Raw genomic sequence first — 144,179 nt, forward strand, 5'->3', positions numbered from 1 at the left:
TACTTTGTATAATAGTATTGGCATCGCTGTCACTGCATTGCTGTATTTTGTGGAAAGTTCATAGTAAACCATGTGTTTCACAGGTCTAAAGTGTATTTTATTTCATTTCAGTAAATTCTTGCTTTTTGGTGGTTTTCATAAATAAAAAACTCAGTAAGTGATCAGTGAAAGAGCTTGTAAAATTATGTATTATGAAATGCAAAATTTGATACCCATGTAGAAAGAGATCAAATGAAGCACCTGCATTATCATCTCACTAGGAGATATTAAGGACCACAATTAACTTATTTTTCTACATCTTGCCTTTGGCATGCATACGCAGCCCCTTGAACACACAGCCTTGAAAGCTTAAGATGTATTCCATCCCCTTTTCTTTCATCAACTGCAACTCAGGGGCACAAAGCCACCAAATCAGACAAAAACCTCTGAACCTCCCTAGCCTGCAGGAGTAGCCTGCATAGCAGGGAAAGGCAATAGACAGGGAAAGGTAATAGTCAGGCCCTGTACCATTTCTGTGCTTGGTCCCAGATAAGGCTAGAAAGGTGAGGAGGAAATGTGATACAGCAAAGACAGAGGATATGACTCCACCATCAGGAGAGAGAAGGGAAAAGTACAAAGGCTCAAAAGGAAAAAAAGAATTTTCATTTTGTTCTCATTAATCATTTAGACAACTATACAGATCCACAAAACATATGCAAGCAAACCTACAGAGTGCTGATTGCAGCATTTGTTCTTTACATATAACCAACTATTGCTTTGCAAATTGGTTCCTCCGATATATTTCCCCATAAATAATCTGTTTAAAGCAAACATCAGATACACTCTATGGGTTGTTCTCCACTATCTTTTAGTATATTGCTGTTGCACAAAAAGATTTTGATTGACAAAATAACATGCTGGTATAAAACAAGCAGGAATGCCATCTTATAAATCACAACAGAAAGAAAAGAGATTATCAAACAACTAAATAATGCAACCCACAGCAAAACATACCAGTAAATCATACAAACCAGGGTAAATTAGATAACACTGTCCATATACAATTACACCGGTTGGCTCCCACGACAGCCTTTAAATGTGACATGTTATTTGACATGTATGCAATTAGGGCTTAAAATCAATTTTTTTCTATTCCATTTAAAATAAAAAATGTACTGTTTCCAAATCAAATGCTACCTTTTTAGTCAAGATGGACAAGAAGTAGTATCAGGTTAGCAGCATCATCTCAGCAGCATAATGCAAACCAGTAAAGGATGGTTTTCCTGGATACTGTGAAAGACCAGATCCTAGGTCATTACTGCACACTACTTACGCTCATTTATTATTCCAACTTTTTTTTCACAGGATCTATTGTAAAACCAGGATCCACTGAAAAGCAAAAACACTAATGCACAATTATATTGATGACATGGTAAGGATCAAAGAGGGTTTAGCTCTTTCAGGTAGATATGCACTGTAACAGAGCTGTAGCATCTCTAGCATATGGTCCCATGGGAAAGTGACTGAAGGGACACCCTGGTACACCACTGAGCACAGAGCTGGGAGGAGGGACATTGCTGATGTGATGTTTCAAGGCTATGAAAGTCACATACCTATTCTGCCTCTGTTCTTTCATCAGGAAACTCAGAGCAGCAGTGCCTCCTTACCCAATTCAGAGAAGCATTAGAAGGGTTGCTTGGTTTCAGTTAATGTTTGAGCACTGAGGTCACTAGTAACATGTTCAGTGTTACAGCATCACTGGGTGGTAATTGCTAGCCCGAGTCCCAGCCTCCTTGTGCTTTTTGGCTGCCCACTGACACGTGGGCACATCAAATGGCTCCAAGGCTCTAGGCTGACAGATGGGGTGACATGAAGTGGCCAAAAGGCCACAGAGGCACATGGGTGCAAGCAAATGATCTAGATCTCTGGCTTTTCTTACTTCCACCTGTTTGCTCTCTCCAGTCCTCTTCGCTGCTCCCAGGTTCACAGCCAGCTGCATGGCCCTCCCAAAAGCATTCCCTTCCCACCTCATGAGCTGCTCCTCCTCCTTGTGACTCCACTTCTGCCACAACTGCCCAGACGTTCTCTGCCTAGGGAAAGGAAGGCAGACAAACACGCTGACAGAAGAAGGGAGGTGACAGTAGCTTGGGCAGATGAGAAATGACAAACCCAGGGACCTGCAAAGGTTCCTGAGCTGCAAAGGGCTGCAAACCCAGTTTCAGCTCTTAATCTCTGTGGAGTTTATGTTCCTTGTTGTGGGGGCACGAGGGCTGCGCACAGGGTATATCCATGCTGTGCTGTGAGGTGCCACAGACTGATGCTCCAGCTGGTCCTAAGCAACTTCAGCTTGATGTTACCTTGTGACGCCTTCCCAGAGATGGACTTGCCACACAACTCTGGAGAAGACAGGTAGCTTCCATCTCAAATTCTTGATTTGTTTTCTGTTTTACACACTTTTTCCTCACTTTTCCTCCCTAGCAGACATTAAAAGCTAGTATCTTCCTGCTAGCTTCTCACTTTGGATAAACAAAGCAGGTTGTCCTGACGGATGGACAGTGCTGACAGTTCGAGAACGCCATCTGAATCATTATTGCATGCTCAACATCTTTGTCTCTCCTCCATGTGTTTGGCAAAGAAACAAAACCTTTCTGGTCCCCAAAAGAGTAAGATGACAAAATTAATCACAAAAATTTTCTTTAAAAAATGTACAGATATTTCCCTTATACTTAAAAAGCTATACTGCATGAAGATCAACTGTGCAGTAACTTTGACATTTCTTGTGAATTTTCCTGTAGAGAAAAAATTGCTCAGAAATGCATGCTAATCATAGCTTTTCAATAATCAGATGACTACTTAAAAACTATGAAAATTTCGATCTCCTTTATGCATAAAACCCTCTAAACTGATATTAAAATAGGATTACGTAGCCTGATGCTTTCATCCCTTCTTTCCCCTCACAGTCTATCTGTTGTGCAGACACTTTAAAACAAGTAATAAGGGAGTACTTTAGAATTTCTGCACAAATTCTTTTCCAGGTCGTCATGAAAATTTTGGCTCATTTGAGGAATCAAACATAATGTATGACATTGCACCTGAAGACAGAACACCCCAAGAAGTGAGACAGGTGTACAAGGTAGAATCCCAGGGAAAGGATAAACATCACAAGTAAATAAAAATAGTTGTTGTTGCCATTCCTGCTCCTTTCCTTTCTGTTTCTGTCTTGTCTCTGAATTGTAGGCTGTTGCATCAGGGATTGATTGCGTTTTATGCTAAGGTATATACTTCTTGCTTAACAAACACAAACGGAATAAGTGTGAATTATACATGACAACTTTTCACTCTTTTATTCCTATGGAGAACATGAATCGTCAAGAAATAATAATTACTAAAACAAACTCTTCTGCAGTGACAGCTGTAATCATGACTGTACTTTACGACAGGGTCTTACAACAAGGTTCCCTCTTGAATACTTCTGTGCACTATCCCGTTGGCATCAATGCTGTGCTGTTGAATCAGGCCTCGCGATAAGATGAATTCTGGTGAGGAGTGCTAAATCAATTCTTCACTACCTATCCTTTAATTCTATGTGTGATTAAAAGAAGGCTGCCTTCTAGTGAAAACTCATTCTGTAGTTTTTATCAGTTCCACCCAACACATTGATATGGAAAGGGCAAATATTCTGGAAAGTTCTCATTTCATGTTCTTGACTCATGATGGATGTAAACACGTGCTGTTCTAAATTACTTTCCTGGAAAATCAGACAGGATTGAGACCATGACACCCTTTGTGGCTGATTTTCCTGAATACAGAGGAAGCAATTTGATCTCACTGGATTTCTCTTCTTTTCTTTTTGAGCCTTGCCCACTCCAAGAACATGGAAGACCAAACCGGGCCTTAGTAAAGGGAGGAAACACCAGCGTGCCCGTACTAGCCAGCGGGCGTGATGGGGAAGAGCATTTTCTGAGATTGCCTGCTGCAGGGAAGGAGGCTTGGTGCAGGGAACGGGAAGAGGGCCCAGATGCCCGCTCTGAGGCTTCTCCTGGGTTGCTAACTTCAGTTCCAGCTTTGCGAAGGGCAGCACAGACGGGGTCCGGAGGGCGCCATCTCCCACGCCGCAGGAACGTTTCCGCGCATCCTTTAACTCAAGGGGCAGCACTTGGCAAATTTTATTTCCTTTCTCCGCTTCGCTCCCTCCCCACTCGCAGGCGACCAGACAAGCCGCCGAGTGGGAAGGACCCGGGGCAGCGCGGAGCCGCCGCGGCCGGAGGCAGCGCCGGGGCCGGAGCGGAGCATCCCCGCCGCCGCCGCCGGCTGGGCGGAGGGGCGGCAGGGCTCTCCCCCGGCTCCGGAGCCCTCCTGCGCCTCAGGGGGCTGGGGGCGGTTCCCGGCGGGCGGAGGCAGCTCGGCCGCCCGCCCTCCCGGGGCGGGAGCCCACCTCGCCTCAGCGCAGCGCGGGAAGAGGCGGGAGGCGGCGGGCCGCGGCCTGACCGCGGGGCAAGGGCCCCCTCTACTGCCGTCCTCCAGGAGGTGAGTTTCCGGAGAAAATACGCGTTCCGGTCGGCGCCGGCGCTCTTTTGCTCATTGTTTTAGCGTGAATGCCGAAGCCCAGCGTCTCTCCCGCTGGAGGGATGCCGAAAGGAAGGCCTGGTGTTTCTTCTTTCCAGGGAGGCTGTGGGAGGAAAGACGCGATTAGGTCACTTCACAAGCGCTTTTCTCCACCTGTGCCCGTTGCTGCCGGGCCGTGCCACAATCTCACGTTATGTCCCATGAGATGACTGGTCATTTTTCTCCCCCTTGCTGCTGCTACCAACGCCTGGATGGGAAAACACGGTAGGGTCCTCATCCCGTGTAGGCAGTCCCTTATCTTAGCCAGTGCTGTGAAAAAGCGGGCAGGTTTACAGCCTTTATTTATGATGCTAGCGGTGAGCCAATACACCATACAATCGATACACAATCCATTTTCATATCTGGAGGCAGACAGAAGGGCAAAACTCAGCAGTCATCTTCCCAGCCCTACAGTGACAAATGACTGTGTGGCAGTTCTGCTTATAAAACACTCCTGGTGGACCACATAAAAGATCAGGTCGTCTACTTCACGTGTGAGAAGGGGCACTGATCTTACTACAGGAAGGCAATTCTGCACCAGTCTGCCTCCCCTGTTGTGGCTGCAGCTGTATTTACTTACGCAGTAACAGCTTCTTGCTGAACCTCCTTGCTTTGCTATTGTCCTTTGACAAGCTTATCTGCTTCCAGACTCTGTCTGGGCATCTCGTTGCTCATTGCTACAGTCAAGAAAACGATGTAAGAGCTCAGATAAGCTCTTACCAAGTATTTGAAATGCATCCACTTCTCACTTTTACTCTTTGATTTTACCAGTCTGATGGGCAGCTGTAGGAAAGGTTGGGTTCAGAGACCAACAGGAAGCCAAAGTCCATAATACCAAATAGCAAAAGAGCAAAAGCAGAGAGAATCCAAACTCCGATAAAGTAAAAATCATCACCTTACAGCTTACCCTCCCCTTCCTGCCTCCTAGGGTCTACTCGAGATGTACTCTGTCTTTTTCCAAGTGTTTAATTTAAGCTTGATGCATTTGTAAAACTACAGTAAGTGTAACTGGAGGGATAGCCTCATCTGAATAAAGGTAAGCCAAACAGGCTTGTGAAGGCTTGCGGTCAGTGCACGAGCAGTAGCGCAGCTGAGGAGCTGTTGTGAGAGAAGTTGTTACTCTTCTCGTGTCTTTTTTAGGTAGGAGTGAAAGAGAAAAGATATTTTAGATGGGATCAGCTGTAGTAAATGCTTGGGTTATCATGTGCTAGTGTAAAAACCAGCCTTCAGAATACCATGCTTCTCCAAGCTGATTCCTCTATAACAAGTGGACATGCACTGATTGTTCTGGCTAGCAGAAGAAATTAAACCAGGACACCACCTTTTCCTCTGCCTGGCTAAAACAGCTGCAGTGCCGCCTGAGAGGGGAATGGGTTTTCTGTGTCATAGGCAATAAAAACAATCTGCTCCTACTGAGATCCTTTGTGGCTGTCATTTTGTAATAGGTTTGGTTCTATGTTTTAAAGTGTTCTGATAAAGGTGATAAATTTGGGTAGCATTTGTCCCAGAAAAAGACTGAAAGCAGAAAAGTAAGTGCATCTCCAGCAGAGGCCAGTGGATATTTCAAAATAAAACAACTTCTCAAAATACGTGCCAAATTCTGTTTCAGAGACCTGTACAGTCTTGTTTCTAGAAGCACTCCCAGCACTCACTTGCTCCAGGCACAGGTATTCATTCATATGTGGTACCACCCCTTAGTGCCTTGTCATTCATCATTTCATGGTCCTCTCTGCCAATTTGTTTCTTTCCCCGCAGTTCTGCTTCTCACTTTCTTTTCTGACACCAAGTTTTGTATTTGTCAGTGCATAAATAGAACCGGGATTGTAAAAATATTCTGCTTGGCAGCTGGGCTTGGCAGTTCCGATCAATTAGGACCATTAGTCATGACGGGATGGAGAAGGCAGCCCAGGCCCAGGGCGTATAAATGTTCTCAGGGCCCAAAAATTCTCTTGGCAGCCCAAGCCCCAGGCAATTCAGTCTCCTTAAATTACTCTGTTTTCCAGTGTGCCTGTGCTGGTCTAGTGTGGTTTGCCTCATACTTCTGGGGTGAATGGGACCTTGAGAATTCTTTCTGCAATGCTGACAAGGCATCTACTTACCTTAGGTCCTCAGGGTGAGCAGCAGGGATAGGGGAGGTGCTTGACAGGTCTCTGGTGAACAGTCCCTGTGGATGTGGATGGGCAGCCTGTGGCATATGATGGGAGGGGAGCTGCAGAAGTGCCCAGCTTCCTGCACGCACACTGTGTTACGGTCAGTCTTCACAAAAGTAATGAAGGTGGCACTTCTAGTTCAACTTCCTCTGCAACCCTGCTCAGCTTCTACAGTGAACTATGGTCCAGCCCAGTCAAGCCATGGAGACAAGCCCCATAAGAAATACATTAAAACAAAGAAACATTGGTGGCAGTCCAGCCAACAGCTCACCCTTTCCCTCTGACTAATCACTGAACAATTCCTAGCACTGATTTTAGGAGCATGTAGTGTGCCAGTGCAATGCGTGGTAAATTAATATTAGCTGTTCCTCAGAGTTGTGCTGACATCTACCACACAAGTGAATTACAATCGAAATAACTTACCTACATGTTTACTTACCTGCCTTCTACAGATTCAGCCACAAGAAAAAAGGTGATTCCAGCAGCCATCTGTCTGCCCACAGCTGGGGCAGCACGTACATGCATTGTAACACAGTGTTATGTTAGTTCATCTCAGCTGTTGCACAGAGCACAAGGAGAGACCAGGACCAAAAATAACTACATTACCACCGTAGCTATGGATTCCTTGGTTTCACTTGGCAGCAGATGCTCCTTGTGAAACATAAGTTCAATTTCTCCCACGTGGGCTGCCTGACCTGTTACCAGCTCTAGCACCCAGCTTTCAGAAATAGTTCTGGGTACAGCAGACTGTGGTAGTGATTAAGGCAAGGACAGAAGAGCTCAAATTAATCAGCTGGCTCAACACAGGGTATGGTTTTGAATTTAACATGGACTATAGTCAATGAGAAAAAGAAAGCATTCTTTGTCCCAGCTTTGCCTATACTGCAGTCAGTGGGTACCCGCGTGCAGCACAGACTGTATACTGTACACACAGAGCTGCGTGCGTTATATACATGTTGTAATAGCTGATCCTTTCTATCAGATCTTAAAATGTTAGTTTTGGAAAACCATTCTGCTGGAAATGGTGCTCTGGTTCCAGCAGCAGTCTGCTGTATTGATGGTTCAGAAGCTGTTGTTGTGGGCAGATTAGTCTCATGCTATGAGGACAGCCAGACATGACTGTGCGCTCATCTTCTCTGCTCCATTTCTCAGTCTGGTCATTTCAGGCTGTCCTTCTCCAGTTTTCAATACAGTTCCTAGAGTTTCCATGTCCTAACAAGCCCAAGACCAAAATTATAAGCACAGGATCCAGGCAACTGATTCAGGTCATCTCTCAGATTAACCTAAATGGGGATCCATCCTCTTGGTTGCTAACTGCAGGCTACCTTATAAGCATCTTCTGTTAAAATTCGTAACACACTTATTCACTGGAGTGAGGTATTTTCCCAGTTTTGCTTCTTGCCCAAAAAAAGCATGCTTTAGATTAACATTTTTTTCCTCTGGCACTGTAAGACCTATTTGACCTACTCTTACTTCTTTCCTCCTGTCAAGGAATTCTACTTTGTGTCCCTGTACTATGAGTATTCATGTTCTTTATTAGCCCCTGCTTAAGCTTCGCTAAACCCTGGATTGCTTACTTGCCCAACAAATATATGGGTCTCATTTACCTTTTACAGTAACCAAAACTGAAATTATTGATTACCTGTTTCCTTCAGGACACGTTGTTAAACTGCTTCACTTCCAAACCAGTGAAACTGCACACAGCAGACCCCCCCCCCCCAAATGTAAAAAGGTCAATGGTGCATTTGATGACATGAGTGCTTATGAAGCCACATAATTCATCATTTGTTACTACAGAATTTGTTCCTAGGGGGATTAACATTTGCCAGTAAATATACCATATGCTGGATTCTGTATGGAGATTTTTAAAGCTACCTTACTAAGTCATTAAGGATCTCCCATGACAACTATGACTAAAACGGGCCAAACCCACCAGGGTTCCCTAGACCAGTGAAACATGTGGGTTAAAGGATGAAGTCATGTCTCATTCGTGTACCAATTCTTCAGTGAGACGTTTACAATTAAATAGTCTGCTTGTGACTTGTCTTTTGGGAAGAACTATTACTCCTCTGTGAGGACATGGACTTAACCCTTCCTTCCCTCCAGAAGGAGAGGAAAGGAGAAGGAACACAGGTGAAGGTAAAGAAGAATTTGAGCAGCAATTAGTGGCCAATGCAGTTTAGATTCCAACAAGAACCATGGAAATCAAAGAAAGGCTATTAGCAGTTTCCTATTACTATCGAATTGTAACTTATTTTTTAAATCAAAAGACCAAATAAAAGGACTAAAACTAATTTTTGGAAGCTGGCCTCTCATAGGAAGGGCTCGTGTGTTCCACTTTCATGCTGTCATGGTCTTTCCTTAACAAAGTTGCCTGAAACTGCAGAGAGAGAAAATGGGCTTTCCAGCAACTGCAGCAGGAAGCTCTGTGAGACAGACACAGTCATGAGCTCACTCACAGTCCGTAGCAGCCTATACCAACAAGCTGAGAAAATCCTTTTGCAGATGGTGAGAAAGCATCAAATTGCTTCTTTGGATCTCAGCTATCTTCCTGTCTCCCAGGCCAAAATAGTTAATATCTCTGTTGCCTCCCGTCAGCCTCTCCCGTGTTATGCTCTGCCAGTAAATGAAACAACGGCTCTTTAAAACACACAACCTGTCTTTGTGCATGTATAGACTCAAGCACTCACCCAAAACTATGTTTGCTTTTGGTATAAAAAACATTATATATACACACCCAACACTGCATGTGCTCAACTAAAACCTAAATCCCATCACGGGGGCCAATTTCTTTGAAGAACTAAGAATGACTGGGGGCAGGTCCACAGCACGTGAGAAACCGATGATCTCTGGAGATGAAAGACATTACTTAATTGTAAACACTGGGAAAAATTCCCAGTATAGCTGAAAATTAATGATAAAATTCCCAAGGAACTTCATTAGAAGGAATATTTGGCTTATATGACATAGTACAGATGGCTAAATTTTATCATGATGGATACAGTGTAAATGACTAAATAAAAGAAGAAACAATGAAATAAAAACAATAGTGGTGTATATTTTCTAAAGTGATCTTAAAATGGATGCTCAAAATAGATATAATGTTAGGTTTTTGCCTTCTTGAAAAACTTTTTGTCCTGTTTAAGTTTCTGTTTACACTAATAGAGAGATTTCCTGAAGCAAACCATGCTACACTAGCACAGAAACTTCCAGTTCAGGTAATACTCAGATGAATGTGTATACTACCTGTAAAAATATATATGGCTTCTTTTCTTTACCCACTATGTAGAATTCATGTGAGAACTAACAGAAACTTGGCAAATCTGAGAGGAAATAGAGTAAGAGAAGAACAGTATATGTCTGCTTATCTATTTAAGCTTATTCTTAAATGTGAAAAACTTTCAATAAAGCCAAACCCAAGCAATTAACAACCAGGTAATCCTGTTGGCCTGACCAATCCAGATATGGCATTATTTCACTGTTACAAAATAAAGAGTTCATAAAACTGGCATATGGGACACTTTTTCCAAACTAAATTTAAAACAGCTGCAATAACCAAAATGAACCAAGGCCAGAGCCATACACAAAGACACTATTCTGACCAGAACAAAGTGAGCTATCTGATTAACAGATTTTTTTTTCCTTTTCATGCAGTGGAAGCTACTGTGTCTTTCTTTTTTCTCTCCTGTACTCTCAATAACTCTTCATGTCACTGTGTTTGAATAGATGAAACTTGTAGTGTACCTGGCAATTTAAAATGAGGGCTGTGTAAGCGATGCATTCCTCCTGCAATCATGGGTAGTACACAGAAGAAATGATAGATTTTCTGTGTGTGTTTTAGAATACAGAGTACTTGAGAGTCCACATTATCTCGACTGTTACAGAATGGTTCTGCTCTGAGACACGTCAGGGAAATGACACTGAATGGGCTTTCAGCGAAAAACAGTGTTTGACAGCCTGACTACTTGCAAATCATTAAGTTGCCAATTTTTTTCTTTCCTATCAATAAGGTAAGATAGAAAGCAGAACAAAGACATTTAGCCAGATAGGCAGTTAGCAAATCCAACTTCTTGAGAGCAGAGGATGTTGATTAGCTGTAGTAGCTGTGAGAAGCCATCTCATCCAGGTAATTATGATGCCTCTGAGATCTGCAGGTCTATTGCCTGGAGCAGTACCATGATTTTCAGCTGCCAGGTTTTTTTTCCAGCAGTCATTGCTAGAGCCACTGTAGACTTCAAAATCATTATTTTGGCTGATTAATCAAGGAAGGCTTGAGTTCATCATCCACAGGCTGATCTCACTGCTCTGCAGGTGTCAGGCCCTGGCGCCCAGGCAGAGATGATCTCTGCTGTCTTTTCAGCCATGTTGTAACACAGGCTAATTACAAGCACTGTGGTTATAAAAGAGAATGCACTTTTCACCCCAGTATTCTGGCCACCAAAATTACATTATTATTAATAAGTTTTGAAACAATTAAATATCAATGTAGACATGCCCTTTTAAATAACAACAGGTTTCCTCTGGTTTGAAGATGAGGTCTCAAACACCCTTTTAGTTCTCTCTCAACAAGGTTGCACCCCAACAAAGCACACATGCACATGCTTCTGTGTTGATTTGGTCAAACCATTCGTGTTTGCGTAAGTATTGCATTAACTCAGAATACAACAAAATTATTACTAGCGAGTCTGCCTTTATTCAGGAATATTTTGTCTTCAGCTGATACAAAGTTACTCTTCTCTCTCTCATCATATGCATGCCCACCCTAAGGAAAACAGAGCAAAGCAGTGAAGTCTCATTATTATGCATATCTATCACTGTTTTGGAAACTAGCATAATCTTGTGCTACCTTTACCCTGAGCATTGCTTGCCACTTTCAGAGCTATCCTGAAATGTTACACGCTCTGTCTCCCTCTGGTGATCAACAAGGCCACACGGCAGCGAGCATCTCCATGCTGCTGTGGTTTGTCCGTCACTGTAGTTTCTCTGTCACTCGTGTTCTACTTAAAAAGTGGTTTTTCACTTAAAACCCAAATGATTGTATGCAAACGATGTCTGCATTCTTCCCTGCAAACCTTATTTTTTAATAGCTTGGTCCCTCCAATAATAATTTTGTCAACAGTTTGCTGAAATATGTTCCTGTAATACTTTAAAAGCCAGAAGGTGGAGGCCACGTTAAAGACCTATGCTCTAAAACCTGGAGCACGCTATACTTGAAATGGCACAAAAAAAGCATCCAGAATACAGAAATTAATACTCTAAGGATAGTTGTGAATTGGATGATCATACTACTGACTTATGATTTTGCAGTTACTGGGTTTCGAATATAATTTCAATGCACGCAGTTTGAACTTAACTTCTAAAAAGTTTGTGTGTAAAATCTTTCCAAACTTATGTTGACTCAAGTTCTAAATATATCATTAGGAAAATCTTGGCTCCTAAAAAGGCTTTTATGTGAAATATTTCTTAAACAGCTCCCTAGTGCCTTGCACAGCATGCTTTCACTGCTTTAAAGTTACTATTATTCTGAACAAGCAGTGTTTGACTGACATATGTTCTGCTACATAAATGCATACTAGGAGCACAAAATGCCAGAGAAAACCTGCTAGTTCAACAGGTAGCTGCCAATCTATATCTTATACCTATGTGACACCTTCAATTCTTCTGATATATATACATATATACACATTTACATCTACATATAAAAGAGCATCTATCTATCTATCTATCTATCTATCCATCCATCCGTCCATCTAGAGGACAAGGGTAGAACTGAAAAATCGTTCTCTGTTAGAAATGGATTTCTCCTGTTTCTGGACCCCTGTGCTCTCTTTGCTTTCAGAGTAAGTTCATTCTGTTCCAGTACCTGACTTGATAGTCCAAGAGATGGTGACTTCCAACAACTTCAAAGGTGCAGTTACAGGAGAAGCATGAAGTGGCCCCTTGACTGCCAAGCACTTCTTTAAGAGACAGCAATGGAGATCTCCAAGTGGCTTAGCCTCTTTGGTTTTAATCAACACTGAACTCTCTTCCCCTTAGTCTCTGCTGGATATGCCCTGCTCCTTGTTTTAAGGCTGTTCAGAGCAGATAACCTGTTAAACCCACCCAGATTCTGGACTAAAAATTTTATGTTGAAATACAAATCTCTCCCCTCTTTCTATTGAAAAAGGCTAGAAAGGGATGAATAACTGCTCCCTAAAGATGCCTACTATTTTTCATGAGGCAAATTTCTTTACCCAAGGAAACCAGGAATTGAAGAAGAGTAAGTGTTACTTCTTTTCCAGTAGTGGACTTTTATAAATAAAACCTCAAAATAAATTGGAACATACATAAGCATTTGATCCCCAGATGCATGTTTTGTCTAATTAACACAGCCTAATGAAATACGTGCATATTTTATGTTTGTTGTAAAAGTATAATAAAAAGCAAAAAGGAGAATGCCTGGTTTTTTTATTGCTACAGCATAGAAAGGATTTTCTCCCCATTTCTTTTACTGTGGCCTCTGTTGCAGCATTTGCTTAGCTTGTTCATATGAAGACAGCAAAAGCTTTCAGTGTGGATACCTACACTGAAATTTCTTTGTGAGTATTCTTTGTACACAGTGTCTTTTAATGGTTTGAAGTACTCTTTAAAGCACTTACCTTTAGGACCGTCAGGTTTGTGAAGACACAGCACAATTCTACTGAAAAAAGGCAAAAATTTTGCTGACACTGGATATCACTGGATGGCAATTTTCCATCATAGAATTAGAGATGCCCATGAATGCAGTTGACTGTTTTCTAACTACTTCATACTATAAAGGGAAAATAGCTTCAGAAAAGCAGTTTAGGAGAGGATGGCTAGGAACACATCAGGCAGGCACTTTCAAGCCAGTGAGGCATCCAAGTGGCTTTTATGTGAGAACAGTCAGCACTTTGCACACAACACTGCTTGTACTTTGTTTAAAAGCAATGCGTTTAAAATTATTTCTTGCAAATGCATTCCCAGGGGATCCAGAAATTATAGGCTATAGATTTTGAGGATATTTCTTTCTCCTGTTAAGATTTTATGAAGTCAAAGTACAATTGTGAACTGTAACATCATCTGTAAGGGGTGCTCTAATACCCCTTTCTAATACCCCAGAAAGGGTATTCTCATTATCAAGTGTCTCAGAAAGTAATTCATACAGATGCAGCTGCCTCAGCCACCGTTTTGGGGTGTAAATCTTCACTCCAAGATGAAGTTTATTGTCTCCTCTAGGAGAACTGTCAGACATCATGCTCCAGGAAACAAAAGAACTTGGCTGATTTATGTACCTGGTCCTGCCCAGGTAAATAAAGGACCTGGAGCGACACAGATGTAACCAGCATCCTATTGGTGTATTGCCAAGTGAGACCTTTTTGACCAACATCAGTGAATCAGCCCCGGACACCAGCAGTGAGCAGTGCAGCAAGTGGGCTCTGCAGAACAAGGCACCCAAGAGAGTCAGCAGTATCTGTAACAGATTTACCCAATGGCATCTTACAAATATTTCCCTCTGAAAAAACGGGAACAGCCTGTTTTACATATGTGCTCTCTCAGTGCAGCTCTTATTTTCTGCACAGGCCTTTCTCCCATTACTGGTACAGCAGGCAGTTGTGTAGGGCACCAGCACTGCTGCCATTTTGCAGGTGTCAGGACAGTGGAAACGATAGCGGCTTTTGCAAAGTGAGAGGTAGAAGTACTTTCGGCAGCAGCTATTGCTGAAGATGCAACTCTCCTGTCCTCTTTTCCTCCCAGAACCTGGCAGCAGCAGCAGCAAGTCTGGCTTTCAAGAGCCCTTCGCCAGTCCACCCTTTTCATGCTAAGAACTCAACCCTTTATCACTGGAATGGCAAAAGTAACTTTTTCCTGTGCTGCTGGCAGAAGGCAGATTTATCTGTTTGATATCTCTAGGTTGCTTTTTAATGCATATCTCCTGCAAGGGAAAGACAGAATGTCTGAGCAACAGGGAAGGGAACTGAGGGCTAAGTACAGGACCAGGATCACTCCCAGGATTGTCACTCTCTCATCCCTTGCTTGCTCTACTAGCTTGCTCGGGTAGTGGCAGCTTCTCTTCACTAAAATGGGCACCTTTAGTTGCTGCTGGAGGCTCTTCTTTTTCACTAAATCTGGACTGCTCATTTACCCTCAGTGAGTGCTCTCTCCTCTTTTCTCCTGTGCCACTGCTGCATGTACAGTGAAATCTGAGGATCCTGTAAAAGAACCTTTTCTCATAGGTCAGAAACCTGGTCCGTAGTGAAAACTGGCCTTGCACTGAGCAAATGGATTTTATGATTTCTTAATGGACCAGAAACATACTTTAGAAGCTGCCACAATTCAGGTAGCCATTTTCAAGTAAGACTAAAGTTATGTCACCTATTTGATTCTTTAGCAAACCTGTATGTGGATATTATTTGATCAGTATTCTCAGATAATAAATGCCATATCACAGACTTCTGGCAGAACTGTTGGTTGTCTTGACAGTGCTATAAAAGCCACGAGCTGTAAAGACCTCAACAGTTTTCTCTCTTAAGCTGATTCTGCCACAATTGAATCACAGACCCATTAAAAGAAAGCAGTCTGAAAGGGATCTCAGGAGGTCATCCAAGTTCAACTGCCTGCCCCATGGCATTTCTGATGGTTGTTGCTGGCATGTCATTTCTGACAGTTGTTTCTCCCACCTGTTCTTAAAATCCTCCAATTACGACTCTCTCACATCTTCCCCCAGGCTATTGATTCCAGTGCTATCATTACTTGTGGAAAGTTCTGCTAGCACATAACCTCCATCCCCTTTGGTACAGTTCTATATTCACTGCTTCTTGTTCTACCCATAGTAGACAATGTGCAGTGCAACAAAGAGGGGCATTTACTCCCATCCTCCTTTTTAGTTGTGTACTGGAAGACGGTTGTCTTGTCTTTGTCACTTGCCTTTTTTTTTTTTTTTCAGTAAGTAACTCCTTTCCAGTGTTTCCTTATGGCTTTGCACTTACGCATTTTTGTGTTTCATTGTTTACTATATTTCTAGGTTTCCTGTCCATGTCCACAGCTGAGAAGAAAAATGTAAAGATTGTCTTCTTCTACTGCACGTCCATACAGATATCTGTCTGCATGCATACGCAGACACATATGTACATGGCCGAGCCAGAGCTTTTCGCATTGCAAAACCCCTCAGTTGGTCCCTATTCTGCAGTTTTTCAAGGTTCCACAGATATCTGTACACCATCTACATGTAAGTAGATGTTCATGTCTGTACAGGAAGGAGGGTAAACTCCTTTCAGGCCTCTTCCCTTCTCTTCCAGACCCACATGATTTTGTCTTCTTGGAGCAGTATTGCTGCATGAAAAAAGAGATACGTAAAAGCTAGCTCTGTGTTCTAACAGCCTCAGGATTTCTTATCAGTTTCCCAAATATACCCAGAATAATTATTTTCCTTCCTCTGTACACTGCTTGCCAGTAAGCACACTGGCAAAACACCTAGCAGTTAGAGTGGGAAAGGAAGTGGCTGTGCAGACGTCAAAGAGTAATGTTTTCTTCAGGAAACAGATGGCTTGAGCTAGTATTTATAGCTGTCCATATACGTTAGACAAAAGCAGTTCATGTTACAAAATCTGGAGTATCTGGAAAACTGGTGATGCATTATTAAATGTGTGCAAGGAGGATGGATGGTGGATGCTGTGTATGTAGCACCCCTTCTTTATTTGGAAGAGTTGTGCGGCATGTTAAGAACCTATATGATTTCTCCTGGCTTCAGTCTCTGATACTTGGGTCAAAGTTACATATTGACTGGTCAATATAACGAAGAAAACATGGGTACAAATAGTGGGCAGTATGTCTGGTGTATGCAAGAAGGTGATATGGCAGTGATATTGTGCAGAGGCAGAGCATGAACTGCAGGTTATCCAGTGCTTGGGCTTTTTCACTTGGGCAACTTATACTCAACACAGTTCTGTGTTTGACAGACATTTTGGTTACAGGGCATGTGCTATACTTCTCATGCACAACTGTGTACTTGCTTGCAACCTCAAAATGCATTTATAAACAGAGAAACAACGTTATACAAAAGCTAATTATGTAGCAGGCTATACTTGGGTACAGTTAATGTACAGTTAGAAAGACATTTCTGAACTTACAATAGGAAATGCAATATAATTTGAGAAATTATTCCTATTATGTCATTGAGCAACCATTTCTTGATGGACAATTAAGCCTTGCAGTTTGATGCTACATATGCAGGGACTACATTTTTCATAGACCTTTCTGTCAAATTTTCATCAAGTAGGTTTTTATAAGGACAAGAAATATTTCAAGGGTACTAGGAGCTGAATCTTAGTCTACGTGCAGACAAAAGTTGTCTCACCATGAGATCCATTCACTAATCCATTAATTCATACCTAGCATATGATGTGCTGACATTTTTACTTTACTTTTGACTGTATTGCATGGCCATATTCTGACATTGCTGTAATGGTAGGTGATGAAACATGCAACAAATCAGCTCTCAGAGAACATGTTTTTGAGACATGTTGTTATAAATAAGTGGATGTTGGAGTATTTTTTTTACTGTTATGCTGTCAGTCGTATTTTGTTATGCCATTGATCTTATGTCAGTTACGAAAAGGTTTCTGAATGACAGTTACAGTGAAATGAATATTAAATCTAAACTGTTTGTCTAACCTGTCTCCTTCATACACCAACTATGATGACTATAGTTACTTTATTCATTAGTAACCTAGTAAAGCAATGCATTTGCCCTCTAAAATGGAGACTGAAAGGCAAATAAATAACATATGACTAAAATGCTGCTCTACTAATGCAGGACAAAGCATAGCCCACCATCCTGCTGATGAAATAAAGTGCAATACTTGCAGTTTTGATACTGCATGTATCCATATGCTGCCCATCTCAAATACCTGAAACAACAAAAGAATCAGCCAACCATGAAAAAAACAAGGTTCCTAGCAAATGATTTTCATTCTTCAAAAGAGGAGAGCGAGACATTACATGAAATTGGGAATTCACTACTGCTTTCCAACACCCTATTTATCACCTTTGGTACAGAACTACAGGACGAATACAGAGAGGTTTTATTCTGATATCTTTGGGGGTGACAGAACATGAAAAGCCATTCTTTGTTATCTGTGGTGCCCACAGATACAGTTTTACTAGGATACACGTTGGTTCACTAGCAAATGACTTCACTATCTTCTTTTGATCAGAAATTTCCCAGTGGACAGGGGAGGATGTTTTCTGCCAAGGGTTGTAATCAAAAGGGGTTTGTGCTCCTGTTAAAAGCTTTGGCTAACTGATATTTTCTGAAGATGTTTGCTGGAAAATCCCTGATCAGCTCTTCTGCCCCTGGGAAATGCTTATGCTTTGCTGACAGAAGCCTGACTTAGACTCATGCCAGGAGGGATCTGTCTGGAGGATTATAAACCAAACAGAAGGAGTTATGGCACCTGGATTCTATAGCTACTAAGAATACAAATATGCAGAGCACACGCTTCAGCCAGCTGAAGATCACAGAATCAGCATTTCTCTAATAGGCATGACATCAGAGTGTACCACGTGTAGGCTTTGGGGCCCTAGGTAGGAAAGAAACTACAAATTAGGAGCAATAAAGCAGCAGTTTATACAACATGAGTTCACCTTCTCCAGAGATAAAACCCTCCAGACACTATTTTTCATGCTTACATCAAGTTGGCCTCTCTTTTGCACTAGCTAGCCCTGAAACTGCTTTCTGCCCCAATGTGCTCAGGAACTGTGGATAGCCATATGAACAGCACATGTAGCTCTCACTCGAAACACCCAGCCCTCCCCAGCTGTATTCAATTACCCAATTATCTGGGATGAGAGTCTTCGACACAGCATCTTCGACCTAGCGGATATCTTTAACCACAGACCCTGAACATCTTCTAGCATCCCAGTCCTATCTCATTTAGTAATGTTTATTGCCCTACGATACTTGCATAATTTGACTCATCATGTGCTGTATGAGAATATACTCTGTAGAAATTGCTACCCTGCAGAGAGCAGGTGACTTCAAAATCCTCAGTCTCCAGAATAGGCAATTTCTTTCTTCCAGGATTTGACAATACTTACACATTGGTCTGTTTCAAATCCTTTTGTGTAAGTTCAGTTTTATCCCCTGCTTCAGCTAGATACTACAGATAGCTATGGCAGACTTAGACATCTCCAGGCAGTCAAGATCACTCAACAGGATTGCTGCTTCTGCCATTCACGTGACCATAGTCAACACTCCTCACACTCTCAAAAATGCAAACTGCCAATTTGTTTTAAGCCCATCTACCAGACACAGAATCTCTCCTTATGCTCTCTTTCAGCACTCTGGCAATTGCAGCACATGTGTCTCTTCTCACTTTGCATTCAGATTTTTCAAACACACACAGACGACAGGAGGCCCAGTTAGAGGTATTGCTGTTCCTGGCTGACAGATATTTTTGGAGGTTTGGTTGTTTCTTTAAACAACACAGTTCAGGTCAGCTAGAGTGCTAGGTTTATTACTTTAGCTCAAAAATCAAAGTGTTGCCAAGTGAGAGATAAGAACTGTGGAAAGAAACTCAGAATTTCATTTCTGTAAGTGCACGCTTTTATTATTTCTATTTGTGGGTTTTTTTGCTGATCTCTCAATTGGCTCCATTTTATCCAGTAGTACTCTGTGCTTATCCAAAGCCTATAAGCAGGGTGCCTGGGGCATTCAGTCATCTTGGTCCATGGCAGCTGTATGGCCAAACATGATATCACTCTGAAGAGTGACCCAAAGAGAGACATTTATCTCACTTAATTAAAGGCATCCAAATGCTAAGTAACTCTTCCAAGAGCTCTACTACCTCAAATCCCCCTGTAGTAAGTAGGAAGGGACTGGTACTCCTGTAAATGAGATATCTATAACAGGTAGGATGAATCACACTCAGGAAGTCCCTCTCTCTTCTCACTGACCAGAAAGGAAGCCCAATGGTGAAGATGAACACAGCAAAAAACAGGCAAGAGAAACTGCATAGAAAGCAACTCCATTGTACTTAATCAAAATCCTCTTGAGTGTCCACATTATTTACTTACTAGTTCTGCAATTGCAGCAGTTTAATTTGCATAATCTCATAATTTTTTATGTCCCTGCCCACTGCAGGGGGTTGGAACTAGATGGTCTTTAAAGGTCCCTTCCAACCCAAACCACTCTATGATTCTATGATTGTCTTTGTGATAAAAAAATTTCTTTGGCAAACTTCCTATGATTTCCCTATGTTCTGTTAGAACAGTCAGTAAAATAGATCCTCATGTATTTGGATCTTTCTCATCAAACTGTAGCAGTGTTCAAATGGCAATAGACCAATATAATCAAAATAAAGCAAATATACACACACATACTTGATATAAATAAATGTGTCAAGTAAAGATTGCCTAGTAGTCTGCTTTTGGATGCTATGCTGTATGACACATTTGCAGAATGTACTCATAGTTTACCAGAAACTAAGTGAATTCGGTAAGAGATTGCATTTTCTCTGAAAGGTTCAAAGAACATTCAATAAAAGGATCATGACAGCTTTGAGAGAATATGGACTAGGTCTTAACAGATTACTTGGTAATTTGAACAGAGCTGAACACATTGCTAGTGTTTGGCAAGTAACAATAAATGGTAATTTAAAATTGCATTTATGCTTTCCTTTTATTTCAACACATTTTAAAGCTGAAAAGGACCACTAAATATTAAAGCAATTCTTGACTCAACTGATTGACTGAACTGAAATCCTGGTACTGGACATTGTCTCATTATCAAATGAATACCAAAAAGACCAGTAAGACACTTAAAGGTCAAAAGATGAAACAGTGGAGTATGAGATGTATCTACACTCAGTGTGTCCTATTAACACAGTCTTTATTTCCTTTTTACAAAAAATAGAAATAACAACAGACAAAACATACTCAAAAAAATCAATGCTTTTGCCTTGGTCTCACTGAGGAGCTGAGCCGGCAGAGTCCTGGCTGAAACTTTGACAGTATATGCCATTGACAAAGGGAAATAAAGATATATGACAGTATATCCATGCAAGACACAAAGTACAAAATGTGTTCTGTGGCCCAACAAACATTTTGGAGGTTGCCTGTGTCATAACAATTTTCAAATTGTTACTTTTGCTCACCCATGCCTTTACACAGCACAGCTTACAAACAAGTTACATATACACATATATCATGAAAAAGTTTTGTATATGGTCTAACTGCTACAAATTAAGGCATCCTAACAGCTGCTGTTGTGCTGGTGAGGAGTATGTCTCATATTAGTGTTTCAAAAGGATATATTTCAGGTATTTCAAACAAAGTGAGACATCATGAGATGTGGTTTAGAGGAAGAATTCCTGCAGCTCTGTTTCTTCAGTACTCTTTTGACTGTTGGATTTCTGGCTTTTCCTATCGATGTCATCATGCCTGGAGAGAAAAAGAAGAAAATTACTCATAGTAACACTAACAATATAGAAGGATTTGCCTTCTGTTTGTTTACCCTGTTCTATTCCATTTGCAAGTATTGAACTCTGAATTAATCTTTCTCTCTGGGCTTATTTCTCTAGACATATAGTACACAAAATACTTAATACTGTGGATTCTTACTGACTTTCTTGTAGCTCCTATTCTGAAATCAAAACTGGAACCAATGGGAAGATGAGGAGCTTTTTAAGTCACAGCATTAATTAGTACACTGCCATAATGTTCTGGTAATAATGGACAGAATGTCCAAAAATTCCTCATCCTTTAAGGAGAAGTACTACAGAGATAAAAAGATTCACTACAACACACATTAGACATATCTTGTTTGTTTCTGACTCTACCTGTAAGGGAATCATCTAGTCCACATTAATAACCATCAGAGAGAAATAAACACTTTCAGAAGGTGATTCATTGGACTTACTTTACGTGTCTGCTTAAGTAAAAGATGGTGGCAATGGCCATAGGAAAAACGGCAAGCAGTAATTCTCTTTCTGACACAGGGCCTGTATGTCTTTTAACATTGGAATTTAGGTAAAATCTCAATTCAAATAATTAAGATTTTATTAGATACACAGATAAGGATAATTTCTCTATAGTGTGTCTTCATTTCCACACTAGGTAAACTTAAATTTAAAAAAAAATAAATTAAAAATCTATCTATTCTGTATGAGACTCAAATGATAGCTTGCCAATTAAAGTAGAAAAATTAAACACTAAATATTTGTAACACTCAGTTTCTTCACTTCCTTTCTTATGTCCTTGTTCTGAATCCCCAGTATGTTCCCCCTCTCTTCAAATAACCCTCCAGCTGAAGGATTTTTTATTAAGCATCCAGCCCACGGCAACTTTCAAACAGGTTAAAAGGCTCATTTTTAGTTATTACTTCTGAACAGTAAAACTCCTACAATACAATCATGACCAGCTGGTTTGTTGCTGCAAAGGACAGATACTAGCAGGAGGTTAAAAACCCCCAGCAAAGGGCAAGAGCATGTGTATAAAAAGTTTGCCTTAAACTCACATATTTGCAAGCCTGATTCTTGTAAACCAGAATAGCTTTATTCCAGTCTACAAGCACCACAAAAAACGAAATATCCCCAAGAGACTGATATTTAGGATGCTTAGATAACCTTGTGGTGACTTCAGGATTTAACAGAAGCTGACCTTCTCAGGGACCACAGTTGTGGGTTCTAATAAGACAGCATGAAGGATCATTATTTTAAAATCCCCTTCATTCATCTAAATTACTGTTGCCACATACCCAAAGCAAGACCAGAAGACATAGAATTGAGCCCGGGGAGGTAAAATTTGTAGGACTGAGTCTGACGAGGTAAAAGAGGAGCACTTAACTTTTTGCCATAACAACTTTTTGGGACTTAACATGCATTGCTGTTATCAACAGTACGTTTAGTGTTAACCATGGAGCTTTATTATAGGATGCTTTCTAAGGCTAAGATAATTTGCATCAGTTAACTACTGCATTAGCTTAGACTTGCAGTGTTGAAAGACCCTGTGGGTGAGTCCCCCGTGTAGAGGCTCACTAGGCACTCCAAAGACCCCACTTTGCAGCTCTACAGTTGCACTGTGACCTCAAAGACAATCATTTTTAGCTAACGCAGATGTCTCGATGACAATGCTGAACAGACATGCCTTTTACAACTGTGCCTACTGACCTGAAGGAAATGTATTACCAATATTACTAATTACTAACCAAATTTCTAGTATCTTCTCGTGCCTGTGTCACCACAGAAATACTAAACATCTCCTCATGCAACAGGCACTGATGCATGATCATAACAGTTCACAACAGAACAACTGTAAATTGTCTGGGACAAGGCCTAAATTACTTTCATATTGATTTTATACTGTACTAGTTTGAATCATAACTATTTTATTAGACATACAGATAAGCATCCTTTTTCTAGAGTATATATTTGAAGTTGTAATTTATCCAGCACTAGGTCTGGCAGTGGGATATCTGTTAGGTAGATCCAGTTACTATTTTAGAAGCATGCCCAGTTTACTATGTGACAGAAACCTGACAGAATTCTGCTGATTGCCCTTGACATATGAAGCGATTTTTGCTGTTGATAGCTGCAGCTAATACAGGGGTTTGTATTGATATGGTGAGTTAGTGCTTACTTTAATGTACTGCAGATCTCAGATGATTTAAAGTGTGGGAAAGAACCATTCACTGGCATACATGTAAGATGGAAAAAACTACAAGCATTTGGTTGGAGTCGTAATACGCAAAAAACCTAGCCAATCTTTTCAAAAGGGGAAAAAATATCCCAACCCATCCAGCACATCCGAAATTTACTCTAAGGCCTTAAGAAAAATAGGGTATATCAAATTTTAAAAGGACACTAGAAAATTTAATACAATCCTCTACTATTAAGCTGTGACCAATTTGAAAAACTAAACTACAAAGCCTTGATGTACTTGGGTATTTTGAATGAAAAAATAAAACAAACGAAATAAACAGAAGCTGAAGTAAAAGAAGCTGGAAACTGGTGGACAGGAATGTCATCTGACTGAAGGTAGATTGTGTATAATGACTTCAGATTTCAGAAGATGCTAATAAAATTGCCTATATAAGGACCTAGAGTTAAAATGGGTTTGGGACTGTATCCAGAAATATAAACCCCAAATATAACAATCCACAAAGGCTTAAAACACCAAAGACTGCTCTGTTTTCCAGAAAGGTTCTTTTTCACAATAGCTCTGAAATGGTAATTACATAGTGTCCCCAGGCCATCCAGGGAAAATTCAGACAGTGTCCAGGGGCTTGTAGTGCATGTGATGGTGATGTTCTTCTGTTATTTAAATTTCACAGGCTACAGGGCAGCATGCAGTGGACTAACGACAGGCACCCATTTTGCCATTCAAAAATCACAACACATGCTAAAAGGCATCACGAAGGCTGGCTTAGAAGCTCTGAGAGCCTTCAGGTCTGCATTCTGATTTCTGAAAAGCACAATACATCTTCCGTTCTTACGTGATTTTTGGAAATCTCGTGCCACAGACTCTGGCACACAATTTGTCCACTTCTGTCCTAATCTGTGGGTACAATAACAGCCTCCTCAAGCTGTGCCCCTAGTGCACTCTGCTCCTTGTTTCCTACTCTCTGGTTTTCCATACGTCCACCACCACGGGGACAGCTTCAGGACATAGTGCCTGGATCAGCAGTGCCTGGAGGGATAGCCAGGAGTTCAGGTGCAACCTTCACCTTCCCAGCAGGTGACTGCAGCTCTGCAGTGGCAGCCAGAACTTCCCTGTCTCTCGCTGCTTCTGGGGAATGCCATGCTGCCAGAGATTTCTCACACAAGAGCATCTACACAAGGCAATACCAAATTACAACAACTGGCTACATCCAGGAGACGGCTCTAACTGAAGGATGAGATTAATGGTTTTGTATTACTCCATGGTCTGGACAGGCAGCTGGGTGTTTTGACTGGAGGCTGCCCACTGATGCTCCCTCAAACTGCTCCTGTGCAGTCAGTTTTCTGCACTGGAATTTCCCTCTTTGTTTTCAGGAGAGAATGAAACCTCTTGGAAACCTTAGAGTTCTGTTTCTGGTTTCACATACACTGTGCCGATGACTTCAGAACAAGACTCCCATTTCCATTACGGAAATTGAGTTTTTAAGTATGGGAAGGTCCTGGCATTAGAAAACAAGTGAACAAAAAAAATTATTAGACATTTAGAAAAGAGTAACTTGAAAGTAATTTAGGCTCCTGAACTGCAGAATGACTAATTTATAATTTTCCTGGAACTATCTTCAAATGTATAATTTTGGTGTGAATAGCAATCATTTCTAGGCCTAATGAAAGGATTTACACCTCAGTTTATCAGAAAAAAATTGTCATCACAAGAATTTGTGAGTATTAAGAGTTGAATAAAAATGACAGGTAATTTTCACAAAGCATTTGTTTATAAAATAAACACACATTTTGTCAAATGTTGTTTTTTCCAACATGTCTTTATGGACCTTGAGGCACTGGTCTCTATCTGCCTGAATAGCCCTGATGGAACACATCTAAATTAAGGAGTTTGAACACAGTCAAAGTTATCAGACTTTTAAAAACCAGATTTACCTTCAAAGTCTGAGGGAGAGTATGAAAAATGTGTGAAAATAGGAGAGCACTAGACTTAAACTACAGCATTCTACCTCATGTTCTCTGTACTCTCCATTTAGAGATGAACTGTGGTCTTTTTGCTCTCCTCATGAGAGGAAATTTAATTTCCATTCTCATCTGGTACTTGACTTTCATTCAACAGAGGCTGAGTACTCAGCCAAAGTGTGCTATACTCCCTGGTGGATTTACGAGTATGAATACTTTCTATACTTGCTTGGAACTGAAATCCTGTAGCCAGTTCAATGGTGACATCAGCAGAAATCCATCATAAATTTTCTTTTCTAGGAATTTAGATGTTCATCTGTTCATCTATTTCCCTTCTTGTTCATCAATCAATTCCAGTATTTCAGTTAGAATAATGTTAGCAAATGCATGCAATTTGGGAAAACAAAGCAACAGAGATGCTAAACATCACCATGCATAAGCACATACCAAGCATAGTTACATGGAAGTTCTTCATTCAACGTGCTAGAGGAAAGACTGGTGTAGCTGAAGTAAGGACCCTAAGGAAGTACAACATCATATCAGTTAAAAACATGCACTGAGCTTACCACATGCATAACATGGAAGTCTACCAAAACATGCAGTCAAATAGCCGCAATAACATTTTAACAGATTTCGTTTTGAGTTAGCAAATGAGGCTGAATCTGTTACCTCATTGAGATGTGTGCTGTGGTCCTTTGGATTGGTATGAAAATGTATTCTTGCCACAATTTTGATGTTGGCAACAACGACATGCAAACACAACCCTTCCACAGACAACACAGGTTTTACAGTGCAAACATCAATATTGTTAGAATTACCTCATCCAACTCTTCAAATTTCTTAGGGAACTATGAAAACTGCTCATGATCTTGCAATCTATCAGAACATCTTTGAAGATAGACTGTCTTTTCCTTTGTCACTATAAAATCTGAATCACTCTTTTGAAAAGAATTGCCACTGTGTTATGAAAATACTTCTATGTTAAATTGGCTGTTCGACTAGGTGGTGCATGTCTTTAAAGGCTCAAATCAGTAGTTCATACTGTGTTTCTGAGTAAACTTTAATAAATGCAGTCCCACTTCAATATAGCCTATTAGGTCTCCTTTGAATTTTTCATTTCATTTCACATTCTGCTATAGCGCTACTGTTCTAGCAGTACCCACTAATATGGACTGCTCACTGTTTCCCAGTTCTCTCTTTCCACTGTTTCTTTTCCATACTCATTTTGCCTCCTCTATGCCTAAGATTTTCCTGTGTTTTTCTCCCATTACCTTGTCATACTTTTTACAGTATATAATTCACTATTCCTCCTCCTTCTCTTGGCCTGCTTTATGTCGTTTTTTTCATCTTGAAATTATTCTTTTGCCTCATGTTTTTCCATCCACCCCTTCCCTCCCACCCTGTCTTTCACAGAGGACTAAATCATCCACCATTCCCTCTCACTCAACTCTTTATTGTATCTCCAGATGCTCGCACTTCTCTCCGCTCCACAAACACTGCGCTCACAGTATTTCCTACCTCTGTCTCTTTCATTCAGTATCTCTTCCTTTCTCTTGGAAGATACATTTGTTCAAAGTATTTTCTCCTTTCTTTCACACAAGAGAGCCAGCCTCCTAACTGGAGACACCCCTTTCTGTTGGGATCCCAGAAAATGCACTCTGTTCACCGCAGAGAGGGGATGATCTGGATCCAGTACACTTCGCTACAGACCAGCCATATGCCCTGCCACGAGAAGACTCTCTGCTATGAAGAGAGGTTTATATTCTACTATTCTGAGCTTTATATTCTACCACTTATTTTTATCCTGTTGGCTTCATCAGTCTTGGCTATAGGACTGGACAGGGCTAGTCCTTCAGTTATTTACTCCTCAGAAATCCCATGGATTCAAGTGTGACATTCTCATTGTATGACTTGTCACTCATAGCAACATCAAACATCATTTCCAGGTGAATCACGCCTCTGTGGAAAGCTTTCAACACAGAACATGTGAACCATGTGCACTAAGAGTACGGACTCTGTACACAAGCAATACCTGCCACTCCTTGGAAAAGCCTTCCAAAATTAAAACAGTGGATGGGCTATCTACAGGTCAAATACAGTAAAGTATTTGTGTGCATCCTTTTGCTATAGAAAGGCAGGAAGAAGAAGCTGTCAAACTTATTCATTACTTAAAAAGACAAGAGAAAAAAAAGGCCCTTCCTCCTTTCAGTGCACTCACTGGCTTGTTTCTTCCTTTTGTGAGAGCTGCTGGATTTCCCTTGCTGTCTGCTGTCTTCCTTCCTAATGAGGTAAAAGGCAGCGTCGATGAGGTTTTGATCAGGTTTGCTGTTTGACAGTTGTTGTTGTTATTTTGGTTGCCACTCAGTGTCTCCATTATGGACCGAAAGGTTCCAAAAGGCCTTTTCAGCTGGTCCCCCGCTGGCTCCCCAGAGCCGGGTGGAGCCCGCACGAGTCCTTTGCCTCGCTCTTTATCCTTTTCCTCATTTAGTTCTGACTCTGCTAGCTCCACCTGCACCACAGGCTCCTCAAAAGTTACTCGGAGTTTCAAATTTTGGGAGGTTCTGCGCTTTGAAGATGGAGACTTGAGAGCACTCTTAGGGCTGGTGGCAACCTTTTGAGCAGTGGCATTGTCCGTGCTGGATGGAGAGTTGTCTCCACAAAACTGGCTCTGAGGTACAGTACCAGACTGATATGGGGCTTCATTATCCTGATCACTGCTCTCTGAAGTAGGGGAAGGACTGTGGCCATCCACTGACTTAGAGACCCTGATACCAAAAGGGAAGCGGCGTCCTGCTGCGGAAGTGTGTTTCTTAATCATCAGGTGCAAACTCTCTGTGCTCTCAACACTCTCCACTATGGGCTGAGGCCTTGGTTTGTCAGTTCTTTTCACAGGGGTGTTCTTGTGGTCCTCAGAGTTAGCTGAGTCTGTGTCAGACTCACTGAGCGACCTTTGCATCAGTTGCCTCAGTCTGGCCAACTTCAGCTCCCTTTTCTCTGGCAAAATCTTCTTCACGTTCTTGGAGGATGCATGAGCATCCTGAAATTCCAAAGTCAGCTTTTCCTGCATACAGACATTTTCAGAGATTTCCTTCCCCAACAACTGGCGCAAGATTTTATCTGAGTCCTCATCTTTTATCTTGGCTCGAGTGTGACTAGAGGTTCCCAAGCTGCCAAGAATCTGAATCCCATCTTGGGTGTTCAATTTACTTTTTGGTGGAGACAATTCATCTGCTTCAGATGGTTTCCACTGGGGTTTGCCAGAAGCAGGAGATGATGGCGAGCTTAAAGAAAAAAAGAGGAGGAAATACCACAGCCAAATTAATGCACATATAAAATGTGAAACTGCCATTTCCAGTGTACGTGTCTGTCTCAGCTTATTGTTACTTCTCCTCTTCATCGCTACTCACGTGGAATTCATTACTATGATGCCACAGCGAAGATTACACAGAGAAGGATGTAACCCTGCTTCTACTCCTAATTGGGATTTGCATCTCTTCACTTTCTCTTACAGAGAAAACTCCTTAAAATCAAAACTTAGAATGGTTATTTCAATGTCAAAGATGACTTTCTGAGGAAAGCTTTAGAGAAACTACTGTTTCTTATTTGTGGGAGTTGACATGTTTTAAAAGGCGAAAAAAACCCACAAGGCCAAATGCCTACTATCCAAGTCACATCATAATACAGAAGTAGCTTATTCTAAATACTGCAAAAGTACCAGCTCTCTGCATAGCAATGATTTCATAAATCTAAACTTCATCTGGTATTAATAATCGCTATGTAAGACTTCATAAAAAGTTAGGGCCATTTGCACTCAAAACCTTTTCAGATATGACATGCTGAAAAGCATGAGAAAGGTGACATGAATTTATTTCAATACTATTAGAATAATAAATTAAATTTAGAACTCCAAATGTTATATAGCAAGGAAACAGCAATCTCAAGTAAGTCTGATTTGCAAAGAACGTAAATTACAGAGACTGTTTCTTTCCCCGTGACGTATGCCAGAGCTCATAATACTCCATGTTCTTATTTTAAACCACTTTTCCTCTAAGCAAGGGTAAGGTGACAAAATTACGGTTAGTGTGAGGCAGTGAATTCATAAATTTCATTTCTTTTTTCACAAGCAAATTCTACTCTGATGACTCCATAGTTCTCACAGTGTACAAAATTCACATGCCTATACTAGCTATCTCATCTTCAATTCATGTTGCACTTTTTCTCCTGTGGCAAACCGAAACAGACACTGAAGAATATGCATGTATCTACAACAGACGTTCCTACTGAAAAGGATAAGTTCTCTTAGAACTGCTGCTGGCTCCTTGGATGATGATAATATCCACAAATGAGTTCTAGCTGGACGGAAAAGTAGTAGCCAACAATGAAATAAAATTTTAAATAATGTATCCTTTTCAGACTTGCTCACTTAATGAAAAGATGTTGAAACCTACTCTTTTACAGGGATAATGAATGATGAGAGATCTGCTCTCACCTGATCTTATCTGATACTGAAAGTAAAACAGTCTTGGTGCTCACCAGTACTCAGATGAGAGACCACTTGGAAAGACCAGTCAGCAAAAATCACAGAAACCAAATGAGCTGGAAGCCAGCGTTTGGTCCCATTGTCCCTATTGAGCTGGCAGACAGGGAAGACAAAGACCATCATTCTAAAAAAAAGGACAAAATAACTCTTTCTGGTGTGGTTTTGTACTTCAGCAGGAGTTTAGAGTTTACAGCCCTTTCCTAGTTGAAGTTCCTTTACACAAATGCATCTCCAATCCTAATGTCTTTGTTATCTACTTCTGTAACTATTTGCACTTGTCTGAAACACTGACACAAGAAATTCAGGGACATGGAGTACTTGTCCAGAAAAGCGCTTGAGATTCTGTGAGAATGGAAAAAAAGCAGTCACTGATCCTACGAGTTCCTACTTGATGACCCAAAGCTCTGACCATCAATGCCTGCAGAAGCTTTTATGCTGGCTTTATACTTTAACACATATGTAGCTCCCTAACAACTCTGAAACAAGGAGAAGCGCTGTATATGTCTTCCAGAGAGGAAGTGAATTAGAAGCTAATGATAAAACGAGTCCTATTTGCATGTGAGTTACTTAATTCCTTTCAAAGTCTTCTTCATATTGCTATCAGAGAGAAGTTGTGTGCTTGCTTGACTTCCATGCATCACACTGGAAGTCTGTGGCAGAAGTGAGAGAGATATGTTAGCAGACTCCACATCCAGTCCTGTGCCTTTATTTTCCTCCTCTTTACTGTTACTCGTTTTGTGTCTATTTCTTGGACTTCTGACAGGATATGTAAACAATACATAAAATTTCTGGAGTTTTGACTTTTCATACAAGCTACTGCAGGCATAGGATTTAAGGAGTGTAAGGAGTCTTATTAATCTGAAAGCAGGTTTTGTTGGTAACTGGCTTTATGAATTACTCCTGGCAGTAATGTACGGTGGACCACCACAAGGTCAAACTTTATAAGTTTCCTAGGGGTTTCTAGGATCCTCTGCTATTCATCTCATACAAAATATACTCTATTCCACTGTAAATCTGATTTCCACTCTGTTGGGAAACAGGGACTATTCATTTCATACTCAAAATTTCCAATATTTATACAACATTACACACTGTCATATTCTAGAAGCTCAGCTTCAAGCCCACGAGGTAAAAAAACACATTTACTTTACAGAACACATCTACCATTTAGACAGGTCACAGCTTCTCCTGATAACCGATGTACCATGAAACTGTGCAAATCCAGGCTGCAGCACAGTTCCAGTCACCTTACCTTGGGGACATGGGCAGTGACTTGCCCTCTGACCGCTGGGCTTCTAAAAGCTGCTGGAGTTGGTTCTGTAATGTCACACGTTCCACTGTCTGCCTGCAAGAAAATGTAAGTCTGTTTACTTTGAATTGTAAAACTGTCAGCATTAGTAAGCTATGGGATAACTGATACTACCCGTTCAACTCTATTCAAAAAAGAAGTCCTCTTCACCTATACTTTACATAGTAAATAGAAAGAGAAATTATAAATAATAGCATAAACAGAGAGTTTGTACTTGTCTCTGAATCCCTGTGGACATTTTGTGATCACTGTACAAGACCAACTGAGAGATGCTTACTTGTCAGAGATTATTTATTATACTTCATATAAGGACAACTGTGGGATCATAAGCAGCAGTTCATTGGAAGTGAGAGACTCACAGAAAATAATAGTCCAGAAGCAAAGATATGGCAGAGCAAACTTAGAGCCACTTGGTTCTTAGTTGTTTGTGTAAAGGAAGAGGAAAGGTACAGAGTAAGAAGTCACTTCCTACATTTGGTGGATGGCTTTTACTCAGCTAAATGATAGCTCAGACAACTGCTCTCTCCTTTTCCACCTGCAAGTGAACCCAGAGAGGAGCCTTTGCCCACTGGGAAAGGCTGGTCTAATCTTCTTCAGCTGCAGGATGGAGCTAAGTATGACCTCTGTGTATTCAGGGGAGTAGGAAAAAACACATCTGCTTGCTGCCCAACCTTACCAAAGGTCCTAGCTGTGCTCTGCACCCACGTTATGCTCAGTAGTGCTGTACCTTCTGCAGTCTATCACTTTCAGCATGGTGTTGCGATCTACACTGCTTTGTAAATAACTTTAGAGACCAATGTTTAAAAAATTGTAATAGTAGATATAATTAATTAGTAATATAAAAGTGACTTCCATGCTAGAAACTCAATTTACCATAGAACTGTAACCACCATCTCTGTCATCCTGCCACATACTTATTTCCATAGGAAGGACTCAGTTGAACAAGATAACCTGCAAACCTTCAAGTAGTTCTACAAAAATGAAGGAATAGATCAATTTGCCACAAAAAGTTATTCTCCCTCTCCCATCCAATTTAGACCTGCCATTCTAACATCAAAACACCCCTTTAGCTTGTTGACCACCACAGATAACATTCGGTCTTGTTTAGTGACCTGTAAGTTCCCGTGCCTCTAAACACTGCACAGACAGAATTATTGGGAAACTACGACAAAACAAGAGATTTACAGCTTTTTGTTACTATACATATGCTATCCTTCACCTGGAATACAGTTGGGACATTTGGTTTTATTCCCTGGTCCTGATGAAATGACCATGTGAAAATGACTTTTTATCTGCTTCTCCCAGGCTCTGCTTCTGTTGCTGTAGAAGTAATATGTTTTTAGTACTTTTATTCTTATTGGATCTGCAGAATTAATACAGTTCTCCGCCAGTGAGCTGGACTCTTTCCTCGTTCACATGCCATCAGCAGAAGAGTTAGCTGAGTTCCAAATGCAGTCTTTATAACTGGCAAAGTCAAAGCCAGAAATAATCCAGATGACTTTTTAGACTAGGGGTCGTACTTGCAGGGTTGGCAGAAGACAAACATTTTACTTTTAACATATCAAAGTGGATCTGAAAAGTGCTACAGAAATAAAGGTGGGATCTTGACATACTGCCTTGACATCACATTTTACAATACAACCATGCTTTATGTAGATCATTTCTTCCTTTAATTTTCCGTCTTCCTTCCTCTTGCCTACACACTTCCTTAGACTATTTTAAAATTACTCCTACCATCTGTCAACATTGGCTTATATTACAACTCCCCAGATATTCTCTTTTAAAAGCCAGGGAAATTTTCATTTGAGATTAGATTGTGATGCAATTTATCTGTTTTACTTGCCTTTTATGCTTCCTTCAAGTTCTATTTCTAAATATCTAAATAATGTAGCTAACACTTTCTTATGCCTTTAGCCTTAATGGAAATCTCTGACACCTCTTCTGCTGAGTTAATGTTCTCATTCCACTTAAACATTTTATGGTGCTAAAAGAATTAATGTTTTCTCCATTTTCACAGTTTAACTAGTTAGTAAATAGCTCACAGAAACCCACACATCTTGCCAGCACTATTCCTAAAGATCTATACATACACATATATATCTAAGATAACATTGAAAACAGGGATCACAACTTCTTGGAATAGCAATATTGCTAACTATAAAAACCAGACTGATTTAGGAGACAAGATCAGTGTAGCTTCAGGGGTAAGAGGGTCTACTTACTTATAATATTTAATGCCCAAATTCTCAGGGTCTTAGCTTAGACAATGTTCTCAGTAAGTAATATGTAAGGACCCTTCTGTGTCTACTTAAACAATTGTGGACCCCAGCTACCTCCTAATGAAATCAGGGAGCTCAGTAACTGAACAGGGAACAGGCTGAGGCACTGGGCTCTACTGAAGTATCTTTCATAGTATGTTGCCTTACTTCTCCATTTTGTTTCAAATAAAACAAGAATGGCCACTCTACAAAGCAGAAAATAAAACAGCTTAACTAAGTAAAAAAGAGACACACATTATCAAGTTTATACTGGGTTTCTTACTATACATCTGTATAACACTTACTACTACAAAAAACCCCCAAACAAATCAGCAACTTGCACACACCTTACCATACCACTACAATAATTTTTCATTCAGCTATTTTTACAGCTATTCCTATGAAGTTTCAGGAAAATCGTGGATTTTGTTTACAGAACACAGAAAAGTGATGGCAACAGAGGACATTCAACCACTTTCTCATCTTCATCTTTTTACTCATGGTTTGCTTTGATCTTTGCCTTCCCAGAGATTTTGGCTTGATAGAGTATCAAAAAGATCAACAAGTGTCTCATGCATTAATTGCTTTGCACATACTTAAAAGTAGGACAGTGCAACCCTTTGGAAATGCAGGTAGAATGGTCTGTCATCAAGTAGCATTGTAAAAGAAGTCTAGGGCAGCATTAATTTTATGTCATTAGTTCTGACTTGGTCTCTTCAGGCCAGGAAAGCCCAAACAATACAAGTCATTACTGCTAATGTAATCAGTGCTAGAAACCATGTATTTGTGCAGGTAGGAATTTTCTACACTGGCAACTAAGGTTCTTTTAGACAGATGAAATCAGTGAGGGAATAACTAAGATTGTAAGACCTATGGAGATCTCAGGAAGTAAAATGAAAGCCAATATTTTGTATAGACTCTGTGAGAAACTTTTGTGACTGTCCTAAGCATTTTTTTTAGTTCAGAAAGTCCTACTGGAATTGACCAAACTTCCATAATTAGCAAGAGATGCAAACCAAAGCTTTCATTTTGAAGCCAGTACTAGCAGTTTTTGTGGGCCACTTTCCTTTTTATCTATGGAAAGAATTGCTTGGTTCCTTCACTCTTTTGTGGAAAAGTCTCAGTTAATCCTCTTGGGAAGATTTGATAGAACATTTGTAGTCACCATTTATCTCCTTCTTTCAAACATAAAGGCTTTTCTTTCTGAATGGAGACTTAGACCCAACTCAAAAGGTTTTGCTATACTCCTCCGTATTTGTCATCTGAGCTGCTTTGGATTAAAGACCTGCAACATGTGAAAACTCTGGCAAAGTGATTTCATTGTTTTGCTTTTGTGCTTTCTTTTCAGGAATGGCTCCAAAGAGTGTGATGGATTGGGATAACTTCTCTCTAGAACTGCTCTATGTTGCCTTGATGACTGGAAGAGCTCATAAAAAGAGAATGAAAGATGGTGCTTCCTCTTTGGTTTCGGACCTTTGAAGATAGGTCTTGCTAGGTGCTGATCTAAGACAGTTTCAGCGCTGCTGTTCTTCTTGCACAATATCAACCATTCCAGTCTTCCTGTGGTTGGGGACATACAGTGTTACCAGAGAGAGGCTCTTATCCCTGGCTAATAAGACACCCAGAATAAAAGAAGATTGCATGATCAGCTCATGTTTACAGCAGCTGAGGGAAGGCCAGGAAGCATGTAAGGGCTTTCTGTGTTGATATTGACCACTCAAGTAATCCATCATGATACAATCATAACTACTCTGTCTCTAGAACAATGTCCATTAACACCAGCAGAAGTAGGTGGAGAAAATACTGGAAAGCCAGCTCAGCTGCCCAAGTTGGAGCTATTCCTATGTAGCAGCAGTTTGAAGTGACTTAGCCTGTAAACTGGACTTCCATCTGTTGCCATCTGATGCTTGCAGGATCTTCAGAGGTGCTGTAGCCAATGAATTCTCCTGCTATGCTAGAGGTAAGGCCCCTTGAGAAGCTGCCCCAGGCATGTAGTTCGTACCATCCTTGGATTTTTATGCAGGATGGAGCTGCTAAACAGGGCAAGAGTCTTCTTCCATCAACCCCTCTGGCTCCTGAGCATGGGCCTCTGAACATGGTCCATTGCTTCTATCAGAGCCACTCATGGCCTGAGGCTTGCAGCCCAAATAGCCATGCAGAAGCTGTTCTTTCAAGCAGAAAATAGAATATTTCACTGCCTCAGTAAACTGCAACAGGGTTGCACAAGAGACTTGCATCTCTTTGTAGAAGAGGAAGAAAAGGCTGCTGCTGCACTTACTGGAGCTAAATTTGAAGCCTGAAAAAACAGGCTGCTGAAGGGAAGCAGATTTAACTCCAGCTGAGACAAGCAAAGGAACCCATCAGGAGCCAGATAAGAATCATTTAAATGACTTCCTATGCATGCAGTCTATGAGATGACAGGCGGGAGACTTGGAAAAGTGTTAATGCTTTTGTCAGGAAAGTCAGAACTAGAGTATTTCTATGGGGGTAAACAGCCTGCTGACTGACATAACAAGTCTTTTTTTTCCATATGAGAGGTAACACTTATATCAAGTACTGGGTGAGCACTGAAGAGAAATGAGACATGGAGAATCTGTGGTTGCCATTTCTACTTACTGGTGTGTGCGGTGTTTTTCTGCTGAGTTATGGGGAAAATAAATTTAACTTATATATTGAGATGAGTCAGGTGCTAATGCAGGCTACTCAGAAAATACCCTATGTTCTGGTTTTTTCCTTTATATGAGCTGATTTATATATTTTAGTATTTCTCAGCAAATGAACCAACTACAAAACACCTGGTACTTTGAAATGTCCAGTGAACAGTGTCAGACTGTAAAATTATGAAAACTGTGAAAATCATAATAATCCTTAGTTCACTGTTTGTATTTATGAGAGTATAAATGTTAAAGAGGAGTGAAGACATCACAAAGAGAAAATGCCTTTATAATGTAAAACTTACAGGTACAAACATAAAAATAAGCATACTTCAAATGCGGGAAGATATTCTGTAATGACAGAGAGGACTGCTACTACACACCCCTTTTGCTGTAAAAACAGTACAAAATAGATACCTGATTATACCAAAAGGATGAATTAACAATACAGAAAATTTTTACTCTTATTTTTAAGACACCCAGTTTGAAACTAGAAATTGTGTCACTGTAATGGGTTGGCCCCACCTGGCAACCAACCACCCACACAGCCAGTCTCTCACTCCTCCAGCCCTCAGTGGGATGGGGGCAGAAAATAGGAAAAACAGAGGCAAAAAAGCTTGTTGGTCAAGATAAAGACAGGGAGATCACTCACCAATTATTGTCATGGGCAAAAGAGACTCAACTTGGGGAATTTAACTTAATTCATTGCCAATTAGCATATTTCTTTATTGATTCAGGTGTTGGGAAACAAAAAAGGACAGACAGTTAAAATACCTATGCTCCCCTTTTCCAGGCTTAGCTTCACTCCCAGGTTCATTTGCACTCCAAGTCCCTCTTCTCCCCCATTCTCAGGCTTCACTCCAGACAACTCTCCTCCTCTCTTGTCATTGCTGCAGGTTACACTCAGTCTTACCAGTGAGGCAACGAGCAGCACAGGTCAGGGTTCATGTGTAGCAGTTTCTCTCTGCTGCTCCTTCCTTCTCATTTTTTCCTGTGCTCTAGTGTGGGTCCTTTGCAGGCTGCAGTCCGTTTGAGGAAGCACTGGCTTATCCATGTGGATAAGTGGGCTTATCTGTGGCTGCAGTCCTTTTAGGGGGTATACCTGTTCCAGCATGGATACTCCATGGGCGACCATCCCTTTGCAGCTGTGCTTGCTCCACCATGGTACACCTCCTGCTCCTCTGACCTTGCTGTTCCCTTTGTTTGTCAGTCCTCTGTTCCCTCCTCCTCTCTGGCATTTTCTGCCCTTTCTCAAATATGTTTTCATAGAGGTGCCACCAACTTGGTTGATGGGCTTAGCTGTGTCCTGCAGTGGGTCTGTTGTGGAGCCGGCTGGAATTAGTTGAGTCTGGCAAAGGGCAGCCACTCACGTGTTCTCATAGAGGCCGCCCCTGCAGCTCCCCTGCTAACAGAGTCTTGTAATTTATACCCAGTACCATTACCCACATGCTACTTGCATAAAATGATATGGTCTCCTCTAAACATGGGATTGCCAGAAGCCATTTTCATGGCTTGTGGTAGCTGACAAGCTCTTGATCATCTATCTAAGTTGGAACAATGTTAGGTCAGTGCTGATGGTTTCTAAGAGTCTTACCTTATGAGCCTATTGACATGCTAAGTCACAGAAACTGCACCTACCATAAAAGCAAGCAATTGCATAAATTCATGTTTCAAAACCATAGAATCATAGAACGATTTAGGTTGGAAAAGACCTTTAAGATCATCAAGTCCAACCATTAACCTAACACTGCCAACTCCACCACTAAACCATGTCCCTAAGCACCACATGTACAGGTCTTTTAAATACTTCCAGGGATGGTGACTCGACCACTTCCCTAGGCAGCCTGTTCCAATGCTTGGGAACCCTTTTGGTGAATAAATTTTTCCTAATATCCAATCTAAACCTCCCCTGGAGCAACTTGAGGCCATTTCCTCTCGTCTTATCACTTGTCACTTGGGAGAAGAGACCGACCCCCACCTCTCTACAACCTCCTTTCAGGTAGTTGTACAGAGCGATAAGGTCTCCCCTCAGCCTCCTTTTCTCCAGGCTAAACAACCCCAGTTCCCTCAGCCGCTCCTCATCAGACTTGTGCTCTAGACCCTTCACCAGCTTCGTTGCCCTTCTTTGGACACGCTCCAGCACCTCAATGTCTTTCTTGTAGTGAGGGGCCCAAAACTGAACACCGTATTTGACGTGCAGTCTCACTAGAGCCTTCCCTAGTCCTGCTGGCCACATTATTTCTGATACAAGCCAGGATGCTCTTGGCCTTCTTGGCCACCTGAGCACACTGCCAGCTCATATTCAGCTGGCTGTCAAGCAACACCCCCAGGTCCTTTTCTGCCAGGCAGTTTTCCAGCCACTCTTCCCCAAGCCTGTAGCGTTGCATGGGGTTATTGCGACCCAAGTGCAGGCTATTTACAGAACGTTTATTAAAATCCATACTAAAATATTAAAACCAGCTCCTATGAAGAAAAAAAAGAATATAAGATATTTCCTGAGTAGCCATTGTGGGCTTTGGTGACCTTCCAAGTCCAAAAAACCCCCTCCAACTAATATTTCCATTATTCCTCCCAACATCAACACCCAGCACTGTAACTGGGAAAAGCCACTCACTGTATATAAAAGCATGCTATGCGAACAGAAATTATGATCAGCAATGGTGTGATCCCAAGGTATGCAAAGGAAAAAGGGACCAGATCGCTTCCTACATACCCTTGTCCACTCCCACTCCGTTCATCCATGTTCATAGCAAACTGCCACAAATAGAACAGCTGAAAAACTGAGTGGCTAAAGGTGAAGGGGCAAATGCTTGAGAGCAGGAAAGAGTGGAGAAATAAGGTAGAAATATTACTTGAAAATGTCATATATAAGAGAAAATTTAATATATAAGAAGCAGAAAACAGACACTGCTAATAAATTGAAGACAAAGTAGAGCATTGTTTTAAGAATGATCCTTCTGCTAACAATTTTAACAATCTGGAAACACTTACTCCTTCAGCTGCTTAGTTAGCTTGACAACCTGAGAGGCCAATGACATACATGTCTCCACAACCACTAAGTAGCGGGAACACATGGTGTGCCCGTGTCGCTCAGCGCTTTGTGAGGGTTTCTCTCCCACGTGGTTTTGCATGGTGACATTTGCTCCATATTCAACCAATGTCTGTAAAAACACAAAAGGAAACATTGACACCTGTAAGTGTAAGTCTCTGCTGTGACTTCTGGTCAACCACAAGAACGGCAGGATGCAAAGCACTCCTGAATAAAATGCTTGAAAATGTTGGTCTAAGCCAATCATTTTTAAAAATCAGCCACTGACAAGTCCGTATGCAGCTTGAACTCAAAACACACACCACTAAAATCTATCACTTGGGTGCAAGGATAAAACAGAAGAGTAAGCTGTGGTTCAGAAGAACTATAGAAGACTATATTCTTCCTTCCTCTTCCCTTGCAGTTCTACTCAATTAATTTGTTTTCTGTTCATTTGTACAGCATAGCATGACTTGTAGCATTCATACAGTGAGTGGGACCACCAAATGAAAACAGAGGATTTAACATTTAGGCACCTATTGAGCCACAGTAATAAACTTTTGCAGATGTACCTGTCTTTGCATTGCTGAACATTGTGCTAACTTTGCACATGGTAGACCTAGAAAAGAAGACGCAGAAGTGCAATTCAAAGGACATCTGTGCTAGATAACATCAGGGTCCAGGGCAGCATGAACACATTGCTACCCAGTTTATAGAGGGTGGTGATGAGCTGTAATGGCTTACTAGGGCTGGTATCTGCTGTTCTTGGGATCTCGACACTGCAAAACATTGCAACACACCCTTAGAATCTCATTTTAGGAATGTCTTTGCTACAGTATTTGCTGACTCCTTTTGTGGTTTAGTTCTCAATTTCCTAGCACAGCAGAATCCCTGAGTTTAAAACAGTCAATGCAGCAGTCTCAATGTCCTGATTCCTTAGCCAAGTGATGTTTGGATATGAAAGGTATGGCACATACTTTCAAACAACTCCTTTAGGTCAGAGAGGCAAAAATTTCTTTTTGCAGAAAGAAATCTGTACAATGAATTTTTCAATCTGTTCGGGGTTTTTTTTTTAAATTTTGGTTGTGGTTTTTTTTTTTTAATGCTGAAAGAAGTCTCATTGCTTTGCACTTGCTTGGTTACCCCCCATTTTCTTTTAAAGAGACGCTCAAATATGTGTCAGCTTTTACTCTTTAAGAAAAATAATGGCTTATACTCTGATGTATACCCCTGTGTTACTCACAGCACTAGCGGAGAGCCCTAGCTTGTTGCTGGAGAACTGTCCAGGTTGTGAGCATGACATTTGAGTTACCTCTGGGACTTGAATCCAGAGCATTGTAATGGCAAAAGAAGTTCTGTCAGGCTGACCTCAAGACATCCAATAACTGAAGCAAGAATTGAGACCAAACCTTCACTCTTTCTGTTCTGTTTGTGATAATCAGTGTTATGTACTATTGATTTTACTGGAGAGCCTAGAATAGGACCTAAATGTTCTCAGCAATGTTCAGACACACATTGCTCATAGCACTTTGGAAAAAATTCTGAACAAAACCATAATGCATCCAAAACCTACAGGATCATTAACATTACACATACACACGCACAAGAGGAATTGCATGGCTGAGCTCTTGGTTGACTTATCCAAGCAGAGCTGGTAAGCCACCAAGGATTGGAGTGGCTTTGTTGACTCAGAACAGCAGGCACAGAGACCTCCACATCTGCTGACAGAAGAGAGGAATGGTGGTCTGTCTGGTCTGCTAAATCTATGCAGAAAGGAAACTTATGAACAATCTTGCACTGCATCTCATGTCAATGAATTTGGTATTATTTGCCAATAAAGAAAATCAAGAACGGAGAGTTATGATCCTGCAGAAAGCAATCTTATAGTTTGGAACACGATAGGAGTGTCACCTGATCATAACCACAGTGAATGAGAGGGCTGGGGAATCACTGACAGCTTCTGACCCTCCATCTTTTGTACTGCTACTTATAATCTCTCTGCCTCCTTTATCACTTCTTTCTTTTTACCAGATTGTTCACTGTACATTGTTTTAAATTAGACTATAAGCTCACCGGGCAGAGGGCTTATTTTGTTTCACAGCACAACAAAACATCAATTGCACTTAAGACTGTGAGGTGTTAATAAGGTGACATTACTAACATTGTATATTTTTGTTGTCATTAGATATTTTCATGATTTATTTCTCATGGCTTCACTTCAACACAAAACACTTGTTGATTTGTGTATTTATCTACAATAAAATCATATTGAAAATTCTAAGCCATTTTTTAAGTTTCATTCTTCATGGGGAAAGCAGGGCTATTCTCTTTTTGGTTTAGTTTTATCCATCAAAAAAGCCTGCAGATGTCACTGCTCTGTTCAAAATCATCTACTCTCATTTCTCCTTCAAATGCATTGTACATCTTGATGAGGCACTGTTCAGTTAGCAACCCTAAGCACACACCCTACCACAACGGTGCTCCCCATGAGTAAATCATAAACATTTCTTCTATCAACTTTTTTCCAACTGATCGTAGCCATTTTCTGCAATAACATAATAAAAACACTAGATTTAGCATGGATGTCATGATTTGTTTATTTTATTCTCCTAAGAGTTTGTACAGGGTCCATTCCTGACATCTTTAAAAGAAAGACATGTCCCATCAATGAGAAAATGCAGAGATGGTCATGTCCTCCAAATCTATTTGACTGTGTTCTTTTCAAGTCTATTCTTTTAGCTTAACTGTCACCTGTTTTTCTTTTTTTATTGCGTGAGACTCTCAAGCTGGCTTTTATGGAGTTATGTCTTCTCTGTGTCCATATATATAAATAGACTGCTATAATAAGCAGCTATGCATCTGTAGATTCAACGTAACAGTGTGCACAAATATATTTAGCTCTCTGAAGAGGTTAGTTAATGAGAATTGACTAGCTGTATTTCTTTTAGGGTTGAACTAATACAAATCTTCTATATTTGCAGTGGCCTCAGAGGTGCTGTGGATCAGTTCATGTGTGGTAACAGGATTAGCATGTTCAGTGATATATATCTGAGTCCTTAGACTCTGAGAAGTACTACTCCTTCTTAGACATGTTTTCCTCCCCTACTTGACTTGATCACTTTGATTTCTATTTCTTGCCTTTCTGCCACGTGGTTATTTATTCTTTTATCTATTCTTCTCCAATGACTAATTTGTTTCTCAAATACCTTTCTGCAATCTCCTGGAATAATCTTATTATTATTTCTTCTCCAAACAGTTTTCACTCAAAGTGATGACAACACCAAATACTGAAATGTACCCCTGTGACTAATGGTTCTAGTATCTTTAATGGACAGAGGGTACATCTGCAATTCAACGCAAAGTTGAGACGCTTCACCTAGCCATCTAGTTCAACCCTACAGCTTTTTTGGTATGTCTGCATTGAACACTGGTACTGTACAGAGGTTTCCAAACTGTTTTATTCAGATCTGGCTCCTAAAAGTACTATAGCTGTGTAAGCCTTCTCAGCAGGACAAATTACCCTTTTCAGCAGCTCTATACAACAGAACTATATTGCTTTCAGTGGCCAAGCTGATTCATTAAGCATTAGTTAGAAATCACCATTACGCTGCATTGTTTAGCATAGATACGTTCAAAGATTACAAGTCTGGAAAGGATGGTTTACTCAAGGCAGATATCCTTCAACATAGAAGAAACTTATCTGTAAGACTTCCCCTAAGCCAGAGAGCTACAACTATTCATTGGAAAAGAAACAGAAGGAAAATATCGGAACAGTAAGAAGAGTACACATATCTATGGCTGCCCTTTTGTAACATAAAAACATACACACTATCTGTTTATGTATAAACAATATAATCATGCTTTCTTCTTGCAATACAACAGTTACTTTAGGCTAACAATAGCATAATTGAGAACAGAATCCAAAAAACAGCTTTTTGCTATTTCAGTCTGAGCCCTGCTAGTTTAAAGTTTTTCCTTCTAGTATATTTTAATGTATCAATAATTATTCCGACTTGTAAGATCTATAATCATTTTAATGGTTATTGTCATTCAAGTTTGATGTAAAGAGGTTTCTGATATAGCTATCACTCTACCTGTATGCATCCTAGATAGCCATGTTGAGCAGCTATGTGAACAGCAGTATTTCCATCCTGGTCAACTTCATCCAGTGAAATCCCTTGTTCTTGCATAAACTGCAGAAGCCACAGAAGGATTTTCTCCTAGGGGGAGGGGGAAAGAGATGTCACAAAAGATAATAAATAATGAAAAGCTAAATGTACTAGAGGAATACTGGTACTGTCATCTGTTACTAATACTGTCCAATAATTTCTTGTTTCCAGTCTCTCTTAACTTTGTAGGACTTAGTGTATCATGGGTCTGCCTCTGGTTTTTTTTTTCAAGGAAATAAACCAAAATACTTTATTTGTTTTATAAAAAGACATAATAGGAAAAATATGAGTTCTGTAATACATTCTGAGAAATTGTACATTAAAAAGCTTGCATGCCTGTATCTTGGAGAGGAGACCTAAGGCAGAACAGCCTGTGTGTCAATCTGAAAATCAGCTTGTGAAATTTGGTGAAACTTCAGAAGCCTCTTTGGAAAATTAAAACTGGAGTATGTGTAGATCACAGAGCTGAGCAGTTAGATTCTTCAAATCTATCATCATGCCCCAGCTCTGGGCTGTTGCACAAGAGGAGAAGTAACACAACTAAAACCAGGAAATCTGTCTATCCTGAGCTCTCAGTGTATTGACTAATGGCCCATTTGTGTGTGCCTGCATATTGGGAAGGATGGGGAGACCTGGACTGCAAAACTTGCAAGTGAAGTCTGGAAGCCAAAACTGAGGTGCCAACTTAATTCTTTTTAACATCACTTTTTTTGTGTGTATGCAGGTGTAACACACATTTATATGGGTATTCTTTTCTAAGAATGGAGAGTTTATATAGGTGCGCTAAGCTTATTTTATTTCTTATTTTCCCCAGCAGGTTTATTTGGAAAAATCTTCTTCTTTCTAGGAACCTTCCATGCCTCTTCAGATTAGACGTCATTGTACCCTGCTGAATGTGATACATATTGAAATCTAGAATAAATCTGTAGATTACATAAAAAAGTGAGGTCCATTAAACGATAGCTGAATACAGCTGTACTCCCACTTTTTGCACCTGAAGACCTGAAAAGAATAAAATTACTTTCTAGCTTAAATTTTTTTTATTTAAACATGTATTTTTTCTTATCTTCCATTGATACGTATCATGTGTTATACTGGCTAGGAGCTCTAGTTCAAAAGTTCTTTGTAGATTCTAGTGTTGGTGAGGCAAACACCAATGCACAAACTTAACCTGCAGCACTTCAGCAGCTTCAGTGATACATAAGTACATAATCACCCACAGTTGGATACGTGGGTCTGTAAGAGTGAAGTGTACCTAAATAAAACAGTACTGAAAGCATGTCTAGGACTCTGAGCAGTAACTGGGTAGGAAAGAGAAAGAATAAAAATGAGGAAAGGAAATTCTAGCTAGGAACCTTGGGTATAAACCTCTTTTTTTTGTATAAAAGTACCACAGAAATTTTAATGTCAAGGAAAAGGAGATGGATCCTCTGTCTCTTTTAGGTCTCCTCCAAATGATTCTGCCCATTCAAGCACCTGGATCTCTGCTTACTACTTCAGAGGGCTAGTCTGTCTGGAACTTATCTTGTTCATATTTCCACTTTAACAGCAGTTTTGTTTTTATTACAGGGTGAAGGGATAGGTATTTTTACTTCTCCTTGGCTGGATGCCCAATCCAGCTGACAGCCAGCATGGAGAGATGACTTCAGATCACATATCCCTTTTAAAATACTTTTGAGCAATTTCTTGAGATGCCTGTGGTGTTGGCCAGAAGTGAAGAAGGATTACACTACTCCTATGAATTGCCCTTATGTTTTAATAATTAGAAGAAAAATATTTTAGCACAACTCCTCTGCAGAATTGGAAGATGACTATAGCTTTGAAATTATATATTTCTTTGGAACATAATAGGGACCAAAATGTTAAGCATGTTCTGTAATTTTATGATCACAATCAGCGTGGAGCAAATGATGCTTTCTAGTAATTTATTGTATCAACACAGAAATCAAGTGCCTGGATGGCTAAATGCAATCATCTGTACTTAGGACTGTCTGTGCATCAACTGATCACAGGCACAAAGTCAGAGGCCTACTCAAACAGTTTGTGTTTCTCTAAAATGACAATATTTTTTAGCAAAAGTATCCTTGACCAAAAAAAAAAAAAAGAAAACAACTATTTTCTTCACTTACATGTAGGAAAAATGAAAACATGATAAATCAAAATATATCACTTCAGTAACACTCACATTATGTATTTGGGAAAAAAGTGTTCTTAGGAATAGGTTTATAGTCATCAACTCAATTTATTCAGACAAAATGAAGGATAATAAGAAAATTCATGAGATTAAGATAATGGAAAATAATCACATATTTGTTATGTAACAGGAACTGATAAATACTGATTAATTATTCAGTATATTTGACAATTTTAAGACCTACAATGGTCTTATGTTGTAGCAGTGGTTAACATCCCTCTGGCATATTCTAGACCTACAATAATTCAAACGTCCCTAAAAAAAGATTCTGGGAAAAAGTCACAATACATAATTTCTGTTTTGGGACAGGCTGCAGACTTTGGCTCCATCAGCTGGCTTTTGAAGCAGAAAGAACAACTAACAAAGGCCATTTAAATCATTAAATGGACTACAAATGGAAGGATTCACATGGTGAAGAGTACTGACTCTACAGCTAATCCTAGCCCCATCACTCAATATTAATTAAATAAGCTGCCCTTCCCAGTATCTCTTCACAGTAGAGGAGTAGAAGTAGTGAAAATAACACATTATCCTTGCAAAAATTACATTAGGCAGAAAGGCAAACATCCTGAGGTGTAAAAAAGGTGTGTTGTTAGGCATTTGCATATCTGAATGTCACACCATCCTCCCCACTGTGCTCTCCAGCAGTACACCACTGCCAAATGGTGCACAGAACCCCTTCTAGGTCCTCAGTCATGCTGTAGCTCTTGTTCCCTGAAGTCCCCCTAGACTCTCTGGAGCTCAGAGGCAACAAACCCTTGGCATTCCCCACCCTCTGTCTCTTACCTGTGCAGTCCATGCTACCACAGCATCCGTGTTGGAAAGAAATTACAGCCCTGGGAAGGTCTTAGTCAGGACCTACTATGTGCACCTAGGACTGCACCACCATGTCCTTCCTGTCACACGGTGACTATGCCAGACACAGCTGGTACACAATCTGCCATGTACCCATGACTTATGTCTGGCATGGAGAGGCCTGTCAACAACCATGGTTGCTTCTTGCATAATCCCATGCTTAAAGAAGCCCTTGCTACGAGGTATTCTGACCAGGCTACAGGTTGACTTTAAGCTCTTCTCCTCTTCCATCACATGAATTTATGTTGTCCCTCTTTCATTGGACAACTGTAATATTGTTGAGACATCTCTGGAGACAGGCTATGACTGTGGTTGGATGACCTTTAACATAGGAGCTTTGCTACAAACTCCCTTTTGCTGCCCATTCTAAATTATATTTATCGAAGAAAAATATGGTGCGCATGCCTAATGCCTGGGGAAACAATGGATGGACTGACTCTTTTAGAAAATGATTCAATAACAGGTCTTCCTTCTAAAAATATTACTCTTGTAATTCTGCCAAGACCAGTGTTTACATGGATTATCTCTCATGTAAGTAATGGCAAAATAAATTAAAGCTTCGAGGATAGCGCCAACTACACATTTGAATTTCTAAAAGTTTTTTTTTCTTAACACAGTTGGGTAAGATAGTCTGGCATCCCTTCAGCCTCAACATTCTCTCATGTTTGCAAGATGTTTATGGATTCTAAAAAAAAAGATAACTGACATTACATGTGAACTTTCTTTGGCATTCAGCTAACTAAGAAAATTTGGCAGCAATTTACATATCACCTTTTTAAATTTCACGGGTGGCTGATTGTAGCTGGTGTTTCTTAACTGGTAGAGCTTCCGTCCTGCTCTGAAAAGAGGCTAGATAAAGTGTGCCAGATCTGTTCCTGGCAGTAGACAGCACAGCTCACTGAAAAAAACCAAAGCTTCACTGGATTTGGTTTGTATAAATATCTTTAGAGATGAGGAAAAAATTAGGCTAATCAATTGAAGATATGAATGTAAGTTCACGTGAAACTTTCTCTTCCAAACTTTTTCTGCCTGGTAGCAAACACGCCTTTCTGAAATCCAGTTCTGATCTGGCTCCCAGCGTCCCTATATTCAGTGCTAGGTTTACAGGCCAAACTTCCTACAGAAAGCAGGACATAATCAATCAGGATATCCAGCAGGGTCGTAACTTGCACCAGTAACATCTGCATAGTAGGTGAGTGGAGAAAAGGCAATGGAGGCCTTCGCACAGCATGAAAACAAGGGTGTCTGTGTGTGTATGGGAACAGCAGGAGAAAGGGTAGACTTCCAGCTCCATAGCCTTCCAAACCTGCCTCCTCTCTTTCCCTCCCCCTCCAGTAAATTCATGCTTGGACAGGATCAGTTAACAGCAGAAACATGCCACGATAATTGTACGGCATTGAATGAAACAACCACACTTGTACAGGAAAGAAAAAGATAATTTTCTTAGTGGTTATGTTTTGCTTGTTCTCTCTTAACAAGTAAGAGAAAAAAAAGCATTAGCAAAAAAATAGTGGGTTTTCTGCATTTATCCTTAATGTCTGTGGAAGAAACTGGGTGATAAAGTGGCCCATCTGCCAAAGAGATTAGAGAAGAATAACTGATCACTATTCCTTGTGTAGTAGAACCTGGAGAAGGTTCTCTGAAGAGGGGTTATTGCAAGGTCTGCTTAGGAAAAACAGACTTTGTGGGAAGAGAATGTGGTGCGATTAAGTGGTATATGTTTCCCCAGACATTAGCAAAGCACCAAAATGCTGTACTTCTCTGGTTCCTCCTCATTAAATTTATAGATAAGTTAGGTGTGGAACAGGATTAGTTTACAACGTATTTTTATATGTAATTCTCAATAAAACTGGCTAGAGCTAGACAGATGATGTTCAAGTTTCACCACACTTCACTTCACTGCCAATATACCGAATTCCTAAATTGTTACAATTTGCCAAAATTTTTTGACATTAGTCTCTCCTGGAACAAGAATGTGAACTATCCCAAAATGTTTGATGATTTTCTGATGTGTCCTAAGAGTCCCCTAATGATCATGACAGCTAATCTCCCTAGATGTTCTTGGGATTGATAGGTTGGCCTAATGTGCCAGCTAGTCTTCTCCTAGCGATTACTTAAAGCTTAAAAAAAAAGAAGACTTAAGAGGGAAAATACTGAAAAAAATACACAGATTAAGTAGGAAAAGATTTTGCTATATTTGAACTAATTAAGAACACCTGTAATTAGAAGCCACAAAATGACAAAGAAGCTTTAAATTGAAATTCTTATATAAGCATCTAAATAATCTATTTGAAAAAGTAAATGAAAGTCATACCTGGCCATAGCAACCTGCATAATGAATAAGGCTTGGATGGTCTTTTGAGCAACTTAATTCTGCGATAGCTTCTGTTTCGCTCACCATCCACCGAACGCACTCCAGCTGACCATTCTAAACAAATTAAAAAGAAATTTAAATACCAGCTCTTTCAGTTCTAAACACATCTACAAACAGAGAAAAGCTTATCAGAATTATTAAAGTGTTACGAAATTCCAGTTTGTTTGAAAATGTGTTCTTTTATCTGCTCTCACGTAATGCACTTGTTTATCTTGCTGTCCTGCATCACTTATAGTTTGGCTATTGATTACAGCAAAATGGGCAATGTGAAAGTGGCAGCCAAATAGTATTACATACACAGTCTGGCCCCTACTCTCAGATTGTTCAGAGCAAAACCATAGCTCTGTTTCTATCACTTGTACAGCAAGGCTCAATGACTAAATTAGATTATTTGCTGGAGCAGAGTGAACAGTTTCCCTACAAACTTAAATCCAAATGCATGTTTCCTAAGTTATTCCTACGTATGTAGTATCTGAACACCTAATCCTCATGCATTAGGACCTATCTGTAATAGATACTGTTCAAACACAAACAAGGAGGTGGTTCTTGCCCCGAACACCTTTTACAGCCTAGTTTCAAGATTCCCAAGCTGCTATGCACGCTCCCAGTAGTTTGCAAGTTACTGTGAAGTGGGATGTTGATACTGTGGAAACAGATGAACATATTCTTCAGAGCATGCTTGTGGCCCAGTATAAAGGCAAGAGTTTTCAGCAGCTTCTCTTGCTGCAGCTGCTTTTCAGCGATGGTACTTTGGCAAATGCAGTTTGGCATGACCTACATTCTGGCCTGCTCTTACTTCACTTTTCAACTTTCATGTTCATAAAGGCTATTATATACTTCATAGCTGAAACAAATATTTCAATTGCTCAGTCAAAACCTCACAGAGGTCAACATACGTAACATAAAAAACTCTTTGGGTGCATCAAATGGGAAAAGCTATCATGAGAAGGAAAGAAATATCCATTTCAAGTTTCATTTTTATTTTTACGAAAAGAATGAGAAGAATGTAATAAATATTAACCCATTTAATGTTATATGGGAGAAAGAAAAATTGGAATAGAATTAATTTTATATTCGTCTTATTCCTTCCATATGTAATGTATGTATATAAACACAAAAATGCACTCCATTTTACTTTACTTACTTTCCTCTATTTCTCTCAATTTCAGTAATGAAGTAAAACAATGAAACTACTTGTATTCTTTTTATTACACTAGAAAAATCCTCATCATCATATTTGGGTTCAAATATTAGTAAGCATGACTAACTAATAACTTTTTATTTTGTTTTCCTGTGTATCACAACAGAGTAAAATATTTTTGTATTTTCAAAATTAAGGTAAAGAATTAATAAACTTAATTACCTGCTAAATAAGATAATTTTGCTAATGTGGAAAGGATTTCTCCAGTTAGTTAAAATCAACTATCAGTATGACAGTGCGACTGGCCATAACATACTGCTCGATTTTCACTCTCTAGCCCATAGCTCAAGGTCAGAAAGAGGTCTTAAATCAAAAGAATTAGTTTTAATTAATCCATTCCTTACTGAGAAATGTTATGTATTATCACTAAATTGTTGAAATTGTCTTCCATGGAAATTTATGTTCCTGCATACAAGTTTTCTTCCATTCTGATAGTCATCATTCTTGTGGAACATACGTGCATGTCCCACAGGGTATAACATTATGGGAGTTACAATGGTATAAAGTAAGAGCAAGAAGAATAAAGTCCATTCTATCAGTGTGCAAAACCACTTTGGGAGTAAGGATCAAGATCTACAAAGTTTATTTATGACAGATTACTTCAAGCCTCTTGCAAAAATTTGCAATGTCCCAGGACAAGTCCAGCCATGGAGGTCATCATTAGAAACACTTGGGCCTGAGCACGCTCACTTACATGAAGAACTCCATTACATTTACACACTTCTCTGTGAATGTCAAAGCACGCTCAAGTATTAGAGAAACTAAAGGAACCAATTATTAAAAAAGCCAACCTTTCTGGAGAAAAAGACAAAAGGTTTTACTGACTTATAAACACATTATATACCTAGGTTGAAAAACAAGAAAGAAAACTATTTACAACTAAAATTGTAAGACTTTAAATTGGCAGACTGTAACTATTCAGTTTGGACACAGGCCAAGGTACTGAAGCTAAATACCTTACTTTTATAACAGCATTTCATTAGTACAACTAGATGTCAGTTTAATTTTATATTCATATGGCTTGTCCCAGAAAAATCAAAAAAACCCAACCCTGAAACCTGCACCAGGGCCCTAGGTCATTGAAATGGCGTCTCGAAGACACAAACCTGCAGGTTGGAATCCACCAGTCCCCTGTCAGTTTCTAAAGTTTTCCCAAGAAGCAAATAACAATAAAACCCCGGAAGAAACAGAAACTCTTGTATTATATTTCACCCCTTTCCTTGTTTCTTCCTAAGGTACTTAGTGGCTAAAAGGAATGGCATTCAACCATTCAGTCTCACTTACTAAAGAACCAGAATCAGTATGGTTACATTATCAGCCTTCCTGTACACCACTGTGTTTTATTTTAGTGCAGCAATACCAATAATTTTCACATTTTACTACACAATAGGTTTTCCTGTAAGCTTTGACATTAATTTTTGCAGTTTCTGACAGGTTGTTCTGTAACATGTACATTTTAACTTTGATGTGGTTGTTCTAGACACCCAAGAAGTTTCACCTCCAGATGTGGATCAGAGGTTTTTTATGCTTTGTAAACATGTTCTCATACTTGTCTTACAAGATTATACCTGTATTTGTAAAAAACCAAGAAACTGTTACGCTCTCTAAAGAAACAACTGAGTCTGAGTTAAATGGAAGTTCCTTTAAATATAACGATCTTTTTTAGAGTCAGTTAACTGATTTAAAAATTAATGTATAGGCATTGACAACAATGTATAAAATGTCGGTGTTAAACAGCTGATATTGTATCCTGCATAGTAATCCATTTTTGTTTGCTTATGTGGTACCAGCCAACACTTCTTTTTGCTCTCACTTAACAAAACACTTGAAAAATAATGTCCTGATGGATGTATTACTAACTGCCACCGCAGAAAGAAACTAAATGACCTTTATGTCACATTACAGTAGAGACAGAGACTAAGTTACCTTTATTGCTAATCCAGCTGGAGTTAGCTGCTCAATGTTTCGTTCATTCAAACAGTCTTCACCCATCAAAGAAGTGAGATGCTGCAGGCATTCTGCATGTCCCTTTGATGCTGCTACGTGCAACAGATTGTTGTCACATTCATCATGGATCTTATCCAGATTATCTGCTGCTAAATGTGGCTGTTAAAAACGGCATCATGTTAGTTACAACTAAGGATAAAAAGATACACAGAACATTAAGCCTCACAGCCCAAGACACAAGCCAAATACAAAGATGTTTCCCCTTAGTCATGTTCTTTTATAACTCAAAACCAGGAGCTTTTCACTTCACTCTACAGAACCTGGCTACTATTAGCAAAAGGATAGAGGTGGGATGCTCACTGGCTTGATTCACTGTGTAGTTTCTCTCCTTCTCATGCAATTGTCATACAACAGTGCAAGATCTTGAGTAGCTTTAAATCCTCGTACTAGTTTGATCAATGAAGTAGCTGCAAAAATACCCACATGTTCATAATTTCTGTCTATTTTCCGTTTGGTTTCTCTCCTTTTTATTTTTTGGGGGGGCATTATATTGATGAGTAATTGAACAGAAAACATCCATGACTCCTAAAAAAAGTTCCTGATTAATTTTGTTCATCACAAAAGTGGCATCTTTTGTTAAGCACAATCTAAAATGTAGTTAAAACACATGACAGAAGATTTTTATTTGATAGCTTGTTTCCATGAAAAAATTTGTTGGAATACGAACCCAAAGTACTACACAACCATGACCTAATATATTATTTCTGCCCAAATCTATTTTTGAGACAAAACAATTGGATTGAGAAACTCCAGAAGGAAAATGGAATAAGGAAGACGGAGTTAAGGAGTAGCAATGATAAGTTCCTAGAGTTGCGCAGACTTGCCAGAGTACTGTTTGATGAGTCTACTTCATTCAGAGGTTTTGACCTCTTTGGAAAAAAAATGCATTTTCTTTCAATCTACCTGCCTATGATGACCTCTTTTCCCCCCCAATTCCTATTTCAGGGTGAATTTAATTTGCTTTTATTTCTTACTGAGCAATCTAATATTCTCTTCTGCCTCTGTCTAGTCTTTGAATATCTGCCTTTGTTCTTGCTGCTTTGTTAACAGCAATGCCTTTGTGCTTGAGCTAGACTGGTAAACAGAGAAGCTAAACAAAATTATAACAAAAACAGTTCTTATACATACACTGTGCCCCCACCAGCCATTCTGAGTGGAGATCACATGCTCTGCATCATTGTGTTAACTTGCATCTAGTTACTTTGGAAACCATCATTGATAGTGCCTGATCACAGTGCTAGAATTTACTAAAAAACTTCATATGGGTCAGAGGCCAATGAGGCTTTAGAGAAAGCTCCTGCCTGAGAATGCTGCTGCAACAAGACAGCATAAACACTCCTGAATAATAATCAGAATACAACAGAAGCCCCTCTGTTCCCATCATCAGCCTCTAAATAACAACTGAGGTAAACCAGCAATAATTGAACAAAGCGACCCACAAACGTTGTGAAAGGCAAAACTCAATTAAGATTTAAATTCGGTGTTTAAGTGATCTCAATAGTTAAAATGCCTGCCTTCTATATGATTTTGGTGTACTGCATAAACTAGCAATCTTGGCCACGTGTACATAAAACTAGTATCTTGGTTCTGCTACATATTTGATTTAAAGATTAAAACTTTCCCTTTGGAAGCCCATATGCTCAATTTCTAAGGAGCGTACAAGATAAAAAGGGCAGTGGTTTAAAATACGCACTTCATCAGCTTTGCTGGCTTAATAAACCACATCACAGATTGCCCTTATTCTATGTGTTTTATGAAAAAGATAATACTTACCAGTAAAGATATTTGGCCTTCCTTCACAATGTTTAAGATGCTTTTAATTTTTTTCACCTCTTCGCTCCTCTCTTCTAGGCCCCCTGCACTGCTCCAGTTCATACTCAGTTCCTCTAGTTGCTTGCTTTCTGCCCCTGCTGTCTGCAGGTGGAAAGTCCTCAGGTGGCAGTTTGGCATAGTCTTCTCAGTTTTGTGAGCATGAGGATCAACAAATGTCCTGCTGAGGAAGCCCTTACCCTGGGCTTCAGATTCATGGGCTGAGCTACACTTAACTAAAGGCTGGGAAAGCTCTAATTCTTCTGTTAAATGCTTGTGCTGATCAAGCACAATGGGCTGCGTTTTTCTCAGCTGAGAGCCTTTCACAGGAGACAGCACACAGAACTGCGTCCCGCCAGCAGGCGAGCTCTCTGTGTTCCCTGCAGAGCAGGTCTTGCCACTAAGACCATTCACTGCTGAACACAGACCCAAAAGTTTTTTCTCAGGAGCTACCTTTGTAAAAGGAACGAGTTGCTGGCTTGATTTAATATAAGGCACATCCAAAATTTCATCCATATCCAGGTCATAGTGCTCCAGCTCCCCAAGCAGAACAGCGGGCTCGATGTTTTTGCTTTTAAGGCTCTCTCCTTCTCCTGGGCTCTGGTCATCATTTGGAGGTGCAGATTGAGAATCAGTGCCTTTCTGATATTCTCCCTTCTGGTTCTTCTGGTCATCACTTTCATTGTTCTCAGAGCTTTCTGGCTGGTGCTTTAATGGGGAAACCCTCTTCACTGGTCTGAATTTATTGCACACATCTGCAATTCCTGTTGGTTTCTGTGCATTTCCGATAAGAGTTGAGACTCCACAGTTCCAGCTGCTGCTGGAAACTAGAGAAATAGAGGAATGTGATTTAGGAGTGATTACTACCAGACGTGTGATATGATATAGCATGCTTTAAATATATACCTGGCCAAACACCAGAAACAAGAATTACATGGTAACATGCCACGTTCATATCTAAGCAGATTTAATAGCATCCCTATCAAAAAAGCTGAATAATTTGACACTCCAGAAAAGAAACTTTCTTCAAACAGGATATACATTGTAATCACTTAGAAATAATTTTAATCAAGTAATGGACATCAGTAAGAGCCTAGTGGTGTTTACAGAGGTCCTGCCCAACTATGCTAGTTTGCACTCTGCCTTTTTTTTATTGCACAGAGACACATCACAAGAGTAGGATACTTTTCTGGGAGGTCAAAAAAAGGGATAGTCAAAACTTTTTAGAGGATTTATTTTAACAACAGTAACAACAATTTAATTTTTAAGGCCAGTTATCTCTGGGAGATGTATTTTTCATTCAAGAACTGGAAATTCATATGAACAGTGACTGAGAGCTGGAACTGTTCAGCCTGGAGAAGAGAAGGGCCAGGAGGAATCTTATCCTTGTGTATAATTATATGATGGGAAGTAATGAAGAAGGGGGAGTGAGGCTCTTCTCCATGATGCCCACTGACAGGACAAGAGGCAATGGGCACAAAGTGAAACACATGAAATTCCATGTGAACACAACACTTTTTTACTGTGAGGGTAGTCAAACACTGGCACAGGTTGCCCAGAGACATTGTGGAGTCCTCATCTGTGGAGATACTCACAATCTGACTGGACACAGTCCTGGGCTTAACCTGCTCTAGCTGACCCTGCTTAAGCTGGGGCATTGGACTAGATGTGGTCCCTGCCAACCTAAATGATTTTGTGATTCTCTGATCTGAAAATTAAGCCTACTTATTCAGGTATGATGTTTCCTTTTCCACTTTGCCTCTCTCTATATGTTGGTCTTCTCTGTCAAACTTTCCATCCCTCATATATATAACATGTATATATATATATACACACACACATATATGTGGCTCTGGACCTTCCAGACCATTATTTCAGTGCACTGCAGGATATGGAGTTTGACCAGTGAATCCGACTTGCAGAGAAGAAAGGGAGCTCAAGGCATGTGAACTCTTAATGCTACTGAATTTGAACTCAATCCTACTGAACCTGCAGTCTTTCACACAGTCCCAGCTGGTGATATTTATGATCTCCATAATCAGTGGAACTCTGGGAAAGAGTTTTCCTTATTTTGTTATTTTCAGTTGAGGGACAGCACTAAAACCACTAAAACCTTTAGGCAGTTTCTATGCCCCTTTCAATGTACACTAAGAGTTAATGCATTCTGAAACTCAAGAATACTGTTTAAACAAAGCAGATTTATTACACGTGCTAACTGCATATCAGTGGGATCTAATTTGTGGTCAAAACACACAATTTGCCATGAACACCTTCCTAAGGAAACAGATATATACACTTTCAGTGCAACATTAATGTCTGAAGTGAAAGATTAGTATAGCTTAGTAGTTTCGGATGTCTGAAAATTACCTTAATACTTTTGGAAGCGCTTAAGAATATATTTCCGAAGAAGAAATAAAAATAATAATAATCAAAAGGCATGTAACTTAGTGGGCCAATACAAAGAACGCACTGTACTGACTTATTTATGTATTGTATAAGATTCTAGGTTCAAAGGCCTACACTTTTACGTTGGTTTTATTTACATGTGAAATTTTTTCCAAGTGATACAGGGAAATGGATACCATATGTTTCCCAGCTGTTTTGTTCTGACAGGAACTATTAAGCACTCAGTATGGAAATGAATTCTGTCTGAGTTTTATGAAAACACTACTTTCAACACAGGGGTCTAGACAGAGGAAAAGGCATCAACATTTTGTTTGTCGTCACTTTATTTAAGCTTACATTTATTTTGTTGCTTGGCTTTTTCCACTTTCTAACCTTAATAACGTGCATTTGCATAAACCACTGATGATAAAATTGTAAAATCGGACACTGCAAAGAAGCAATGACCTTTGTTACAAATCGGTCTTGGATCATTGTAAAGTCATGTATTTCTCTTTTCTTTCACCACAGTTAGAGCAGAGTAAGGTAATTCCATTTTTTCATTGTCTTTCTACCCAACATCTCTTTATAAACACTGTTTTTCCAGAAAACAAACCAGAACACTGAGAACAGTTAGCAATATTTTTACTGACTTATGAATTTATTCTTCCCTTAACTGGGATGACATTTACACTGCATTTAATAAAGGATTAGAATATAGCATTTAACCACATAGCAGTAGGGAAGAAAGCAAGTCAGACTGGTAGACACAATCCTTCTTTGTGCTATTTTCTGCTTGGGTGCTGTATAGGCTGCATCAGTGCTTAGGCAGTTACAGTATAGTTTCCCCCTACACAACACTGAAACCACAGGCCAGAGTGGACCAGGGCATGGCTTGAATCTCTTCCATTCTGTTTTCTGATGCTTGTTCCCCGAAGAAGCAAAAACAAGTGCTGCCTATGCCCTCCAAAGCAAGAGCACAGCAGGAGTTATGTGAGCAGTCTTCAACAGCTGCTCCAGAGGAAAAGCCTCTTGCTCATCTCTCCACACTTATGAACTCAGGCAGGGGCTATCAACATTCAGGGTCAATAAATACTGTTTGATTCTTTTACAACCAACAGTAAAGGATGGTCTGAGCTTAAGGCAGGGGACTAGAATGTGGAGCAGCTAACTTGATTCCAGACAAATAATTCTGATATAATCTGGGATAAGCCATATCTCTTCTGTGCACCAGTATCTCATATGTAAAAAGGTGATGATGAAATTTTGCTTCCAACTATGTTGTCAAAATTATTTCTTTAACTTGTATTCACTAATATGAGAGATTTGGACGAGCCCGTTGTTGTGTTGCTGAAGTAAAAAGAGAGAGGAACACAAAAACTAGGGAGACTTCATTCACATCAGTAAGAAATTGTTGTGCTGTCGGATAGACCTGAAGTGCCAAAGCATTTCCTTGGCACTAAAGAAAAAAGTATCTGATGAAAACCTGCAAGGGTCAAATTTGCAAAAGTAGTTCTTCACAATATATTGTGCTCTATGCTCTTCTTGAGGAAGAGAAAATGCAAAATGGGAATAAAGAGGCCTGTAGGCTTATTTATAGTGACACTTATTTATTTATTTATTTATAGATGTCCTAGAACTACTGGGGGCCAATAATCAGAAAAGGGGACAATTAGGAAGCAACTTCTCTTGCAATTCAATCACATCATCAGATTTTATTTTAGAAATCAAAATTTACCTTGAACTTTCTAAAAAAGATCATTATAACATGTTTCCAATTGGAAGCATTTGTTGACTTCAGAGTATTTTTCAACATCGTCTCTGTATCTAGGGCATGGGGAGGTGAGAGGGAGAGTTTTACCTGGTATACAAGCATCTGTAAAATTATAGGGTAACTATATGAGTTTTGTCCAACCATCAAGACTACCTCACGCACAGATGAAACTTTACCCTTGTGACAGGCAGTTTCTGTGATACAATCTAATGCCAAACATCAGAATACCTTTAAATTGTCCTGAGTATAATCAAAATAACAAAGAACTCAGCTTTTACTTCAGCTCTACAAGGAAACTACTACTGAAATTCATTGCTGCAGCGCGTGCAAGAGCCTGCCCCCCTGGCATATGGATACACTAACATTCTTTAAATGATGACGGCTTCATGAAGTTTACAGCACTGGTGACACAAATAGGAAGTGGCAAAAGGCTGTATATCACCCATCAGTACCATTACAAAATGAACTGACCATGCTGCAGAGTGGTATTTGTAGATGTCACTATGCCAGATCTTCATGAACCCAGAATGACTCACATTCAAAGAGCACTGACTGACTGAGGAAATGGTCAAACTCCTAACAGTGTGTTTCTGTCACCATCACCATGGACTTATTTAGGTTTATGCTTTGACCAATGTTCTGTAGTCATGAACGCTGCTGTTGAACAGCTGGGACATACAACACGCAGTGATGCAGGCAAGCAGGAAAATGGATGTAAAGACCCGAGTCATTTGCAGATTGGTTGGCAATTGAGTCCATGTTGCTCTACTAGGTCACTTGACACCTACACACCGGTTTAACAGGAATGAAAGAGAGTATCAATTCACTCCTCTTCTTCTGTAGGGGACAACCAGTGATGCCCATGGCTATGCTACAGCCTTCAATGAAATCCTTGAGCCTTTTTAGCTTGCTATCTCTGTTCCTTCTCAGGATGGAGAGCAATACTCTATAGTCAACTGCATTGAACCACTGTCCAGGAGAAAAACTGGAAGACTTCCCTTTATCCAAACAGTTATCAGTAATCAGTGCCATTAATGCTTCCACCTAATGACCTGACCTGCATCCAGACTGTGCTAACTCTAGATTCTCTGCATTTCAACCTTTGTTTTCTATGAACTCCATACCTGTGCACTCACAAACCACAGTAAAACTGTGAGTAACGGAGAACAATACGCTGCTTGGGCCCTGGAGCTGATAGTCCTGGATTATGGTAAGAGTATCTGCTGATTTTAGCATGCCTGATAGATCTTTCAATGGTCTATGAACCTCTGAGGTTGAATCAGTTATTTCTTGCTGATAAAGAAGTGGGAGCACTATGGTTGCTTGCCTAATAACACTTCCCCAAAGTAACTTGGTTGCAATGTTTTTTATTGCAGCATTCATTTGGAGAATAGGTCCTTGAGCAATCCCATGTAAATGGCACTGCTCTGAGCACAGGAAGGTGGACAAGATGGCCTTCAGAGATGCCTTCTATCTTAAGTTATGCTGTGATGAAGACGTAACCACCCTGAAAAAACACCACTTGCCTGCAGGCAGTAGAAAGACTGGAAACAAAGTGCAATACTGACAGAGACAAGAGAAGACACTGTTTGGGGGTGTCATGGTTTAACCCCAGTCGGCAACTAAGTACCACAGAGCCGCTCGCTCACCCTCCCCCCTCCTGGTGGGATGGGGGAGAGAATCAGAAAAGCACAACTAAGAAAACTCGTGGGCTGAGATAAGAACAGTTTAATAATTGAAATAAAATAATAATTGAATAAATAATAATAACAATAACAATAATAATAATAAAAAGGAAAATAACAAGAGAGAGTGAGAGGAACAAAACCCAGGGAAAAACAAAAAAATAAGTGATGCAACCACTCACCACCTGCTGACTGATGCCCAGCCAGTCCCCAAGCAGCAATCGCTGCCCCCCAGCCAACTCCCGCCAGTTTGTATGCTGAGCATGACGCCATATGGTATGGAATAGCCCTTTGGCCAGTTGGGGTCAGCTGTCCTGGCTGTGCCCCCTCCCAGCTTCTTGTGCACCTGGCAGAGCAGGGGAAGCTGGAAAGTCCTTGACTAGTGTAAACTTTACTTAGCAACAACTAAAACATCAGCATGCTATCAACATTATTCTCATACTAAATCCAAAACACAGCACTATACCAGCTACTAGGAAGAAAATTAACTCTCTCCCAGCCAAAACCAGGACAGGGGGCTTTTACCTCAAGACCTTGTCAGCACGCACTTGGAAAATCCCAGTACACAATACTGGGAGGTACTCTCTGCCCTTGCTGACAACACAACAAGAAGCTTCTTTACCATTTAGGCTTCAATTGTTTACCCTCTAAAAAGGGTAAAGAGGAGGACCTTGGGAACTACTGACCAGTCAGCTTCACTTTTGTGCCTGCAAAGATCATGGAACAGATCCTCCTGGAAGCTATGTGAAGGCATACGGATGACAGAGAGGTGAGTAGAGACAGCCAACATGGCTTTACCAAGGGAAAATCATGCCTGACTAATCTTAGTGGCCTTCTGTGATGGAGTGACTGCATCAGTTGACAAGGGAGGAGCTACTGATGTCATCTATCTTGACTTCTGTAAGGCCTTTGACATGGTCTCTCACAACATTCTTGCCTCTAATTTGGAGAGATAGGTTTGATGGATGGACTATTTGATGTAAAAGGAATTGGCTGGATGGCCGCACCCGAAGAGTTGCAGACAACAGCTCAATGTCCAAATGGAGATTAGTAATAAGTGGTGTTCCTCAGGGACTTGTACTGGGACTGGTACCGGGACTGGTACCATTCAATATTTTTATTAATGACATAAACAGTGGGATTGAGTGCACCCTCAGTAAATTTGCAGGTGACACCAGGTTGAGTAGTGCAGTTGGTTCACTTGAGGGAAGGGATGCTATCCAGAGGAACCTTGACCAGGCTTGAGGACTGGGCCCATGTGAACCTCATGAAGTTCAACGAGACCAAGGGCAAGGTCTTGCACCCTTACAATGAGGGTGGTAAGACACTGGAACAGGTTGCCCAGAGAAACTGTGGATGCCCCATCCCTGGAAGTGTTTAAAGGTCAAGCTGGATGGGGCTTTGAGCAACCTAATCCAGTGAAAGATGTCCCTGCCCTTGGCAGGGGTGTTGGACTAGATGGTCTCTGAAAGTCCCTCCCAACCCAAACCATTCTATGATTCTATGATTCTATAAATGAGAATAAATTCTGTTAGGTTGACTTGGTTGCTACCAAAGGATGAACGCATTCAAATTACTTTCCTTTATCTGAAACTCTTCCTCCTTGCTTTAAAAAGTCACTTACTCTGGAGTTTACTCCACTTTCCATCATCATCATTAAGGTAGCCTGGGATTAGCATTGACAACTGCCCATACCTAATAAATATTTTTTTAAATGCAGTATTTCACCATATTGCTCATGTACTATATAACCATTTGGGGGCCTGCAGTAAGTATATACAAAGTTTCACATTTGGAGTTTTACTGTCCTCTGAAAGAAATGCCTGAGCTTCTTCCTTGTGATATGACTTCAGCAGAGCCTCTTGAATCAATTAAGATTTGTACTCATTCCAGGTCCATTTAGAGCTCTGTGATTCTGACTTTGTATACAGACACCGAGGTATTATCTACACTAGGGAAACACTTAGATAATTCCGCATGGTTGTTAACACCAATTTATCTCCAACACTGGCAGCAATATTGGGGCTCCAAGAGATGGAGAAAGGGATGTCCCTTACATATTGATGGATAATCAAAACCAGTTCTGAATACTGCATATCTATTTACTGTTTTATTAATATCACTGAAATCATATTTAACAATTTTAACTGAAGGTGGCACTGTTTTACAGTTTTAATATATTAATAACTTCCAGGAGTACATTTTAGGGTTCTTTAATGTAAGCTCTGTAGCATGGGAACCTGAATTAAAGAACAACCCTGCATAGATAAGAACAGAGAGGGTTTGTTCTCATTTAAGTGGAATTTGAAGCCACTCTAAAGAAGAAAGAAAGGGTAAACAGGGTAAATAATAATTCACCCTTTTAAATAACAATGCATCTTTTCCAGGTAATTCAACCATTAATATGAGCCTCAGTGAATGAATAAATTTTCTTATCTTGAGGAAGAACACTACAAAAGCTGTCATTTCTAAAGTAGAGAATATAGAAGAGGCAAAGAAATTTTCAAAATTAATAAATTTGGTTTACCCTTATCCAGACTGATCTAAGGATGTAAAAAGGAGGTAGCAAGTAAAGTTCTACTGAAAAATCAGAAGAGGTCATTCTGGCACAAAATGTGTAAAACAGGAAGAGGGAGGATGTGAAAACAAGGTAGGAAAAGAGCCTATATATAGCTATCACAAGTGTCACTGCATACTAATTATTGTTTTTTCTGAGAAAGTTCTTCAGTATTCTACCAAGGAATTATCCAATCACTTCTGCATTGTTTCAGACATATTTACCTGAGAGGTATTTGGAGCACAACAGACTCTGTGAATTTAATGCCATATAACACTGCCTCCAAATAAAATTTTACTTTAATTTCTCTTATAGCTAAAAATCTACCAAGAGCTTGAGACAGAATTTGTGTGCAATTTTATATTCACTGATTTATTTCTTTTTCTCAAATAGGAAATTAATCTTCTGAATAATTTTGTGAATGACAGTTACTTTGGGAATGAATAAAGCAGTGCAGAAGAGTAACTGCTGGACATAAATGAACTTGCTTTTATCAACCTGTGAATAAAGATCTAGAGTAGGATATTGTCCTCATTTGAGACACACATTTAATGACAACCAGAAGTCATCATAGCTGATAGAATATGCTTCAACAATGATATGGCTCAGTGAAGCTTGCTGAACACAGATGTCTTGAACCATTTCCTCAAGTGGCCTTAGAAAATCTGCCCAGAAAGAAAGCAACCAATTTCATGCTTAATAACAAAAGCATAAAGGACTGATTTCTGTTTCAATTCATCATTCTACATTAGACAATGCTGGAAATCAACGGGCAGGCTGGCTAACACTTCATTTCAGAAAAATGCGTTAGCTAGATCCATTTTTAAACTACACCCTTTAATTTTCTATCTTTGAAGAAGAACAATGACCATCTTATGGTCATTGTTATTATGCTAGCTACATAGATCATTCTCTTGAAGCATGACGGCAGAGAAAACAATTAACTTTAATCACTCTTTATTGTGAATAAACCAGGATTTGCCCTACACCTTTTCTCCAATCCGATATATCTTTTACCTTGTAATCTGGGGGTACTAACACACACACTTTGGCTCCAAGGATCCCCTGGAATTTTTCTGAGTCAGAATTCCCTAAATCCAAGGAAGGACACGAGTCAGGACTGAGACCGTACTGGCTGCATGACTTTCGTGCACTTCTTGCAAAAGGGTGAGGAAGGAACCACAGGACCTTCCTGCTGGCACAGATCACTGTCCAGTGCTGTCCAAAAAAGGCAGGTGACAGTGGGAATTCAGGGAGGAAAAACTACACATCAGGAAATCCTTTCTCAGACTTTCTAATCGCTCCTTGTCCAAAAGAACAAGTAATTGGAGCAAAAGTTACAGGCAGGCAGAAATAGTAAAAAAAAAAAAAAATCTGTTGAAAGTTCTATGTGAAATGCTTGAGAAAGCACACTGACTGGTAAACACTGGTATGTTTGCCTAGGATTAAAAGTGCTTTGAGTAATTTGAAAACAATGTAACCAAACACTTTCATATGTTACTAACATATTGTTCAATGTTTACATGAAATGGGGAAAGAAAATGGGATTTACAGGGCTATTTACTAAACTTATCTGTGAACAATGAATAGTAAGACTTCCATAATATCAGCCATATAATTAAAAAGTATAATTCTACAAAGTGGAACTGTCTGGTTTAAATTTGTTCTAACAATCTTGTTGGCGGAAATGGTTGTCTGCATATTTATATATATTTTTAAGTATAAAGTTGAATCTTATTTTCTCTATACTTTTGTGTTAACTGTCTCAGTGAACTAAATATTTTTCTGAGACAAAGCTGACACAGAATTATTTTTTAGATTATTAGGGTCCTGACATATCTAATCCTATGGCTAACATGCTTAACTTTTAGTTCTGTTAAAAAATAATTCTTAGATAGTTCTACTTTCACATTCTTCTCTGTTTTAAAGAAGAAAGGTAACCTCTAACCAAGCAGGAGTCAGTATGAGGTAGAAAGCTGGATCAGCTCTTTGTAAAACCTCTGAGTTTTTCTATGTGCAATTACTTAAATTGCCAATGGAATACAGACATACAATAGCATGAATGTCATGCATACTAAATTTTATTATATACTCTATATCTTCATCAAAAATAGCACATAGCAACAATAAGTTGGGGAACGTTTTTTTAATGGTCTATGATATGAGGAAGGCAAGAGACTGCATCAAAAGCAGCTATGAAAAATCAACAGATGGGGCCTTACACAATGTTGACTGGTGCAGCTCTGTTGATATTTCAAGATACTTCAGATACTGAAGTCTGTACACGGATGTAAAGTGATACCTTCCTGTTCAGCACTATATGTTTACTCAGTGATTAAGCAGAGTAAAAATAAAATAGATTTTAGAACTATTTCCAATTCACCAAAACTCATAAGTGATAAGTAGAGAAAAAAATAGATTTTTAGTACTGTTTCCAGTTTTCCAATACTATTATCAGTGCTAAAGACCTCTTTTTTGACTCAAGACTTTTAAACAAAGCTGTGAATTAATTTCCACTGGCAGACTCCCCAGTGCTACTACCGTCTTCCAGCAATGTCTGTACTTGCTTCTGTCAACCCCTTTTCAAGGCAACAGATGAGTGCAGATGTAATTAAAATCATCATTGAAAAATGTCTGACTGCAGAAGCAGTCATGAAACAACAGAGCTACACAATAAGTTGTCAATATCCCATGCTCTTAAGGAAGAGTTCATAACCAGGGCTTCATCCTTGCTATTGCATTTTACATCCTTGCATCCTGCATTTTACTTCAAGACTACTATCTGAATTTTAAAAAGAATATACTCTTCTTTCTGAAAACAGATATTGATGCTGCCACTGTGGCTGAGCAGTCCTTATGAACAGATCACCCAGTACAGTATGTCTTAGGGGCTATTCTTGCACTCCTTCTCTGATTCACCTTGCTCATGGAGCAGCTGAGTGAATTTAACTCTTTTTATCACAAGACCAGATAATGCCCTGCCGCCACATGATCAGCTGCTAATACTGACAGGCAGAGAGAGGGGGGGGAAACAACAGCAGGGAGAAAATGGGGGGAAGGGGGTGTGGAAGAGATGAGGGGGTTACTGGGTGGGTAATGAAGTGGGTGACAACAAGGGGCAGTGAATGGTGGGGAGGAGAATGGTGAGAAGAATGGGAGGAGGAAGGGTCTAGAAGAATGGTGGGAAGAGTAGTGGGAAAGACTGGGGATGGAAGAATGTGGGGGAAGAAATGGTAAGCTCTGTGGAAATGGTGGGAAAGAATGGTGGGGTGAACAGTGGGGAAAATTGGGAAGAAGAAGGGGGGGGAGAAATGGTAGGGAGAACAGGTGGGAAAACAGTGGGGAGAATGGTGGAAGAAAAATGGGAGGAGGAATGGGGGGAAGTGGTGGGAGGAATGTGGGGAAGAATGAGGGGATGAATGGTAAGGAGAATGTCAGGGAAGAATGAGGAGTAGAAGCGGGGAAGAAGTGGGGAAGGAGGAGGGAAGAAGAATAAGGGAAGAATGGGGGAAGGATGGTGGGGATAAATGGGGTGAGAATGGGGGTAAGAACAGGTAGGAAGGAGGGAAGGAGAGGGGAAGAAGGGGGAAGGAAAGGGGACCAAAGGGGAAGAAGGGAGGAAGAAAGGGATGAAGAAGCGGGGAAGAAGGAGCAAGAAGGTAGGAAGTAGAGAGAAGAGGGATGGGGGCAAGGCAGGGCAAGGATGGAAGGGTGTAATGGGAGAAGATGGGGAGGATGGGAAGAATATGGAGGAGAGGATGGTGGAGGATGGTGGAGGACAGGGGGAAGATTGGGGTAGAATGAGATAGGGCAAACTGAGGGGGGTGAATCAGGGGTCCTCTCCCTTTCCACTTCTTCCCGGCCTCTGCTTGCAGCAGGTAATACTGTGTGTGCAATCCCTGCTGTGCCCTGTGCAGGCAGTAACATGGTAAGCAGGTATGGTAAGGAGAGCTTTGCTTCCCTTTATTGCCAAGGGCAGTGGCATATGACTGTGATGACCTGGCCTTTAATAACTCTGGTAGAAGAAGTAGTTCTCAGAAAGTTTCGACTTAGTTACACGCCTTGGAAATTTACAACTCTCTGAAAGGAAATATAGAAATAAAAGTTGTCAAAGTATAGCACAGTTCTTAAAGCTTTCTATCGTCCCACAAATTCCGGGTCTCCCATTTCTGTTATAAAAGTATTTGATGAAACAGCGTTAACAAAAGTTCAATTAAAGCATCAGAACACACAATAAACTTTTCATAGCTCAACAAAAATACTCCTCTCACCAATTCATTTCTCCTCCATCAGGAAGAGAAAAACAAAAGGGGATTAATCTCATTTACAGAGTGAAAAACAACACTGAATGCACTTTTTGTCAGGGGGGCAAGGGGAAGGTCTCCAGCTGGTTCTCATCTATATGCCATGATTCTTCATTTAGTTTACACTATTAAACTCAAAAACTCGTCTTTAATCTTAACTATTACAGTATGCCTTAGAGTAGATTCTATCATGTAGCATCCTTGATACAGTTTCAGACTCTGGCAAAACATCATCCCTCAAACTAGTCGTGGCCATATGGGTAGTAAATGTATCCAACATTTTTTCATTGGCGCCTACATTATTACGTCTTGTCACCAATGGTTTCTCGGGTTTTCAAGTAAATTGTTGCATATACTGTGGTTTGGAGCTGCTGAGATGAAGCCCTACATTTGTCTGTATACAGCCAAATCCTTTTTTGGAACTTTTTTTCCTTCTAATGAACTAACATCTGTTGAAAAAAAAAAAGTCATGTTTCCAGAAAGCTGTACAAAAATGAGAGAAAACAAAACAACAGAACACTGCCAAGAAGCTATTGTTGCCAAGTTGTACATGATAAAAAGCAGCCTAGAAAATGATGGATGGACAGAAGTGGGCATCATACCTGATCTGTCTTCATTTTGTGAATCACACCTTCTACATAATTCTGGGATGGTCTTGAGAGAAGTTACAGAATACTGTAAAAAAGGAAAAAATGTCTATGAAGTAATTCATTTAAAAAGATAAAAAGTAAGACTTTCAAGAGGTCCTGATGTCATTGGCACAGTCTGAATCTACCAACCCAAGGGTACTTCTGGCAGTCTGATGGTCTTCTCAGGTTGCATGAGAAAAGCAGATGGCATCTGCTTTTGTGTCCCACCTCGAGGGATATCAAGCAGACTTTAAAAGCTACAGCAAAATGTCCCTCCACCTCAGATTTCTCCTTCCTGCAGATCACCATTATTCAAGTCACAAATACATTTTATATATTCATCCTTCCCCTGGCATGCAAGATACATCAAAGGTGAGAACAGATCTAGGCTTCACAGTAAACGTCGAGGGTCTCACTTTGCCCACCTGGGCATCTATTACGGTGCTTTACTGCAGGATACTTCATGCTTGAAAATCAGAATTCAAGCTTTCACAAACCAATATGTAAAAGTAATGCAGAATATTTGCAATTTAGAGATCTGATTTCAGACGGATGCATGTACATACACGTATGAGACAACAGGCTCATTTCTCTAACCTGGGCTTTATTAAAGCAAACTTGCATTATTACTTTGATGTGACAGGATATGCCTGACATTAATCAGTATGTTATTTTCTGAAATCAGCCTTAAAAAGGAAAAAAACAGGGATTACATATGTATCTTACTAAACAGAAATCTTTTTCTTATAAACTTGTGGAACACCCTTAGTAAGACACATGATCCAGTGTTATAAAACTACACATTCTGACATGCAGAAATTAAGTTACTTAATAGCAAGCCTTCCTTAATCAAATGCTTAAATGTTACAGGAATCTTCACTTAAACAAATGAAAATCATTATGTCTGTGAAAGATCAATGGCTTTGCTCATATAAAAAAAACCTATTAAAAACAGTATTTTGGAAACTAAACCAGAAAAAAGCATTTAGGATTAGCACAACTGAAAGATTTTAAAGAATATATAAACACCATATGTTTTCAAAGAAACAGATATTTTTAGCTGGTGTGCTATCGACCAATGAAGCAAAACAACTACATATAAAACCACATAAGCTTTCCACACAAAAAAGAAATGGTCATACATTGTCCTGGTTTTTGCTGACAGTTTGTCATTCAAAGTTTGATGTGCTTCTAATGCACAGCTGGCAATCTACTTCCAAATAATCTAAAGTTGACCTCATGTGACCAATTGCAGAAGTAATTTACTCTTCTGGTGCAAGTTTAAGACTGTTGCCCAATTGATAGCATTACTTTATTAAGCCTCAAAAACCTCCCATGCCTTACTTTTTCCCTTGTTGACCTGATTCAGGGATGTATTGAGAAACCTCAACTACAACAAGAATCTCTCGTAAGTATTCCCAGGACCAACACTGAACTTAATAATTACAATGTGTAGCAGCACTCCACAAAACTACGCAGTAACTCCAATCCCCGTTAAACAAGGGGTTGTCTATAGGGCTGCAACTGCTCCAGGATGTGACAGCCTAAAGCAACAAAGAGCAGAAGAACAGAGACAGGGAGAAAGATGCTACTAAATACAAATTAATACAAGTTAAACACACACAGGCACAAACACCATGTGCTGTGCTTCACTCTAGTTATTGTTTAATAAAGATTGAGCTGTTAAGCTATACATCTTGCTATTTCAGCACAAAGGCTCGGAAGGCAATGTTGAACTGGTCTAGTAAGATTCTTAAGAGAATCCAAGGAACACGTCTCCAAGGAATATGGTAGCTTCATAAGACCAGCTGGTGCAGTTTAAACTATTACACAGTTTGTAATTCAATTAGAATGAGGCCTTTTGTATTCCATTGCTATGTGTTTTGTCAGGCAACCTCAAAAACAGAAAGCCATTTTTCTTTTTGTCTTTTTTCCTGTTCTTTCCTGGAAGAACAGATTTTCTTTCTGTTTCAACATTGCACTAAAATGTTGAAACAGAAACATTTACCACCTCCCACCACCAAAAATCTATTAAATGTTATAAATTTGATTATGCATTTTAATCATATTGGTTTGATTTCATTAACAGATTTCCTCCCACTCACCTCTGTCCTCAAAAAGACTTCTGTGCATTTAAATTTCTGCCCTCTGTATTTCGTGGTCAAGATGTGGAGAACTGGCTTTCGGTCCAGGAAGCAACTAAAATTACTCTTTAAAGTGGACCTTTCCCAACCATAAGCACAATCCATTGCCAGCTCTTCCCTCTAGAACTACTTTCTCTCATACTCTAGCTCCAGCTCTGATCATCGTAATGTTTGTTAGGTTTTCTTCAACCAAAAATTTCAAGGTTACTAGCGGTATCACAGAGGAACAGCAAAAGAGGTTGAGATTGCAACCCTTCCCTGGAACAGAATTTTAGACTTAATGCTTATTCAATGGCATTTAAAATTAATTATTTCCCCATTTTCATGCAATAATTTTAAATTGTTTTACATACAAAATTAAACACCGTTTCTCACATTTCACCATTAGAGTAACCAAGTCAACCAGAGTTGAGGGCCACGCCCAAAGGCGTAAGTGACAGTGTGAGAGATAATCACATCAGATTGCTTTGTTAGTCAATGCTTACTGTGATCTTTGGTATTTAATCAAAGTGTGTTGTGGTTGATGGTGAAATTCAGTAACAAAACTAAGGGCTTCTTCCCAGGATAATGCATGTAATGGCATTTTTGATTGCTGTTTGAGGGTTGGGTTCTTTTTCTGCATTTAAGGCATTCCTATGTCCAACCTTAAATAGTGAATTTCAGTAAACCCCTTAAGAACTTTGTAGGATGGAAGAACAGTATCAACAGCAAACGAGACAAGAAGCAGTAACAAGTATTCCATGCAAATGCAAGATATTCCCAATTTTCTTCAACAGACACTATTAATTCAGGGGGAAACAGAACCTCCCTTATCACATAAAACATTTGTTCATTATGTAAAACTGCACTACAGAATTTGAATTAATGCAAATGTTAACCTTTTAAATTTCATAGAATCATAGAATCATTAAGGTTTGAAAAGACCTCTAAGATCATCTAGTCCAACTATCAACCCAACACCTCCGTGCCTACTAAACCATGTCCTGAAGTGCTACTTCCACATGTTTTTTTAACTCCTCCAGGGATGGTGACTCCACCACCTCTCTGGGCAGCCTGTTCCAGTGCTTCACCACCCTTTCAGTAAAGAAATTTTTCCTAATATCCAATCTAAACCTCCCCTGGTGCAACCTGAGGCCATTTCCTCTTGTCCTATCCCTTGTTACTTGGGAAAAGAGACCCACACCCACCTCAGTACAACCTCCTTTCAGGTAGTTGTAGAGAGAGATAAGGTCTCCCCTCAGCCTCCGCTTCTCCAGGCTAAACAATCCCAGTTCCCTCAGCTGCTCCTCATAAGACTTGTTCTCCAGACCCTTCACCAGCTTTGCTGCCCTTCTCTGGACATGCTCCAGCACCTCAATGTCTCTCTTGTAGTGAGGGGCCCAAAACCAAACACAGTATTCGAGGTGTGGCCTCACCAGTGTCGAGTACAGGGGCACGATCACTTCCCTGGTCCTGCTGGCCACACTATTCCTGATACAAGCCAGGATGCCATTGGCTTTCTTGGCCACCTGGGCACACTGCTGGCTCATATCCAGCCAGCTGTCGACCAGCACCCCCAGGTCCTTTTCCGCCGGGCAGCTTTCCAGACACTGTTCCCCAAGCCTGTAGCGTTGCATGGGGTTGCTGTGACCGAAGTGCAGGACCCGGCACTTGGCCTTGTTAAACCTCATACCATTGACCTTGGCCCATCAATCCAGCCTGTCCAGATCCCTCTGTAAAGCCTTCCTACCCTCGAGCAGATCGACACTCCTGCCCAATTTGGTGTCACCTGCAAACTTACTGGGCACACATTCGATCCCCTCGTCCAGATCATCGATAAAGATATTAAACAAGACTGGCCCCAAAACTGAGCCCTGGGTGGGGAAGACCACTTGTGACTGGCCACCAAATGGATTTAACTCCGTTCACCACCACCCTCTCTGGGCTTGGCCATCCAGCCAGTTTTGTACCCAGTGAAGAGCACACCCGCCTAAGCCATGAGCTGCCAACTTCTCTAGGAGAACACTGTGGGGGACAGTGTCAAAGGCTTTACTAAAGTCTAGGTAGATAACATCTATAGTCTTTCCCTCATCCACTCGGCAGGTCACCCGGTTGTAGAAGGAGTTCAGGCTGGTCAAGCAGGACTTGCCTTTCATGAACCCATTCTGGCTGGGCCTGATCCCCTGGTTGGCCTGCACATGCCTGTTGAGTGCACTCAAGATGAACTGCTCCATAACTTTCCCTGGTACCGAGGTGAGGCTGATAGGCCTGTAGTTCCCCGGATCCTCCTTCCAGCCCTTCTTGTAGATGGGTATCACACTGGCAAGCCTCCAGTCATCTGGGACCTCCCCTGTTAACCAGGACTGCTGATAAATGATGGACAGTGGCTTGGCAAGCTCCTCTGCCAGCTCCCTCAGTACTCTCGGGTGGATCCCATCCAGCCCCATAGACTTGTGAGAGTCCAGGTGGCATAGCAGGTCATTAACTGGGATTAAGGGGGGTTTATTCTGCTCTCCGTCCCTGTCTTCCAGCTCAGGGGGCTGAATACCCTGGGGATAACTGGTCTGACTATTAAAGACTGAGGCAAAGAACCATTTCCCATGGTTCTCAAATTTTAATGCAATGAATTTTAAATCCAACACAGGAGAAAAAAAACTTCAGTCTCTAGTAAGGCTGTTCTGTGCTGTGCCACTTGTCTGCCACTTGCAGACTCACTTGTGGCTGAGAAGTACCAGAAAGAAGAAATACTGGATCACGAGTAGTGCCATAGAAATGTATACACAAAATAGTAAAAAACCTGTAAATTCTAAAGCAAAAATTATTTTTTAACATTCTGTTGTGGAGAATAACTTTTATGTCTCCTGAAATGGAGTCAAAGGGCAAAGCTGGACACATAGTGTGACTCTCAGACCACATCATCAGAACCATGACACCCCCAAAACACTAAGGACCATGTCCTGCTCCAACTGGAGACAGTATCAAAACTCAGCAAATTCACCTCCACTGGATCAGGACAACAGTGACTGTGTCCTGCTCTTAAATGCACAGCTCCTTGTTTTCATTTAGATAGAAAAAACAGACACCTTCCTTCATTATAGGTGATTTGTTTCCAGGTATTATTATTACTGTAAGCCATTTAACAGTCTCATTTCAGTTTATTTGCTATAGCGGAAAATAAACTGTTTCATTAATATTCAAATCTCATTAAATTAATATCTTTATATTACATTTGCTTAATCATTTATAACTGCAACACCACCCTTTTTCCTAGACATTTATTTGGGAGTAGCAGACTACACTGAGAACAAGTAAAGCAATAATACTTGGCCTGAGGTTGCAGGAAGATTTTTCTCAATAGTAGTGTCAATTTAAGCAGCTCCAGAGCAAAAAAGTGGAGGAAAGAGATTAGGCTGGCACAGTGCCTGTGAGAAATAACACCTCCCCAAAATAAACTTCTTACTTAATGGCTGTGATCAGCATCTTTGGAGTACTGGTTAGGTTATTTGTGCTATGCATTGCTTATAGCATCTTATATAGACCCTTCATATGTTATTTTTCCCTTTAACTTTAAAGGAGACCTACATAGACACTAACACTGTTAAAGGTACAAAATTTCTATCTGAATCTAACACTTTCTATGAACATTTTAGTGGCCATCTGCATTTTGTTTCATTCTGAAAAGCGAGAGAGGAAAAAAAAAGAGAATTATCAATGAGTTCATCAACTGGATGGAAAATAAATCAACCCGCTGCAGTTAGTGACTGTGCCTGCACAGCTGCGTGGGACCCTCCATGCTGAGCCCTGAAGTCCTGGTCACTGGCTAGGCAAAGTCTACTGGCTGTGTGTGGCCTGTACACCTGTGTGAGCCTGAGGGGTGACCCAGCTCCTTCCATGGCCAAGGAAGGGTGACAGCAGCCTAAGGAGGTGCCCCGTGCCAAGTAAACGGGAGGCCAGGAGATCGACCATACTCCTGACCATACATAGTTTACATCTGCCCTGCCAGGAAAAGATTGACATTAAGAAGTTTTTCAAGCTGTTTCAAAATACCTGACAATTCAACAGCTGCTTAATTATGTTTGAATTAATTTACTGCACTCACATTTCACAAACTTTCAAATTAGGCCCAGTCCTGCACTGGCACCACTGAGCCAGACTTTTATTCATACAGAGCTATTTGAATGATCAGAACAATAACGTATACACTCAACCCCGAATAGTTTACAAATATCTATCACCAGGAGCTCTGGTTATGGCTAGGCCATTTCGTATTATTTCTGTAAAACAAGAAATAAAATAGTTTCAATTTGCACAATTTGCCAGTGCAATAGAAATCACGCATTTTAATTAAAGGATTAGGAAACTTTCAGGTAATCACAACAATAGCATACAACCTACAAGAAGAAATAAATTTATGGGCAAAATCAAGAGTGAATGGGAAAAAGCGGAAAGTTTAAAACATACTTTTAATTTTATAGTGTATCTATCATTTAATGCAACTTAAAGGTAATAATTTGTTTTCTTCCTTGTGAGTAGTTATTTATGAAGAAATAAATGAAAATAATAAGTTTCATTACTTAACGTCATTCCAGACAGAATATTACTTTTGTTTAATGTAAGCAAGAGTCCCAGAAACCTATTCTGCTGTATAAACTACACTAAAATATACTATACCGGATGGATCTGGAATAGTATGATCTTAGTTTTCAACATAAGCATTGTATTTGCATTCCAGAGCCCTGAGGGAACTGGTAGATGTAGTTGCTAAGCCATTCTCAATCATATTTGAAAAGTCATGGCAGTCAGGCCAAGTATCCAGTGACTGGAGAAAAGGGAATATCACATCCATTTTTAACAAGGGTAAAAAGGAGGACCTTGGGTACTACCAACCAGTCAGCCTCACCTCACTGCCCAGTAAGACCATGGAACAGATCCTCCTGGAAGTTATGTTGAAACATATGGATGACAGAGAGGTGATTAGAGACAGCCAACATGGCTTCACAAAGGGCAAATCGTGCCTGACTAAGCCAGTGGCCTTCTACAATAGAGTGACAAGAGCTGCGGATGTCATCTGCCTCAACTTCTGTAAGGCCTTTGGCACAGTCCCACACAACATCCTTGCCTCTGATTTGGAGAGACACGGGTTTGATGGATGGATGGTTAGATGCAAAAGGAATTGGCCATGCTCAACAAGCTACAGTAAACGGCTCAATCTCCAAGTGGAAACCAGTAATGAGTCGTGTCCCTCAAGGGTGCATACTGGAACCAATACTATTTAATATCTTCATCAATGACACAGACAGTGGGATTGAGTGCACCCTCAGAAAGTTTTCACATGACACCAGCTGAGTGGTGCAGTTGATTCACTTGAGGGAAAGGATGCCCATCCAGAGCGACCTGGACAAGCTCGAGAAGTGGGCCTGTGTGAACCTCATGAGGTTCAGTAAGGCCAAGGTCCTGCACCTGGGTCAGAGCAACTTCCAGTATCAATACAGACTGGGGGATTGAGAGCAGCCCTGCAGAGAAGGACGTGGGGATACTGATGGATGAAAAATTGGATGTAAGCTGGCAATGTGCACTTGCAGGCTAGAAAGCCAATCGTATCCTAGGCTGCATAAAAAGAAGTATGGCCAGCAGGGTGAGGGAGGTGATCCGCCTCCTTGACTGTGCTCTCAGGAGACCCTACCTGGAGTACTGCATCCAGCTCTGGGGCCCCCAACACAAGAAAGACACGGAGCTGTTGAGTGGGTCCAGAGGAGGGCCACAGAAATGGTCAGAGGGCTGGAAAACCTCTGCTATGAAGAAAGACTGAGACAGTTGGGGTTGTTCATCCTGGAGAAGAGAAAGCTGCAGGGACACCTTCTTATGGCCTTTCAATACATAAAGGGGGCTTATAAGAAAAATAGAGAAAGACTTTACCAGGGCCTGTAGTGACAGGACAAGGGGCAACTGAAAGAGGGTCATTTCAGATTGAATATAATGAAGAAATTCTTTATGATGAGGGTGGTGAGACTCTGGAACAGGTTGCCCACAGAAGTGGTGGATGCCCATCACTGATAATTGTATTGGGTTTATGTGGCAAACTAGCAGCAGGGGCTGCAGAGGTGGCTTCTGTGAGAAGACACCAGGGGCTGTCCCAATGTGGGACAGAGCCAGTTCCAGCTGGCTCCAAGATGGACCTGCCGCCAGTCAAAGCTGAGCCCACCAGTGATGCCAGTAGCACCTCTGAGATAATATATTTAAGAAAGGGTAAAATACACTGCACAACAGCAGCTGTGAGGGAGAAGTGAGAAAATGTGAGAGAAACAACTGCGCAGACACCCAGGCCAGTGAAGAAGGAGGGGAAGGAGATGCTCTAGGCATTGGAGTAGAGATTCCCCTGCAGCCCATGGAGAAGACCATGGTGGAGCAGATACCCACACTGCAACCCATGGAGGACCTCACGCTGGAGCAGGTGGATGTGCCCTGAAGGAACCTGCAGCCTGTGGAGAGCCCATGCTAGAGCAGGCTCCTGGCAGGAACTGTGGCCTGTGGAGAGGAGCCCATGCAGGAGCAGGTTTTCTGGCAGGACCTGTGACCCCGTGGGGGACCTACTCTGGAGCAGGCTGTTCCTGACTTCAGCCGGTGGGAAGGACCCACTCTGGAGCAGTTCATGAAGGACTGTATCCCATGGGAGGGACCCCATGCTGGAGCAGGAAAATAGTGTGAGGAGGAAGGACCAGCAGAGACGAAGCATTATGAACTGACCACAACCCCCTTTCTCCCGTCCCCCTGTGCTGATCAGCGTGGGGAGATAGAAAAGCCAGAAGTGAAGCTGATCTTGGGAAGAAGGGAGGGTTGTAGGAAAGGTGTTTTTAGATTTGTTCTTATTTATCATTATCCTACACTGTTTGATTAGCAATAATTTAATTAATATCCCCAAGTCTAGTCTGTTTTGCCCATGACAGTAATTGATGAGTGATCTCCCTGTCCTTATCTAGACCCACAAACTTTTTGTTGTATTTTTCTCTCCATCTTGTTGATGGAGGGGGAGTGATAGAGAAGCTTGGTGGGGACCTGGTGGCCAGCCAAGGTCAACCCCCCACAACAGGGCCTTGAGCAACCTGATCTAGTGAAAGATGTCCCTGCCCATGGCAGGGGGGTTGGAACTAGATGACCTTTGAAGGTCCCTTCCAACCAAAACCATTCTATGAGTCTATGATTTTGGAGAACTGTATAGTTTCATTTTCTTATGCCAAATGCAATATAAACCAATAAAAAGAAACCAAAACCACTTACATATCTATTTGCCTTTTAAAAAAAAATCCTGTCTATTTTCTGTGTCGATTACATTTCGGTCATTTTGGCTGAAATGGTCTACAAGGGCCTGGACTATACACAGTGGCTTTCTAACTCAGGTACATTTATAAGTGCATCATTTTAACAGCCTTCTTGCTGACATTATTTTTAGTCAGTACTTTTCTGCACTGGATTAGAACCAGACGGCTAACAGAAACAATATAAATTGTTAACACCGATGTTGTGCAGCTGCTCTTTTCACGGCAGGCTAATGATAAAATGTGAAGGTCAGGTATCTCTAACTTGTATATGGTGAGATACGAGTAGAACACTAGAATAACCATGAATTCTCTTGTTAATCTGGATTCTGGCAACGAATCCTTTGTTCTCTTACCTGCTAAAGCAGGGAGTAAAACTGCTACCTCTATAATTTGTGCTGGTTTTTTATTCAAGGTTCAGCATCCAATGAAAGAACAGCCTATTAAAAGAGGCAGCCTGAGCTGTTCAGCGGAAAAGTGAGTAACCTAACCCACCCGTATGCAGCAACAGCCACAATGGGAGAGACATGGAGAGGTTACATCTATTATGTTTTACAGTTTTACAAAACTGAGTATAGAAACAGACACCAGGACATGATCTAGGATATAAGAGTAATAAAAAGAAAGTTGCCCAGAATAAGTTATTCGCTCAATATTGGCTCTTTGTCTTATAATATTTTGGGCATTTGCCATATTCCTCTTTAATAAAAATTCAGCATCACAATAGGTAAAAATAAAATCCTCTCCAAAAGGAATCTGTCTGCAAATAAAGCATCTGGAATGTTTTAAAATGAATCAAGAGTCCCAAATGCTAAAGGAAAAACCAGGCCCTTTGTAAAAAAAAAAAAAGAAATAAACTATGAAATTATAAAAAAAGTGGAAGGAGATGGCAGCATACTTTCTTTGATCTGAAAATTGGATTAACAATTTTCTTCTAGTAGATTCAATTTATGTATTCAGGTCCATTGTTAATCGGACATTCAACATATTAGCAACTCCATTACACAAAAAGCAGAAACACTGGCAGTAGGAGTACTATTATGAGTAATAGAATATATTGTATCAGTGCTTCCTATAAGAACCACTAACCATGTAGATGAACAATATTTTTGCTTACACTAAGGATTAACATTACACTAGGGATTAAGGATAACTATATTTTTGTGACACTAAGGATCAGTGCTGTCTATGAATCCCCAGAAGTCTTTCTGCCTCTTCCTGTACTCTACCATGTCACAGGTAGCTACATCACACCTATTGATAAAATTTTGCTGTATTTGGAGATGGCTACTGGTGGAAAAGGCAGAGTAACAACTTACATGAAAAAAGAGCAATTCACAGGTGAGAGAGGCAGGAGTTTTTTTACAACTTAAATACATTCAATTATAAAAAAGGTAAACATCATTTTGGTGCTTAAGGCTAGCATTAGAGAGCATATAACTCATTCAAGACAATACAGTAGATAAGCAACCTAGAAATAAAACTCATTTATTAATTTGATTTGCAAGTTATTTTTACTACCTGAAGGAGAGGAATCAAGTTTTCCTTCCAACCTTATTAGAGATTTCCCTTACAAAACACCTTATTTTATTCTAGATTCAACCTATTTAAACATTCCTATACATGAGGTAAAAAGGAGTGTGGCTTCTAACAATAGTGTTGTTTGTTATATCAGGATTGAGATATCTAAGATTGTCTCAACTTGAGCAAATAAAATAAGACTTCTACTTACCGTTATATCATCACTAAAATCTATTTCATCCAAATCAAGGTATTCAGGGGCTTCCATTATTCTTCTATGGACATTTTGGGTGAGTCAGCACAGTAGTAAAGACCTAATTAAGAAAAGAAAAATGGATTGTCTACTAAAGAGTCAAAACCACACAGAAATGGTTTAATATAGTTGCTAGATTACTAAAAACATTTAACTTGTATAGTAAAGTCTATCATAACTTAACCCTAAAAGCTACGTATGATTTGCCATCTCTACTCTGCATATCATGAAGAAGCCATTTCAATTTTTAGGGAGAATAGCTAAGTGGTACTTGAACTGGAAGTTGAAAATACTTGATTCAGCATCACTCAGTCCTTCCAGAAGTTCAATATAGGTGTAAAGACCTAAGCTGTTGAGCACCCTCATGACCCTGCAATCATAGCTGTGCTAATGACGTATCTTCTCTTAAGGATGCTACTACTTTACTGGCCTGAACACAGCAACTTCTGTTACTATAGTTTTCCTCTGTTCAAGAAGGCAGAAAAAAACCTGAGAATCATGCTGTGCACAAAAACCAAAATCCTATCACACCTTATCTCCACTTCTCCGTACAAGCAGACTAACATACAATGCAGTCAGTGCTTTACAGATGGATGATTTATCTCTCCTCAGCCTGCAAGTGCACTTCCCCCAAAGCAGTAACCAAGGCAAAACCAGAATTATATCAATGTGCACTGATTATCAGAGGCCTTAACCATTTCCTCACAGTATGGGAAAAAGAAGAGAAAACTCTCTTGCAAAGCAAGAAATTTGGGTGGAAAATTCAATATGTAATTCTAAATAAATTGGAGCTTAAACAAACAGAAGATCAAAGACAATAAAACGCTTATTACTTTCTTAATCCTAACTAGAATGACGGTGTGCATTATCACTACAGACAAGTACAACAGAAGCAAAAGTGGAAGAGGAAGCTATTTTAAAGGAAGTTGAAAAAGAAAAGCGATAATGATTTTTAAATAATGTGAGGCACTACGTAAGTGTTAAGTATTATTATGGAAGCAAATTAAATCCTTCTAGTACTCATACATAACAAAAGGAAATGCCTGAAGGAAAAAAATAATTCAAGCCCAGTTTATTCATATGACAACTGCCAAGAAATATGTTTATGAATAATGAAGTCAGCTGTGTAAGTCTAAATAAAATCACTGTGTGAAAAATTCATATGCCATTAAGAATGTCCTAGGATAAGGGGCTTGAAGAAAATGCTTTTCTGCAGGTGCTATACTTATTGGCAAACAAAACCTCAGTCATTAATCTCCTTCACAACACCCCACCCAAGCACAAAGCTATCTTAAGACACCTGTTCTTGAAAAGTTACTAGAAGAACCAAGAAGCAAACCTACAGTTTTAAGCAGAAAGAGCTGGGAGAGCAAATTTTTATTTCTCCCCAAGTTACTGAAGGCAAAAGACAATTCAGCATCTTTTTCTCTTTAAATAAAAAAAAGGCAAAAAAAAGCACATGGGTTTTCTTTAATGTATTAGGATATTTCTGCTCCTTGCAATATGAGAAAGAAGGAACTCCTCGGAAGGAGAAACTGGAGAGGAAGGTAGCATGTAAGAACAACCTCAGTTACCTATTATTGGCTCTCACTGTGGCTGTTAGACTTGAGTGAAGCAGTGGGAAAGAAGTTGGCTACAAAAAGGTAACAACAGTACAAAGCCCTCAGTCCAGCTTGATGTGAGGAAACAGAAGTGGCTATAATGTGAAACTAATCAAAAGCTTTTCATTTTGCACAATTCCCAAATGCTAAGTTTATTCTTAGAAGGAACCACTAAAATCAGACAAAATCCTTGCAATGAAAGGAATTAGCTGTTGTGAAAAGGTGTGACACATTCAAGTCTACAGATTCTTTTCCACTTTAGAGATTTTGCTTTCTTAAGAGAAACACAGAATTTGAGTATATTTCTTTAAGGTTTATAGTTTAACGTGTTGCATTTGGGTGACATTACAGCTTACCTGTGGCAAAGTGCACTGCCACTGTATTGGGTTTGCAGGGCAAAGTTTTGGTAGCTGGGGTGGGTTACAGGGGTGGCTTCTGGGGGGGGTTACAGGTGTGAGAAGATGCCAGAAGCTGTCCCCATGTCCGACAGAGCCAGTGCCAACCGGCTCCAAGACAGACCCGCTGCTGGCCAAGGCTGAGCCCATCAGCGACGGTGGTAGCACCTCTGGGACAACATATTTAAGAAGGCGGGGAAAAGACTGCACAACACTGAGAAAATGTGAGAGAAACAACTCTGCAGACACCAAGGTCAGTGAAGAAGGAGGGGGAGGAGGTGTTCCAGGTACCAGAGCAGAGATTCCCCTGCAGCCCGTGGTGAAGACCATGGTGAGGCAGGCTGTCCCCCTGCAGCCCATGGAGGTCCACGGACCCCACGCCAGAGCAGGTGGATGCCTGAAGGAGGCTGTGACCCCATGGAGAGCCCACGCTGGAGCAGGCTCCTGGCAGGACCTGTGGCACCATGGCGAGAGGAGCCCACGCTGGAGCAGGTTTGCTGGCAGGACTCATGACCCCGTGGGGGACCCATGCTGGAGCAGTCTGCTCCTGAAGGACTGCACCCTCTGGAAGGGACCCACAGTGAAGCAGTTAGTGAAGAAGTGCAGCCTGTGGGAAGGACCCACTTTGGAGAAGTTCATGGAGGACTGTCTCCTGTGGGAGGGACCCCATGCTGGAGCAGGAGAAGAGTGTGAGGAGGAAGGAGCAGAGAGAATGTGTGATGAACTGAATGCAACCCCCACTCCCCATCCCTCTGCGCTGCTCGGGGAGGAGGATGTAGAGGAGTCAGGAATAAAGGAGTGAAGTGGAACTTGAGAAGGGTGAGGTGGGGGAAGGTGTTTTAGTTTTTGTGTTTGTTTCTCACTATCCTACTCTATTCTTAATTGGCAGTAAATTAAATGAATTTTCCCAAGTTGAATCTGTTTTGCCTTCAATGGTAATTGGCAAGTGACCTCCCTGTCTTGATCTCAACCCATTAACTTTTTAATCTTATTTTCTCCCCTTGTCCTGTTCAGCAGGGGAGTGAGAGAGCGGCTGGGTGGTCATCCAACAGCCAGCCAAGGTCAACCCAACACAGTGTCCCTCCACAGAGGTAAGGACTAGATGTCATTTTATCACTGTGACTATTGATACCAGCTTAAACCAAATTATTAAGTCAGTTTTAGAAGCAAGATAAATGCCAACTGTATATGTACCGTCCTACACAAAGTACAAGATTGTAGAATCTACCCAGTATCATTCCATAAGGTGATACATGTATGTAGTAAGAATGAGAACTAAAATATAAAAGTTTGAAGGTTAAAGACATATATGGACTGTATCACATACAAATAGCCTAAAAACAAACCAAAGCTTCACTGAGTTTCAGTTTTTCACTGGAATTAAATGGATTAAAAAAACCTCCACCCAGTGTGTTTAAAAATCAATGGAAGAGATAAATAAAGCTACCCTAAACATGCCACATAATAAGCCAGAATCAAGAAGTGACCTGAAGATTTTATTTTGCAATTAAAACTGATTTATTCACGTAAAATACTTCTTAGCTTTAATAAAAGAACTACCATTCCTGGTTAAAGCATATCTCAAGATTTTAGAACAAAAAGATCTCAACCTTTCAAACTTATTTTTTAGTTCTAAACTGCAAGAAGCCATTGAGGCAAAAAAATGCTCCATCTATCCATGCCTGATGAAAGGACTGTATTTCACCTAGAGATGTACAAAACTCATCATGCCAGTCCAGTGTTGCAACATTACTTCCCCAAAATGCTATCTTCCATCTTCTCAAAACATAAAGACTATGAAACACACAAAGGCTGCAGAGAAAGTTGGTAACCAAAACAAACACATTTTCTCTAAGGAAAACTTCTCTTTCTGAAGATAGTGTTCAGTTATATGTAAAGAAAGGGCAAGAGACTCATGCATTCTGTTTGCTATAAGATTTTCATTTTTTTCTTGATGAGGTAAAACTGGACAGCAACTCAGGACAAATACTATGATCAAATAAGATTTCCCATGATTATACTTAGAGTCTTATTCAAAAGGTGCACTTTTTTTGATAGAAATTAACATAGTAGAACTACACCATGTATAATACAAACCATATGGTATGGATAGTACTCAGAGTTGTGGCTATTTTGAGACCTTTGCAATGGCTGAATCCAGCCTACTACCAGAAATATAAACAATCTGAATAGCATTCACAAGCAGATCATAAGCACAACTGGTCAAATTCAATGTAAAAATAATTGCAACCAAAATTGCAACTGCCAGCAATGGATGACACGAGATGAATAATGTATTTCCAGCATCAACACCAAAGCAATACAGATGACTGTCTCTAGCCTGCCAGCAGAAATGTCTGCCATTTAACTGATCAGTTTTCCTAACTGTATTTTGGAAGCTAGTCATTAAATACTCCACAAAATTTTAACCCAAAAAAGGGCATTTCTTGTCTGGCAATTTGGCTTGCAGAGGCACACATACACACACATATACATTTTATACAGGTAAAAGAAATTCTGTCTGCTCTCAAAATTCACAGTTAAAAGAAGAAAACCACATAAACATCACCTATATGTACTCAAGAAAAAGTACTTTTTATAGTTTCATGAAACAGTTCCACCAGGAGAAATAATCCAGCTAAAAATTACCACACAGAAATGCAAGATACTAATCAGTGATTAGGTTGTAAAATATAGAAAAAAAAAAATTCCTTCTCCTTTTCAAACAACAGCAACAATCCTTATTGTTTTTCTGAAACATAGATTTCCTCTGTTGTCCTTCTCAGCTAAAACTAGTTGTCTGAACTCAAATCCTGTTACTGACATTCAACACAATTGGGTGAATGAGGAAAAAAAGGGGCAAAGAAAGCAATTCCCAGTAAAAAAAAAAAAAAAAAAAAAAAAAATAATAAAGGCAATGAAGTATTAGATACAGGGAACAAATCCATCAAATTCTGCAAACACTAAAACTCCAGTCTAGACTGATGGCATGCATTACCTACAGGTGAAATGCTTACACTGTTCGCAGATTTCTTTCCTAAGCTAGATCAAGCCTTGGATTTGTCTCACCACACAGCCTCAAAAAGCTGTCACACCAACGACAATCCCTAGGGGCTGGTGTGCCTTTTGAGGATGAAGACTCAGTGTGGGAATGGCAGGAATGCTTTAAAAGCCAGTCCTGCCACTGACTTTGTATTGTGAAGCCAATGGCCATTGCCTTATCCACACTAATGCATATCAGGCAAGAACAAGGCCATACAGCTGAGGGTTTGCTGTCTGTCAATTAACTGAGTGAATGAAGAGACGGGTATGGCAGGCAGAAAGTAAGCAAGCATCAGGTTCAGTTTCTTGTTCTGTTTGCTCAATGCAAAACTGTGGAGTAAAAGAGCATAACTGATTTGTAGTGACCCCTTTGCCACAAGGTTGCAGCGAATTCGGTAGCTTCGGAAAGGAATCTGATCCAGTACGTCAGCCAAAAACAGTCTCAGTGCTGCATGTGAAAGACTAAATCCAAGAGGGACCACAAGGGAAATGTCCTTTATTGAGCCAAAACAAAACAACTAATTGAGAATGCATCATTTTAATTATTTATGGATCAGAAATAATAAGAACAAATAACAATAAAAAGATCTGCTGTCAATTAAATGTCTACTTCAATTGTAACTCTAAGAAATCCTGCTAAATGCCACATGAGATTTTATTTTCCACATCTCAGAACTATTATAGCAAAATATTTGGGGATTTACTTAAACTTTCAATCAAATATAAAGTAAATCAGATGTAAATACTTCTATAGTGGTTGGCAAAAGAATGCTTCCTTAAGCACAGTTAATATCAAAGATTTAGGCTTTAGATGCCAGAATGCCATGACAGTTGCTTTTTAATTAGGGGATAAGGTTACATTTTACAATTACAGGTCTGAGATAACAGAATAAACATATTGCCTTTTCCTAATCATCAGAGGCTATAGTAGCTCAAGATGAACAAGATTCATGGACAAAAAGGAAAGACTTTACATCTTTAATTTAAGCACACAGTATGTGTTTCAAGTAATGCTTGAAATCTGGTAAGCGTCTGAATTTTATTCCCTAACATTAAGAAATACCAAGTGCATAAAACCAAGTTTCTTCACTTTCAAACAAATAGAACAGTGCAACTTTACATTATGTTAAATCTATTTAGCATGCAGTGAAAAGCCCAGCACACGATTAAAACCTACAGTTCAGGAAGGCACATCATCTGTCAGCAGCAGGAAATACCCAGAACTTTGAATTCAGTTCCTCCATCCTCATATTCCACTGTAACAGTGAAGTTCTACCAAAAATTAATTTGGCCTTGTAACCCTATTACTACACAGTATAAGGAAAGCACTTGTAGTATGTTCAGGAGCACTGCCCTAATTAAGGGATATGGGAGCTGCACTACTGAATGAAAGCAAAAAATCTTGGCCACTGGGTCCTAGCAAAGCTAGTCTGGGCTAACACCACCACCTCTCCAGCTATCACACCTCTTACTGCTTCTTATGCTCCCCAGTGCCTAGCTGTGTGTTGTCGCATATTAAAGACTACATGTTCTTTGAGATGGGTATTGTGTAGTCACTCTACATTTGTCTGGCTTTTTGCATAGCCTGTGTCCTTGTCTACTAACAGAGCGCCATGGTACAAGAGTAATCCAATTAAATAATAAACATGATGTGAATGCACTGCAATGGACTCTGGAAGAGGTCATATTTGAAGCTTTGTAGGAGACCCCCAGGGCAACCAAAAATCTTTATTCACCAAATCCAGATGGTGCCTCTGCAGGCGATAAATGCAGAACAGGAGAAATTCAGTGAAGGAGAAAGTATCAAAGACATATAAAGCTTGCAGTTTCATCTTAGAATAGAATAGAATAGAATAGAATAGAATAGAATAGAATAGAATAATTTCAGTTGGAAGGGACCTACAATGATCATCTAGTCATGAGCAATACTTTAAATTTAATACTATAGATAGATGCACTCTTAGAAGACCCCAGTTCTCATTCATATTTACATTCTCTTCATTATCTCTAAGGGGAAAATTACTTGGACATAATCAATAAATATCCAAGCACATGACTTCGAGAATGTAAAGAGCGACACTGCAGCTCAAATGGAGGTTCATTTGCTTTTCAAGCACACCACTTTACCTTCATGCATTCAAATAAAATGACAACCTGACATATGGTTAGACTATGTTGACACTTTTAAGTCATATAAGGGTTTGTGATATTATAAGGTAGTCTGAAGTGCATTGTGCAATCAATTTTTGTTACCTTCTAGGGCTCCCAAGGTGTTTTTTCTAATTACGTGAAATAACATTTTTTCTATTACTTCTCATGCTCAGTATCTGGATTTTCTCTTACTAACTGAGCACCTCTCTTGTACTAGTTTGTTTTATTTATTTTATTTTCTTTAATTTTTATTTTCTTTAAATTTTATTTAATTTATTTTCTTCCTTCTATGTAAGCCAAGAAAAATATATCGTGCAAAGGAAATTATCTGTCCAGTCAAATTTAAAACACAAAAATATAAAGAGAAGGCTCAATAGGAGCAGCGGGAGATTTTAAAGAGTACAGATGAATTTTAAATAACAATTTATTGTAAAAAAAAAAAGAAAAGTTAACAGTGAGGCTGCAAAATGATGTGATTTATTTCAGTGAAGGAATGAACTCTGAGACCAGGATTACCTTATCCCTTATCACATTTATTCAGAAGTTTTCCTGAGTTTAAAAGTTCACAGCAGCAATTCATAATAGTATGATACTTCTAATGCAAGTCAAAATAAAAGCACTGCTTTTAATCACCATGCAACTACCATCAGTCCACAAGCTACACTGGTAGGACAGGAAGAAGGAATGCAGCAAAGCACAACAATTTTCCAAGACCAAAATACGCTATTTTTATAATTTAACTTCAGAAAAACTCTGCATTCCAGACATGCAGAAGCAATCCACCTGCAGCCCTGAAGAGGCACAAACACTGAGCCCAGTTCTGTTCCTAATGAAGTCAATGCACATTCAGCACTGGTTTTAGATAAGAACAAATGTATTTGTTTCTGACCAAACATAATGGAACTTCTCCTAGTCATCTACCTAAACCTCAAGATCACATATTCATCCATATTGCTTAGACATAAAGCAATCTTATGGAGTCTTAAGGGAGATGATTTTGAAGAAGTCATGTGGAGCTAGGTAATAGTGTATGGTTCACTGACTCTATCTTCTATCCCCATGAATTGAATGGAAAATTCATCACAACTTGAGGCATTTTAACATCAGGTATTTTTAACAATTACAATTATGTAGTCTGTAAGTAATACATATGTCAGGATGCACAGAGTGAAGATAAAGTGTGTTTATTAAGACACACGTTCCTCACGTTTGCTGGGAGTTTTTTAGCACACTGAATAGTACTCCACATAACTTACTGCAAAAGCAAAGTGTTACTCCACGGACGACATCTGAGCTTCATGAAAGTACAAGCAACCTTTGCCATTAATATCTGTGTGACTAAGATGACACCCACCTTAAGGCAAGGAGAGTCTATTTGGCTGTTAGGAAGTACTTCCTTCTTGCTTTTCTAAATATTACTCCATTTAGTGCTCTCATGAATAATCATTGCATTTAATATTAAAAGAGAGTGATTCTACTTCTTCATTCCCAAATGAAAACAACAGCCTAACAAAAAGAAATCAATATTCAGGCCACTGAGTGATCTGACTAACTGAAGAGTTGTTTTTACTGTAACACAACTTGAAAGACATCTGCTCACTGCAAACCACCCCGGATTTCTCATAATAAAACCATCCTTTCCACTCCTCTGTTTTATATTTCCTTCAAGACTCAAGCATAAAGAAAACTGGACTCCAAGCATTCAGCCAGAATATATGCACTTGAGCATTCTGGAATGAGGCCTAGAAAAATAAACTTGTTTGTTTCAATGAGCCTTGATAAGAAACCTTTGGAGTTGGAAATTAATAGCTGTTATTTTAAAACTGAAACAGCATATGTGATTCAAGCAGTGTACAAAAGCTAATGCACCGTCTGCTTAACTTTAATGACAGGATCAAAACAAATAAGAGGTCAACTGAACTGTTGAAAAAGAGATATTTCATTGGCTGTATTTGATTAATTTATGTTTTTATTCCCTTTGAACTACTACAAGGCTATTTGCTCTTATTATGAAATACTCTACAGTCATGCAATATTAATACGCTTACTTCATGGTACTCTAGCTTATACGGCAACTGTTTCAGTTATTTCACACCAGCTAACTCTTTCTATGGGCTTTAAGACTCACCGACATGCAGATCAAAACCAGATCAAACAACTCCACCCTGTAAATGACATATGTACATATATGTATAAATGGAGGGAAAGACCGGATAGAAACCTCACTAGAACACACAGCAAGAATACATGCTGTTCCATTACCATAACTTATTTCTATAATGCCACTGTTCATAGTGATCTAGTGACAACAGAGGCCAGATTAGGATAGAAGCTGTACTGGATGCTCTGTGCGCATTTGGAGCAGTACATACAGCTGCTGCCTTGGATGCAATCCGCAGCCAAACTGTAAGAAAAGCAGGTGGTGGGATTTACTTCAACTTCTAACATCTTAACTTTTGCATTAAAAGTGGAACCTGGTCTGGCTGTGCCACTCATCCACTTGCTAACTCGTGCTAGTAAGAAAAGCAGTGCTTTAACCGAGGTACCACGCACAGAGGTAGTTTCTACTGACTGAGTGCACTGCAGCAGCATCCTTGCCTCTCCACTGTGACATATTGTTATACTTCTTGCACACAGGCACCACAAAGTAACTTTAACCATTAATTTCTATAAACGTATTCCTTATTCAGTAATTTTCCATATAAAAAAAGAGATTTTCATCTCTGAGGGAAGATAAAATGAAACAATGTCTTCTCAGTCATTTTTTGTTAAAGAGCATTAAACTAGTCAAGTGTGGAAAATATCCTGTAGTTCTACTTATTTCCACTGCTACTTTTATCCCACTTACCTAAGCTGTGGCGTACTACTTCCTGCCAGCCACTGACCCTATTTGGGCATGACGGTTGCTCCCTTCACTTGTTTAAAAAGGGTCTTTAAATGGTAACGGAGCTTCTACTTCTTCCTTTAAACTGTTCTATGAATATGTATTTAACCTCATGTTATCTTCAGTTACGGTTCATTCTCAAAACAAATTTGTTCAGTCTTCCCACTAAACATTTTGTGGCAGCGTGACTCTAAAATGACAGTGTTTCTGCTTAATGTAGGGAGTAATTGTTCTCAAATCTCTGTTACAGGAGAAATACTAATGTCAATTTAAAACGATCTACTTGTAAATTTAAAAACCAGTCATCTAGAGGTGTATGAAATAGTCACAAAAACAAAGCAAGCTACTTAAAATGTGATGTTCTTATCATTCAGGTAGGAAAGGGCCATTTTTTCCACTCACAAAAAAGATCAGCATCTTCCCCATGAAAAATACTTGATTTTCTCATATGAAATGTTCCAATGGTTTCGAAAAAATGGACACTTGAGGCAAACAGTGGCAAACAGGTATTTATACACATGGGTAAGATTCTCCTGACCCTTCTCTTCTCCAGGCTCAACAGTTCCAGCTCTCTCAGCCTTTGTTCATATGAAAGAGGCTCCTGTCCCTTAATAATCTGTGTCTTTGCGCTGGACTTGCTCCAATAAGGCCATATCAGTCTTGTACTGGGGAGCCCAGAACTGGACCCAGTACTCCAGATGTGGCCTCATCAGGGCTGAATAGAGAGGAAGGACCACCTCTCTTGACTTGCTGGCAACACTCTGCCTAAAGCAGCCCAGAAGGCTGTTGGCTGCCTTTGCCACAGGGGCATATTGCTGGCTCATGGTCAGCTTGGCGTCCACAAGGACCCCCAGGTCCTTCTCTGCAGAGCTCATTTCCAGCTGGTTGGCCCCCAGCATGTACTGGTGTGTGGGGTTGTTCCTGCCCAGATGCAGGACTTTGCATTTCCCTTTGTTGAACTTCGCATGATTCCTCTCTGCACAGTCCATCAGCGTGGTCACATCCCCCTGAATGGCAGCACAACTCCTCCCAGTTTTGTATCATCTGCCACTTAATGAGACTGCACTCTGTCCCATTGTCCAGGTCTATTTAACTGCTAATATGAAGATTTTAAGCAGCACTGGCACTACCGCTGGGGTAGACCACTACTGACTTGCCACCAACTAGACTTTGTGCTGCTGATCACAACCCTCTGGGCCCAGCCACTCAGATAGTTTTGAATCCATCTCCCTGTCCACTTATTTCATCCAAGCTTTGTCAGCTTGTCTATAAGGATGTTATAGGAGACTGTGCCAAAAGTCTTAGTAAGCAACATCCACTGCTCTCCCATCATCCACCAAGCTAGTCACCTAATCACAGAACACTGTCAGGTTGGTTATGCATTGTTTCCCCTTCATAATTCATTGCTGACTACACTAGATTACGTTCTTGCACTTCGTATGTTTGGAAGTGCTTTGCAGGAAGATTCTCTCCATCACCTTACTAGAGATTGAGGTAAGGCTGATCAGTGTGCTTTTCCCCAGGTTTTCCGTCTTGCCCTTCTTGAAGATAGGAGTGACATTTGGTCTCCTCCAGTCTTCAATCACCATGACCTTTCAAAGATAATCAAGAGTGATCACATAATGACATCAGCCGTCTCACTCAGCACTCACGGGTGCAGCCTGTCAGGCACTATGGACGTATGTGTGTCCAGTTTAAGTGCTCCCTAACCTTGACCTTCACCTTGTCCTCCTCCTCCTTCCTTGCTCCAGAGCTTCCCTCTAACCTCAGGTGCCTGGGATTCCTGCAGTCTGTCATACCAGTAGAGACTGACACCAGACATTACCTTGGCCTTTTCTGTGTCCTCTGTCACCAGTTCCCCTGCCCCATTCAGCAGGGGTTCATGTTTTCCCTAGTCTTCTTTTTGCTGTTTCTGTACTTGTAGGAGCCTTTGCTGTGACCCTTCACATCCTCTGCCAGATTCAACTCCAGCTCAGCCTTGGCCTTCCTAACCCTATCCATGCAAGATCAGACAACAACTCTATACTGCTTCTGGGTCACCTCTCCCTGTTTCCATCTCTTGTACATCTCATGTCTGAGTTCAGTTGGGAGCTCCTGGCTCATCCATGCACCAAGCAGGACTTACTCCTGCCACCTTTTCTTGATTTCTTGCTTGTTGGGATGGACTTTTCTTGAGTTTGGGGGTGATCCTTGTATATCAACAAGTGCTTTCAGACTCCTCTCCTTTCCAGGGCTGTAACCCATGGGATTCTTCCAAGCAGATCTCTGAAGAGATGTATGGACTAGTATTGGTGGCTGTTATGTTACCAACGACTTCTTTCTCTAAGCATTTATTTTCTATTATTTTGCTAGCTTATAAATTTGTGTGAAACTAAATAAAAGGAAGTTTACATTTCAAACACTGGATATCATAATGCTAGTTATGTAGGATACCCAACACTGAGAACTAAACCCAAGGCAGAGATGAAGACTAATTTTGCATTTTATATACATTTTTACAGGTTGGCATGGTTTCAATGCTTTTTCATTTTAGTGTCCTTCTTATATTTTGAAGTATTTAACAGAGAAAAGAACAAAAAAGAGACAATACTGTTTAAAGACTTTTTAGGGCGTGTAGAAACAGAAATACCTATCAAAATAATTGTTTGTGTAATAGTGATATAAACAAGCTGCAATTAGGATATACTTATCATTTCATTATGCTGCTCATTATGACCAAGATATCCTGTTTGTTCTGCCTGTTCAAACAGAAAAAAAACCCCAAACCTATTCATGAAAGCAATTCTTTACAGTGTTTCAAAAGGAAGCTGGAGCTGGTAAACACATGTTCTTATGGGAAATTGTCATAATCCTGACTATATCCCAGCAGGCTCTGAAAATATTTCTCACAAAGTCTCTTCTATAAAATCTAGAACATATGTACGACAGACTATGTTTCATGTCCTTTTAAGGAACTTGCTAGACTCATGAAGAAGACATTACTCTTGCATTTCCTTTCAAATGTCTGCCTTTTGCTACAGGTATTCTGCAATATTTGTTTTCTCTCCTGTTTTCATTATTTCTGCACTTTCATCAATCTGTGAAAGAGGCCGTGAAAGTTTACATCTAGACCTCCACTGACAGCATCTTACTGTAGGCTTCTAAGGCAGTATATCCAACACATAGTCTATTGATAAATGCATTTCATTACGTTCGTACCGTTAAGCATCTACCATTCTTCCAGGACGATTATCAGAGAAATCAATATAGTTGTTATTTTTTATGTGGTTGCTAAGAGGTTTTGAAATTGATCTTACAGGTTTTTTATTACTATTGACTGATACGTCAAAAAGAACACAAACAGATCAACACAGCTCCCTTACTAATTGTCATTCAGCTAAATATCTATAAGGCATTAGGGACATATAAAAGTCACAAATTTCTGGATGGGGAACACTAACGATGAAAATTTTAAAAAACTTCACCATTTGAAAAATGTAGAAACTCTTTACAATTTAAAATGGACAGCATGATTTCCTCAGCTATTTTTTCTTCACTACTTATTTTCTGAGTTTTCATCCTCTTGCATCAAATAAGGCAATTCAGTTAAAGAAAACAAGATCACACTAGACATGGAAACATTCTGACTGCAACCAGAGAAAAATGCAATAAATATCTTGAACTTTTTATTCTAAATATAGTTTTTTCATATTCCAAATCAGACACCTAGCAATTAGTCTTCCTGAAGAGCTCTGTGATCCAGTATCACCTACTGTAATTACCTATTTTTACCAAAACCAGAACCAGTAGCAGTCAGAACTCTGCCAGGACTACTGTGAGTGTTGTCTCTGAAAGCATGTATCATCTCCTCTCTCAACTGTTATTTTTTCCAGAATTGTTTACCAGACAGATGAACAGGCGGGCCTCAATGTCTTCCACTCACTGGAGCAATACTGACCTTTATGATCTGTGCAAGTTTAAATTATGTGTTTAAAAGATAACACAGATAAGGAAAGGGGGTGGGTGCACTTCTGCCCTGTGTAATTTACTACATTTGTAAAAAGTGGATTTAGAACTCCTCCATTCTGATTTACCAGTATTTTACTCTCATTTACACTTCTTCTGTATTGGTAGAAATAGCTGCAGAAAATGCAGGAAAGAGAAATAAAAAATCAGACCTTTAATGAAAATACAGAAATTTACAACCGATGCCCTCCCTGTTGAAGTATCACAGATGGTAAGACTAGTTTTTAAATGAGTGTGCTTTCCTTTACCACATGCAAAAATATTGCAATAGTATTTTTAACTTTTTGGATGTCAGTTGGCCACAATGACTTGCTACTACAGTTGGAAACCAGACCACAGATGTCCTACCGCTAAAGTTTAAATCTATCTCTTGGGTTTAGACTCTGCACTATAAATTACTAAAACAAACAGAAAAACTTTTCATTTGCACTTCTGTTACTTTCCATCCAGGACTCTACTCTCCAGACAACTATTCATACTTCCCTGCTCCATTACATGTGACTCTCTTAAGCCCAAGATTTTAAGTGCTCTGCATAAAGGACTCTAGCTACTTCTGTGGGTGTCACTGTTAATTAAGGACACATGGAAAGGAAATGAAGGAGCCAAAAAGCAGCCTTGTTGTCTGGAAAAACACCAGAATACATGGACATGGGTGACAACAGTAGGAAAAAGCAGAGCTGGATAACAGGAAATGTTTGCAGCTGAGAAAAATGGTCTACTGCCTCTTGTTCAAGCATATGAAGAAGCTGAATTACTCAAAAACTAGCCTCAAATTAATGAAAAATTGGGGCAATGACCTCAAAGTGTCAAAGGTAACAGAAAAACAAAAATATTAGCAAGGATGAGCCTATTGAAACTGTTAAAAACAGATTTTATTTTCTTTTTATATATTCTACTCAAACTTCACTGAACAAGAAGTAATTCATAAAGCTATCAAACCGTGTAGTGAGCTAGACAGTGAGAACTAGGAAGTTTAATAGCGAAAGGTGATCACATAGGGCCTGGTGATAAACCTGGGAAGAATGGGACAACAGAGATACACTTATGTATTGACTGATTCGTAACTAAGTTTTTTACTCAGTGGTAGCTTCATTTTTGCTTCACACCAACTACATTTCTGTCCAAGGCAACAAGAAAGCCTGCCAAAAACAGATGGTTCTGATCTCTGGTAACTATTAACTAATATCCAATTCTGATTCCTAGCTGCTAGCCTTTACAAGTGAAATTATGCAACCATATCACTTAGGATGACCTCTGAAAGGGACTGTAATTTAAGATAGAGAAACTGTATGTCCGAGCTGCTTATCATACAAAGAGAAGAACTGAGCTCTCACCATTGAGCTATCATCTTCATTTCCAGTCCCCCCAACTCCTCCACCTCCACTGAGATAGCCTGTACTGCACTCTTGAACTCTTCTCGGGTAATGACTATTGGGCCCACCAGGAACAGCTGTTACATTTCGTACAATCTGTTGACAGGGATTATTGAAAGAATGTATGGCCAAATACCACAATCTCTGTTTTTTCACTAAAAATTATAACAACCAACATTTCTACTCCTAGTTCTAGGAATGTGTAAAGGAATAAAATTAGAAACTGGGAATACATCTATTTACTGAGGAAAAAAAAGACTGAGAACATTTGGCAGACAGCAGCTTAGCTTCACAAGCAAATATTTAGTTATCCGCAACTGACAAGTAAGCAGAAACACTGGATAGATTTGGTTTAAAATCTACGCAAGTAATTTAGCATCAATGTTATAATGTTTAGTTTTTAAGTAAACAATATTGTCATAGGAAAGCCTGTGCTTGTGGATAGTAGCACTATAATTTGTAGTTTTATTAACATAATTTTCTGCATCTATAAAGCACATCATCAGTCTTGGCATATGACCAAGGTACAAGTGTAGTCACTTTACTGGGAATAAATGCAGTTGGCTAAGCAGTGTTGTAAGACTATTATTCCATTTTTCCAACAAAGGAGTATTTCTTTTACTGCCTCTTTTTCCCACGCACACATACACTGGAACAAGCAACAACACTCCAGGTAATATCTGTCCCAGTTCCAGGAAGAGAAGACAACTTTAATACTGTTCGTAACAAATCAGCACCAGTTGCAACTGTTTAAGAGATTATTCCTTTTAAACCAGCTCCAATCTTTTCCATTCACTTGTTGCAAGGTAAAGGGGCATTACATCTGGTGAGCAAGGAGGAGCAAGGATTTCCTGGTTCATATATCGTACTACACAGAAGAAAGCTTTGCCGATCCCAGAATTTGCATTGTGGAATACTGTTAAAGTTGGGAACCTTATGTGGTCCAGGATGTTCATATGGTGTTTCAATTATAGAGATGATTCACTGATCTTTATCATAGCCGTATAGTCTGAAAAGGAACTCTGGATTGCAATGTCAGTTCAGCGCTTAGCAGCTACTGATGAATATGATCTTAAGTTGCTTGTTATCTAGCAAATCTATCTTCCAAGAAGTATATACTTGCTACTCAAAAGTCAGTTGTAACTCTCACGAATGCTCTTAGGAGATGAGAGATGATATCTTACAATTCCAGAAGAACCATGCCTGGGCAAAGAAAAGAGTGCATTGTCTGCAGCTGTCAGAGTCCTCTGTGAACTGGTGATTCAGGCTCACATAAAGTATGAATGTCCCTTATATCATCACCATCAGTTCTTTTTTGTGAATAGTTGCAATATCATAGTAAAAAACTTATGTGAACTACAGTACAGATACTGCACTGAACAGGCAGTTATTCAGACATAAATTTTGCTATTTTACTGCCTTAAAAATGATATTGAGTTTATAGAAGGCAGAATAACAGGGGAAAGTGAATTCTGAATTTGCCCGAAATCCTGGATCCAACAGAGTCTCCAACCCTCATAGCCGAGTTCTCAAAGTTCTGACCGTTTATGAAGAATTTCACCCACTTTGGCTGTTCAAACACTCAAAGATCCAACACAGTCACAAGTGCAGATGAGCAACTGAGTTTTGTAGTAGCACCGTTCTTTGTGGATTTGCAGAAACGCATGCAGAGCCATAAGAAGTCCTGGAGAGTCACTCAAAGAAACTACTAAGCGGATTATGGCAGAGTTTCGACAAGAGATTAGGCACATCTGTAGAACCATAAGTGGTAAAGACAATAATCTCTCCTCTAACTGATAGATTCAAAGAGCCCATCACCAAAATACTTACGAAGCCACATTCTTCCCTGCAAGATGACTCAACTTTTCATTTGCCTGCAAGTTAGTTAAGGCTTGTACAAATTCTCTAAAAATGTAGCAGGACCTTTTAGGCAGTTATTTCCATGCTAAGGAAAGTGAGTCTAAGTCAGATTTAAGTAAGATCTTTCAGAATCAGCTGGCAGTCTCACAAGACAGAAAATACACTGTTGTGTACTTGTGTATATATGGAAACCAAGAGTGCATATAACAAGCAATTCTATGGAATAGCACGCTCTATCTAATATACTACAGTACCTAAAATTCAGATTTACACTGAACAACCAGACAAGATTTGCTGCTAATGTAACTGAGATTCACCTACCCACCTGAAAAACAGAGCTGCCAAATCAGCCAGTCTCCAAAACTGAACTCAGGGGAAGGTACTTTAGCCCCCAGAAGTCATGGCATATGTGCACTTTCCAGTTCAGAAATCTGAAAAGCTCCCTTTGAGTCTAGAAAAGAGCAAGCACTGATCATCATCCTGCTCTCACCAATGAATGATGTAACAGTTCTGGCATCAGCTGCGCTGGGTCCAAATCACCACCTCTCTCAGCCAGGACAGGGCTCCTTAGAGTACTCCATATGGTGTGAGAGGGCTGCAAAAAAAAGATTACTATCTCTTTCTTAATGTACACTACATTTAGTTTCCAATGAAAGAAAGAGAATGACTTCCTTCACTCTGCAGAATTATGGTGATGTAAATACAGCATTGGTGTTTTTTTCACTTTCTCAATTTTATGGAAGCAATTTCCCTCAAAGCAAGTTATTTATTACGTTGCCATCCTGGAGGCCCATGTCTAGAAAAATTGTAATCTGCAAATATTGTTAAAAGATTTTGTAAGTGCTGTAATGTTTCAAGCATCCTGTTTGGTTTAAACGACTCCATTTACGGGAAAAGAATTTTTGTGTCTGTTGGTCCTGGTGGAACTCGCATTTTTCACGTTGCAGTTGGAGATCTAAAATACACTCAGGGAACATTATATTACACTATACCTGTAGTTAAAACATTGTTTTTACTTTCTCCCCCATCACAGCAATCAATCTTAACAGGTTTTTTAAATTAAAAAAAGAAGACAAAAATGCTTTTCTTAATTTGGTTTCCAAACTGTTTCAAGAGCCAAAATTACAGCAATGGATTGATACTGCCATACTTTCTTATGGAGGTTCTAATAAGACTGAATTTATGATTAATCACACTGCACTATCCCCATAATCAAAACAACCTCTGAAATTGCAAATTCTCAGCAATATGTAAAAAGCACCTCTGTTGAGAAGGTCTATGAAAGGGCTTTTTTCTTTGCTTATTGAAATGGTGAAAAAACATAAAGGATATAATATCAATGAATGGAGTAAAACAAACCAAAACCAACTGAACCAAAGGAAAAAAAATTACATATCCTATCAAGCTATGAATAAGATGAAATTAGACCAGAAGCACAATCGGGAACAATCAATAATAAAAGAGAACATGCACAACAGTGGGAAATCTGCCATTGATATATTTTGGAGCACTAAATGCACAAAGGCTCAAGTTTAAATTGTGCAGCTAGTAACTAGTTCATTGTACCTCCTCTGTGCTTTAAAAATATTTTCTTAAGCAGAGCTACCAAAAGAAGTCTTCGAATACATTTGTTTTGAGTATCGGTAATTTAACACTAACACCAAAACCAGGTTAAAATAATACATTCACATACAGATCATGAGATTGTGTATGACAAAACTTTCCATGGAAAATTATGATTGAGCAGAAACATCAGGAATTAACAATTCTGTTCTTCAGTCATTTTAGAACTGTGAAATCTGACCAGAAAAGCTTGCTTAACAAAGTAAGCTTAAAAGATACTCATCTTTGTTCTCTACTTCCTGAAAAATTTTAGAAAAAAAAGCCACTTCTATTCCGAAGTGTGACTCCTTGGAGAAAACGCACATACGATATTTGCAATTACTAGCAAAAACCCACTGCAAATTTAATTTATTACTTTACAAGTGAAAATACAGCAGCTGAACTAACAAAATCAGGTTGAGTGTTGATTTTTTTTTTTATAACTACCTCTTTTATCAGTAAATTCTATGGCGGAAATCAATTTTATTCCATCTTACCTATCTGTTCTACTTTAAATAACAATGGCAATGCAGGAAGTTCATAAATGTGAATCCTCAGGAGGCTTACATGCATCACTGGGAACAGTAAAATGAATGGTTACACATCTGCAGCCTGAACTTTGAGATGAATACAAGCAAATTGTGAATGCACATTTTTCAAATGATTGCGCCCATTATTTTCCACTGACTCATGATTGTTGGCAGAAATGAATAATACATTTTAATATAGTATAGAGAGTCAACAATCACAAATACCGAGAGTATGTACGCATATATATCCATCTTCTATGTATACATAATACTAAAGCTATAGGTTGTCATCTGTTTTTAATACTAAAACACCAAATAATTTATAATGCAGAACTGTAAAATATATATAGAACACTGCATCAATCATGTACAAGTACTAGTGCTGTTCAACATTTCTGTAAATCCTCCATTAAACTTAGATTTGAGACTGAACCAAAGACTTACATGGATCAAGTCATGGTTGCTTGGAACACTGAAAGAGAGACATAAAATGCTGTGCTATTTCATGTCAAGATTATTTGCAGTTCACTTCATTATTTCAAAGAATACTAGTGACTGAAATACAGTGCACTCCACATTAAAGTCAGTGCTTATTCCTTTTCTTTAATTGAGGAGGCAACTACTAAATGACAATTGGGAGATCAGCTGACAGGACTCCTAAATTACTTGACACAATCAGTACACTGCTAATATAAGCAAAGAAAGATGCTAATGATGTCTTGCTTTGCATTTCCACATTCCCTGTCAAGCCTGGTAACGTACCATAAGCCATTAGTCAAGACAACAATCATGACTCGTTCTGTATGGAAAACACACAGAAAAATGAAAATTCAACCATTTTATCCTAAATAGTGGCTGAAAGCACAAAGCCCATGTGTTGCCTAAAACCACTCCATAGTAACATCAACTTTACCAAAGTACAGAAACACCATGTGAGAAAGTGTGTGTGAGTGTATACACTGTCGTTGTATTTACTTGAGCAAGACTTCAGAGACATGCACTTTTAGGAGAATTAAATGGTTACATATGATGCCCAATCAACTCGAGAAGAAAGTGATACATACAAATATGCATGATATTTTGCTTTAACAACAGTTTACTCCAGGTACAATTTGAAAAGTACTGTGTTGCAGAAGTGTTCACAACTTCTAAAGTCTTTTGGCAAAGGTAATGAATATTCAACATCTGCAGGGCTGTTGCAAGTTCATGAACTACAGATATAAAAAAGATGCCTTCTTTTGGTAGTCTAGTTCTTGTGTAAAAATCCAAAAATAATACACCCTAGTAACGGCATCCACAAAGAACCAGATACTTGGCCCCGAAGTAAGACAGAGCAGCAAAGGGCTTATGGCAACTACCACTGCTAATGCAGGCTCCAGCACTTATGTTAGGATGAAATCAAGCATAGCAGAGCTCAGCCTTTCCAAACCATGCGTTGGTTTGGGGGGAGGTGGGGAATTCTGTGTCTTTAATAAATCAGATGTGACTCATTGCACTCTCATTTAAAATCAGAAACTGAGGTCTCTCCTTTTCCCACTGAATCAAAGGCAGCAGCACTGGGGGCAGTAGCACTGGGGCAGCAATCCTTCATAAGTTTCTGCTCTCAGTACAATAGGTTCAATTAAATCATAGTATTTGACTCTGCAGTTTTGTGACACAGTGCTCAAATCCTGGCTTTGGTTTGGCTCCTTAATGCCATGCAACACCCTTATTCACCTTATGTTCTGCAGTGGCACTGATCATAGAAAAATGTGGAATTAATTTAATCAGTATACCATCCCCATAAATCTCCCTAAGCTGCTTTTTTCATTGAAAAACACATTTCATTTATAACTGTTGTTTCAATAAACCAAGTAATCTGATATATCTTTGCTCAATGTATTTCGAATGCTGAAAGCATCTGTTAGGTCATGTTGGGTTTTGGAGTTTCTTTATTATTATTTTTAGGATGAGAAAAGGGCATTTTTCAAACACTTCCCTGCATCTTTCATTTTCTCATTTAAATTCCTCAACCCAAATTCAATAATCATCCATTAGAATTTCAACACCTTGTAGTCCCACAGTGGTTTGTTCAATTACTTTTAGAAATATCCTGGGAAAGAACTAATGCCAAATGGTGCTCTCTTAACTTTGTAACATTCAAATACTGTATTTGAAGTTAGAAATTTAGAACTTGCCTCATTTACATTTGCCTGCCAAAATATATATCCTGCATTTAGTCCCATGATGATTTTTTGCTTCATGTGAGCTTTAATTATAAATTCAAGGGAAAACTCCTATTACATAGGAGTAACATTCCCTGCAAGGGTCACAATATGTCAAGTGTATCCACCATTTATGTGAAATCTATGCACTGCCCTGCTCATGTGTAGAAGGCCTGTTTTCTCCACAACAAGGGCCAAACCACTTTCCTGCTCTGTCCTCCACCTGCACCCTTTTTTTTCTCTTTTTTAACTTTTGGACAATCAACTCTACTGACCCATCCTTTGCACACTGAAATTCACTATGACATTCAATGGCTAAATGCTAACAAACTGTAATACTCCAAATTTCAAAGTGAAACTTCCAATGCAGAGTGGTTTTTACTCAGTCAGGATCTGGGGCACCAGTGGGTAACCAGCATTTCACTGCCATTTGGTACGTGAGTCAGCCTTAGACAGGGCACGTCCCACAGAGCATGTATCTGTGCATATTGTGGCCATGGGCCAAAAAAACAAACCTTGAACTCAAAAACTCATTCACAAGAACTCACTCTCCTTGTCACTCAGACCAGCCCACTTTCATTTGAGACTACTTGATGAATCACACAAATTTGACTGTATGCATCTATTACAGGTATTTACTTTTAAATCAAACAAATACTATCAAAAAGCATTTAACAATTTTACTGCAAATATTAACTTTTCTCATAATTACCAATGGCACTTGACCATTAACAGCTATGCAAATATCTTTATTGTGATAAAATTAAAATGAAGAAAGGACAAAAACTTGACAGTTTTTCGTACCTTATTCCCTAGACATAGCCTATGATGTTGTTCGCAAAAATTCTTAGAAGTTAAACAGTGTAAACTACTGTGAATTTAAGCATTGTCAAACAACAACTTTTTATTTCAGTTAAAGTTTGGTGGAAAGCGGAAAATTCAGTGAAGAACAGCTAAATTATTCTTGACAGACATCTATGCCCCTGAGATCTGAATGTCTTCTGAAACCGTCGTTATTTTTTCATTTGAGAAATCAGAAATAGACTGCAACTGTACTTCTGCAGGTATACGATGCTATCCTATGTAGAGTACTGCTATCCAGTACTATTTGTTTTAAATAATATGGGCAGCAGATACCACCAAATATTAGCACCCAGTTGTACAGATATTAGTGCTCTAACAAAAGTGTGGGATGAGGTGATGGCAGAAATGCCAACTATAGAAGTAGTAGTATTATTTTAAGCTGGAATTTTGTAGCATCCCTTTTGGAGATGCTTAAAACCGTTTACAAAAATTGAATTACATCTTTGAAACTATGTTAAAGAACTAAACCTCACAACATCAAAAACTACAATGTTACAAAATTTATGCATGGTGACATTCATTTGCTTGTACTGATTTTGATACAGAGTCTAACTGAAGGATCACACTAAAGTGTGTTTTACAAAAGGATGTTTTACAAAAGGGTATCTACCTCATGCAGGGCACAACCAAAAATACTCAGAAATATCAGGTGGCTATTTCCATTTCTTGTTTTCCCCCACCCAGCATTTAGCTAGTCTAAACCTTATTTATTTTAGTCTAAGCCGCATAGTGAATGGACAATCATTTATATCTTTACTGCTTTTTCAAGCATGATAATCAGTATTGTCCAAGTGTTTCACAAACATTCATTAATTCATTCACAATGTCCATTACAAGATGAGAAAGTATTATTATCCCCATCCAGAAACTGGAAATAGAGACAAAGGGACTTATGGGAAGCCACAGAATAACACAGCAGAAGGGCCAGGATCAGAAAGAGCACATGGGAGTACCTGCGTATCTGTCCATATCTCCAGACTGTATTGATTGCTGCCAGAAGTGGGAGACAGCTCTCACTGAAGTTCATTTCTTCTACATATCAGACACCAAAAGGCTCAGTGTAGAAAACCTAAATGTAAAAGCATACAGCTTTCATAGCTACCTGCTATATAATGATTTGGGATTCATGCTTAGCACCATACAAGGCCACCATCACAGAGGAAGAGACAGAGCCTAGTCACTGTTGCCCTGTCTGTATTAATTATAATAATGTGTCTTCTTTTTGCAGTGTTTCACAGAACCACAGAACAGTTGAGGTTGGAAAGGACCTCTGGAGGTCATCTGGTCCAACCCCCATGCTCAAGCAGCATCAGCTAGAGCCAGTTGCCCAGGACTGCATCCAGGCAGTTTTTTACTATCTCTGAAGATGGAGACCCCTCCACCTCTCTGGGCAACCTGTGCCAGTGCTTGTTCACCCTCACAGTGAAAAAATGTTTCCTGATGTCCAGAACAAACCTCCGGTGTTTCAGTTTGTACCTGTTGCCCCTTTTCCTGTCCCTGGGCACCAAAAGAGCCTGGCTCCATCCTCCTTGCACCCTCCCTGCAGGTATTTATATATATTGATGAGATCTTCCCCTGAGCCTTCCTTCTCTAGGCTGAACAGTCACAGATCTCTCAGCCTTTTCTCATGTGAAATGCTCCAATCTCTTACTCATTTTTGTGGCCCTTTCTTGGACTCTCTCCAGTGGGGAGTGGACAGAGTACTCCAGATGTGGCCTCACCGGTGTTGAGCAGAGGGGAAGGATCACCTCCCTCAATCTGCTGGACATACTCTGTCCAGTGCAGCCCAGGATACCATTCACTGCCTTTGCCAAAAGGGCACAGTGCTGGCTTGTGTTCAACCTGGTGTCCACCAGGACCCCCAGGTCCTTTTCCACCAAGCTGCTTTCCAACTAAGTGGCCCCAGCATATAGAATCATGGAATGGTTTGGGTTGGAAGGGACTTTAAAGATCATCTACTTCCAACCTCCCTGCCATGGGCAGGGACACCTTCCACCAGACCAGGTTGCTCAAAGCCCCATCCAGCCTGGCCTTGAACACTTCCAGGGATGGGGCATCGACAACTTCTCTGGGCAACCTGTTCCAGTGCCTCACCACCTCCATCGGAAAGAATTTCTTCCTTATATCTAATCTAAATCTACCCTCTTCTAGTTTAAAGCCACTACCCCTTGTCCTATCACTACATGCCCTTGTAAAAAGTTCCTCTTCAGCTTTCTGGTAGGCCCCCTTCAGGTACTGGAAGGCTGCTATAAGGTCTCCCCGGAGCCTTCTCTTCTCCAGGCTGAGCAATGCCAACTCTTTCAGCCTGTCTTCATAGGAGAGGTGCTCCAGCCCTCTGATAATCTTTGTGGCTCTCCTCTGGACTCACTCCAATAGGTCCATGTCGTTCTGATGTTGGGGGCCCCAGAGCTGGATGCAGTGCTCCAGGTGGGGTCTCATGAGAGCGCAGTAGAGGGGAAGAATCACATCCCTCAACCTGCTGGCCACCCTTCTTTTGATGCAGCCCAGGATATGGTTGGCTTTCTGGGCTGTGAGCACACATTGCCGGGTCATGCTGAGCTTCTCATCAACCAACACCCCCAAGTCCTTCTCCTCAGGGCTGCTCTCAATCTACTCTCTGCCCAGCCTGTATTTGTGCTTGAGATTGCCCCAACCTGTGTGCAGCACCTTGCACTTGGCCTTGTTGAACTTCATGAGGTTCGCACAGGCCCACTTCTCAAGCCTGTCAAGGTCTCTCTGGATGGCATCCCTTCCCTCCAGCGTGTCAACTGCACCACACAGCTTGGTGTCATTGGCAAACTTGCTGAGGGTGCACTGAATCCCACTGTCCATGTCGCTGACAAAAATATTAAACAGCGCCTGTCCCAATACCAACCCCTGAGGAACACCACTCGTCACTCGTCTCCACTTGGACATCGAGCCATTGACCACAACTCTTCGAGTGTGACCATCCAGCCAATTCTGTATTCACTGAGTGGTCCATCCAGCAAATCCATGTATCTCCAATTTGTTGTGTGGGACAGTGTCAAACGCTCTGCACAAGTCCAGGTAGATGATGTCAGTTGCTCTTCCCTTATCCACCAATGCTGTAACCGCATTGCAGAAGTCCACCAAATTGTCAGACACTATTTGCCCTTAGTGAAGCCATGTTGGCTGCCACCAATCACCTCCTTATTTTCCATGTGCCTTAGCAGAGCTTCCAGGAGGATCTGCTCCATGATTTTCCGGGCACAGAGGTGAGACTGACTGGCCTATAGTTCCCCGGGCCTTCCTTTTTTCCCTTTTTAAAAATGGGGGTTATGTTTCCCCTTTTCCAGTCAGTGGGAACTTCACCAGACTGCCACAACTTCTGAAATATGATGGATAGTGGCTTAGCAACTTCATCTGCCACTTCCCTCAGGACCTGCAGATGCATCTCATCAGGTCCCATGGACTTGTGCACCTTCAGGTTCCTTAGGTGGTCTCGAACCTGATCTTCTCCTACAGTGGACAGTTCTGCATTCTCCCAGCCCCTACCTTTGCTTTCTGTGACTTGGGCAGTGTGGCTTGAGTACTTGCTGGTGAAGACTGAGGCAAAAAAGTTGTTGAGTACCTCAGCCTTCTCCAGATCCCAGGTAACCAGGTCTCCTCTTTCCCTCCGGAACAGACCCACATTTTCCCTAGTCTTCCTTTTATCACTGATGCACCTATAGAAGCTTTTCTTGTTGCCCTTGAAGTTCCGACATATATTATGTATATATTGGTGTGTGGGGCTGTTGCTCCGCAGGTGCAGGGCTTTGCAGTTCAGTGGAGTAACTTGAGGTTACCGTCAGCCCATGTCACCAGCCTGCCGAGATCCCTCTGGCTGGCAGCATGACCCTCTGACATATCAGCCACTCCTCCCAGTTTTGTGTCACCTGCAAACCTGCTGAGGGTGCACTCAGCCCCATCGTCCAGATCATTAATGTTGATGTTAAACAGGACTGGACACAGATTTGAACCCTGGGGTACACTGCTAGTCACTGGTCTCCAACTAGACTTTGTTCCACTGATCACAACCCTCTGGACCTAGCCATACAGCCAGTTTTCAATCCACCTCACTGCCTGCTCATCCAGTTTGTACATAAACAGCTTCTCTGTGAGGATCTTATGGGACACAGTGTCAAAGGCCTCACTGAAGCCTAGGTAGACACCATCCACTGCTCTCCCCTGATCTACCAGGCTAGACGTTTCATCACAGAAGGTTATCGAGTTGGTCAAGCATGACTTCCCCCCCCATGCTGACTACTCCTGATGACTTTCTTGTCCTTCATGTGCCTGGAAATGGTTTCCAGGATTAGCTGCTCCAGCATCTTCTCAGGGACTGAGGTGAGGCTGACTGGCCTGTAGTTCCCTGCATCCTCCTTTTTGCAGATGGGGTGACATTTGCTTTCCTCCAGTCTTCAGGTACTTCTCCCAGTCACCATCATTGATCAAAGACTATTGAGAGCAGCCTCACAATGGCATCTGCCAGCTCCCTCAGCACTCGTAGGTGCATCCCATCAGGGCCCATGGATTTACGTATATCCAGTTTGCTGAAGTACTCCCTGTCCTGTTCTCTCCCACCAAGGGCACATCTTCCTTACTCCAACCTTCCCCCTCAAAGGCCAGTCTTGCTAGTAAAGACTGAGGCAAAGAAGACATTCAGTACTTCCACCTTTTCCATGCCCTGTGTAACCAGGTCCCCCATATTGTTTCTTTACCCCATTATCTACGTGCTTCCAGCTCCATTAGCAAATGAGACAAGGATATCTGCTAAACATCTCTGACCACCACACAACCTGCCAAAAAGGGGAAGAGAGAGGACAGCACAAAGTGGCTCTCCCATGTTTTGACTGAAAGGCACCTGACTTCATAACCATCACAAATCTTTTAACTATTCATGTAATTCCCAATGATGGCTTTTTTTTTCCAAGGAGCTTCAACCAAAAGAACACATAGAGTTCTCCACTTCCAGCACATGACGAGCTATCTGTAGAGCACAGTCCTGTGGAGGGTTCCCCTAGCATTATGCAGGACCACTGAGGGGACTGAGGAAGACTAAGTACACCACAGGAGATACACTCAGCCTCTAGCACCTTCAAACTATGAAGGTGCTGGAACTGTTCAGGAAAAGGATGAATCTTTTTTATAATGAAAAATATTAGGCACTGTTAGATCTCCATATTACAAAAAGATGTTGCTATTGACAATTCTGCTACTGCAGTTCCCTAATATATTTTCTTCTCATTTTGTAGGTGGATAAGTGAAAAGAGTTAGATAATTTATTCAAGACCACGTGGTGCTAGAACCAGGATTAGCTAGTATGTGCTTGCATTCTTGTGCTCCATCCGGTGAACCAAGGCTGTTCTATTTCCTCAGAAAGGTGTCAAGGACAGTCATAAGAAATACTTTTTTAAAATAACTGTTTAAGGAAAGATGAAGGAATATTTTATTTATTTCAGTTCAACCATTTATCTAGAACAAAAGATTTTCTTGGCAGATAAGTAAGCTGCAACATTCCACCAGGCTGAAGAGCTCAGCTTCTCCTTACTCCTCTACAGCGTGTTTCATGTCACAGAAACATATGCCTTGTTAGAGTCTATTTTGTATTCCTCTTTGTTTGACAGTACTTGCTTTTATGTGAAATATTTTTCTGGCATTAAAAAATTTTGCATGAATTCATCTTTTTATGTCTTAACTTCAATTTTCAAGCCGTGTTTTCTCCCTTGTCTTTGTAAAATAGCATGAAAACTGCTATTTTGGCTGTAAAAGAATTGGATACTCGACAGACCTTTTCAGACTATATCTTTAGATACAGATCAGTTTTGCTGTTTTCTGTGGTTTTGTTTGTTTGGTTGGTTTTTAATGAGGAAGGGAAAGTCTATTTCGGAATAAAAAATACTAAAATCTGATGTGCAAGTATACGCATCAAACTTTACTCTTACAACATGGTACCTTAATTAGAAGCAAACTTCATTGACAAGACTGTGAAGTAACTTAACAATTAATCTGACTGAAAAAGCAAAAATAACCTTTATTACATCCATTACAAAAAAAAAAAAAAAACAAAAACCAAAACAAAACAAGAAACTCTTAGCAGTGCAGGGCTCTGCTTTGAAATGTTCAAAACCCATACACATTACTTCTCTTAAAAATACATTCAAATACTTCTAGTAAAGTTAGACTGTGTTTTATATGTGATAACCACCCTACTGTCATTGCCGATATTTTTCACATAATTTCACAACTTTTTTTCACACAATTGTGCTCTAGACACAATGTTTTCATAAAGAACATTTTAAAATGCTAATTTTCTAACATTGCTCCATCAACCTGGTCTCTCATCTGGATTTTAACACTTGCAAAAATGTGTGGCCTGGATCTCGAGGTTCTTTAAGGCTGAGCTTAACAATCGCACTTGGAATAGAGACTATAAAATGAATTTTTGGAGTGGAAAATTGCCAGAAGTCTCTCCTACACTCCACTGCCTTTTCTATAATTCCTTAAAGAGGGGAAATAAATTGTGAAATAAACAACTAAACTCAGTGGAAAACCAGACTGTCTCAGTACAAAGAATAAGGGATGCACACCCAGATGCAAAGCATCCACCAACAATGTAGTAGGGAAGCAGTGGGCATGCAGTCATGAATTTATGTCAGCATGTGTAGTGCTAATCTAGATAGCACAGTTAAAAATAGCAGTGAAGACAGATGAAAGCAGACTTCAGCATGGCTTAACATTCTGTCCAGAAGGCTTGGACAGCCCTCTCTTAGGTCTAGGCTTGCATGTCTTTACAACACATATAGATCAAAGCTAGTACAGATCTGTCTGCATGTCCTGCAATCACACTACTCAACTGCAGTGTAGACACATCCAGAAATAGTGCTACTGTAGATACATTCATCTAAAAACTGCATTTGCAAAAAGCAAAGCCTGGGAACATACCATAAAGCATACGGGATCTGATGAGGAACACATGCTGGAGAGAGTGTCCATTTTGCTAAATTGTATTAGCTGGGCTAATTCGTCCCCCTACACAGCCTGCTTCCCTTGTACTCCTGGAGGACAACGTAAATGTGCTGGCTGGCCTTTCCTATGGGGTTTCACAGAGTCAGGCCAGACTAACCTGATCCTTCAGGTACAGCGACTCACCCAGCTTTACTGTCTGATGAAGAGACACTCTTACACTCTACAGGCAGCTGGAGGCAACCATGCTACGTGTAAATGGCACCCATTTCTCTTCATAAAGTACTAATGCCAGATGCCGAAGCGCTAACCTAAGCAGGTACATTAGCTATCTACTATTTCAAGGCCAGTTATTTCAGAAGAACATCAAGATACCAACAATGCCTTCGTCCACTACTGCTGCTACCAGGGGCAGAACTTACTGTGATGCAGAAACCCAGCAGCTGATAAAGTCCTTCAAATTCAGGACCTCCTCCCCTCAAACAGTAGTTTGCTGTACAGCTGCAATACTACATCCTCTACTAGCTACAAACTACAAGCTACTACAGACACTACATCCTCTCAAGGACAGCTTACTACCATTTGTCCAGCAAGTAACTAAAAGGATTTACGCATGTTCTTAAACTGACTGCGTAATGAATGATTCACTCCAGGGAGATTTTGCGTGCATTTTGCTAAATCACAACCAGAAGACAAGTTAAGAAGGAATGCAGTTCTTCAGCACGCCTAGCTGCCTTATGAGGAGAGTATAAAGACACACAAGCTAGTGTTGACTCAGACAATTAAAGTTCTAGTAGGAATCAGATCACAGCAGCAGGGATTATATACAGGCTAATTTACCATCAGAGGAAGTGAGCTAGTGAAATAAAGAAAGTTCTGGATGCAGAGATAAAAATCCCATGCTGCTGCCTGTCTCTCTGCAGAAACCCTGAGCGCATGCACAGCTGTGCTCCACTTAGCTGTCCGGACCTGGGCCTCTCACCACTCAATCACAGCTAAGCCTCCAGTCATCAGGCAGTGCTGTTCCAGCCATTTCATCTCAGATCCAATTTGTGAAGCGCTTTACTAGGAAGTGCAGAGAGGCAATGGTTAACTCCTCCATGTAGGGAGCATCACAGTAAAGAGCAGAAATACAACTCCCACTACGCTGTTTGCTAATGCGCTTCATCTATGACCCTCAAGAACAACCATAAGGAGGTAGGTGAGAGTTTAATTGCTCTCTGCTCAGTCTTAGAGAACAACAGCTAAAGTTGCCAAGTATGGTGTGAAAAACCTACCCATTAGACTGACATTATCAATGCCTTTGAAAGCACTACCAAGCAGCTGAGATAATTGCTAAACTTGTGTCCTATATACCAGTAGCAGACTCATAATGCTGAACAATAAGTAATGATTTTATATTAATCTCTTAGACATTGGTGCTCTCAAAACTCTGTTCCAAGAAATGTTGTATTGAGCTATTTGTAAACAGAGGCTTCTTGAATCTAGAATTAAGAGTCAACTTACCACCAAAAGCAGTATCATTACCATTTATCAAAGACACAACATGGTATACTAACACAAACAAACATTAACAGAAACATATTGAACTAAACGCAAACCCCCCAACCATTAATTTTTGGAACTGCACCATGTGCTCTGTAACAGTATATCACAAATTTCGTTCTCTTTTAACTTGCTTTGGCGTTTTAAACTTAACTTTAAAATGCTTTGGCGGCATTTTTTCCAAGATCTGGCCTGTTCAATCATAACAGCAACTACTGTTATCATAATTAGACTTTAAAATGTACCTCTTGTTTTCCTATGGAAAACTTAAAATACCATACGCAAATAACTAATACAAAGATGTATACAGAGGAATACAAACAAACTCAGCCTCCTGAAAACTATGCTATCAAATTGCTTTAAGCAAATATCGCATCAAGATGCTGTAGAATGTATCATATTCAAAAGGACAGTGAAAATCTGAATCCTCCTTTTTCTAACCTGTTGTTTGTTCCATGGGGACACTGCCTCACTCCATTCACATCTACCACAAGGGTGCCCATTAACTTAAACATGAACAATGTTAGTCAAGGGGCCCAGGTAACTACGATTCTGTAGCTATGAAGCAAAAAGTATTGGCAGAGTTCAAGATTAGAGTATTTATTCAAAGTCACTTACATTTAGCTACCATAAATTCCTTTACTTCTAATTTAAACTCTGGTTTAGGTTAATGAAAAGCAAATAATTAATGATGTAAGTATAACTCAATTTCCTGGTGATTCCATTCTGTAACTCAAGATTAAGTTTTTGCCCATGTCCTAGCAACAAGCACAAACATTGTGCTTTATCCAGTGCTCAACATGAGTTTGCAAAATGATAATATCCCAGTATTTAACATAATTAGTACACATACCTTAGGAATCTCTGAATGTACAAAAGGAGAAATGAGTATACTTAGACTGAGCGCAATAGAAGTGTGGGCCAGGAAATGTGCCATGCAGCTTATTTACCTTGCTAGCACTCTTCTGCTTCTGTGTGCACCATATTTCCCAGTTTTATTTTGCTTTATTTTGTTTGTTTGTTTAAAAACATATTGGACACAGCATTTACAAATATTCAAATAAATCTGTCACCATGCTGACAACTTCAATATTTAAAATCTTGAGCCAATTCAAAAGCAATTCTTGGGCTCTTCGTAACTTTACTACTGTGACTCAACTGGAACTGACAGCATAGCATACAAAAGGCAGAATATTTACAGTTGTATTTTAGTAAAAGAGAACATGAGATATGTACATGCACGTATAAACATGCCAGCAGTTATATGTTGTTAGTCTGGACAGTTAAAGGTATTTCCTATTTCTTACAAAAAATGCCAGTCAGTATGGCCAGATCCTGCAAAAGAACTACATGGATGAATAACCAGCAGAGCAGTATAGCTTCAAATCATAATCATGTGCATACCCCTGTTATGCACATGTGCAAAAGCTATGCAGCACAGCCTGATTTTTACTCACAGATGTAAACAAGTTTGCTAAAATGGGGGGGTTGAAGGGAAGTGTTAAGTTCCTGATTAGAATTTAATTTTAAATGGTGAGTTCCAGATTGATGCAGTAACAATAAAACAGATGGGGGGAGAGGGAGGAGGATTTATACACAAGGAGAGGTCATGTAATACACTGTATTGAGTTTAAAAGATAAGTGAGACAATGCCTTTTTCTCCAGTATAAACAAAGAAAAATAATGCCAGCAGTTTGACTGCAAACAAGAACTGCAGAGGAAACGGAACTGAAAAGGAAATGCTTACAGCAAACCTTACAAATCTAATGCTACGTTTTAACCAGAAAAATACATTTTCAAGTGTTACTCAATAATTATAAAGTGCAAATCAACCACATTCAAATTCAAAATAAGCTTTGGTAAATGCTCCTTAACATAGAAGACAATATACCCAATGAAAGATTGCCCCAACTGCCAAACTATGACAGCTGAATTGTACTTCTCTTTGATACCTCTAAGATCTTCAGACTTCCGAATCACTTAGGAGTTTTATCTTAGAAGATGAAATTACAGTTCCACCTTAGACAGGTAAACAGCAGGTGATATTTCTACCACAATAATTAATTAATTACTTTTTTCCCCTCAGATAAAACTCTCTTTGGACCTTAAATCATAAGGTATCTGATGCATATGTTCTATTTTCTTGTTTCCAATGGTTCCACTGTGCACATAAATCTATTGTACAACCACATTTGCATTTAAAGAGAAATTCCCTTGTGTTTACTATGCACCTGCTCCATGTAAGCCTATCTGCTCTGCCTCCTTTGACAAGCAGACAGATCTGCCAGAAAAAGAGAGAGCACAGACACAACGGTCCTCCAAGTCCTCTTGCCAATTACCTAAGCATTATTTCCTTTAGTTCAGTTATGGTCCTATTCTGACAACAGTTGAAAAGAACACCTACTTGCCCTTCCAAAATCCAATACTTCTCAAAATTTTTTAACATATTTTTCATCTTGACAATGAACATATAAATTTCAACTGTACAAAATCAGTGTATTTTCTAAGTAATATACAGTAAAGCATTGGTAAACGGGTTCCTTACAAAGACGTTCACCCCAAAAATATGAACTTTTCTTTATTTTACTTAGCATTAATTAACATGGCTGCATAAGGAAGAATGAGAATATTCTCATTCTGGCATTCTACCTTCAACTGTAACCTGAAATAGATAATAGATTATTCTAACAAAACTGTGAAATAAAAATGGTAATTGTTCCCTTCTCTTCCCCTCCTTGCTCCTGTAACCATGCTCGTGATTCATGGGTTGCTTCTGGAGCTTCAGGCAGATAATCAGAGACAGACAGGGGTGGAAATAAAGCTCTACTGCACATCCCATCTAGTCAGCTGAAACGTTTAAAAACGGGGTGAGGGGAGATAACATGCTGCATCCACAAAGGAACTACTGGTCTTTGTGCCTGTGAGGTGCAGCATCACCACTCCATGCATACATGACACCAAACGATGCCACAACTATGAGTACCAGCATCCCTGCACTATTGCCAACGCGACTTTTGTTCTGCTGTCCATGATGGTCAAGTCCCCCCTACCGGGCTGCCTCTGGCTGTGCGCTCCCCTTTCTTGCTGGCATCTCATCACAGCATGGAGGCAGCGCTACCCACATGTCTCCATTTCAGAGGACAGAGACTAGAGCAGCTGCAGCAGGGTTGTCATGCTTTCCTCTTCCTGGTTCTAATCAGGCAAGCGTGCAAGCAGGACAGAGCTGCTATGGGTGTAGAGGGACGTCTTGGAAGAGGAGTGTGCGAGAAGGAGAGCTGTACCAGTGTGGGTGGTATCCCATCTCAGCTATGTGTGGGAAGAAGACTTCTAGCACCTATGGAGTTCGCATGGGGAAAGGTTTCGACTCCCAGCAAGACGGGACAATTGGGAAGCGGGGCAATAAGAGGCACTTCCTAGTTTCTTGAAGGTCTGCTGACACCTTGTCAAAAAATGGTTATAAAATATGTAGATATTTGGGATTATAGTTTTCCAATCATGAAAAAAATAAATGCAAAGTGATCTATTCACACTTATTCACAGTACTCAGGGGAGGGACTGCATCTCCAAAGGCACCACTCGGTCACCTTGTCCAACCAGTCTACTTTTTATATGCAGCTCTTTGTAAACTCAGAAGCTGGCCCCAAAGAAATCACGTCATACTTACCATTCACTGTCATTAGAGAAAAAACATTAAGAAGAGGAGCATTTTCTATCTAATATAATTTACTATCTTCTATAGGACTTCCTTACCTGAAAGACTGCCCATCTCCTTATGCCAAAATGCCACTTAAAGTATTTTGCGTAGCCCACACTGGCCTACTTGCTCAAACAAGGTTTTTTTAAGAGGCTGGTCTCTTACAAACTACTCAGATTTGGAGATAACTCTTCACTGGCCCCTTCCTCTGATATAATTCTATTTTACCCACTTTTTCAACAAGCTACAAGCCGTATTTGCTTTCTGCAACGCATTGAGTCAATGACAACAGAAATCGCAAAGATCTGAAAAATGACTGCACTGCTGGTTTAAGACACTGTTAGCGGCTGGGTGAAGTGAAACAGTCAGTTTGCATAAGTCAGTCTTTGACACACGAAAACATGCAGAAATGAAACAAACCACACCTTACAAAGGGAGCCTTTTCACACCAGGCATGGGCACTAGGCCTCTGTGTTAACTGAAGGAATACCTAAAGCAGAAGTTACTATACGATTTTGGAACTATAACTATAGTGGCGAGGCAAGCTTCTTCTTGACAACTGGACAGGTCAAATTCTAATTGTTTTATTCACATAAAAACCCCTTCTCACTGTGTTTGAACTCCCTCTTCAGCTACCCGTCAAGACCACGTTTCCAGCTTAGGTGCAAAATCTTCAAAATACGGCTGCAGTATGGCAGCAGGCATGCTTGCAGGCTTAGCAGTACAAAGAGGGAAGTGGCTAACCATGTTCACTGGGCAGCCCATGAGCTCGTTGCAGAGAATTTTAGGGTGAAGAAGCTCGTGTTTATGGGTGGTAGTAAGGCAACAGGTCATATTATTTATGGCTTGTTGGGAGTATATGCAGTACATATACTCACTAATTCAGTAAGGGTGAAAGACGCTATGAAAGACTGCTACAGCATGCTGCACAAGGCTTAAATACATGCACATCATTCAACATAATTCCTGGCTACAGGATCAGAGCTATTTGCACAAGATATAAAGTAATTTTGATTTTCCTATGCTATGATTGTATCCTCTTCTTCAGCCATTTAAATATCACAAAAGGGTCCAATAATGAAGTGATTTGCTTCAGTATAGGTTTTTTTTAAACTTTTTCAGTTACCTTTTGCAGTTGGATTGCTGAGGTGTACAACGAGGCCATGCTTCCAAGATTTTCTATGGAACCATAGGCACTAGCAGTTTTTTGGTGGGTTTTTTTTTGGGGGGGGCTTTCTGAGAAGCAGTCGTGACTGATTAATATCTCTCTAAGAGCTGTGGCTTTAATCCAGCCATTGAAAGTGCCATGAGGTGGTAATGCTGACAATGAAGATTGAGACTATTTAGGAGCTGGTTTGTATCCAGTACCATCAGGACGCGATCCTCGAGCTCTTCTTCATATAAATCGCATTTGCTCGCATAAAAACACGCACTGATTATGGGTGTGAAAAAGTTTTGATCCCTGGTGCTGCAGAAACACGATCTTGGACTGACCCGAGTATAAGCCAAGGCGCAGTTTTTCTACCAGACAACTTTGCATTTGCTTCCCCACATTAGTTACAAACATGCAACTCCTACTTTTATTTTCTTCCAGATTTCGGCATGCCCCGGTGGGACAGGAGGGTGCTGAAGGCTGAGTCCCCGCCAGGGACGCCCGGCTCCGCGCAGAGCAGAAGCAAATCTGCGTCGGCTTCGGGTGCCAGCGGGTTTCACTGCGCTACAAGGGGCTTTGCAGCGGCACTTCGCAGAGCTGACATCACGTATTCGCTCAGCCCCAACAAACCCCGCCGCGTTCAGCCCTGATTTCATGCGGAAAGCACTTCCCCGGGGCGGGCTGGCGGGGGCCGGGGCTCGCCCCCCCCACGCCGCTCCCGCCCGCTGGCCGCCTCTCCCGCCGCCCGGGCACCCCCGCTCCCGCGCCTCCCGGGGACGGCCCGGCGGGGGGAAGCCCGCAGCCGCGCCGGGCGCCTCCAGCGCTACCCGCAACCCCGTACTCCCCGCGGGGGACCCCGGGCCCGGCTCCGCGCCCCCCTCCCGCCGCCCGGGGGGACAGCGTTGTCGGCGGCAACAAAGCCCCCCGCCCGCTCCGCTCCGCTCGCCTCACCTCACCCCTCCGCTCCGCTCGGCCGCGGCCGCTTCGGGGCGGCCGCGGGGTGATGGAGACGGGGGAAAGGACCCAGGTGCCGCCTCTCGGCTGCCGCCCCCCGCCACTCCCCGCCGGTGCAAGCAGGGCTCCGGCAGCGGCCCGGCTCCCGCCGCCCCGCCCTCCGCCCCTGCCCTTCCACCGGCCAGCGGCCGGGAGGAGCGAGGGTGGAGGCCCCGCCGCACACCCGGCTCCCGGGCCGCCGGCGGCGCGCTCCCGGGAGCGGCACTCACCCGCCCCGCCGCGCCCGCGCCTCCTCCCGCCGCCGCGGCGAAGGCCTGCTGCGTCACAATGCCGCCGCGCCCGTGCCGCGCTCCGCGGTCTCGGGGCGCGGGGGGCGCTGCCACGTGACCGGCGGCGTGGGGAGGGAGGGGGGGGCGGGCGGTACCGGCGGCGCCCCCCGGGCCGGGGCAGAGGCACCCGCGGGGGCGTCGGGGGCCGCGGCTGCCGGCGCGGGATGGCCGGGGCTCCGCTCCGCTCCGCGCCGCGCAGGCAGCCCTGCCCCGGCGGGCGCCCGCCCCGCGGCCGGCGGTGGGTGCCTCCTCCCGCCCCGCGGCTTGCTGGCAGCGCCCCACGCGGGCTTTACGCGCGTGTAAAGCGGTGCCGCTGCACCTGGAAGTGCCGCGCCGCGCCGCCGTGTCAAATGCTGAGCGCGTGGCACTGCGCTGCACCAAAAATACCTGAAAATATTGAGTTCAGTTCGCTCACATCTGTTTAAAATAAAAACTTGGTTGGTTTGGGGGGGGGGGGTGGTCTGCTGTAAAACCTGGAAAGCGTCGCTGCTTCCCTCTGGTTCACGGCGATGGAGCCGGTGGCACCCTCGGACACCTTCCTCTTGAGCGGGTCTCGCCCGCCCTGGCGAGAAACCCGTGTTTTCTCCTACGCTGCTGAGGGTCAGCAGAGCTGCAAAGGGTGCTCCTGCACCCAGCCGCTCTGAGCGCTTGGTAAGCCGGCCGGAAACCCGCCCGCTGCTCCACAGGCGCTGCAGGGGCCGCGTGGAGAAAGGAGTCCTCCCAGCAGGTCGGCCGGAGTAACGCCCTGCCACCCGGGCATCTGATGTGAGCAGAAGAGCAGAAAAGCGCACCTCTGGCTGGTTTTCTTCTTTGTGATTTAGCCCGTTCTGTGCCGTGCTTTCACAGCGTTAACAGGGATTTTTTTGCCCTTACTATTAGTAGGCACATTTTCCATCCTGTCTCTTAAATGTATCCCTTTATATACCTTTCCATCTCCCCCTGCTTTTGTGTGCTATTACATTTCAAACACGGAACTTCTTAGATTTCTTTTCTCTGATGAGCAAACACTGCAAAAGCCCAAAAGATGCATGTAGGAAATTAAAGTGAATTTATGCTAGTTTGGCGTTTTGGAAAACTATTGCCCGCAGAACACATAGAGCACACTCAGCAGTACCGCAAGTATGCCCACATCAGTCAGCACATAGCACTGCTCTGGACAAGTATCTCTGGAAACAGGGAAAACAGTTCAGTCTCCAGCTCAGTGGGTCTCTGTCCTTCCTATAGGGATTTCCAGTGAAAGTGCTAATCAAAGTGTGGCTCCTGGTCATAAAAAAATAACTCATTCTGCTTAATCCTGAGACACAGTCATCAGAGAGTAACAACCCTGAGAAGCTTTTCATCTGAACCCAGTGACTTGGAGATGAAATATAGTCCTCCATGATATGTTCCTTGAGCTATGTAGGTGATGCAGCATCATGCATTTTCAAATATTTTGCAGCTCATTTGACATACGTGCCCAGAGTGGAAAGCTGTTATATTCCTTTCTTCTTAAATTGCATTTTTAAGATGTGTAGAAAACAAGCTTGAGTATGAATTACAGTGAATTCTAATCTTCATGTGCAAGGCCAACTACATGGAGCAATACTATCTTAACCACCTTAAAAACATCTGTGCTGATTGGGGGTGGAGGGTTTACTTTGGAAACATATTTTGCTTTTTTGTCATTCATTTTTATGAAGGGGCATATTTGGACACTGCACGTTTCACACTTGTACATATATGGAGATTAAGTAACCATTTGGGGTATTTGTAATGCATTTGATTAGGTGGTTTTATACAGGAATGTTAGTCAGCTGCGTGTGATTAAATGGTTTGAAAGGAATGCAGGTCAGCTCCAGAACACAATGTCATATAGGAGTATGGCCTGCTTGACAAACAGCGTTGATGAAAAACCAAAACCAAAAAAATCTTATTTTAATTTACAGGCTATAAATACCATCCATATGCAAATACAGCTTGTAAGATAAAAGCTTGCCAAGTGTCTTTGTATGTGTTATATATGATAGTATCTCAATTAGAGCTGATAACCCTGTTTATGTATCTACTTCTGAACTCATTGCTGGAAATATTGTTTGAATAAGAAGTGCTGATTAGGCTATATGGCTGTACAAAAGCTAAATTATGATATACAACTTCAGTTCTTGTAAGAATTTCAGGGTGAATTTTTACTGCCAGTTACATGGCACCATCATTATTTTTTGTCTAAAATAAAATCACAGAACGCTAGCTCTCTTCTTACTGTGTACGCAGAGACAAAATTTTGCTGAAATAGAAACAACTTCTCGTTGGTAATCCTATTCCCAATGGAGTAAAGTGGTTCGAAAATGTGTTGCACATTGTTTTTCTAGTATGTTTCTCCAGGATCATTTAATGGTTTGTTGAACCTCAGTATTCCTACTTGATGAAGCCGAGGCTGGTATTTGTGTCAGAACTGCACAGCCTATGGTTGGATGCACATGGGAAAAGACAGATCTTCTGTGGGCTAGCAGCACTTGCAAAACTGAATTCTGTGGCCCCCATCAAGGGTCCATGGCAGTCAGCAGCAATCACAGCATCCATCAGTTATCACGTCCATCGATGTTAATGAATATGAGAGAAAGCATCCATTATTTTTGAAACTCCTCTGAGAGATGACCTTGAGACAGATTTAAAAGTGTGGTGCTTGATAATACTGCTCATGAAGACATGATCACATTTTAATTAAGGCACAAAGCCCATGGAGGTATGTCCAGCAGGAACTTTTCTGTTCCTGTGCAGGACCAACTCTGGCACCTCTATACTTGTTCCTGGAAATATGCAGCAGTCCTGCAATGGAGAAGGTGGGCAGGAACAGAAAGGAGGCAGAAAGGAGGCAGCAGGAGCCTGGAACAAATGAGTCCAGCAAGGTACAGTATGTTGCCATTTTTTTCAGAGCAGCAAGGCTGGGAATCAGTGTTCTGCTGTACAGGTAACTTAAACAGTCAGTAACACTGTAGGGTTTTTAAAGTACTTCATATATAAAGGCAGCCTACGGACTTCCAGATGGTGACCTAGGACTGCTGACGTGTGATATCTCCACCAAGGAACATCACCAACAGTATCATATTAAGCAAAACCTAGCAATTACAGAGTAAGTGTATCTCCTGAAATAACAAAGAGCAAGCTTTAACTCAGTCATATGATGATCCATGATGACTCACACTCATTCAAAGCAGTCATCCGAGCACTTAGATGTTCTCTTTAAAAAAAAAAAAAAATCCCATTCAGCTTTGAGGACCAGCAAGAATAACTACCTTTTTCAGAGCATGACAGAATTTATGTACTCGTTTCAAAAGAGCGAGCCCAAACCAGGTGCATTGTTCCTATCTTCACCTTCAGATCCTGAGTGGAAATAAATGGGACACAGATCAAGTCAACCTTGCATCTAACTTTCAAAAAATGTTGTTCTTAGGTTTTCCTGCTTTCAGTTTGCCCTAAAAACTGAATTTTTCCTACAAATATTTTACTCAATTTGGAAAAACATTTTCATTTTGAAAAGTGTGTAAAAATATAGCAAATATAGGTATAGGCATAGTTCTGTTAGACTGAGAGAACGACGACAACATTGCATAGGCTATCAGAAGTACTGACTTACTGTTTTGCTTTGATTACGACAAATGGTACCACACACATGCTGACGAGTAAGTCTAACATCTTAGATGGGTAAAATTTTTACATCTGAAGGAACCATGAGACTGCGTACGTGGGACTGCAATAAAAGTGAATTGTTTTTCTGCTATGTTTTTATACTGTTTTCAGTGTTTATAGTGTCTGAACCTGATCCATTAGCCCACAGTGGGGCAATCTGCTGCCAATAAATCTCAGAAAGCAAGAGGTTGCCTTGAAAAGAATGCAGATCAGATCCTCATCCATAAGAAGAGATGGGATTATAAAAACTTGAATAATTAGTTTGAAAACATCTTTCAGTGCATCCAGCTTCTGGGATTGTGCAGGAAGGTATTTTCTGCAATCTTAAGAGGCCATTGACTTGGCAACTGGCATGAGGGGAGAGGAGTCTCAAGCTTGAGCTTTATTAAATGCTTATTGATTTGATCTATTCTGTTGGGTGAATCACACAGAGAATTTCACAATGTGGCACCCAAGGTCCTGCTCACACATTCAGCACAACTGTGCAGAAGAACTGTACATAATATGTATGGTTGGAAAGCTAGTACATAGCATTACTGGATCAAAAGGTCAGGGACAATTACCATAATCAGCTACTCCAGCTTCTGGCATAAAGCCCCATAATTCCTGGTTGAACTAGAGAATGTTTTTCAGAAAGTGATCTAGTCCTGATCACTACGCTCCTAACAACATTGTTGTAATAGATAATTAGCTTCACTGTTAAATTATGTATGCTTGGTCCAGTTTCTCATTCAGCTATTTGAGTTTTGAAATTCTGACACTGGCTTTAGTTTTGCCTTTGCCTGCTGTAAATAAGGAGGTCTCCATTCTCATAGGTTTTCTTAACATCCATGTATTTTCAGTGTATTTTCAAGCTTTCTTTCAAAAGTTTTTTTGATAGATTATAAAGGATTTATTTTAATTCCCTGATATTTTGACAATAATACAAGCCCACAACTTTGAATTTGTGAATATTTGACGTCACGGATTTTCATTCTGAAAATTAATGTTGGCAAATTGGAAAGCTTTTAAGTGTGGTCCTCAAAACAAATTACAGATGGTAATACATCTTCTTTTTTCTATCTGTTATTCCTCTGCTGTATGTACAAAGAATGCCTTTGGATATGGCCACATAAAGAAGTTGCCACAAGGTAAGATGGACTTTGAAGTAGTGAATTACATTCTCTGCTCCATAACTGCCCTGGTGTAGCTCCTTCTGCCTCCCATGCTGAAGTTGGATCTCTTGCTAAGGGAATGTGCTCTTGTTAAGGGGCAAGTGAGCTTGTGCTCATCAGAAGGTGAGAGTGTGCATAGAAGCAAATCTCACAAAGTAGCTGAACCCCACCGGTTCCTGCATTAGTTTACAGCATTATAGCTTGCTTGTGGGATTACTTGGCTACTGTTTTATACTGGGAATACATGTGTAGTTGGCTGTCCAGAATTACACTCCGCTTTTGTCCCATCCTGTATATGTGACCTACATTCTTTGATGTGACCTCATTAGACAAGAAAAACAAGGAAAAAAGGAAGAGCTGGGGGTTTTATGTGATTAGAATATAAAGATGTTGTATGGTGCCAATTTAGAGATAAGATAAAAAGTCAAAAGTCTCATAGTTTAAGTTCAATGTTGATTTACACATATCCTTTTCAATTCAGTAGGGGTATGAATGAGTCATTAGAGGAAATCCTGACTGGGCAACACATTAAATTGGATTAAGACCAAATATTATGTTTCACTTGAGCCTTAACCAAAATCTGTACCACCATAAATTTATCGTAAGAGCTAGAAGTGAATTCTAATCACAGCAACCCTATGAACTAATGAAAAGCTTTATGGCTATAACCAATATATCACTACTAATTCAACCGTTTTGAATCTGCCCCTATTAATAAGATTATTCTGAGAAATTTTAAATCCACACTTACTGTCAATCTCTTGGCAGAAGACTCCACCTCCTGAATTAGGTCAAAGCAAGACATTTGAAACAATCTTTAAGTACTTGCTAAAATAATGATATAAAAAAAACAGTCTGGAGAAATCTCGGGAAACCAGCTGGCTGTGTAATAACAGCCTAAAAGGAAGGCAAAGTAAGACTTCCAGACTACTTCGTAACAAATCTCTACATGAGAAAGGAGGACTATTTCTCATTAAAAAGTTAGGGCAGAAAAGTTTCAACTTTGGGAGTTGACAAAATGCCTATATTGGGACCTGGTACTTCTCTGCTGAAATGAAGAGTTCTGCAATAATTCTTGGTGGAGGCAACTTGGGGGCCACAGAGACAAGATGAAGAGTTTCTAAGGAGTTAGAGAAGTGGCTGTTTTCTGTTTTCTTGTCCCGTTGGATCTCAGACAACACATGCAGACACACAGATGCACAGACACACACATCTATGTGCATATCTATCTATATGAAAGGAACTTGTCACAGTGATAGCTAAAACTAGCCCTGAAAATCAGTCCTTGGAAGTAAACACCAATTCTTTATCCCTCTTAATTCTCTGTGAATCACTTAGAAGACAGGATTCATCTGTTGTGTTAGCTCAACAAATGAGAGTATACAGCGGTCTGCTTTGCTTCTTATAAAAGTAAGGGTGCTAACAGTGGCCACACCACACAGTTACAGACCACTCTCATTGTGATGCCTTCTTAAACAACCTCTCAAAATACTCCTGTCAAGATCAAAGGCACTTTGATCACAGATAACAGAGCTTCAATAATTTGAGATGGATGATAGCAAATGAATGTGGCAGTTGTGTAGAAGTTGAGTACAGGCATGTTCGTGGATGAGTGTTGACAGGAGGCTATGGCCACGTTCACTAAAGGTGCTGCTTTGTCCTGGAAAACAGGCAGTTCACCTGTAGCATCAGAGCAAAGGGAGTCTCATTTTTGTGTCAGGTGTTGAGGGTTTTCACTGATGCAGTGGCTGACAAGATGCTTCGATGAGGAGCGGCTGAGGGAACTGGGGTTGTTCAGCCTGGAGAAAAGGAGGCTGAAGGGAGACCTTATCGCTCTCTACAACTACCTGAAAGGAGGTTGTAGAGAGGTGGGGGTCGGTCTCTTTTCCCAAGTAACAAGCAATAGGACAAGACAAAATGGCCTCAAGTTGTGCTAGGGAGGTTTAGACTGGGTAGTAGGAAAAATTTCTTCACTGAAAGGATTCTTAAGCATTGGAACAGGCTGCCCAGGGAAGCAGTTGAGTCACCATCCCTGGAGGTATTTAAAAGATGTGTAGACATGGCTCTTAGGAACATGGTTTAGTGGTGGAGTTGGTAGTGTTAGCTTAACCGTTGGACTCGATGATCTTAAGGGTCTTTTCCAACCTATATGATTCTGTGATTCTGTGATTAGAGTTCACATTAAGAAAAAAAATTCCCATGAATTCTTATTTAGCAAATCTGTGTTCACCAGAGCTTACTAAAACCACCTCCCTACCTGAACTTCTGTGTATAAGATCTGAAATAGTAATGTGAACAAAGAAAAGCACAGGAGAATCATGCTTTAATTTACCATAATTAAAATTTCAAATTAAAGATTTTTATGCAGTATTATACTTTCCTAGTGGATAAAGTGAATTGTTTCGTGAATCTTCAAACTGACTTAACCTGACTGCTTGATGACTGTATAGGAAAAGCCTGTTTTTCTTACCCTTGTAAAGAGACAGTTACAAACAAGCTTATTTCAGACAGCATTTTCCTTTGGCTGTGCTATGTTGTTTTCTTTCACTGTTGTAATTATTTATCTGTTTGCCATCTCTGATGTCTAGCACATAGCTATTTTAAAGTACTGTGAACTAAAGAAGAAACAATTTATGATCTTTTTTCTACAATTCTGCCATTGCTACTAAGTAATATGTACTCCTATTTTTCTGCAATAAATCATTTGTAAAAGAATCACAATTACAAAGGCATATTGGATTGTGGTACTCTTTGTAAATATCCTTGACAAGCAGATAAGGACTGCAGGCAAAACAGACCAAAACCTAATTAAGAAACAACATGTTGTTCTCCATAAAGAAGAAAGCATGTTTTCAAAGCAAAAGCTGAACTGAAGTCTAAACTAACTCCTTCTGAACTCAGAATATGAGTTGTCCTGACATGGTCAATGATACAGGATTTAATTTCTCCCTCTCCCAACACTCAAACATGCAATTATGAACAACCAATAACACAATTTGGTAATTATCATTTGAAGTCATCATTTAGTTGTTCTGATACCAAATAAGGTTTCTGCCAAAGCAAACTTTGTTAGTTATTCAAATAGCATTGCATTAAGCATTCAAAATACTTCGACAACTCGAAACAGCAGACATATCTCATGGAATTCACAGTTCATATCGTCAGTCCATCCTCTGTCCCATGATCATCACTGTGATTTACAAAAATAAAACCAGAAAAAGCCCTAAAAACAATACAGGCCAAATAACAGCTGTTCTAAATTGTCATAGCTTTTTGCAGTCAAGGAATAATGATGCTGATTTACACCCATGGAGATTCCAGCTCTGATCTTTCATTTTCTTCCTTCCAATATGGCAATAAGGATCATAATAGTAGCCAATGATAACACATCTTACGTAGCATTCATATTTTCTTCATATTTGTCCTCTTAGTATTGTGTACTACACTAGAATTATTTTTCTTTTTTCTCCAGACATTTCCTTTTCTCCTCCTCTTTCTTTTGTGTCTTTTCCCTTGACATATTATCGTTATTTGAACTGGCAAAGAAACAGGTCCCATTTTTTTTCTCCAGACGAAAACAGATTTATTTGAATCTCTCTTGACAGCATGTTCTCCACCCATGGGCCACCATGGAAGTACCAGCCTCTGCACTTAGTGACAACTCCATTGTTCTAGATATTTGTTGTTATTGTGGTGTACCTGCGTAATGAGGACAACTCCAGAATACTTAGCCTGTTGAAAGCTTGGAAAATGAAGATGTGAAATTATATCTTCTCTCCTTCTTCTAGTTTCTTTGCCATAGGAGAGGATTACAAAGGGCCTTGAAACTTGTCAGCTGCCAGAACAGGATTTCCTAATTTCCAAGGAAGCCTTATGTTAACATCTACCTGGTTTCTTACATACAATTTGTCCTCCCAGTGCAAGAACTGGAAGCTGGATAATCAAGGCATGACTGCACTGGGATGTGCTAACCTGGCAGATGGTTCCTCTGGAGCTGCTAGCACCTGATTTTGTTTAGAAATGCCTTTTGGTTGCTTTAAACTGTTTGGCAACTGGCATTGGACCAACATGAGGATCAAACTATTCAGCCCACCTCCCCCCACACCCCTTTATGTGATTACTAAGTCCAAACTGAATGTCTCCGAGAATCTGCATCAATAATTTTGAGTTTAACCCAGAAGCCTACTGGATCAGATGCTGTATCTATACTATCAGAATTTGTAGAGTGATAGGCTGTCACATCCTTTACCCTGTGGGAAATTATTCTGGGCCAGATATGGTACACTGCAATAATGAAGCCTGAAGGCTCACAAGCTCATTGGTCATCCTAGCCAAATCTCCATCTGCCAAAACAGGCTGTCTCCTGGACAGCCACAAAAACCAAGATACTTTTGCCAACTATTGCTTTTTGCATATCTAGTAATGGTGAAGCATGAAAAGGCCAAGTTTAGAACCAGACCTAAGGGTGTGAGGTAAATTCTTTCACTTGAGGATGATATCAGCAAAAGTAAAATATAAGTGAAAGTTCAAGCATTGGGCATCATGGAGGTAACTGTGAATTAGCTAAGAAGGATTTGTGAATTTTAAGGATAAAATAGACAAAACAAGTAATTGTGATCTGACATTGATAGGTGCCAGAACCCCACATCTCCCTTTGAAGCCACTCCATTTAAGGAAAGCAGGGGAATTTGCAGTCTCAGCACCTGTCAAGATTAAACACACTGACTTCACAAAATTTTTCCAAACATAGGTTGGAACATGAAAATGGAGAGAATCCTGAAAGCAGAAAAGGAAGGCACAATGAAAGAGAAAAATAGGAAACATTCAGGAGAGGGATTATACTGGGTCTAGTGTGAGTGGGTGAGAACTTGATTATGGCATGTAAGAACGTTGGGAGTACAGTCAGCAGATCCAGAGAGAAAAGAGGTTAGAGTGGTGTTAACTGCAAGAGAAATACCTTCAAGGGATTTCAGACCATATGGAGTAATTGTAAAATGTATTGTTCTTTTGTTGGTGAGAACAGAGAGTAGTGCCCATGTAGGTGCCCAGCTGACATTTATAAGGTAGAGGAATTCTTCCATGTATTCTTTCTGTTTGTCTTTTTACATGAAAATCCAATGTCATTGCCAGTGTCAGCTCATTGTTAACCATCTATTCTGACATTGCATAGAAACAGCACATGTCCCTGGACTGCTGGATGGCTTTTCAATGCCTTATTGACTTAAAGAAAATAGTAAAACATTTCATGCACTTGAATATGAAGTAATCCTGACCCAGCACCGAGATGCATATCTCTGGCATTGTTCTTCCCCTTGCCAAACGTTCTCTCAGCCAGCTGCTATTTCAGATTTAATATCCTTGACTTGATGTACCCCTTCTGCTTGCTCTATTTTCTTCTTTTTTTCAGTTCATGCCATTCTTCCGTATGTAACACTAACCAGGGATAAACAACAAGAAAAGAACCTCAATAAGAGTATGGTCAGGAAAAAGCAAACAAACAAAATAACCTCATCTGATCCAAAATCCTGTATACAACTACACCGGTAATTGTTGCCCAAATGAAATGAAAATTTACTTGCCACATCTAATTTCCCTGGGGTGGACATGATCTATTCATCACTCACTCATCTTCTCTCTCCTTCTCCTACTTTAGCTCCTTGCATTTTGTTATATCAGTTGTGGAAGACTGCATTTCCATACTTTTACTCTGTATCTATCCTGCATTTTCCTTCATGGTCAGCATCATGACACTATGGCAAGTAACGACAAAGTACACATACCACTTAGAGATGAATCTCTGCTTCATCCTGATTGCAGAGTGGCTTAAGCTAAATGTGCTAAGGATGCATAGAATGTTTGGTGAACATGCTGCAGTGGAATTAATTTAATTTCTAATGTGCTTCAACTATTCCTCAACTATCCCATCAACAACAGACAAGGCAAATTCATCATATTTTTAGATACTCATGTCCATTGGGAAGCACTGTCCATTATCACCATTTCTCTCTGAGTTAGAGCCAAACTAGATTTCCAACATAAGTAGTCAGGAATACAGAAAGTATTGCATATATTGTGAACATCATGATACACTGAAAGACTATTCCATGAAGTAAGTGGATGAAGGTTTAAGGTCAGAGTTATGGTTGGCTACAGAAACCTCACTATTTTTAAGATTTCAAGGAAAAAGTAAGTATACAAAAATAATATAAAGTTTCTTTGAGTTCTCTTCGTCTGCAGTTGGTGAATTTTAGTTCACCGTTTCTGAATATTTTCATGCTTGAAGGTAATGTAAGACTTCTTTTCTTTTCTTTTTTTTTCTTTTTGTAGATGAAACATATAGTAACATAGCTCCATCTTCAATAATGTATGGACCAATTCAACCTCTCAAGGACTACCTACTATTAATTTTATGTTGTTAATTGTTGTTTGCTTTGTTGTTTTGACACAGCTATTCAGAGTAAACTGCACACCATCACTAAATTCATGGTGAAGAGAAGTGGGCCAAATAAGTTAAAACAATCCTTTTCAGTGTGTTTCTTTTTTTTTTTTTTTTTAAGATGTACAGGGTTCAGGGTGGGTTGTTGAAGTGTTGCAAGCTCCCATGCAGAGAATAATTCCAGCTCTACTGAAAAGAAAAAGACAAAATTTCCACTGGCTTCACTGGGGTCAGGATTTTACTTGAAAGATGCCATGTTTCCATTTGTAAAAGTCAACTAATTTGCCACTTAACCTATGTTTGCTTTTTGCATATCCTGTGAGGCAGACCCATAAAGTTCAGCTCTTTTGAGGGATTCAGAGAGTGCAACAACTGCTACAATAGGAAATCTTTTCTTTGATGTAATTCTATACTTCTGAAATTAAACTGTTGTCACTACTTAAAATAACAAGATATGTTCAGGTTTGTAGGACTGGGGCTAGATTGCAGATTAGTCCTGAAGTATCAGATCCCTCAGTTCTGCTAGACAAACAGTTTTTAAAGCAATGCTTTATTTCAGGGTGGAATAAGCCTAGGCTGTCATTTCTTTTTTTAGATTTAGGGAGGACATTATGTGGTAAGACAAAAATGCAGATAGTTGATGGAAAGACACTTACTTATTCCACTAAGCTGTCATTCTTAAAGACAAGGAATAAGTTCATCACCACTATATTTTTTTGTTCATGTGCTTTTGATGTTATAACGCATTTTCAATGTGCGATAAAGCAGCCTACAATCTCACACAACTACAGTTATAAATATCTATGTGCCTTGTTTAGCCAAAGCAAATTGTTTGCTAAACACATATCTTTATGAAGTTTAAGAGAGGTAAAAGAACAGGTAGGTGTTGTTCAGAGAGATGAGAGTTGGAGATATGCTGACAGATTTTTAGCTACAGAAGTGTTAAGGAAGCACTGCCATGGTAATAATATAAGCTGTGCTAACAGAGCCTATAATAGGATCAAGCTGGATAAACCTTTCTCCTTACGCATGAAAGAACACCTTTATAAGTCAGTGTTTTTCTCAGTTATAATCCTGGAAAACCAATTCATGAAAAGTTTATCATATCAGACTTTCACTCAAGGAGACTAGCACAGCCTGAAAAGTAGGGCAGGAGTTAGATCTATCAGCTCATGTTTGAGCATCCACGTAAATTAATTTGTTTTAAAAAGAAAATTTTGTGGTAAATAAAGGACGGAACATCAGACCAACCTTTTGTTTTGCTGCAGTGAATTTTGCTTGTACATAGGAAGAGCAAACTCAAGTATTTGTACTCTATGATAAGCTGAAATATTTAAAGACCCTAATGGTTGGGTGCATTGCACATATTGTTATTGGGGGTGACAAGAAACGGCAAGAGGAACACAACTACCTTCTCCCCCAGCTCCACTCCCAAAAAGTTGATACCCCTGAGTGTGTTAAGGTGTTGCAAGCACAGCAGAATTCACATACTTTCTGGTCAACTGTAACAACCACAGCAAACTGGTATGCCTTTGGAAAACAAAAATACAACGATGGGAAGTTCACCTGCCCTTTGTGATCACATTTTCTGAAAGTATTAAATATCCAGTAACATAATCCAAAAAGTCACTCATATCTTTCACTATATTCTCCATGAAATTTGATTCAAAGTGAGATCCATGAAGTATGCAGTCACAACTAGGTTATTATAAACTAGAGAAGAAGGGCTCTCTGTTCATAGGACGATAGAGAAGACTAAAGGCATAACCAGCCAAAGTAAGCAGGGCACAGGCAAAATGGTCAGTAAAATTAAGGAAAAGATACCAAATGAGAAATGCATTCTAGAAGAACTCAGACCAAGGCTGGACAGTATGGAGATAAAAGTATCCACATTACTCTTTGTGTACTACCTTTAGGCACTTGGAATAAGTCTAGATTGAAGCATGGAGGTTTATTCTCTGTTCCTATCACCCAGCTTTTCTTCATGCCTGTAACTGGAATGAGTAAGGCTCTTCCATATTTCAGAACCTAAAGCTCTTGGCTTCTAGAAGTCTTTGACAACATGTTTTCTTTGTAACTTAAATCTCTCCTGTTACTTCCCCATTTACAACTGCAAATTTAATATGATCTATTTTTTTTTCTCTGTAATGATTGCCATGCTACCTCCTTTATATCCATGAAGAAAAAATTATGAAATTTGTCTTTCCTCTGCTGCTGCTGGACAGTCTCCATTATTTATTTATAACAAATAACCATCAAATTCGGCTCTTTTTTGTTGGTGTGAATTTCCTGTTAAAAACCCTATGTGAATACACCCATTGTTCAGGCAGTAACTAATGTAAAATGATTTGTAAGAAGATACTGCAGCCAACAGCTTACCTGTGAATTGTCCTCTGTAAAGACTGCTGTAAGCAGTTGACGGTCACAGTCTGGTGTTTGAGTTACACGATCAGTCCATTGTTTTGTATTCACAGAGAAGTCTGGAGCATTTAAGTGAGACAAAGCAGAGGTAAGGAAGTATCAGAAAGAATACAACGTGCTTTTCCTTTGCCTTTTCTGCAGGTGTACTGTATGCTGTCTGATGATGTAGTTACCAGAATCAAAAGCACCTTTCTGCCTCTCAACTGAGACAGAAAGACAAGAATCACTGAAAACAAGATTAAAAAATATATAGAGAGAAAAAATGTAAATTAACTTTTCTCTTGTCACATTCATGAAAATGAGTACCCTTTTCTGAAGGTGTTTGATCATTTTTGAGTGAACTACTCACCAATTTATGTGTCTCTTAATTTGTCTTTTCAGTACTGTGCTTCTGGCCAGAGGCTGGGTAAACTGTCTTCCTATTCCTGTGTAGGTTAGTACATGGCTGCTTCACGGAAATTTTCTGCTCCTTCCACTGCTTCTTCTCCTTAAAATAGAGATATCTATATCTATCTGTCTGTATGTCCAAATTACTTAAAGCAGTGATTTCTTAAGAGTTGGCAAGCCTAAAAAACTCCTCATGTCCACCTCCAGAACTCACTTCTACCCTAAATTGTTCTCTGTAAACCCTCTCCAATATTCAAATGGCTTCTGTCCTTTCCTGCTCTTGGGAAAATCTGTGATGGAATAGTTGCAATTTCTTAAAGTTAAAAATACCAAATGAATGGCAAAACTAGGACTAAATTTCTGAGTTTGACTCTGAGAGCATGCCTGTATGAGAGGCTGCAAGGAGATCAATACTTGCTCTAGTTACTCTGGATCGCTGAAGCTATATGGTGCTTTAGCATGGCAGTGGGCCTGAGATATGTTTGCCCTTCAGCAAAACTCTTAGCAGGCCCTACTGAATTAGTTACCGCACTTGACTACCACTACTAAAATGACTTCCAGATTGGAACAGACACATCACCATCTAGCTTGGGGCACAGGCAGTGGGGGTTTGCACCTGCATAGGAAGACACACTTCTAGCTTCCTTTCTAATAAGTGTTACGAGCATCTTCTATTTCCAGCTGCTACTTTTAGTGTACCGCGTCATGACGCTTTAATCTTATAGTAAACACTAATTAAAACAGATAATGCAATTTTATTACCATTTTTCTTGCCATAATATTTGGTAAAGATAAATTCTCATGCCTAAAGAAAAAGTATTTTGAAGAATTCAGAGTTTCAACTAATATAATTTCATGAATTATGAGGACCATGATGAAGAAAGTGGTGAAAAAGCATAATAGCAACTGATCCAGCTGGTACCTACCTATTTCAAAAATGGCAATCCTGAAATCATCTCGTTCATTATTCAGGGCTTATATTAAGAATTCTGAGGCAGCTCTTGAACATGAAATTCTCAAATGATGCTTTCTTGACACAGGGTTGCCTTATCAGCTTAATTTTCTGCCATTGCCATAGTACTTAACCTCAGGGATTCCAGTTCTGAATATGTCATTGCTGAAATAAGTGGGTCAACATATGCAATGAAAATAACATTTTTAGAATTCTTTCATGAAAGCATAGTTGGCTAGCCCCTTTCATTCCTTTCTTTACACAGCTTGATTAAATATAAGAATCGATGCCATTTATGTAACAATGACAGTCTGATTAAAAATTACAAGTTGCTTTTGTTGCAACAAATTTGCATGGGTTTTGCATGAACCTTGATTTAAAAGAAGCCCAAGTGGATTTCACTTCTTAATGTTTGATATACTACTGAAAATTTGATTACTTTTAAAAAAACTGACTTGACCTGACTTGTAAGTCTTACAACAATAGTGACGAAATCAGTCACCAGTTTATTCATTTAAGGCAGAATTCCCAGTTTTACTCTTTAAGCCCTGTTTTGAGGGCTAGTCCTCTGGTCATAGGTGATGGGTACATTTCAGTCTCACATGAGTGGCCGAGCAAGTACGTCAAATGAACTGTAAAGACAAAGACTTCCATTCTCTGCTGGCTAGTCTCTGCTAAAGTCTTTTCACATGGCACAGGGAAAGCAATCAGTGTCTGGACTTTTCTGATGCTTACAAAAGTGGCAGGGCTTTCTGCCAAGAGAGGACTTGTACAGCAAGGTGGCGTCTATAAGCTATTCCCAATCTTTTTAAAGTTGCCTTGTTGACCTCTTGCTTTGTCTGCAGACACCATTGTTATAAAGTGGACAACCCCTGCCAATAAGAGTATCGTGTAAAAAACAACTGACCAGCATTGGCTCAGGTTAGGCAGAGCCAGGGAAGCTTTGATACCGTGGATTCTGAAGGAAAGGAAACATTCAGATCCAGACTGCGTCCAGAAATAACACACTTTCTTTGAATTCCCAGGGGAAGGGGAGGCAGGAGGAAACCATGACCTTCTGCTTTGCCTGCTTTTGTACAACCTAAATTCAATCTATAAGAAGGAATGAAACAGTCAGCATTTCAGAAGCTTACCAAATAAATTACTAGTGCCACGTCTATTTGTAATTATAGGTCAGTTCTTAATACTGTTGTAAACCACACATTCCAGGGCTTTGCAAGCACTTAAAAGCATATTTTAATCTCTTTGGATAAAAGAAGCTGCCATTGGCAACAATAAAAGAAATGCAGACTAAGTCCCTTAGTTCTTACTATGAAATGATTCTTTTCACTACTTTAAACAGCTCCCCCAGCTCACAAGCTGTGTGCACTCACATACCACCCATACTAAGCTATTTCTTGTGACAGTTTCAGCTATGTTATGGAAAAATTCAGTGACATACTGTATCACAGCACCACACTGACAGTGCTCTTATGATATCATGTCTAGAGAGTCTGATAATAATATCAGAGGCAGTGTCTCATAAAAGGGACTCACTGCTAATGGCTCCACAGATGTATCAGATCCAAAGAAGCTGCAGGCAGGATACAGTGTCAATAGCAGGGGCTTCGCTTCCTATGGATATAACTGATACTTTTGGATTTTGGAAGTTGTACAAGGACAATAAGAATTGTTTTTGTTTTACTGTAGATGCTATGTTCAAAAGTAAGGAAAAACTATATAAATTAAAGTTAATTGTCTCTTTTAAACCTAAAAAGGCAAAACCATATCCTTAATTCACCCTGGTCTGGCTGGGTATTTCAGTATATACGCTATATAAAATTACACCCTAACTGAGATACTTTTAATGCCAGTCATTATGGTACTTACATGTGGAATATCTATACTTCCTGGTTATATCAGGGCAAGTTAAAGCAGCTTTTACTTCCTTTTTGTGTTACTCACTACATCATTGTATTGCTATTATTTGCCATATTTTAGTGCTTCTGACCCAGCACCGACCGGAAATCCCACTGTGCAGCCAACACAGGGACAGATCCATAGATCAAAGTAGAAAGGATGAGAGCAGGAGAAGAGGAGATGGATGGTATGGGAAGCATGCAACAGCAACAACTTCCTGCTGGTACACCGAGACTTTCCCTTGCCCTGAGCTCCCTTACCTCCTAAAACCAGATAAGGGAGGCCACAAGAAGGACTTGTTCCGGGCTTCTCTGGCTCTGTCAGATGCTGCTGTCGCTGTTGGGGAGGGAAGGGTGGAAGGTGCTTATCATGCCCACCAGCTTGATGAGGACTCAGGATCCTCAGCGCAGCTCTGTCTGACACCCTGGCTGCTCCCTTGCCCAGGGTCAGTGCTCTGTGTCTGTTGCCCAGGTCTGCGGCTGCCTACCTATTCCTGGTGTGAGGCAGCCTCCCACCTGGGCTCCCTGCTGCCTGTGGGCATAGGCATGGGCTCTGCTGGCTGGCAGGCAGGGCTTAATCAAGACCCTCATTAGTTTCCTTTATGTTGAGAGAAAGAAGCACGGAGTTGATGTTCTGGCTCTTGTGTTAGAGACTTACCGAAGCCCTGAACACAGGAAATGAAGGAAAAGATGGACCTTGACATTTTAAACATCCATTTTATCTATGCATTGCATGTTTAATAATATAATAATAAAAAAGAAGAACCATAGGTTTTCAACTACATTTGAGGTCATGCAAAATCAGAAGGAAAAACAAAAAGCAAAGTACTTTTCTATCCTTTTTTCACTCCCCATTTCCAAGGTTCATTGTGCCTTCCAGCGTCCTGTAAGCACAGGCAGCCTGGCTGCTGATGTTAGTAGGCCAGTAGGCTAAATGGTGATGGCTAGTAGGCCAAATTCTGGAGATTTGCTCAGTGGTTGCAGTGTCACAATTTAACTGTGTGGCACTAAGTCAGTGCCATCCTTTTCCCTCAAATGTGATATAGCTCATCCTGAAATGATTGACAAGTTCAGCTTGACACTATTCAGGCAGCAAATAGATTTGAATTTGGGTCCAGCTCAGAAAGGATTAGCCAAACGAGAAAGTTCATCTCCTCCTAAAAGTGACCATTCACGTTGTATGAAATGCTTCCTTCACAAAGGAGGACACAGATGCTGTTTGCATTGATGGATGCCTTTGACATTCTCTTGGAGGAAAGAACTTTTGTCTTCCAACAACTATTTCATACTTTATATGAAGTGGAAGACTTAAAATAAGACTGTTCATAAACCCTTTTCCAGCTTTCCCAGCTATTGTATTGCATGGTGGCTGGGATACACTAAAGGGAACTGTTTGTTTCCATCCCCGCAGGCAGACGATGCGACTGGATCTGGAGCTGCCATGTCTTGGTGGGTTTTCTGATAATTGAGCTGCCATGAAAAAAGGATGCTGTCAGCCAACCCAGCCTGTCATATCTTTTCCTGTTTTATTATTTTTTAGAAGTGATCCAAAATGGAAATCCATTGTTTCTGACGAGTATGGGGTTTGGTTTGGTTTGGTTTTTTTTAACCACAAAACACACCCTGAAATATTAAACACTGAGTATGAAGGGGTTTTTTGCAAGAAAACTCAAAATATATTTGTCTTTTTTTGGTTCATCTATTTCAGGTCCCTTCGGGTTATGATGATATCAAGTCTTGACTGTCATTCTGAACTACTAGAAGTTGGGTTTCTGTCACAAGCTACAACATGTTTAGAGCTATGTTGTGTTGGTACTTTGACACAAAGGAGGTTCAGGACAGGTTTTACTGTCCCGTCTTACTGTCTTATACAGTAAATCTGACTGTTCATACAAAATGCCATTACTACTCAAGGAGAAGCCATCAGCTGGAGTAAAGGTAACTGCATATGTCTTGTAGCTTAAATGAGGGTCATGGCAATAATATAAATTCTTATCTAGCAAACTTGGAAATGGTTTCCAAACGCAGGGAAAAAAAGTAATTTATTTTTTGAAGTATTTTACATATAATTATTATTGAAGGTTTGCAAAATGCAGACATTAGTCACAGTTACAAAACTTTTTATTCATATACTGTAAATGGAGTGTTTCAAATATGACAGACTAATGTAGGTGCACAATACTGCATATAAAGAAAAAGGATGCTATGACTTCTGCTGTGCTAACATTTGCTTGTGGGTTGGTGTCTGAACACAGACAGAGCACTGCAGAACTGAGGTCTTAGTGGGCATAAATTCAAATCAGAAGAAAGGAACGTTTAGTCAGGATGACTGAACAGTGAAATCAGGTACTTTCAGCAGAGTGTTTATATTTTTATTTTTGTTGATGCTGCTTCCTTTAAAAATGATGCTATTTGGTTTGCCCACTTCACTGAAGGAAGGACCAAGTGGCATTATCCTTTGGAAACAAGTATGCTTTGGATAAACAGTCCAAGACAGCATAAACACTGTATAAGCATAAAAGGAAAACAAGCCTTATTCTTTTCCAAGCCTTTAATGAATACAATTCCTATACACACTGGTAAATTAAGAATATAAAAAAGCCTAATAAAAAGGATGAAATCAGAACTGTATTTTATAGGCTGGCATGAGTCATACAGGGCACTGGTGCATTAGGAGATAATTAGGAGATTGCTGAGACAATCTTTCACCACGCCTTTTCTTGTTTTGCCTTTTAAAAATGTTCTTTTTGAAGCTTCTTATTGTGCCACAAAATCGTTTTAATACAGACCAGTATTTTGCGTTTATTTCACACAGTACTGACTCTTTTGTTTGTGTTTTATTAGAAAACACTTTAGGGATTATAGCTGTACAGCATCACCAGCCATGAAGGAGAGAAAACTAATGCACATGAAATATGTTAGGCAATAAAGAGAAGAAAGGAAGATTGATCAAAGGTACTGAAAAATCTCTTGCATAAAATGCCAGAGAATAATTAATATAACTCATCATCCTCTAACAAAGAAAAGGGCATGAAATTCTGATTTGATTTGGAAAGAAGAGGTGAATTGATGCTGCTAGGATTTGAATTTGTGGCTTAAAGGAACAAAGTATTCACTTAGGCAAAAAATTTTACATCAAGCCATCCATCAAGCTAAATAAATTATCTTTTAGACGTAAGATAATTCCAGCAATTTTTAAAAGACTGGTTGAAATGATATGGCAAGAAATTTGGACCTGCAGGAAAAAGGAGAATTTGAGCCTTCAAAAATACCCAGATTATGAGTATTGTTTTGCAGATCTGAAGAGTTGCTTCACTTAAGCATTTATTGCTAACACATCATAACTTTTTTTTGTGTAATGAGCCAAGACTGTTTTGCAACTCCATGCCACAGAAGAAAATGATGGCTACTTCCCTGCTAGAAAGACAGAATATTATTTTAATGTTCATAGAATAATCAATCAACTAATACAGTACAACTCAATTAAAGAACTATGTCAGGTAAATGCCCCAGAATCTTTTGGTTCCAACAAAATCAATGGCAATTTTTTTACTGGCTTCTAGGGTCAGGATTTTAGCTTTAGAGGTTTTTTTTGCTACAAAGACTGATTTACACAAAGGCACAACAGATACAAACATAAAATTCAAGTCCCTAAAGAATGGAAAAGGTCATTTCAGTGGCACTAGAAAGTGGTTGGACTTTAGTTTGTTATGCTTTGTGACTAACAACAGCAGCACTGTAAACTGAACTTCTGCAATCCCCTCATTAACATACATGCTTGAGACAGTGAAATAACATCACTGGGAAGGCTAAGTAGCAGTATCTCACTTGGAAACTGAAGCACTACATTTCTGTAAAGTTACATGGCATGCTAGTGATGGAGCTGAGATCAGACTCTCCTGGAATGCTCCGAACGACCAAAACTCAGGCTCAGCAAACAGTCTTTTGCTTGCCATGGAGCTTTTGTCCTTGTTTTCAAACTACAGTATCCCTTCCCAGCAACGGCATATAGCTCATGTTCCAACAGAGCAAAAATAAAATGGAGTCGGTATTGTAAAAATTAATCCACTAGGGAATGATAATCTTTTGGCTACTGATAACTTGCAACTTGCCAGGTTCGCCCAGTCCTTGTTTTTGATAAAATCCATTCTTGTGGTGTTTCCTGGTACTATATATCAACTTTTAAAGAATGACGCATTTGTGTTGCACCCATAATTGTGAGCATATTTCATACTTTGAAAATTAACTATACAATAAACAACCTTGGAGATGCTGAAACAAAAGCCTACCATACGTATTTCATCTCCTTAGTTCATTTCTGAAGTAATCTTTGGTTCCTCCCCTTCTTTGCCCAATAGACACACCTACAGAAACACACAGAGGCACACTACTGTTGTGGATTAGCTTGTTTACAGGGGTATATCTATTAAGTCTGGAAGTTTGGTGATTTTCTCTTCAGATATTTACTGGCTTTTAGTAATGATTGATTAATACAAATACACGTTTTAGGGAAAAGTTTCTATGACTGTAAAGAGAAAATGTTTCTTAGGCATGAGTTAGAGAACAGAAAATAATACTTTTGTGTATTCAAAAGTATTTCACGTGAAGTTTTCCATATGCCCTGCAGATATTAAATACATTAGTGCTGCATAGTACCTGCACTTTGTTAAGTATTATTATTCCTAGAACATTTCACAGGTACAGAGATCAGAATTCAGAGCTTGTGATATGGACAAAGATAAAAGGCAAGTGTTTGGCAAAAGCTAACTGGTAATTCAGTATTCTTAATTTCTGGTCTTCTTCTCAGTTGATCCGTTGCAAAATATTTAACTGCTTATCATTTGTAAAACCCTGACATTGCCCGTTATATTTGTGGACATGTTCTTTCTTGAGGAACTCATATGATGGAGTTAGAAGTATTCATCTCCACATTAGAGGATAGGTTTTGTTCTCAAATGTATTTTTTACTGGTTAGGTCACGTTAGTCAACATTCTTGTGGAGTAAGAGGATGCATTTTATTTTAAAATATTTATTAGCTGTTTTTTGGAATCACTTTCAAATTTTATGGCCCTTTCTTTTGTCTCCAAGTTAGAGACCTGACCTGAAGGCTCTGTTCCAGTGCTCATTCATCACAAGAGCAAGTGGAGAGCATCTGACTGTTGGAGACAGAGCCTAGCTGATGTGTGTGGTGAGAAGAAAAACCCAGCTGAAACCAACATACTGGCTTTAGCATCAGGACAAGGCTGGCGCAGCAGATCGAGGAGGGTATTAGTTCTTTGGACACTTGATGAGTAAGAAAAATGTCATCTCCACAGAGGAGACTGGCATGGAGACAGAGGCTGGTCATTCTCCCCACTGAAAACTGGTGACAGCTCTCAGAAGCGAAGTTGCTTAATGCACGCCTGTCTCCAACAGCTGCAGCTGCTCTTCCTGGAATCCGGAGACACCGGAGAGGAAGGGAATACAGGAGAACTGTTGGGAATTACCACTAATCCAATATCTAGCAGTTACTTCTTCTAGCTAGATACTAATCCAATATCTAGCATGTTCTTTTTCAAAGCCAGGTTCAGTGTTTCTCACTGTACATGCTCAGCTTTTTTTAGACATTTGTATCTATATTCTTGCAAGCAGAGTCTGTGGTGACCTGCACTGGCCCTGCCTGTCTTCTAACACATCACAGGAACCACATCCTCCATTCCTGTCTTCAGTAAGGAAATGGGGCAGAGGCTGGGAAGGCTGCCTTTTAACTTTAAATGTATCTCTCACCACCCTTTGAAATAATGCTCAGTTTAGGGTTTGCTGCAGGTATTAAGAGGTGAATTGCATTGCCAGGATAAAAATGAACCATATCTATGCTTCAGTACAGCGCAAACATTTTCTTTTCTTTGGCATTACTGCACAAGATGTGCTGTGTTTCTAGTAGTAACTGAGAACTTGTAGAAGCAAATATCAGGTGCATACAGAAAACAGTGGAAATGTGGTCATCTTTGCTTCTATCCAGTTGCTAAAAGAGGACATATTTCTTTAAATGAACCACGTGCAATTTTGTACTGGCTTGCATCAAACTGCAGTATGTCACATCTGATATTTACAGTAGTTTATGTACTGAAAAAGGATGAGGTGAATTCAGGGTCAGGAGGATACTGTAAATGCTATTCCTGCTGTTCTCTGTAATCCTGCATGCATGTGTGGGGAATAGTCCAATTTCTTTTTACACTTGTGAATACTCACACTGGGCCATACCTAAATCAGTGCTGAGCACCTGCGGACATTTGCAGGTGCCAAACATCTTCCCCCAATCCATTTCTGCTCCATATTAATTAGATGAGCTGAAACCTTATAACCAAACCTTCCTCCCCAGCCCCAGCTCTTACAACAGTCCAGTCTGGACTTGAACTCTGTGGCTCATCGCTGATTTTGACCATTAATTTCTTCCTCATTACAGAACAGCTCATAGAGACTGGGAAGTTTGCAGATCTAGTAAGTCAGATACTTGCGGAGAATAAACACATGATATGACATTGCATCACCTGCACAGGAAAGGCGGCCTGATGGTTATAATTGACCATTATCCCGAAGATGGCTGTGGTCTTCTGCCTTTGACAGAATACAAGGCTACAGCCAAAGTCTGATCTCAGTTACACACACAGAAATCAAAAACAATTTTACTGTATTCTCTGATGTAAACAAGACCAAGGTTCAGGCTTCAGTCTCTTTTTTTCTTTTTTTTTTTTTTTTTACTTTTGCAAATATGATATTCCACTGAGTTTCTGATCCACAAAAATTCCGAGTCTGTGGTAGAGCGTACACAATGAAACTCTCCCCATCAAGATTTGGCAACGTTTAAAGTATGTCTGCTGAAACTTAAAGCAAGCTAACATAGACATGGTCAGATAGATAGATAATACATGAAAATAGGAGGGAGGAAAGAAGAGATGAAATAGAAAGGGCTCAAAGAATGTAGTGAGAAGATAAAATCAATATGTGCTAGAATCCGAAAGGCTCACCTCCTTGCCTGCATTACTAGGATGTCTTTTTTTTCAATAGACACACAGGTTTTTAAACAAATGTAGGTTGGATGCTGAGAAATTTGAGCCTTATGACACTACTCTGATGAGTGTGACTTGGATTTCCCCCTCTTAGGAAGAGTAACCAATGGAATTTGTGATCCTGCAATATATTTCAAAACTTGGGAAGCCAAATCTCTCTTAGAGATGTTCATCCGATCCCTTGCGACTGCTCACTGTGCAGTCTCCTGCGTGTGGGATTGGTGCCAGGTCTGCGGCAGGCTGTGGACGCCTGCAAGGGCTGTCAGGGAGCCCTGTGTACAATGGAAATTGTCGCTGTCACTGTGTGCATCACTCGGGGCTGGGGGGAGACAAGCGGCAACGCAGCGGTGGCAGTTCTGGGCATGGGAAGTTGCCGCTAAGCCAGCAAGCTCCTCCACGTAGCCTGTGGGTGGTACACAGCAGGGAGGAGTGATGTGGGAAAGCACTGGAAGCTGCTGACAGTTCCCATACTCCACCCAGCACCCCTCAAATGTGCTTCTTCTCCCACCCACCTCACACCTCCTCTTTCCCCAGGTTGAAACACCTTAGCCACGCTGCATCTTCACCGACGCGGGGCTCCTGCCTGGTAGCTGAGGGCCCATGTAAAATTGGATAGCCGGGGAAAGGGAGGTGCCCATGCCCAACTCTTACTGGGTGGCCTCGCCTCTGAGCTGTTTTCATCAAACCCAGATGATGATGGTGGGCCAGAGTCCTGGTGCTTTTCTTCCACATGGGGCCATGTCTGAAGGCCAGGCCCCAAGGCCAGGGAGTCACAGTCCACAAGTAGCACCATGATGCAGTGCTGGCAGGAGACTTTGGTTTGTCAGGCTGCAGTGTCTTCCCATGAGGGGCTGTCAGACAGTCTGACTTAGAAAAAAGATGGTCTTCAACTCTCTCACTGACAGGGCCTCAGCTCTTGTCATAGCCAGCAGAAGCAGCCTGCTCAGGTTCCTGATGCTGCCTCTGGGAAGACCTCTTAACTCTAAAACCATGAGCCCTCTTCTGGCATAGCCTGGCCAGCGGGCAGACAGTTATAACCTCTGGACCTCATGTATGACTAGGACTGGGACTGGGCCTGAGACCGCACATTTTTTCTTTTTTTCTTTTTTTTTTAAAAAAAAGGAAAGTGTAAAATAGGAAATAAAATTCCCATAATTAGAGGCAAAAGAGCAAACAGTGTACTAGAAAGCTAAGGGCCAAATGTTAAGAAAATTGCTGTGCAGTGTGTTGGATGTCGGTATTTATAGCATCCTCTGAATTGTTCTCATATAGCATAAGGATAGCTCCTGCCTTCCCTAGCATATGGTGGCTTGGGAAATTATTGAAGGATTCCTTCTTGAGATGTAGGGGCATCTGGGAGTCAGGAGGAATGCTTGGAGTGAACTAGTCTCTCATTCGTACATGGTTTGTCTGCAGTGAAGGCATCTTTCACTCCAGATACATGACATGAGTGTAAGTAGCATGTATTACATGAGCATAACCGGGGAATAAAAGACCTGTCATTGAGCAGCAGGTTACTCAACACATTTCTCAAGCAATTGTACCACTGTGAGCAGAAGCAACCAGTTCTATTCTCCATAATCCCTGTTTGGCATTGCATTTGCAAAGACCTGTTTCTCCTCAACGTTGCAAAAAATGCCAAAGATTTTACATAGACAGATTGGTCTATCTGCATCTGACTTATTCTAGAACCGGTCTTGCAATATTAAATATGAATTTTAATTTCTAGATTGCCTGCTATAGTTCAGAAGATCAGGCTTCTGGCAAACCTCAGGTTCCTAGCAAACGGCTTAGTCAGGGTCCATTTCTTGGAGGTCAGGGTGAGCAGAAGAAAACAGGACTGATTTGTAATGTTGCACTCCAGCAATCAGTTCCCCAACTTTAAAACAGTGTTAATGAGCCTCGCCTGGCAAAGTCTGTAAGCCTTAACTAATGGCGGGTTTTAAAGTACTTGGAGAGCTCTGAATGGAAGGTGCAATGGGAGTGCAAAGTATTACAGTTATTAGAATCTGTCAGATCTCTTAGCAGTCCTTGCAGAGTTCTCAGAGGCTCTCCAGCACTTTTCGTTCTTAATTTCACCCTGGAGGACTATCCAGTTACTTCAGTACCCAGAAGCCCGGAAGAAAACTTGATGTCCACTAGGCTCGCTTTCCCAATATATTTCTCTAAGCATATACAGATATTCAGGTCACTTTATGAAAGTAGTTTATAGCTAGAAACACCTTCTCTAAATATATCCTTTGTAACCTACACATGCCTTTTTCCATGAGCTCTTTGTTTGAGTCTGTTTAGAAGTAAAACATTCTACTGCAATCTCAAGTATTTTCATGCATCTCTAAACAGTATACATTCATGCACAAAAGTAACTAGCAATCAGTTAGTTATCAGGAGACTTGACCCTGAAGCCATACTGAGCTTTTGAAGGAAGTTGATTAATTGCAGATAGAGCAAACCTTTTGAAACCTTAACCAGATGAGAATATTTACTTCACGTGACTCATATGTGAAACCCGCTTAGAACAGCATTTCCGGAGAAATCTATGATCAGAGCTCACTCTTTCAACTTACAGAAATAAAGAAAATATCTGAGGTGTGTTTCCAGATGTAATCTGCTCTCAGCAACTGCAAGACAGTGTTCAACCTGAGATGAATGTAATAGTACTTGGTAAATCCCAAAGACGCAAGAAAGATCCAGAGATGGAAAGAATGCCAGACTCTCACACATGGAATTTGCATTATTTTAGTGAATAAAATCACCTTCAGTGTTGAGGCTTATTTTCCATGCAAGTCAGAGTTATAAATGACTAAATCATAATAATACTATTGGACGACAAGAGTTTAACGATTTCAAATTACCAGAAGTGCTTATATTGCCACCTGCTGGGCTTTGTCGATTCCCGAGCAAACAAGGAAGATCAACAAGGTCTTTCACAAATGGGCGTTGTTTTTGAGATGCCTCCTGCAGATACAGAGTGGTCAATCATTTAAAGTTGAATGAACAGACAGTCACAGAAAAAAACCCCAAGCCATCAGTGTTATTGGCTCCAACAGGCTACTTCTCACTATTTTATACTTGGGCTAATTCCCAAACATCAACACCTCTTCACAAAACTTATTAATTTTTCAAATTGTTTTTTGTTAAAATGTAAGTAAATCAATTTTTAAGGTGCATGCTTGCCAACTCTTATCACATGTGAAAGTATCTGTTTACAAGAAGGGACATACTGAATAGTGGGGTGTTCTTGCTACAGCACAATATCTAATACTACAAAGACAGGGTAACAACAAGTACTTGAATCTTTCTTTCTAGAATAATTGACACCTCTTTGATGAATATTTTAGTAACTTCTGTGGTTATACAAATATTGTAGAGTGCTGTGTGTGCTACCGTGAGACTGTATCAAACTGTAATCAACTGTGTCAATGTAGTTATTGTTTAGTATTGTTTTATGCAATGCAGTTCATCTACAAGATGATGCTGCAAACTTGGTGTAGACGTAAGTGATGGCCAGAATTGGTGACAAATTTGCAGCAAAGAAAGTGCTTTACAAAGACCTTTTCTCTCTTCAGATTTAGAAAATCATGAGAGTGGGGACTAGTAGGAAACTGCTGCAAATGGGACTTTGCCATTACAGTGTCATATGTTCTGTAATAATAATATTCCTTCTTCCACAAAAATAACTTTTAGGAAAGAAGTGAAATGAAATCTAAGGAGATAATATATTTGGGGAATTTTTTAATCTGAAAATTCTTTGGATGAAAGAAAAAATAAGGTGGGAAAAGATAGTTTTGAAACTCAAAACCAAAGTTGTAGAAATGGTTTGATCTTCTATTTTTTATCCTAAACTGATTTTGCTCCCTTCACCATTATGCTATTGAACAGGGACAAGCAAACAACTTTTTAAAACTAGCAAAAGAACCAACCCTAAAAATGTGCAGCTTTCATTTGTGTAAGTGCTTTGTTTCTCCCACCCCCCAGGTCAGTGGATTTACAAATGTTTAACTAAGTTTTTCTGGGAAAACATGTAATTGAAAAAAATGTTTCACATATGTGTTTGGCATTCTTCAAAGGGTTCTAGCTTGCTGTTGCTCCTAGGCTTAAGGTGATGGACACTGAGAAATGCAACATGAGTGGAAATACCTGGGGTATTTTTAAAGGAGTTCAGGAAGACACAGTTCAGAACTCGACCTTAACAGCAAGGAACATCACACATGCTGCAAAATCTGCCTGAAAACAGAATATATTAGCCTATTTGGACCATCATGGTTAGACTTCTTTCGAGGTCAGATCTTGCTAAGTTGAAATTAGCTGGATATTTGAATAAAATGCTGCAGACTGTAGCGTAGCCATGCTGTTGGTCAGCTTCAGTTACAGCTTTTCCTCTCAGAAAGTCCCAAACATCCTCGTTGGCCCAAGTGGAACTGATCAGAAACATCTGTTTAACCACAATGTGGCAAAGCAGTGGGTATGTGCTAGAACTCTGCTCTCAACAGCTGCCATCCTTTTCCTGCTCCACTCTTCATTCATGACAAACATCTTGCTTGCATTGGAGACCGCCACTCCCAATGCCACCTAAGCTGGGTTTTCATGATAGTTTTCACTAATGAGGGGAGCGAAGCTTTGACATATCTTCATGCTGATTTTGTCAATAAAAAATATGTCTAAATAGTTCTGCAAGGGCTGGTTCATTTTACTGGTATGGTACTGCAGCTTTTGGATGCCAAGGAATAGCTATTTCATATGGTTGTCTTAAACTAATTAGCTGTATCAGTG

At 40.3% G+C, this 144,179-nt stretch overlaps 1 protein-coding gene across 8 annotated transcripts; it reads right to left on the reverse strand.

The window, feature by feature from the left end:
- Positions 1–20,588: 20,588 nt before the first annotated feature.
- SNCAIP (synuclein alpha interacting protein) lies at positions 20,589–116,053 on the reverse strand. Of its 8 annotated transcripts, XM_072860423.1 has the most exons (12): positions 115,111–115,247; positions 78,249–78,351; positions 67,054–67,126; positions 53,714–54,576; positions 51,860–52,039; positions 48,673–48,786; positions 43,235–43,360; positions 39,104–39,273; positions 31,144–31,236; positions 27,570–28,632; positions 25,799–25,869; positions 20,589–21,173 (listed from the first exon to the last, which is right to left on the reverse strand). In XM_072860423.1, exons 2-12 carry the CDS (start codon positions 78,303–78,305, stop codon positions 21,089–21,091), a joined length of 2,895 nt encoding a protein of 964 aa, XP_072716524.1. In that variant the 5' UTR covers positions 78,306–78,351; positions 115,111–115,247; the 3' UTR covers positions 20,589–21,088. The 8 variants fall into 8 exon arrangements, with proteins under 8 accessions (XP_072716524.1, XP_072716519.1, XP_072716518.1 ...); XM_072860418.1 differs by lacking the exons at positions 25,799–25,869; positions 115,111–115,247 and adding an exon at positions 115,916–116,053; XM_072860417.1 differs by lacking the exons at positions 25,799–25,869; positions 115,111–115,247 and adding an exon at positions 115,383–115,498.
- Between the last annotated feature and the right edge of the window lie 28,126 nt (positions 116,054–144,179).

Source organism: Ciconia boyciana, chromosome 4 (genome assembly GCF_034638445.1).
Source record: "Ciconia boyciana chromosome 4, ASM3463844v1, whole genome shotgun sequence".
NCBI lineage: Eukaryota > Metazoa > Chordata > Aves > Ciconiiformes > Ciconiidae > Ciconia > Ciconia boyciana.

Coding starts and splice junctions, on each gene's coding strand:
- SNCAIP (XM_072860423.1), bottom strand. CDS start 78,305: ATGGAAGCCCCTGAATACCTTGATTTGGATGAAATAGATTTTAGTGAT. Junction 48,787..51,859: donor CAGCTGGATTAGCAATAAAG/GTAACTTAGTCT, acceptor TAATTTGTTTAG/AATGGTCAGCTGGAGTGCGT. Junction 31,237..39,103: donor CTAACTAAGCAGCTGAAGGA/GTAAGTGTTTCC, acceptor ATTTTCTTGCAG/GCAGACAGTGGAACGTGTGA.